The following is a 144,179-nucleotide window of genomic DNA, read 5'->3' as shown; positions in this document are numbered from 1 at the left end:
TCATGTTGCTGTTTATAATATTTGAGAAGAAAGTCTGTCTAGCTTTGCCTAGTTCCTTATTGAAAGCATGGATGCTGTCTTTGTAGATGTTATAATGGACAAGTTTTGTCTTCCCCCACATGCGCTCTGCTTTTCTGCATTGTCTTTTCATATTTTGCACTGCTGTTGAGTTTCTCCAAGGTACTTTTTGCCTGCCATTCTTCTTCCTGACTTTCACAGGAGCAATATCATCAATTACACTCTTAACTTTTGAGTTAAAAGAATCAAGGAGAAAATCAACAGAGTCAGCAGATATGCTTGGTGTTAAAGATATAGCATTCATAATAGTACACTAGTGTTCTCATTTAAGCATCTCTTCTTGACAGACACAGATACAGCTTCAATGGCAGGAGAGATCAATATATCAAAGAAAATACAAAAGTGATCAGACAGTGCTACGTCCTTAATAACAATCGATGAAATGTTTAGACCCTTACTGATAAGTAAATCTAGAGTGTGTCCACGATTATGTGTGGGTCCATGTACATGCTGAGTCAGATCAAAAGTTTTTGAAACAGTTTTGATTTCTTTTGCCATATTGGTGTCTGCATTATCTATGTGAATGTTAAAATCTCCAGCAATGGCAAAGCAGTCAAACTCTGAGGAAATTGTTGATAACAGTTCTGTAACGTCATCAGCAAAGGCTGGAGAGTATTTTGGAGGCCTGTAAAGAATGATAAGTAAAATGCGTGGAGCACCTTTTAACACAATACCCAGATATTCGAAAGACGGGTAATTCCCAAATGATATTTGCTTACATTGATAGACATCTTTAAAAAGAGCAGATAAACCCCCACCTCTTCTAACAGCTCTGCAGACACTCATAAAAGTAAAGTTAGGAGGGGCTGTTTCATTTAGGACTGTTGCACTGCAGCTTTCTTCTAGCCAAGTTTCATTTAGCAACATAAAATCCAGGTTGTATGTGGTTATTAAGTCGTTGACTAGAAGTGATTTATTTTTAAGTGAGCGGATGTTTAAAAGTGCTAACTTAACAGTCTTACTTTTTGCCCCCACAGCAATCTAAGTTTGGCGTGTAATAGGCACCAGATTAGATGGGTTTGCTGTACGGCTTTTGAAGGCCTTAGACTTTCTATCATGTAATCGAACAGTAATAGAGAAAGATACAGGCACACTGGGTTCCCGCTTGTTCTGTAAACATTTGAGAAAGTTATTGTTATCATAGCGGGGACCCGACACATATCACTGAGAGCTGATATCAGTTGTTTTCGGTTCACCTCGAGCCGCTGGAGGAGGGTGGGGCCCTGGCGCTGTGGCAGAGGCCGAAGAGCTCTCACAGGGGGAGGGGGAGCTCTCACTGTGGTGAGATCTGTGGGCAGGGCTCAGCTGAGATTGTGTCCGTGAGCAGAGGTTGTTGTGGCTGAGTGGTGTTATCATTGTCCTTGTGTGATGTGTCAAACGTATGTCCATTCAGGTGCTGAAGTGAAATCCTGTGGTCATTCATACTGTGTCCAGGTGTGTGTGTGCCATTCAGGTTAAGTGGATTGGCACACGTTGCAGAAGGATGACGGAGGGAGAAGTAGATATTGTCCTTTAGCACTCTTGAACCAAGTTTGTTTGGTTGGTGGCCATCCTGTTGAAACAGTTGCCTCTGACTCCAGAAAAGATTGAAGTTGTCATTGAAGTTCATTCCTTTTTTTATTGCAGGTTTTTTGCAGCCATGTATTAAGCCCAAGTAACCGTGAAAACCTGTTTGTTCCTCTTGCTGGGAGTGGTCCACTGATGAATGTTTGAACTTTCAGTCTTTTAAGTGTTTCAAAAAGTTAATTGAAGTCCTTCTTAAGGAGTTCCGACTGCTCTTTATGAATATCATTCTTCCCCACATGAATGATGAGTCGATTTGCAGTCTTATGTTTCATCAGAATGTTCTGAAGTTCTCGGTTTACATCAGATGTTGTTGCTTGTGGAAGGCAGCACGTTGTTGTATCCCTGCTACTAATGTTTCTGATTATGGATTAGCCCACTATCAGAGTCCTGGGCTCGGCTGCGCTCTGAGCGGAGTGCCGCTGTCTGCTCAACCTTGAGCCCCAGTTAGCATCAGTGTTAGCTACAGGCTGATTCAGTCTGTGTTCAATTACATTCATCAAATTTGGGGAGTCCTCATTCATTTAAGCAATGTAAGCTTTCAGCGGGAGGCTGGTCGAATAAAAGAATTCTGCTTTTTTGTAGTAATCCAAGCGTTTGAGCACTGTGCTGATTTGCTGAAGTTAAAATTAGGTTAAAATTTTAGATTAATTAGATTAAAATCACAAAAGACTAGTTCAGGTTCAGCAGTTAGCAAAGCCATTGAACTCCAAGCTTGTGTCTGTGGCTGGAGCAAGGCGACAACGGTCAGGGGTTTGAAGATTCATCAAGGGAAAATGAAATGCTTGAGGGAGAAGGGACAAGGGCCTCGCATTGATCAGTACTTCTTACGGAGTCAGTCAAGTCAGTCGAATGAAATCCAGCGACAGGAAGCAAACCACAGTTCGCAGGATATCAGCACCCCTGTCATAGAGGAGATGAGGGTTTGCACAGTTAGTGATGAACACATTGATCCTTGTGAACCCGGTCAGACTAACCAGCATAAGAGAGAAAAGAACCTCAACGGGCAAAGGCCTGGAGTTAGATGGCCAAGAGCTAGTGAGAAAACTGCATGGGACACGGTAAACACAGATCTATGCTTTGCATTGGAAAGATTAACTGGTACAGTTGAAAAGATGCTGGATAAATTTGGGGACATCATTTACGCATATGGAAGTGAGAGGTTTGGTGTGGAAAAAAGGAAGGAAAAAGTACAAACTACTCCTGGATTGTCTAGACGGCAGCAGAAAATTGAAGGGTTAGTTAGAGAAAGGAGACAGCTGAGGAAGCAATGGAAAAGAGCGGAACAAAGTCAGAAAGCTTGCAACATTACGCAGAGCTGAGCGCCTACGGAAACGCTACAAAAAGAAGGAACGTGCGAGGGCTAATTTCTATAAAGATCCATTCAAATTCATAAAGAAGTTATTCACCAGTGAGAAGAATGGCACTTTAAAAGCATCTAGGGTTGAGCTAGAGAGATATTTGGAGGAAACGCATACAGATGCAAAAAGGCATGAGCCTATGTCAATTCCGTCAGACATCCCACCTGTCAATCCACCAGAATACCAAATGGAGGTCTGTGCACCTAAGTGGAAAGAGACAGAGCAGGTTATGAGAAAGGCAAGGGCTTCATCATCTCCAGGGCCTAATGGAGTTCCGTACAGAGTGTACAAGAGTGCTTCAGGAGTTCTAAGGATTCTGTGGAAATTGATAAAAGTGGCTTGGGAAAAGCAGGTTGTACCTAGATCATGGCGCCGAGCAGGGGGAGTCTTTATACCCAAAGAAAAAGATGCTACAAGCATCAGTCAGTTTCGCCCTATTTCACTATTAAACGTCGAAGGCAAAATTTTCTTCAGCATTATTGCTCAGAGATTGTCAACCTACCTATAGAATGGCTTCATTGACACTTCACTTCAAAAAGCGGGCATTCCAGGATTCTCAGGATGCTTAGAACATATCAGTGTTATCTGGCAACGAATACAATCAGCTAAAAAGGAGAGGAAGGAGCTCCACGTGACATTCCTGGATTTGGCTAATGCATATGGTTCAGTGCCACATGAGCTTCTTTGGGCATCATTTGATTTTTTCAGGGTACCGATGTCGATAACAAATTTAGTGAAAGCCTATTTTGGAGATTTGCAATTTAGTTTCTCAACTCCAGAATCCAGCACTACATGGCAATGCTTAGAGGTTGGAATAATGGCAGGATGCACCATTTCTCCACTGGCTTTTACCATGGCAATGGAAGTAATCATTAGGGCATCAAAATGGGTAGTAGGAGGAGAGCGCTTGGCTTCTGGGATACGACTACCACCAATCAGAGCATACATGGATGACATGACAACCATGACTACAACGGTAGCCTGCACTAATCGGTTATTGGGGAAGTTAACAGATAATATTGAATGGGCACGAATGCAATCTAAGCCCTCTAAATCAAGGAGCATCTCAATAGTTAAAGGCAAGGTAGTAGATAAAATATTCTTCATTAATGGTGAGGCAATACCAACAGTTTCTAAGAAGCCAGTGAAGAGTCTAGGGAGATGGTACGATGGGGATCTAAAGGACACAGTTCGAGTGGGAGAAGTTAGACGACAAGCAGTGGAAGGGTTGAAGAGCATAAACAGCTGTGCTCTACCAGGCAAACTAAAACTCTGGTGCTTTCAGTTTGGTCTACTGCCAAGGTTGCTGTGGCCACTGACTGTGTACGAGGTTTCTTTGACAACAGTGGATAAGCTGGAAGCGTTAATAAGTTCATACATCAGGAAATGGTTGGGAGTTCCACGCTGCCTCAGCAGAGTGGGACTTTATAGTAAAGGAGTATTGCAGCTGCCAGTCTCTGCTTTAACCGAGGAGTTTAAGTGTGCCAAGGTCAGACTGGAAATGACTTTAGCAGAGTCACGCGACAAATGTGTAAGGGAGGCAGCCCCTGTGGTAAAAACTGGTAGAAAGTGGTCAGCAAAGAAATCTGTAGTAGAGGCAAAGGCTGACCTTCAAATTGGGGATATCGTGGGACAGGTACAGCATGGAAGAGGGGGTTTTGGGCTCAGTTTAGCTCCTCCTAAATGGCACAAGGCAGGCCCAGCTCAAAGGAGGAAGCTGGTAGTCAACGAGGTGCGAAAGCAGGAGGAGAGGATGAGATGTATAAAGGCCATTTCCCAGGCCAAGCAGGGAGAGTGGATGAGATGGGAGAGTGTGGAACAACGAAAAATGGGCTGGCAAGACCTTTGGTCAATGGAAGAGAGTAGGATCAGTGTCCTTATTAGGTCAACATATGATGTTCTCCCATCACCGCAGAACCTAAACCTCTGGGTAGGAGAGGATCCCTCTTGTCCTTTGTGTTCATCACCTGCCACATTAAGGCACATTTTGACAGGATGTAAGGTGGCTCTTAGCCAAGGTCGGTTTACTTGGCGCCATGACCAAGTATTGCGATGTTTGGCTTTAGCATTGGAAGGCAAGCGTAGTATGACCAATAAGTTGCCACCTGTTCTAGCAAAACATTACACGCAGAAGACAATATTCCTCCGCCCAGGCGAGCAACCACCAAGAAAAGGTGCTAACACCAATTCTCGCCCAGGACAACTGGAAGCTGCTAGGGACTGGAAGATGCTGGCTGATCTTGATCAACGGCTTATTTTTCCACCTGAGATTGCCACCACTAACCTACGACCAGATATTGTTTTGTGGTCTGGATCAGCACGCATTGTTCAACTGATAGAGTTAACAGTGCCATGGGAGGATGCGGTAGATGAGGCATATGAGAGGAAGAAATTGCGGTATGCTCATCTGGCCACTGAAGCAGAACAGCGAGGATGGAGAGTCCAGGTTTATCCAGTGGAAGTGGGTTGTCGAGGTTTTGTGGCACACTCTACAACCCGGTTCCTCAGAGACGTTGGATTCAGTGGTCAAGAGTTGCGTCGCACAGTAAAGAACTTATCTGAAGCAGCAGAAAGGAGCAGCAACTGGCTGTGGTTGAGACGGAAAGATTCTAGCTGGCTGAGGACAGGCCACCATGCTACGGTTTCGTAGAATTCTTGAAAACTTGAAGGGTGTTGGTTTATTTGTATAGGTTGTATAGTATTTACAGTCATTACGTTCCTGTGTATATTGCGTGAATGACGGGATGTTGGGCAGATATTGTGTTTTGCGGTAGGTGGTATGCCATACGGAACCGTTGCCACTGAAACTGCATATTAACGCACCAGTGGGGCTCGACAGCCTTAGTCAAACGGGTTGGCGCGTATGGTTGGGTTGCGGAGAGATTGTGAGATTGTGGTTGGGTCTCAGCAGCACTGTTGGTTTATTTGTAGAGGTTGTATAGTATTTACAGTCATTACGTTCCTGGGTATATTGCGTGAATGACGGGTGGTTGGGCAGATATTGTGTTTTGCGGTAGGTGGTATGCCATACGGAACCGTTGCCACTGAAACTGCATATTAACGCACCAGTGGGGCTCAACAGCCTTAGTCAAACGGGTTGGCGTGTATGGTTGGGTTGCGGAGAGATTGTGAGATTGTGGTTAGGTCTCAGCAGCAAGAGGGAAGTAGAGGTCAGTAAGCTGGGCTGAGTTGAGGGGGGGACGGAGGGGGGTGACTCTGGGACGCCAGAGCCACTGTCGAGCCCTCTTGAGGTGTCGTGGGCTAGTCGACGAAACACTGAGGACGGAAGGTGCCCACTTGAAGACCCTAGAGATGTTCCCTACTCCGCTCAATCCAGAGGGTTGTTATGGGGGGACCGCACTGTGGTTGCAGCCGTTGTGTGTGCTGACGCGCAAATACACTATTAACACCAGACAGAAGGAGATTCACGTCACCAGATGGAAAGAAGCGTAAATGGATGGAGAAGCATAGGTTACTGTAAAGCTAGGTCTTAGTTGGTGCTTATCTTGGCGAAAGCCGAGTACAAATCAGCATGAAGTTTTAACATCTACTCTCGTGTAATGGAAATCAGGTGATAAAAGGAGATAAAATATAAAAATATAAAAGCGATAGAGCAAAGCGCAGAGCAGTAAGCAAGAGCGTCCGAACAGTAGCTGAGCAGGAAGTAAAATCCTGCTCATAAGCACACACATCAGTCACACTCATTGTCTGGTCTACAACGTGGATACAAGACTCAACTCTCAGTGTATGACTAACCTGAACTACTTCCCTCCAGCATCTTCTTCTCCTTCGTGATCATCTCCAGTCTCTACTCCTGCTCTCCACTCCAGCGCTTCATGTCTTTATTTCCTCACCTGGATCATTCACTGGTGTGTGTACTCCATCTCCCCAGGCAATCTCCTGGAATCCACTTGAAAGAAACAAAGACTCAGTTACCGGTTATATCTTATTCCACTGTGTTTGTATCTGCATCTGATACTCGCCTGTTGTCCCCTGCATATCGCTCAATAAACGGTTAGCTTACCGTCTGCTCCTCTCTCTCTCTCGAGTCTGGTTACGTTAAACCTAGTAATATAATCCTATGATCTTTAGAGACAAAGTAGGTATTTTTGAATATTTGTTTTTGTCTTATACATTTTTTTAAAAGATTTTATAAGTGGAGTTTACTATAGATAGATAGATGGGTATATATATATATATATATATATATATATATATATATATACACACTCACCTAAAGGATTATTAGGAACACCTGTTCAATTTCTCATTAATGCAATTATCTAATTAACCAATCACATGGCAGTTGCAATGCATTTAGGGGTGTGGTCCTGGTCAAGACAATCTCCTGAACTCCAAACTGAATGTCAGAATGGGAAAGAAAGGTGATTCAAGCAATTTTGAGCGTGGCATGGTTGTTGGTGTCAGACGACGGGCCGGTCTGAGTATTTCACAATCTGCTCAGTTACTGGGATTTTCATGCACAACAATTTCTAGGGTTTACAAAGAATGGTGTGAAAAGGGAAAAACATCAAGTATGCGGCAGTCCTGTGGGTGAAAATGCCTTGTTGATGCTAGAGGTCAGAGGAGAATGGGCCGACTGATTCAAGCTGATAGAAGAGCAACTTTGACTGAAATAACCACTTGTTACAACCGAGGTATGGAGCAAAGCATTTGTGAAGCAACAACACGCACAACCTTGAGGCGGATGGGCTACAACAACAGAAGACCCCACCGGGTACCACTCATCTCCACTACAAATAGGAAAAAGAGGCTACAATTTGCAAGAGCTCACCAAAATTGGACAGTTGAAGACTGGAAAAATGTTGCCTGGTCTGATGAGTCTCGATTTCTGTTGAGACATTCAGATGGTAGAGTCAGAATTTGGCGTAAACAGAATGAGAACATGGATCCATCATGCCTTGTTACATCTCTGCAGGCTGGTGGTGATGGTGTAATGGTGTGGGGGATGTTTTCTTGGCACACTTTAGGCCCCTTGGTGCCAATTGGGCATCGTTTAAATGCCACGGCCTACCTGAGCATTGTTTCTGACCATGTCCATCCCTTTATGGCCACCATGTACCCATCCTCTGATGGCTACTTCCAGCAGGATAATGCACCATGTCACAAAGCTCGAATCATTTAAAATTGGTTTCTTGAACATGACAATGAGTTCACTGTACTAAAATGGCCGCCAGTGTCACCTGATCTCAACCCAATAGAGTAGGGGTTCCCAAAGTAGGGGCCGCGACCCCCCGGGGGGTCGTGAGACAGCGAGAGGGGGTCGCGAGATGATTTCCAGAAGTGTAATTGACACAATTACTAAAAAATATTTTGCTACCTAAAAGTTAAAGATTTTTAATAAAACTCAAGAGATGCTGGATGTGTGGAATTTCATGATTTATGAGTGACGTTAGTCTAGTAGAATTTTCTAAAAAATATTTTGCTACCTAAAGGTTAAAGATTTTTTGTGTCACGCATGCATGCATGTCTATTTCCCTCATATTAAATATAAAACGCATGTGGACTGATATTTTTCCAATGTCCGGACTTTGCTGTCATTATAAAAGGTTTCCAGTGTCAATGTATTGCTTGTTTTTCTGTTTACATTTCATGTTGTGACACTTCTCTTCTCTCGAACATAATGCTGGTACGTTAGAGCGACCAAAGCGTCAACAAGCTTTAACAAGAGTCAACAAGCTTCAATAAGCTTCCCCGTACTTTTTGACAAGCGTCCTCGACAGGGCGGCCAGAGCTTCTTTGCCGCTCAAGTCGGCGGCGGTGTGAACGTACAGTTATGCTTCTTGCGCGGACTTTTGGGACTCAGTTTTGAACTGGTGTCAAGGCGCAATGAATGAAATGAACAAATGGTAATTAAATAGAACCCCTAGGTGAAATGAACGAGGGAGAGGATCACAACATGTGAATTCATCCACTCCCGAAATACTAAAAAGTAGTGGCTGGTGAACTGGAAGAATAGAGTAAACATTAAAGTTACTTACACAATGTGTATCTGATATGAATAAAACGTGTCGAATTATAATGGAAAGGATTATTATTACCTCTTCCATAAACATCAGTGTGTATTTTACAAACTCTAAATGTATTGTTTTTTTAGTACTTATGTGAATTTAGGGGGCGGCCGCGCCCCCCCTGTTCCAACGTCTATGCACCCATCTCATTAGGTGATGTTAATATTTAATATAAAATAATATAATGGTGGTTTTGACTGTTGTGTTATTTTGTGTTGTAAGTATGCCTATTAGTGCGTGTGCACAGTTTCACGCAATGTTTGTATACTTTAACCACCTCCGAGGATATAGATTGCTAATGTGACGTCATCGTGACGTATTACCAGTGGTGAACGCAAAGCATTTTTGGAAACCGCGGCACAAACAGAAGGCGCCAGACTTGATTGCATGGAGGGAAGAACGCAGTGTTCAAGATGCCGTCTACCTGCTGTGTTATAAACTGCAATAGTCCTTCTTATACAGTTTTGAAAACGAACGTAAATGTGATATAACAGATGTATTTTATTTATTCTCATTGGTACAATTATTTAAATGGCAGAATTTGTTGAAAGGGATAAAATTGTACTTTGAAAATGTTGTTGTTGTTACACGGGCGCCGCCATGTTGGATTTCAACATTCGACTACAGCTGTATCCCAATGTGAAGGCTGCATCCTCCGAAGGACGCGTCCTTCGAAGGACCCAGCCTACCCAGCCTTCGAAGGCATGTAGCCTTCGTATGATTCCCGAATTGCGCATTCAGGTGTTCCCGATTACCGCTCCTGGCACCAAGCAACGGTGCGAGAGGAGCCTACGGCTGCCATCCTGATAAATCATTTTATATAATTGAATAAACAGTATTTTGTTTATATTTTACTGGAGGACATGGTGAGGATGTTTCAGTCAAGTATTTTCGGATTTAATAGCCGGATCATGGCCAAAGGTTTTCTGCGTCCCAATTCAGAAGCTGATTCCTGAATTGCCAGATTACACTTTAAACTGTTCAAGTATTGGGTGTTAACTTACGTAAATAGTGTAATGAAAAGAAAAGAAAACATACATGGCTTCAAATGTTCACTTATATCTTACCTTGGTGCGATTTTGTAGGCTAGTGTATTCCTTTTATTATGTAGCATAAATGGACAATATAAATGATGAATATGGTAAATATATATTTAAACCCCGTATTATGGAGGGAAAAAAACCTCCATCTGTGGGAAAAAACAAAACAATGCGTGGCGACGGTTCTGCAATCCGTCCCTTCAGTTTATAAACTGTACTCACAATATTTTTTATGTGTAAATAAAAATACACAATTGTATTGGTGTAAACTCACAATAACAAGAAAACTTTGTGCTTTTGTAAAATAAAATAAAAAATCACGCGTGCTTTCATGATCTCCGTGAACTGGAGCGCGTCTCAAAAACGAACTGAAACAAAATATGGCCTATACAAAGCTTGAAATGTTCCCTTTAAACGAACAAATTCGAATCTAATTTCCAGGTTCTAATTTGGCCTTAGAAAACCAGTAATATCGACATTTTTTTCCCTATCAATTTGTGAATATTTCAAATATTTAATAAAGGGGGAAAAGTCATAAACAAAAATCTGAAAATACGTCAATATTTTTTATTTTTTTTGCGCAGGATTTGGTGTGTACAGTTCAAATTCAAATTTTGGTGCTCAACTTTGCGTTTTAAAAATAGCCTAATAACCGTTCATTTTTTCGTTTTTCAATTACGGGTTAAAAAAAGAAAAACGAATGAACGCGAAATTACACGGACCTTATAGCCTATTATTAATATAATTATAAATATTTCAAATAATGTAGGCTATTTGTGGCAAAAGTTAGTCTTGGGTCCGTGTACTTTTGCGTCCATTCGTTTTTGCACAAATAAAAGTAGTTGCGAATGATGTATTATTATTTTCTGTATGACCAGAAATGATAGAGTAGCCTATTTTAAGTTGTTTCCACTGTTGATAGAAAAATGCAAGTGTCCGCGCCCGTGCGCCCCCACACTCCACACAAACACTTGGAGATGCGTCAAAATCTTGTTTATTCATGATAATCTTAGTCCTGTATTATGATTGTCTAACCTGTGTTATGACTGACATTTGACGAATTGCTTTGTTCCTTTTTTTTATAAAAGCAGCTTCTAAATATGTAGCATCAATGTAGGGTTAGGGTTAGGGTTAGGGTTAGCCTACTAATAATAATAATGATAATTAGTATTATTAGTATTATTTGTGTTTATAATTATAGCTATAAATGAGTTCACTGAAGACAGTAGGCTAATATGTTAATCATAAAATAATTTATGAATGTTTTATTTTTATATAATAAACCTAACCTTGTGTTAGTGTTTTATTTCTTTTTTATATGTGAAGTCTTTTTTTGCTTATTCTATTAAACTAAGCTTTTTCTTTCCAAAAATGGAGTTTTAGAAAATTGAAGAAATTATCAATGTAAAAAAATGAAGTTTAAACACATCCCTCATAAACAGGTGGACTGGTTGAATCATCGTGGGAACGATTAGTTAAACCGGGGGAACAGTTTAAGAATTCATGAGTACAGTTTATAAACTGAGGGGACGGACTGCACAACCGTCGCCACGGATTGTTTTTTTTTTTCTCCCACAGGAGACTTTCTGGGCTCCGTACTACGGGAATATAAAACCCAGTTGAATATAAAAAAGTGCAGTTCAAATGTTACTCCCGCTCGTCATCGGTAGCTGTCACAGTTGCTAGGCGACAAGAACAATCATCCGTCATTCTTTTAAATAAAAGGGCTGTCGTCACCGGCGCGCAATGACTTATGGGGTAGGATCAGGGAGGATAGACCGAGAAGGATTCATTTATGTATCCTTCCTTTCACGGGGAAACGAAGGGTGCATTTGGCGTCGCTTTTGAATCAGCGTAGCCTTCGTCGTGCAGCGATGACGCAACCGGCCTTAGAATACGGCCTTCGAAGGATGCGGAATTGAATTGGGACAGCCTTCATCGCGCCGCGGTGACGCAATCGGCCTTCAAATGCGGCCTTCGAAGATGCAGCCTTTGAATTGGGACATCCTTCGTCGCGCCGCTGTGACGCAATCGGCCTTCAAATGCGGCCTTCGGAGGACGCAGCCTTCACATTGGGACACAGCTTATGTCACTGGAATGGTAGGCTACTCCGTTGCCAACCAACACTAGGAGAGCTAGCTTCTCTCTACCCCATGCCTTGTCAACAAAATTATTCTAGTCGTGATTTCTAGTGTTTAATCCTAGGTACGAGAGACAGATGTGCTGAAAACATCAATGAGTACATGAAGCGTCTGACATCAAATGTTTTATTTAGTAGGGCTGGACGATTTTGGCTAAAATCATAATCGCGATTAATCGAACAAGTTACCTCGATTACGATTATTGAACGATTATTTAAAATAAATTATTTCTCATGTGTCACTGGCAAGGCTTATACTGTAAATATTCACGGTTATTTTTTTTAATGAAAGAATGCATAATCCTATCTTTGTGATTCTAAAATAAGGAAACACACAGATAGCTTTTAATGCTTACTTATTAAATATTTCAAACAATTGAATCAAACAAAGCATACAATGCTTGAGATAAAAAAGTAATTAAGTTTTAATGTAAAAAGAAAGTTTCCTAAAAATTTAGAAAATAGTTCTTTTTGTAAACAAAATAAATTATTGTAAATATTGCCATCTTAAAAGTAAAATATAACTTGTATAAAACTAAAAAAACTAATCTTTTCATATTGTGTAGCATTTGTAAATGCTTGTGTTATCGAAACCTGCTTTGTGGAGTGGAGGCACGTGTTGCTGGGCGTTTGTCAGTCTCTCTCTTTTTTCGCATGTTTCTTTGGTACAAGCGGCTCCTGTTGCTGAGTTGACTCAGTGTTTGAGTTCCCTTTCACACAGAGATTCCGGAAAATACAGTGGTCCGGGATTTGACCCGGGTTCGTTTGACTTTGGTTCATTCACACTGCCAGTGATTTTCCGGAATCAAGAGAGTGCGTTCACACAGACACACACAACCCGCAAAGACACGTGACATGTCCCAGCGGCGTCTATAGTTTGCTTATGAGCTGCGATTTCTCTCGAGAAACCAGCTTGTGCATTTTTTTTTCTCTGATTATAAACTAGCGCATTACGAACCGTTTCACGCTGGCGAACGATCCCGGCCTTACTCCATCATTACGACACGGCATTGATTATGGCTTTTGTTCACACAGTGCGCGTTCCGGGACTGAACACGGCAATGTTACTATGTCCCCAACCTGGCATCAATCCCGGGTCGTGTTTGCGTTCACAGAAGGTGTTTGTTCTGGCAATTTCCCGGGATCAACGCGCTGTGTGAAAGGGGCTCATGTTGCTTCAATGTCGCAGACTGGACGGGGCGGAGTTACGTGAATACACACACGGTAATATGTTTTAAGGGGAAAGTACATTAACCATACCTGTCAAGTTTTGGATTTGAAAATAAGGGAAATTTTCCGGCGCCCACCGCGAGCAGTCCCACCACCGCAACCAAACTCCAGTCACGTTATCCCTTACATTTTAAGACAAGTGTTATAGCTTAAATGAAAACACAAAAGGGTATATATGAAGAGCATTTATTTTAAAGGCTTATTTGCATATTTTCTGTTCATTTAACATTGCTTGTCTCTACATTTACATTTTATTTTCATTCCACACATTCTTTTAATTTCATATTGCTTTTCTTTTACAGTTTTTCTTTACATGTCACGTAACTTTTCTTTACTCTTTTAGTGAGTTATTGTTCAAATTTGTTGCAGACTTTGTATTCTTTAACCTGTTAGGCTGCAACCCCACTTTTGAAAAATCCTCAGAAATGGCATACCCAAACTGAAACAGATAGCCTACAGTTCATAAACACTTTGCACTAAAATCACAAGTATGATCTCATTTGAAAGCTGACACCTGGCAGTTTATTGTAAATTTAGAATTAATTATTGTCATAATAAAAAAATAGTTATTAGTAGCTACAAAGTTTTGTAAAGTTATTAGAAATTTATTTTGTATGAAACATCTTCAAAGTTTCTGAGAGTGGTCAAATACTGAAACTTGAGTGTTATATCTTTTTAATGATGTATAGTTTGTCAAGGTAATAAAATTAAATCTTATAGTAACTTTGAACTATTTAAACAAACAAAAAACGCTTCAGTGCGCCGACGCACTGGCAACGGTTAACAGGTTTTAAGATGCTAAAGTCGCAGTTACAAAACGCGTGACTGTCCCCTACCCTGCTACTCTTCAGAAAAGTCCGCTGTCCGATTGATCGCGGTATTTACATGAGGGTTTTGGCTTTGTGGCCGGAGTGCCTTCCGTCTCTGTCGTAGCGTCCATCATCCGTCTCCGAATTATTTTATTTTTTTTCTCGCGTTGTCACTCATCATCTGACCTCTCACACACTAACCTCGTGACAACTGTACCTGTAGTAGGCTACTGGAGGTGGCAGTTATCGCGTGCTCAGATTGCGAATGTTTTTTTTTTTTAATCCGCCCGGGCCATTATTATTTTTTAATAGCGTAGGAACCGTCGTGGCGTAGAACGAACGTGCCTGCGCAGCCCTCTGCTCTCTGGCTGCGCAGGCGCGTTCCTACGCTACGTCCTACCATGTACGCCGAATTCCATCACCCGTGAACGCGCGTCGATCGTTGCCGGAAGTCAGATATTTTCATTTATAAAGTTTTAAATATGTATATTTTTACGACAAAACCGCACGGATTACCCTCAGAAGGCCTTCGTTTATCCCCCTGGAGCCGTATGGATTACTTTTGTGAAGGATGTATGCACATTGCATCCGTTGCTTCACATTATATCCACTGAAGGGTCTAAGACATTTTCTAAAATAACTGAAAATGTGTTCGTCTGAAACAAGATTGACATATGCATCTCGAACGGCTTGAGGGTGAGTAATGCATCGGTTAAATATCATTTTTGGCCGAACTATCCCTTTAAGGCAGTTCTAAAGGCGAAAGGGGGTTAAACAGTATTAGTATGCAGGGCCGGACTGGGACACAATTTCAGGCCGGGAAATCCTACACCCATCCTGGCCATCCTATGCACCCAAATAAAATTTTGAAACACGGACAACCCTGTTTTTTTCTCCCCTAAATTACATTTATTTCACTGTATGACCATAACATAAAAACATAAACAACCGACCTAGAAGTAAAGCAGTCCTAATATCAAATGGGTCTGTGCACATAACGTTATACAAGCATTTACTCTTGAAGTCCAAAGCTGTTTCTACTTCTCTACTTCACACTCATAAATGTATATAAACTGCAGAATAGAGGTTAAACAAAAATGTTAGCTTAGAAGGTCAGCAGGTTGCATAAGACTTTTTAATAAAATAGATATAAAATACATTTTATAAAATGTATTAATACATGTATTTTTATAACCTTAGTAATTGTATGCATCATCTTTCATGTCAAATTCTTACATTTGATCAATACATTCAGTCATAATAATAAGACACTATAGTTACCCAGCAAATTAAATAATTTGCACTACAAAATTACAACTGCAATAAATAATTTTATGAGATGTTTTAAATAAATGTTTGAATATACAAATAAAAAAAATGCAATTCTTAAACATTAAACTAAACCGCCAATAGGTGGCGACAAGTGACCGTCTTAGTTATTGAGTTACTGAGTCATTCATACAAAAGATTCGTTCAAAACTCTGAATCATCCAGTAACAAAACACCGCGCTGCTGTTGCTTTCTTTGAACTATTTTCGTCGGTGCAATAGAACAAAAACAATTAATATTGTAAATTCAATGTAACATTTCCAATCGTGATAATATTCAGCGAAACTGCTCCCTTAGTTTTGTTATGTTAAACTAAATTATATGTTATAAAAAAAAGACAACAATTAGAATTTTTACCTCAGATTTCTTCTGTGAGTGTTCTGTGTGCTGTTTCACTCATTTGTTTTGATTTCTCCACGAATGTAGACGATAGAAATAGGGGCGCTATCGCTAACATTTGCTAGCAGTTCAATTCTAAGTTAACGAAGAAAAAAGTAACGTTACAGTAGGCTATTTACAGATGAAACTGACCTGCACTTGAAGCCCTGAACAGGTCAGTAATTTTGCAACATTTTGCTGCTTCTTCTTGGAGTGCTTTCTTTTTCTTTTTCCTTTCCCTCTCTGCTCCACCTGGCCGTTTTCTCTCCATCATCGGAGATTTAAAAAATATGAGACATATAAAAAAAAACGCTGGCTGGCAGCAGGCCAAATTAGTCGCCACGCCACCGGGAAATCTCCCGGTTCTCCCGATTGCCAGTCCAGACCTGTTAGTATGGTGTTCCTAATAATCCTTTAGGTGAGTGTATTGCTTATTAATCTGCAAGTCTTAACTTGATTTTTCAAAATTATTTTTGACATTGTTTTATCAAGTGTTCTTAAATTCTACAGTGCTTTATACAATGAAGATTGTTTTAAAGCAGCTTCACTTTAATAAATGGGTAAATAACAGAATCAATCAATAATGAAAAAACGGGACTACAAATCTGGCACAGGAAACCAGAAACAAAAAATGTAAAAACAGAATTTAAAACGTAATGCATTTGAAGTTTTATTTTAAAGGGGTCCTTGATTATTATTTCACTTTTTTAACTTTAGTTAGTGTGTAGTGTTGCTGTTTGAGCATAAACAACATCTGCAAAGTTACGACGCTTAAAGTTCAATGCAAAGGGAGATATTTTCTTTTACAGAAATCGCTTTTTAAGGACTACAACAAACAGCTGGTAGGGACTACAATGAGCTTCTTCCCGGGTTAGGGAAGTTCAGTAGCCCCGCCCACTGATTCGAGCACGATAAGTAATAGTAGGAAAATAACCGATGTGACGCTAACACTGGATCGAGCAACTAAGCGATAAACATGCCTTGGAAAAGTGCAAATTGTTATGCAGTGTCAGGTTGTGGGAAAACACAGGAGCTGCACTGGATTTGCAGAGAGCCTGAAATTAAAAAACGATATTGTGCCTTCTATACTGTATCCATCAGGAATAGCGCAACACACTTATGTAGGAATTAAAAGACCTGGCTCAACTCCAATTTTCTCAGTTTGAATCTGACTAAAACAGAAATATTAAAGCTCCAGTAGGTCACTTTTGTAAACAAATATTTGTTAAAACTGTCATTATGTCCTGACAGTAGAATATGAGACAGATAATCTGTGGAAAAAATCAAGCTCCTCTGGCTCCTCACTGTGGTCCTATTGCCATTTGCAGAAATACACCGCTCCCGGTCAGAAACAACCAATCAGAGCCAGGAGGAATGTCTTAGCAGTGTCAATCACGCTCGTGTGCGCGCTGATCACCCCTCTCTTGCACAGTGCGAGCGCGTACCGTCGTTCGTGACTCTCCTGTTCGAACTCGTTCATCCAAATGAACTAATCTTTTTTCGAGTCATTTCGTTCATTCAACGAACGAAATGACTCGAAAAAAGATTCGTTCATTTTGAACGAGTCTTTTTCGGAGTCATTTCGTTCATTCAACGAACGAAATGACTAGAAAAAAGATTTGTTAATTTTGATGAACGAGTTCGAACAGGATCAGGAACGTGCATCACAGAACAGAGCAAGGCGAGCATTTGTGCTTATAAAACTTAAAGTTTTTTATTTATTTTTGAAATGACCGATCGTTTCGAAAGATAAGACCCTTATTCATCGTCTGGTATCGTTTAAAGCCCTTTGAAGCTGCACTGAAACTGTCATTTGGTCCTTGAAACGTTTGTGTCCTATTGAAGTCCATTATATGGAGAAAAAGCCTGGAATGTTTTCATCAAAAACCTTCATTTCTTTTCGACTGAAGAAAGATAGACATGGACATCTTGGATGACATGGGGGTGAGTAAATTATCAGCAAAAGTTTTTTTAAAAGTGAACTAATCCTTTAACGTTATCTTACTAGCTATTTATAACTTATAGAAAGAGTGCAACGTTATAAAGTTACATGTATTGCAAAATACATAATGATTTGAGGACCAAGTTTGTAGTCAAAGTATGGGCAGGCCATAGTCAATGTAAAGCATATTGTTTATGTTTCGTCCCTATTAGTGAATGTTCCATAACTGTTTATAATCCGCCGTCATCGGTGGTCCTGCTTACTAGCCTGCGCGTTCACGGCAGGCTCCGCTGTGGGGGAGGAGCTGTGGGGGAGGAGCTGTGGAGGGAGGAGCTGTGGAGGGAGGAGCTGTGGGGGAGGAGCTGTGGAGGTAGGAGCTGTGGAGGGAGGAGCTGTGGAGGGAGGAGCTGTGGAGGTAGGAGCTGTGGAGGGAGGAGCTGTGGAGGGAGGAGCTGTGGGGGAGGAGCTGTGGAGGAGGAGCTGTGGAGGAGGAGCTGTGGAGGGAGGAGCTGTGGAGGGAGGAGCTGTGGAGGGAGGAGCTGTGGAGGGAGGAGCTGTGGGGGAGGAGCTGTGGAGGGAGGAGCTGTGGAGGGAGGAGCTGTGGGGGAGGAGCTGTGGGAGGAGGAGCTGTGGAGGGAGGAGCTGTGGAGGGAGGAGCTGTGGGGGAGGAGCTGTGGAGGGAGGGCTGTAGTGCAGCAGAGAGCAAGGGGGTTGGACCTGTAAGTTGTGCTTGTTCAAATTTTCAGGCTATGTCAACATTTTCTCAAAACTCCCTACTGCAACTTTAATCACTGGCCCTCCATCTCTAACAAAAAACTTAAGTAATATTCCCAGACTTGACCTTGAAGCTACATCAATAATTCCATCTGCCACTGTCAAAAACTTGGGTATCATTCTTGACCCTGCACTTACATTCGACACTTACATTAGTCAACTTTGTAAAACGTCCTTTTTTCATCTGCGCCGTATTGCCAAACTCCGTCCCTATGTCAGCCCAAAAGATGCTGAAGCAATAGTACACGCATTCATCACATCTCGCCTCGACTACTGTAATGTTCTTTTTTCTGGACTACCCGCACACTCTATCTCACGTTTACAATATATTCAAAACTCTGCCGCAAGACTACTAACTTACACTAAAACAACTGCTCATATCACTCCAATTCTGTTTAAACTGCACTGGCTCTCTTCCGTTGGCTCTCAGGACAACAACCACGTTGCATGAATTTAAGTATAAACTCAAAACACATTTGTTTAACCAGTTCTTCAGTCATGAAAATGTTAATTTGACATAACACAGTCACAATCAGTGCTTGAAGTTGGAAAAGAAAGGTGCCGGTACTCTCTTGCATTGGCAAATCATGACATTTGAGATTTCTAGAGTGAAAAACAAAACTTATAACAAAACTTGTTGTTATTTATTAACAATATAAATGTAGCCTATTAAAACAAGTCGTGCGTGTGTGCACGTGCGTGCGAAAACGGAACTCCTCCAAGTCTGCAAGTCCAAAAATACATTTAGATTACTAAATTTTATTTAATTAAATGCATTTATAGTGAGATTATTATATTTTCATGTCAATCTGTGTTTTGACCACGAACCATGAGCTGTCACTTTAATTCACCGCGTGCAGCACAGCAAAAATAGACTCGGAACGATCTCTGCACTGCTGTATACGCACAGCACCAGGAGCGCATTAACGGACCGCATGCGCGTGCAGTGTGAAAGCTCGAACCTGTTAACATGGGTGCGGAAAAAATACGCACTGCATACGCACTGCAAACGAAGTATATCAACGGGCGTGACACTGGCGCTTTTTCTGTCAGTGGTCGAGTACCGGCTACATGTGAGAAGTAGCGGTACGCAAGAAAAAGTGCAGCTACGCTTAAAAGTAAAATGTAGAAGTGCCGGTACTGCGTACCGGTGAGTACCGCCCCACTTCGAGCACTGGTCACAATGTTAACTTAGGCTCCAATAATTTTGTATCTTTACTCCAACTGCCCACTAGGCTGTCTGTAATTAATGTTTGTTGTCTCTGTTTTTATGTTTGTATTGCAAATTTAATGCGACTTGCAACTGCAATCGCTCATTACTTGGAATGGGCAAATGTCCATTGTCCGTTTATGTGTAAACTGCTTGTTATTTACTGTCATTGTGAAGCGTCCTTGAGCTTGGGAAAGGCGCTATATAAATTTAACGTATTATTATTATGTAAGTAAAAAAGTTTTTACTGTGTCACTATGTACTGTACATGTCTAACCAACATCGCCAGTGCGGTGACCACAGTGATTTCTGATATGTGATGAATTATGTAGGCCCACAGTCAGATGGTTTTGTCTCGAAATCGTTTATTGTCAGCAAATCAAACCAGTGACTAAACGGTCAATCTAGGGAGTGAGAACAGGTTAAAAATATGACCTCTTTTCTCCTAACCAGTGTTCCCAGTTTACAAAAACTGCTCCCCATTTTGTAGGCAAAACATGACGACACACGGCACTTTTAGCATTTGTTCTACTGATATTCTGTCTCTTTTAATGATTATAGAGTGATCAACCTGCTGAGAGGGGTAAAAAAGCACTCAACAGGTTTTTGACAGGGTTGCAGTGCTCAAGATTAGCCATACGGTGGCAGCAGAGGCAATCTTCACTGAGTTCATCTCATGCCATGAGCTTTTTGGCTTATTAACTCACATGCTAATCAAAAGTGCCATGGATTGATTCCAGCAGTTCCTGTTTTGCAAAGCTCCAGAATCCCCTGCGGTGGATGAACTCTGGAGATGCAGTAAAATTATTAACATATGGAAAACAAATGACTCCTGACTGATTATGTGATGAATGGCATGACCTGTAAGCGATTGTAGTGAGATTAGTTAATTTAATAGTGTGATAAATTAATGTGTATTTGTCATGCCTCCACCAGGCTCTGCTCACTGTCCACGGACGTTTAATCACAGCCGAGAGCTGCATACATACCCACTACTGCCACACAGTCAGTCTACCTACGGACTCGAGTTACAGACTGCACTTCTTCCCGCAGGAGCATTCCTGACCTGTGCAGACTCCTTCTGTTATCATGCGTTTTTCTCTTACCTGTTGACTCACCTGTATCTCACACTTTGATGACTGTTGACTCACCTGTATCTCACACTTTGATGACTGTTGACTCACCAGTATCTCACACTTTGATGACTGTTGACTCACCTGTATCTCACACTTTGATGACTGTTGACTCACCTGTATCTCACACTTTGATGACTGTTGACTCACCTGTATCTCACACTTTGATGACTGTTGACTCACCTGTATCTCACACTTTGATGACTGTTGACCTGTTGACTTTGATACAACATTACAGACTGTTCAATATACAGTACTTGCTTAGAATCAAACATGATGCAAGTTTTCAGTCACTTTTACATACATAAGGTGCCTTTTTGTTTGTTTGTTTTTTGCGCTGTGTCTGAAATCGAACACTTCTCTACTATAAGGGACTATAAGGAACAGTTTCAGGATGACCTACAACTTCCAGCAAGATTCTGAAGTGTGCATTCAACAGAATGAGGATTTATGAATGGCAGTGAAGCAACCTAAACTGACTTTAATATGAATGTGTTTTTGCCTTACTGTGGCAATAATGTATTATTAGTAGGGAAGCACGATTTATCGGCCACAATATCGGTATCGGCCGATATATGTTCTTTTTTATGTAATCGTTATCGGCCCAATAAGAAAATTTGGCCGATATATATTAAAGCCGATAAATAATGGATTATTTCCTTCAGCTGAGACACTTCAGATGTGCACTGTTCAACATGATTGTTTTGAATTGCTTGAAATATGATTGGAATAACATGTGCAGCACAAGTCTGTTAAATCGGCTACATAAAATTATAATGATAACATCATTATAATTGTGTTTGGGACATGGCTTTTAAAGATGAGACTTTTGTTTTTGAAATCAGGCTCTCAAAAATTAGATAAAAATTTGGATTTAGATTTATCGGCCAATATATCGGTTATCAGTTTTCAAATGTAAAGAATTATCGGTTATCGTATCGGTCAAAATTTTCATATCGGTGCATCCCTAATTATTATTATTATTAAGGTAGCTAGATAAAGAAGTTAGAAACCGTTGTACTATCTTTAATCTGCTCAGTCTTTATTCCGCCGTGACAGGAGTTGACCTGAAGCTGAAAAACAAGCGTAGAAGACTAGCACCTTTGTGGTAATGCTGAGAATGTAACACATCCCTGTGTTGCGTAATGAATCGCATATTTCTGAATGCAATAACGTGTGAAATCATGCTTGCACAGCTAGAGGTGTTTGTGTTCCCATACTAGTATGAATTATTATTGAGGCCTGAGCGTTGCATGGACTGCATGAACTTTGCAGACACTGCACATGAAACAATGTTCAACCCAGATTGTAAAAGTGGGAAATATAACCTTGCTGTTCTGGTGAGTCACTCGGGACAGGCCAAATGACTCGCAGGCCCATGCCAGCATGTTTTGGGAGCCTTCGGTGGACCCGTGTGCCCAGCTGTGAGCTGCTGTCGTCCGTGCCAGGCTCTCGATTGAAGCCAGTCTCTGTGTGCCAAGAATCACAACTGCAGGAATGCCTGCGCTGGAACGGCCCGCTCTCTCCATTCCTCTCTGAGTGACCATAAAAGGCAGAGAGGATCGTTCAAAAGAAAGAAGGAAAAGGTTCAAAGCCATTTCTTGTAATCTAAGGTAACATGAACAAAGGTTTGACGGAGGCTCACTTCCGAAAACGTCATGTGAGAGATTTAACACGGTTGGTGGTGAAAGGTCATGTGGGAATGCAGCTTTTATGTGGTGTTTTGGTCATGAGAAAGTTGGCTGAGAAGTATAATAAAGATACATTCAAAATGCCTTTAAAGCAATTTATACATTTATTTGAGCAGACTTTTAATTTGCCTCATATCCAATGAATTTTGTGTCATTGATCGTTAGTTTATTACTGGGAAGCGGATTTAAAACGATCTATATTGTAAGCAATATGTAAGTAAAGCTGACTTGACTGACTTGTTTTCTTTTAAGCTTTTTGTGAACCTATAAAAATGATCAATTAAATAAATACAGTGGATTCACTTGCATTGATGTAGTCAGATATTTTATTTCTTCTGCCTTCTCAATCTTTTGTGGCAGCAGGTGTGTTTTAATGTGTTTAAATTCATGATGTGTTTCATATTGATCACTTAATTTTCAGCAGAATTAATCAATCTGACGCTCTCCATGTTTCGTGTGATTGGCTGTGCACAGGCTCCATAGTTAAACTCAAACTCTGAGTTGTTAGAGAATGTTTAGCTAGCGATGTGAACCCATTGAACCGGATCTAAACCGGGTTACATTTATTTGGTTTACACTGAAACTCAGACTTTGTTCTACTAGCTTCCTGCAACTGGCCAGTCTGGTTCTTCTAGAGGAGAACTGACTTCATACATCCACCTAAAATCACCAAAAAACCAGTTGATTCAAACACATTTGACTTAATTTAATTATTCAGTTCTAAGACTTCTGACAAGAAAAATTACATTAGTGAAGAAAAAAGATTAATTTCAGAATGTACCGACGCTTGCTTTAAAAAAATGTTAATCTAATGCAATTACAATGCATTTCAGGCATTGTTGAGTGTGACTGAAATGTGTGTGACTCTTCATACAGTATGTAAATAATCTGTTTCACACCTTTTTCATATTTCTCCAGAGTTGTTTTTTTATATTTTATTTTTGCAGTCTTTGCACAATTTTGATATTGATGCGGCCAATGAATGAAGCAAATAAATGTAACCCGGTTTTTAGATCAGGTTCAGCGGGTTCACATCGCATGAAACACGGAGAGCGACCGTTTGATTCATTCTGCTGAAGACTAAGAGACCGTTATGAAAAACATCATGAATTCATGATGATCATGATCCGGCTGTGATGCAGATGTCTGTGTGATGAAACGGGTCTCTTCAGTTTATTCTGAAGAGACGGACAAAAGCGCCATCTGGAGGACAACATTATACAATACAATCAACCTGGAAAGTTGCATTCAGTGAATTGATGGCTATTCATCATGTGGTATTTGTCTTAAGCAACTGACACTGAATTCAAGGTTCACACTTGGTTTACATCTCACATATTAATAAGACACTAAAGGCAAACACCCAATCACATGACTGCCAATGGCCTAACTTACATGATGCTTGTTGATGGGGAGAGGAGTGCTATCAATGATTACACTTACACATTTTCCCATGAGAAGATCCACAGACACTGAAGGAGGAAAACAAGCCATACTAGGAACCAGAATATCATAGAGACTTGGTTTGACCACCTAACAATCAGCACAAAGCACCTACATCAAGAGGACCACTGGCATCAGACCGGTTTGTCTTTCTCACTGATATTAATTCAAAGCAACGTCTGATAGTCAAGAAATAACATGCTGAATGGACATGCCAAAGTTTACAGAATCAGAATTGAGAAATGGCTGAAAATTAATGTAATCATTTATTCATGTATTATATTAACGCATCGGTTCGAAAAATTGTAATACTCTGTTCTGGCACTAAACCGCTTACAATGACCGGCATGTTTTGAAATCTGAGAGAAACTACCGATAGATGTGATTCCAACTCAAATCAGAATGAACTCAGATCATTAGAAATGTTTTCACAATCTACACATGATCCAAATTGTTGAAACGTTATGATTAATGTGAAGCATTTGAATGGTGTCAACTGAGTTGTTTCTCAGGTCTTTGGTGTAAGTAACAGATCCTGAATGGAACGAACAGATCTCCGTCTTCTGAATTCAAGATCTGTTACTGACACCTATGATCTGAAGAACTACAAAATACGAGAGACCAACATGTTATGTTTCCACACTGTTTTTATTCTTACTGTTTCAATCTTTGATTGAGTTTGCCATTTCATTTGAGAGTGTTGCCATATATAAATAAATAACTCCATAATATATTTAGGGGTTGTTAGTTTTCTTATTATTATTCAACCGTTTGAGGGAAAGTTTTTCACACAGATAGAGGACAGTCTCACCATTAACCACAGCGATTTTGGAGTCTCTAACTCAATCCCTGTAGCGCCACCGACTGTCCAAAGGTGCACTTACATTTAATACATTTTGAACTGAAAGGGCTAGAAACAAAGTCCTTTTGTCAAAGAAGATTTTGACTAAAATAATCTAAAAATGTTGTTAATTACTCATTGTTGCAGTTGCTCTCAAGCTCCCAGCCATGCTCACATAACTAATTTTTGTGCTTGGCCCCTTAATTGTTGCGTGCAGCCATATTTATAGCTAAAATTGCAATGCACAATCACACTGCACTACATATGATAGTGAATACAGTGCTTCAGTGCAGAAGCCTCTCGAGTTCTTGGATGAACCCTTCTGGCCAGTGGCCTGCAGTTCTGAGATAATAGATTTTTTAAATGTTGTCTTTTGTTTGACAAGAGGTTCATAAATGCTTCTCATGTTTGGAAAGCTGTTTGACTCGTGTTGCTTTTTCAAATGCATGTTATAAGCGACTCAAACTCGCAGTGCTTTCAGATGGACCAGCATTTACTTCTGCCATCCGTCACTGACAAGCTCTGCATAACAAATAATCGCAGCCTTTGCGGTTTCATAATCGCTATAAACCCATTCGGATTAAGCGCGATTTCATGATAATTGGGATAAATCGTGCAGGCCAAATATCTATTTTGTGTTTTACACGGGAACCCATCCCATTCACTACCTATCTCAATTATTTAGCGATCAAGATGGCGCCGCGGATGGCTGCCTCGGTGTAGAGCTCTCCAGCTATTGTGTTGTTTTTGTTTGTTTGTTCTGCGTTTAGTCATTCTTTTCCTATCAGTTTCACCAAAGACGAACTACTGGACAATAGGAAACACACACCAGATAACTTTTACAGTTTTGGATTATTTGGACGTCTTGCAGGAAATTCTCGTCGGAGGGGTAGCGTTGTTGTTCAAACGCGCGGTCAGACGCAAACGCGGGAAGCGAGCCAGCGCGCTGGTTAAACTCCGCACTGCACTTCCCAGTATTCATCTTGCGAATCTCCGATCCCTTCCTAACAAAACGGACGAACTTCTTCTCCTCACCCGCACTAACAAGGATTTTTTAAACTCTGCTGCTTTGTGCTTCACTGAAACCTGGCTGAGTGAAGCCATACCGGACAACGCAATACATCTGCCGGGCTTCCAGTTGTTCCGAGCGGATCGCATCGCGGAGCTAATGGGGAAAACGAGAGGTGGTGGATTGTGTTTCTACATTAACGAAAGTTGGTGTTCAGATGTAACAACACTGAAGAAGATGTGCTCTCCTAATTTAGAGGCACATTTCATAAACTGTAAACCCTTCTACTCACCTCGGGAATTTCCCTCTTTCATTCTCGTGAATGTTTACATCCCTCCAGACGCGTGTGTGAGCGTGGCGCTACAACAGCTGGCTGAACAAATAGCTGAAACAGAACAAAGGTATCCAGACTCTCTTTTAATCATTCTTGGGGATTTTAACAAAGCAAATCTTTCCCGTGAATTATCAAAATACAGACAGCACGTTATATGTCCCACCAGAGATAGTAATATACTGGACCACTGTTACACCACAATAAGAAATGCGTATCACTCGGTCCCAAGGGCAGCTTTGGTGCTCTCTGATCACTGTTTGGTTCATCCCATACCGACCTACAGGCAGAAACTGAAATCAGCTAAACCTGTGTTAAGGACTGTTAAAAGATGGACTAATGAAGCAGAGCAGAATCTACAGGCCTGCTTTGATTGCACTGATTGGACTGTTTTTGAACCTGCTACCAACAATCTGGATGAGCTCACAGATACTGTAACATCATATATAAGTTTCTGTGAGGATACATGCATTCCTACCAGGACATTCTTATCATTCACTAATGATAAACCATGTTTACTGGGAAACTCAAACACCTTCGTCATGCCAAAGAGGATGCCTACAGAAGTGGGGATAAAATCTTGTATAACCAGGCCAGAAACAGATTGACAAAGGAGATCAGAGTTGCTAAAAGAAGCTACTCTGATAAACTGAAAAAACAGTTCTCATCCAACGACCCATCATCAGTCTGGAATGGCCTGAGGAACATCACCAACTACAAGTCACCATCCCCCCGATCTGTAGACAATCAACACCTGGCTGATGATTTAAACTCATTTTATTGCAGGTTTGAAAAGCCCTCATTCACACCCGGTCTGATCTGCACTTCACACATTCACCATCACCTCCTGCACCCCCATTACTCCCCCCTCCTGCCATCCAACCTGAGCTTAAGGTCTGTGTGGAGGACGTGAGCCAAGTCTTCAAAAAACAGAAGACTAGGAAAGCCTCAGGCCCAGACGGCATCTCATCTGCTTGTTTAAAAGCCTACGCTGACCAACTGGCCCCGGTCTTCACGCAGATCTTCAATAGATCATTGGAGCAGTGTGAAGTTTCCTGCTGCTTCAAACGCTCCACTATCATTCCTGTCTCCAAAAAACCCCAAATCACTGGATTTAATGACTACAGACCTGTCGCTCTCACGTCTGTGGTCATGAAGTCGTTTGAAAGACTGGTGCTGGCCCACCTGAAGGACATCACCGGACCTCTGCTGGATCCCTTTCAGTTTGCTTACAGAGCAAACAGGTCTGTGGATGATGCAGTGAACATGGGACTGCATTATATCCTGCAACATCTCGACAGACCAGGGACTTATGCAAGGATCCTCTTTGTGGGCTTCAGTTCGGCCTTCAACACCATCATACCTGGTCTTCTCACAGCCAAACTGACCGAGCTCTCCATACCATCCTCGATCTGTCAGTGGATCTCCAGCTTCCTGACGGACCGGCAGCAGCAAGTGAGACTGGGGAAACACACATCCAGGACTCTCACCACCAGCACTGGCGCCCCTCAAGGGTGCGTTCTCTCCCCACTGCTCTTCTCCCTGTACACTAATGACTGCACTTCTAAAGACCCCACTGTCAAGCTCCTGAAATTTGCAGACGACACCACTGTCATCGGTCTCATCCAAAACGGTGACGAGTCTGCTTACAGACTGGAGGTTGAACAGCTGGCTGTCTGGTGCAGTTATAAAAACCTTGAGCTGAACCCGCTCAAAACAGTGGAGATGATCGTGGACTTCAGGAGGAACAGCCCAGCACTCCCCCCACTCACCATCATGAACAGCACTGTGGAAGCAGTGGAGTCATTCAGGTTCCTGGGCACTATCATCTCTCAGGACCTGAAGTGGGACAATCACATTGACTCCACTGTGAAAAAGGCCCAGCAGAGACTGTACTTCGTTCACCAGCTGAGGAAGTTCAACTTGCCACAGGAGCTGCTGATTCAATTCTACTCAGCCGTCATTGAGTCTGTTTTATGCACTTCCATCACTGTCTGATTTGGTTCAGCTACCAAATCAGACATCAGGAGACTACAACGGACAGTCCGGACTGCGGAGAGGAACATTGGTGCCCCCCTGCCATCCCTCCAGGACCTGTACTCTTCCAGATTGAGGAAGAGAGCAGGTAAAATCATCACAGACTCCACTCACCCTGGACACCACCTGTTTGAACTGTTACCGTCAAGACGGCGACTCAGATCACTGACCACAAGAACATCTCGGCACAGGAACAGTTTCTTCCCACAGGCCATCTCCCTTCTGAACAGTTAACATATCTCCCAAGGCATATGCCTGTAAGTGCAATACTCCCACTGTTTAGTGCAATATCTTAAAAATTCAGGTGATATTTATATTTATTTATATTTATTCATACTATTCAAAATACTGTAAATATGTTCATAATCTGCAAATGTTTATTCTGACAAAACCCAACTGTGACCATATATGTTTATAGTTTTTTCATCTTTTTTTTTTTTGAATTTTATTTGTAGAATTTGTATTACTATGTTTCTTGTTGTATCTGTATTTGTATATGTGCACTGGAAGCTTCAGTACCAAGGAAAATTCCTTGTGTGTGCAAGCACTCTTGGCAATAAAGCTCTTTCTGATTCTGATTCTGATTTTTAGTTTCACCCTCATGGACTTTTAGTTTGTATCTGTAGCAATGTTTACGATTCAGGGAAGAAGGAGGCGGGAACCGGCGAACATTCAAACATTTTAATCATAAGAAAGCAATGAGCCTTTCCCCTAACTGTTCCGGGAAAAGATTCAAAGCTTCGAGAGTGTCGAGAACAGCGCCATCTGGTGCTTATTTAAAATAAAGCACCCAGAAGCCTTTCTCTGTCAGATGAAACAACCACAACACACTCCATAGTTTCAATGTTATGTGTACAAATAAAAAGCCTTACACGTTTGTGTTTGATTTGTTCATTATTAAATAAATTATTTTACCCATTAAAGTGTGACTATAATATATTAAATGAGCATATTATTTATTAAGTTCTAATGTAGGCCTACTCTCTCTCTCTACACACACACACACACACACACACAGACACACACACTCAAACACACACACACACACACACACACACACACACACACACACACACACACACACACACACACACACACACACATATAGTGAATAAGAACATTGTGAGATAGGATCATCTGTTCATCTGACACTTGGCAGTGATAGTGCTTATGTAACTGTAGGAATGACAGAAAGGTGATAAAAATTAATTATTCTGTAATGCCAATGTATATAGATGGGGGTAGACATGTTTCTGCATTCTCCAGTATTCAAGTGGATCTTCAGCTCTTTGTATGTTTGTCTCTGTAAGGTATTTATCCACTTCTAGGATCGCATCAGAAGTGTCATTTGAGCTTGTTTGCGCTGGTCTACTGCACTGTCCAACAGAAGACAAAGGTTTCCACCTCAGAAGTGTGAGGATAATTTTTTTTTGTTGGGAGTGACTACATGTACATTGACTGAATATAAGACAACAATTATACAATACAATGATAAAAAATAAAATAATAAATAAATATTTATTTTTTCTTCTTCTTTTTTAGAAATGCATTCATTGGAAGCTATAAGCTCAAAATATTCCCAGTTAGGGGAAGTCTTCCTTTTTTTGGCTGTTGCCATTACTGTAAATGCAAACCCTTCACCAAACACCCAAATACCAACACCAAATTACCTAAAAAAACACCAAAAGTGCAACGATCTTACAAAAACAAAATTACACAACAATAACAAAAAAATAATAAGTAGTTTTGGTTATTTAAATGTAATGTATTGATAAACTTTCAAAGTACAGCACTCTAGTCTCCTCACAAACCCATTAACCAGACTGAGCCAACAAGGACCTTCGAGCCTTCTGACACCCAAAGCGAAACGCGCACGTGATTGGACAGAAAGTGAGGCTTCGTTTTTCATCGATCACGTGACCTCTGGGAAACCAATACACACCCTGACACGGGGCTTCAATAGAAATTGCTTCGCTTTCGCAAAACGCACATCGAAGCTTCAGTGTCATACGTAACATCACTAGTGACCGGACCCTGAGGAAGATTGTGGAGAAGGACTGATTCCAGACCTTGGGGGACCTGCGGAAGCAGTGGACTGAGTCTGGAGTAGAAACATCCAGAGCCACCGTGCACAGGCGTGTGCAGGAAATGGGCTACAAGTGCCGCATTCCCCAGGTCAAGCCACTTTTGAACCAGAAACAGCGGCAGAAGCGCCTGACCTGGGCTACAGAGAAGCAGCACACACTTTTTGCCACACTTTTTCCTTCCCACAGACTTCCCACTGAGGTGCCTTGATACAGCACTCTGGGAACAGCCTATTTGTTCAGAAATTTCTTTCTGTGTCTTACCCTCTTGCTTGAGGGTGTCAATGATGTCCTTCTGGACAGCAGTCAGGTCGACAGTCTTACCCATGATTGCGGTTTTGAATAATGAAACAGGCTGGGAGTTTTTAAAAGCCTCAGGAATCTTTTGCAGGTGTTTAGAGTTAATTAGTTGATTCAGATGATTAGGTTAATAGCTCGTTTAGAGACCCTTTTCATGATATGCTAATTTTTTGAGATAGGAATTTTGGGTTTTCATGAGCTGTATGCCAAAATCATCAGTATTAAAACAATAAAAGACCTGAAATATTTCAGTTGGTGTGCAATGAATCTAAAATATATGAAAGTTTAATTTTTATCATTTATCATTACATTATGGAAAATAATGAACTTATTCACAATATGATAATTTTTTGAGAAGGACCTGTATATGCCTGTGTTTTAGTTCTCATTGGTCGGTTCTCGTTAATGCTTATGTTCAGTTTGGTGTAGTTTTTTGGCCCAGCCAACCATCACCCCACGCCACGGAGACGACAAGCCCAGAGCCCAGCCAACCATCACCCTACGCCACGGAGATGACAAGCCCAGAGCCCAGCCAACCATCACCCCACGCCACGGAGACGACAAGCCCAGAGCCCAGCCAACCATCACCCCACGCCACGGAGATGACAAGCCCAGAGCCCAGCCAACCATCACCCCAAGCCACGGAGACGACAAGCCCAGAGCCCAGCCAACCATCACCCCACGCCACGGAGACGACAAGCCTAGAGCCCAGCCAACCATCACCCCAAGCCACGGAGATGACAAGCCCAGAGCCCAGCCAACCATCACCCCACGCCACGGAGACGACAAGCCCAGAGCCCAGCCAACCATCACCCCATGCCACGGAGACGACAAGCCCAGAGCCCAGCCAAACATCACCCCACGCCACGGAGACGACAAGCCCAGAGCCCAGCCAACCATCACCCCACGCCACGGAGATGACAAGCCCAGAGCCCAGCCAACCATCACCCCACGCCACGGAGACGACAAGCCCAGAGCCCAGCCAACCATCACCCCATGCCACGGAGACGACAAGCCCAGAGCCCAGCCAACCATCACCCCACGCCACGGAGATGACAAGCCCAGAGCCCAGCCAACCATCACCCCACGCCACGGAGACGACAAGCCCAGAGCCCAGCCAACCATCACCCCACGCCACGGAGACGACAAGCCCAGAGCCCAGCCAACCATCACCCCATGCCACGGAGACGACAAGCCCAGAGCCCAGCCAAACATCACCCCACGCCACGGAGACGACAAGCCCAGAGCCCAGCCAACCATCACCCCACGCCACGGAGATGACAAGCCCAGAGCCCAGCCAACCATCACCCCACGCCACGGAGACGACAAGCCCAGAGCCCAGCCAAACATCACCCCACGCCACGGAGACGACAAGCCCAGAGCCCAGCCAAACATCACCCCACGCCACGGAGACGACAAGCCCAGAGCCCAGCCAACCATCACCCCAGGCCACAGAGACGACAAGCCCAGAGCCCAGCCAAACATCACCCCACGCCACCGAGACGACAAGCCCAGAGCCCAGCCAACCATCACCCCATGCCACGGAGACGACAAGCCCAGAGCCCAGCCAACCATCACCCCACGCCACAGAGACGACAAGCCCAAGCCGGCAGACAGAGAGCTTTCGCCCACCGCGACGAAAGAGCCTGTGTTGACTACAGCGCCAAACATGGCCCCGGAGCTGAAGCCCGACTGTGAGTCTGACCAGGGGTGTGAGCCGGCAACAGCAGGGATTGATTGAGTATTGGTGGATTTGGAAACTGAGGACTGGCTGATTGATTGGGAAACGGAGGTACTGCTAACTTACCCTGAATCATTTGTTTGTTCTTCATCATCGCTGTTTCAAGAGAGCATTAAGACCGTTTCATTAACCTGTTGGGAATTGGAATTACCGTTATTGATCATGTCAAGTTTACCCCTGTCACCTTCACCTTTAAGCTCAGTTAGACCCTTCAGCACAGCCTCTCCTGGATGCCTTCCCTTCATCTTCCCCGGGAACACCTTGCTGCGACATGAAGCCGCAGGTCGTGCAATCGCCAGCCTCGCCTGAGCAAAAGCATCCTGTGGCTACGCCTCTGGCCACTTATCTTTTCGCTCCACCTCGGCCCGCTCGAACTGTCGGGTACGTCTTGATTCCTCCCACCCTCGGCTACACCTGAGACCATCGACCTTGTGGCTCCACCAGCTCCCCCTTGGTCAGTCGCCACAACACTTTCGCCACGGACTTGCGAGCTGTCCGCTGCACTCAGTCCCTCCACCCCTGCGGCTACAGCGGGATCCCCCTTCCTCCCGCTGTAACTTGACTTACTGGTGTCGCTGTTGGAAAGTGATACTTTAGAAAAAACAGTGATTTATACACTTCTTATTGTCACATTTGGTAATGTTGTGTTGATTATTTTCTCATCTATTTGATTGAGAAGACACTGCCTCCTTCGGAGGAAACTCCTAGCTCAGATCTCATGGTCATCTTTAGCCTCAACACTACCACCACCTGACACAGACTGTTCATTTATCAGACTAAATGATCAGTCTTTCCTCACAGAAACACACAGACCGTCAGGAGAATGGATGAACTGTGTCCAAAGCTTGATGACACTCTGCTGTTTGACACAGCATCCAGGACATCAGTGTTAGACAACATAAAGGTTCATGCTTAATCCTTGACTAAAACCATGCCAGGGAAAGTTTCAGGATAGTGCAAACAAACTTCACCAGTGTGTTTACACAGATGTTCGCCTCAGCTTAAAGTCTGAGGATATCTGAGGTAACAGAAGAAAAGGACACAGTAAAGCTGTGTATCTGTTGAACTTAACCTGATACTGGTCAAACACACCGTCGGCTGTTGAAGAGAGTAGTTAGGTCCGTTTCCCGACCTGAAGATAAATCCTCGATCTGTGAATCCTAGATCCATGAAGACAGGCCTGTGGGACATCTGGAAACATATTCAGCATGATTGATTTACAGCTCTCTTAATTGCGGGCCTATTAGTTGTGGTTATCGTTGTGTTCTTGAGCTGGTAGATTTGTTTTCCCGGTGGGTATAACCATGAATGACTGCTATGGCCGAAAAGGTTGCTGAAACACTGGTGCAGGAAGTCTGAAATATCTTAACCAGACTGATAGTGATCAAGGGACACATTTAACTGGCAAAGCTTGTTAAACCGCAATACAACAGCTGGGTATGAAGCAAAAATTCACATTTATTCAAGTACTAAGGCAGCTGTGTCTCAAAATAGACCACAGCAGGATTGATCATGTTTTGCCAGTATTTTGAAATGTAATTCAATAAATCCTTGTAAAATCCCCAGTCGGCTGACAACTGTGGCTTTCACATGACGCCCATCTGACATCAGGAGACCTTGGCTGTATTACCATGAAATCAAAATGGACAACCATCCAATCAATTCCCCAGGGAAAAATCAAGCTCCGCCCTTCATTTGATCTTGTTCCAGAAGCCGTTTCACGCTCATAGACGTCACAATAGGGCAGAAAAGACCAGCGCGACTGCTTTTTCATGACGACTTAAAGATCCACTGTGGAAATCTAGAGAGCATTCATGGAAATCAGAAATATGTGGTCACAGGATTAAAGTGACAAATGCCTAAAATTAACCCTGAAGCAATTTAACTGTTTCAGTGTGTCTTCAGCATATTTTAATGTAAATAATTATAATAAGCATTTCCATTTCTAAACTTCATGTTTTGTAGAATGTTATGGTGTTGATGATCAGTGAAAAAGGGCTATAATTGTCCTTTATTTAGTAACCATGGGCCCAGTTGTTCAAAAAGTTTAATCTTGATCATTCTGATCCACAGAATCAGCTGGGCCCATGGTTTCCCATGTGAACTATAATCCCATGTTTTGATATCCAGGATCAGGTAATCCATTTTAGAAAAGCAAAAAGGATTGGATCACTCTGATCCAGATTCACACCTGTTCAGATTACCGAATCTGGATTAGCAGTGCTCTGAATGGGTTCACATTTCACAAGGCTAATAGCTATATTAAGAAAAACAAGTAGAAGAGTGGTTGCAGGGTCACTTTAAGTGTTTTTAGTTGAAGAGAAAGAAAACAACAAAAACAGACAAATAAACAATCGCTTCCATTTTCAATCTCCTTTAAACAATCAGACCCCAATGGAGGCACTAAAGGGACATGGTGATAGAAGAAAATATGAAATGGGAGAAAAATTATGTTTTGAATTCAAAAACTGTGTGTTCATTCGTAAAGAGCTCAAGTTTTGAGAGTGAATGCAAAGTCTCGTAGGGGAACCCAAAACATTTGCTAGAGAGCGCAAAATAATTCATTAATTTCCCTCCATCTCATATCTGTCCTCCCATCACCATGTCCCTTCACAGCCTCCGTAGCCCTTCATGTGACCCACAGTAAACTCAAACGAATATACATGCAATAAAGGCTGCAGTTGTTTTAAACTACTTTTGCTTGCTTCATCTCTGATTGTGTAAATGTAGTTTATATACAGTGATTTAAGAACACTTCAAATTAAATATATTATTTTCAGCTGTTTGCAGGATTACTTATGGTGCAAAAATCACTTTTTGTACTTTACTGAAAGGCTAGTAGCCTGATGTCTACTTCTAATTTATTACTTTAGAAGTCAAATTAATTAAGAGCAAAATAAAAAATATATATAAATGTGTGTATACTTTATATTACATGATACAAATGTTGTATTTTTAGACCAGTTTAAAAGTTTTATTAAATTTTTGTTCCTGAAATCCACCTTTCTGCTGGGATCAGTAAATACTGAAATTTGTTTATCACAATCTGACGATTTGATCTAATAAGCAAAACCAAGATTGGATTTTGTGATTTATACTAACTAATGTTTTTATAGGCTATCAGTACATTATGACAACTCAAAGTACACTCTAAAAAATGCTGATTGTTTAAACCCATGCTTGGGTTAAATATTGACAAACCCAATTATAGGGTTAACAATGGTATAACTTAAACCAGTGGTGGGGTTTGTTCATATTTGACCCAAACATGGGTTTAAACAATCAGCATTTTTTTTAGAGTGTAATGGACATTCAAAGCTTATACTGGGGTTCAAATGTTCAGGTCAAATATTGTAATTGTGGGAAGCGCGAGTCATAATCTGTCAGAAAACATACAGAAGCGCAGCTGATCATGGATTTCTGTATCATTTGAATGTTGGTAAATCTTTTTTTTTTTTTTTTTTTGCACATTGGTTTGGATATGCAAGCCTGTTAGAATCAATTCTCTCTATTAATGTCTTTAAAAACCTGTGATGTGCACTGAAATAATGATCTTGCTATTTTTATGTATCTTTATTTTATCTTTTATTTATTTTATTTGTTGTTTAAATTGTGTGTCTGTGTTTTTATGAGAAACTTAATAGAGCCATCTTGACCAGGACTTCCTGGAAGAATATATTTCATCTCAATGGGGCCTTCCTGTTAGACGAAGGAAGCAAAATATAAAATATAATAAACTAAAACCCGTCTCTATAGCGCCCCCTCCCTGCCGCTCGTGAATCTCACGTGCCTCTATCGCGCCCTCTCGCGGCGCCGCGCCGCACTGCAGGAGTTTAACTCTTTCCTCTCCTGCTGTTTGTGTCCTCTCAGTGGAAGATGGCGACCAGAGTCCTTCAGAGCTCCTGCTCGGGCCTGTATCAGGCTAGAAACACGGGCCGGGCGAAGGGACACGTTCCTGCTGTTATCAGGTCAGTCAGTTTATCTCAATTACACGTTATAAATCTGCGTGATTAGTGCTTTAGTGCGCAGATACCGCGGTTTTACGGGAGTTTTGAAACGCAAGGCGCATTAGTAAAGGTGTGATTACTCTAAGAGGCATTCAAACATCGAAATCTTCACTATGTGCTTGACTTTAAAGTGTGTGTTTAAGCAGCTCAACTGTTGTAGTTTGCTATGTAAATGAAGGAGGCGCGTGAACGTGCGCTCAATCCACTTCTCTCAAGGTCATAGTAATATATCTGACTATCACGTGTGTTTTTTATGATAAACACAACATGTACATTTGGCGTTTCAGTTTTCATGCACTGGTTAATGAAGGTTGTAATAGTTTTAACTGATGAATGGTACATGCACAATATTAGAAACACATCATTATGACGTCCTGTAATACAACCACATTTACTGACTACTTAGATTATGTTGCAATGACATGGGAAAATAAAAATGTGTATATGGTTTCATAATGCAAAGTAACATATATGTCTATTGCATCAGTTTAAAGGGTTAGTTCACCCAAAAATGAAAATGATCCCATAACTTACTCGCCGTCAAGTCATCGCACGTGAATGACTTTCTGCTTTCAGATGAACACAATAGAAGTTATGCCTATATTATAAAATGTCTTGGCTCTTCCAAGCTTTATAATGGGAGTGAATAGTAACTTTAGATTTTAAAGGCCAAAAAAGCAAATCCATCCGTCATAAAAGTGATCCACACGACTCCCAGAGGGTTAATAAAGGCCTTCTTGAGGATGAGTAAATAATGGGGTAGTTTTACTGTGGGGTGAACTGAGCTTTAGCGAATGTTTCAGGGGTCTGTCAGCGTCGACTAACCGGCATCGAGAGGACAGCTGGTTCAAATCACTGTTTGTGCGGAAGGTGGATCCGAGGAAAGACGCTCACTCCCATCTGTTAGCCAAGAAAGAGGACAACAACCTGTACAAAATACAGTGTAAGCTCTGCTGAATGTTTGTCCTCCGCTGTGAAACATCTCAATGCCAATGTGATGTTTTCATTGACTCACATGTATATGTTGTTGTGTTGCAGTTCACAACGTGAAGCCCGAGTGTCTCGAGGCGTACAACAAACTCTGGTGAGTCAGGATTCCTCACATCAACAAACCAGGTCAGATGAAGCTGTCTGGTGTTAATTACACAAATCAAGCTGTTTTTAATGTCTTCAGAGTCTTGAGACCAAACTGGTTTGACTACTGAAGTTCAAACTAAATGTCCTGCTTTCTATTCCTGTCGTGATTGGCAGCAACACTGGCAGGAGTCCGCTAAAGCCCATTCCTCCTGTGTTTTGCTCTACGCATCGACACACGCAGACCTCGACAAGACTTCAGCAATCGCACGCTGAAGTCAAACACAGACCTGTCTGAATGTCTCAAAGCGTTTGAACCAGACAGTGTTCTGGTGAAAAAAGTTCTCTAGTTTACAATGCAGGTGCTTAAACAAAAAGGCAATAAAAAGTCTTAAACCAAACGCTGAATTGGTTTAAGAAAAGGTCTTGGCTATCATTTCATTAGGTTTTAAATTTGGGGACAATGTGATTATCACATTTGAAAAGGTTATGATTTAATGAAATGCTTGCACACTGCATGTTTAAAGTAAAAACGCGTCGCTGTTGCTCAATCTACAGGTTGAAGGTTTCATTAAGCTAAAGTGTTTGTCTTTGCCACAAACGAGTCACTTTTGAACTTCGTTAAAGTGATGTCAACAAACACCGGAAAAATGAGCGAACGATCATCTGAATCTCACTGTGTTTGTTGATCGTGGAACATCAGACCACATTTACAGTATCAAACTGGTGCATGTCTGCAGGTTATAAAGCGTTTTAGGGTTCTTCTCATCATTTTAACACATGTTATTATTTATCTTAGATATTATCTAAAAGATCTACATATAGGGTACAACAGGGCTAGAGGCACACCTTAAGAAAACAATTGCTTTTCACTATTCCTATAGTCTATGATTGCAGAAAAAATATGTGTTTGCATTGAACATTGATGGAGAAACCATCAATAAGTCATATAAATTAATCATAAAAGTGTTTTTTTTGTTTGTTTATAAATCATATAAATGTATGAGGTGACGAGGACACGTGGGTTAAAGCATTATTTGTAATAATGTCTAAGTTAATACTTGTTCAAGACAATCACCTTAGCAGAGTTTGCTCTATTTTTCTCAATTCATTTTTGTTCAATAAATATACTGTCATTAAAATGTTCATTTTAAGAATACAGAAACAAAATTATTTTAAAAAGTAAAGGTTCGGAAAGCATTGATTGAGATCCAGTAATAATTTAACATAGATTTACAGTAGTAACAATAAATGCTATTGTACTATATTATATTATTAATATATTTTTGTATATTAATATATATAGGTGTACAGCAAACTTAATATATGATATTTACCATCTGAGTCTAACCATGTCATGTCAACAAATGTAAAAGTCATTCAGCTGTATATTTTCATGTTTATTATTATGCCTTTTACCTCAAATACCATACTTGTACATATTCTTTCGTTATTGAAAAAAAATGTTGCTTTAACAGAACTGAAAATCATTAAGAAGACCTTTGTTTCAAAATATATTAAATATTTTTATTGATTCTCACTTGCTACTTAAATCTACAACTTTAAAAAAAAAACACCAAATATTCGATCAAAGTAGCGCAGAATCAACTTTGCAACTATGCCACGTTCACAGTCACTCAAATCACCTTTCTTCTCTATTCGGACGATCACTTGAACGTCACCAGATCATCTTGATCATGTCTAGATGCATTGAGTTGCTGGCTTATTAGATATTTACGTTGTTGAGTAGCTGAACTAATAAAGTGGCCGGTGAGTGTGTATATGAGATTATTAATTTATTCAATATAACTCGTCCATCTTCTTAAAAAATAGTTTAAAGACTGAAATGTGATATTTGTCAATTTGTAAAACTTTTTTTGTCCATAACTGTAATATATGAACTGCAAAGTTGTTTTAGTCACTTTATGGTTTGTATGCTACCATAGACATTGCCCTATGGCACTTGTATAGTATTTTATTAGTGCAGGTCTTGCAGGGACAGTTGTTGACACACGCTTCACACTGTCTGACTGCAGGAAATGTGACCTTTTTCCACAGTAACGAGGTGCTGCCGTCCATCCATGATGACAAGCATTACCCGTGTGAGCTGGTGGGCACGTGGAACACCTGGTACGGGGAGCAAGACCAAGCTGGTAAATACTTCAACTCCATCAATAGAGTGTGTTTGGAACGAGAGTTTCTGCTCCGTCGGGGTCGGATGGTCACGAAAGGGTTAAATATATAAATATATATGAGAGAGATGTGTTTCTCGTGAGCGCTGACACACTGTGACATTTGCATCTGGTTCACTATGTAGTGCACTTGTGGCGGTACAGAGGAGGATATCCAGCTCTTACTGAAGTCATGAATAAACTGAAGAATAACAAGGTAATCTAGTACCAGAAATGTTATGCTTTTGTGTCGTGAATATACACCAAGAATTGCTGCTTCATTGCAAATTGAGTTTTGTAGTATTAATATGCATGGCAAAAATGGCATGTGTTTTGTCAAATACTTGTGTTGATTGAATAAGTAAGAGATGATGTACATCCAGCCGGTTGTTATCGCAGAATAACCCCGATGTGGTGATCAGGATCAGGTCTTGCATCAGCCTGAAGGGGTTTATTCTGCGATAACTGCCGGCTGGATGTATATTATCCCGCTTATTACACGGATACTTGAGTGGGGGATGGAGTTAGTCCAGCCCAGGCAAGCAGCATCCGGTCCTGCAGCCATTGTGGCGCTGGTCACAGACCCGCCTGTCAGACTGGGGGTACGAAGCGGCGAAGGCGTGGGATGGGGTGTGGGGGGCAGGTGCATATCTGTGTATGTGTAAGTTCATGTGTGTGTAGGCCTGGAGAGAGTCGCTAAGCCAGCACCATAATCTAGGAGCCTCAGTCCGCAGGATTGTCGTAGCGATACACAGCAAGTTGCCATGGAGACAACCTTGATCATGATCATGTCAGAGTCAACAATCAGCAGGTGTCTGAGGAGTCGGGGAAGGAATGCAAGAGCGGCTCACTGCAGTGCTCTTCCGGGAGAGCTGTTGTTCCAGCAGCGGCCTTGGCCAAGGGCAGTGCTGGTAGGGGGGAGCAGAAACAGATAAGATTGGGATTGTTTGGTCTTGGGGCGAGTAGCCGCATTCAATTTATACAGGCTATTCTCCTGGTCCATTTTGGTCTCTGAAACGATCCATTTGCCTTTGCAAAGCTGTGAGCTTCTCCATGATGTTATCCATATTGTGGTTCATAGACCCAGTCTGAGTGCTGACAGCTCTGCCCACCGCTTCAATCATCACGGGAAGCCTTGTGGTGTCACCGTCTGCATAGTTCCTCGATAAACCAGGGCAATGCCTAATCCAATCAGCAGAAGACCTGTTATCATGGTGCCGAATAGGTAGATATCTTCAATGTCCTCCACGGAAAGAGCCGCCAGACACACGACCCGCCACCTCTCCCACGCGTCCATCGTGTAGCCAGCTGTGAACGTCCCGGCAGGGCAGTCAGGTTCCCCCGAACCCAAGCTTCTCGTCGAGAAGATGGTGTCAATTGCGTTGAGAGACCAGTTGATCAAATCCAAATTAGAATTATTCATTTCTATCTACACACACACCGCGGGTCCCCATACATCGACATGTTTCTACAGTGGCCCTGAACGCACAAAACGCGTTTCGACACTGTTGTACTTCGTGCAAAGAAGCTATAGCTAAAGTCAGCGAATAAAACAGTGAAACAATGATGAACAAGTAACAATAATATTCGCTATATCATATCGTTTTACTGAATAATTAAGTGAACATAATTTCTTACTTTATCTTTGTAAAGAACCCTCATTGTTTAACAGGCTATTCTCTGCTGTCGCAGACGAAGACATCATTTCCTGTCGGCCACCGTAACTTCTGTTGGGTGCAATTCACAAGCTCACCACTAGATGTCGCTAAAAATCACACACTGCACCTTTAAGGGATAAAGTACATTAAAATAACTTATTAGCAGCTTATAATAATTATGGGGATAAGAGATATTGATTTGAGATGAAACGGCTGTAAAAATGTTCCTGTTTATTATTGTGCAAAACTTGAAAAAGCAGAAGATGAACACAGCAACAATATCACAGTACTGTTAGTTGATTTCATTTTCAATACAGTCGATAAATGTAACAGACACAAGATGGCAGCCGCTGTATTCGTATGAGACAAGCGAGAGCAAGTCTGTGGTGTTACGAGAAACATGAGCGACGACAGCTTCAGTTCAGTGCTGCCAGATCGGGTCACAGTACCATTTACTCCCTTAAAACTAAATAACGATGGCAACATAAAATTATAGCAATGATGAAATTCTCCTGCCAGGGGAACAATACAACAGGAAAACCGATCGAGCCATGGCAAATACAGTTAAAGAAAATGAGCAAATGACAAAAAATGTTTCTACTATTAAAATGAAATATATTTGCAAACGGCAGTCAAGAAATTCATCAACTTTAAAACTCGCGCACACCTTAAAAGCTGAAAATGTGTCATTTGTGTTAAAAATTGATGACAATAATAATGCGCTTAAACTTCAAACAGAACTAGTACGTGAAGTACATATTGTAGAGCATAACATTCTTAGCACAGTCTAAACAGATTAATGGTTGATCCAGAGCTCTTTCAGCAGCTGTCGGGGCGAGTAGAGGACAGTCTAGACAGTTTAAAGTTGCTCTGAGTTTGTTATATTTATAAAGAGCCTTCGAGTCACTGGTGTAACCCATGTCTCCCACTCTTTACTGTAGATATAACTTACTGTATAGTGCGTTCACTCCATGTTGAACTGACTGTAGTGGTTGAGCTGGTGAGTGTAGGACAGGAGTTGTGTGTGAGCTCCTGCTTCTCCCACGTGAGCGCTGCAGATTCAGTTAGGCGTTGACAGTGATGTCATGAAACGCATGATTCCCAGGGCCAAGAAGTGAACCAACCGCTCCGAATATATAACGTCGTATATAACGTGTCGTCATCTTGAGACTACCGTTACATGAACGCAGCATAAACGCCAACAACGCCAGCCGACTCTGCGTGGGCCTGTGTGTTAGTAACGTCATGATGACTGATTTTATGTGCATGCACACTTGAGCTGTGTTTATTAACCAATTAGCCCATAAAATAGGGAATTTACCCCAAACCAGCCTAAATTTTGTCCACCCGCCCAAACCTATTTTTACCTGCACAATCAAATTCAAACCCGCCCAATCTGGCAACACTGCTTCTGATACCCGGATGGGTGATGTCTTTCAGCGTTGCTATTGACGACGGTTGTTATTGGGGAATAACACCACTGGCCAATCAGGATCAAGCATTCCAGAGAGTGCATTAGTTCCTGCCCACTTTTTCAGCGGTATCAGTTCCAGAAGTGATTTTACCATTCATTTTTCCCATAGGGATTTCAAAAAAGTGTTTAAAGCATTATAAGCCATGAGACGAACCAATCAGCTACGAGGAGAATCATAACGGCTTTAGTGAACGAATATATATTAAAATATTATTATAGTTTATACATATATTAAGTTTATTGCAAAATATATACAGTACATTAAAATATTGTGAAGGGAGACCGACGCAATTGTCATTGGCTGTTTCATGGGAATGGCCGGAGCTAACGACATCTTCAGGCGGGTTTTGACTCTGATTGGAGTTCTCTGCACAGCATCATGGGTAACATAGTTTTTGACCTCTGTTAAACCATGTGAAATAATGTGGGCTGACGGCTTCAGCTGAAACAAATACAATCGATGAACAGCTGTCTTTAAAGGTTCAGAAGTTACGGTGACTTGCACTGCATCATCCCTCCGTCAGTCTGATGCACGTGGTGTGTTGAGCGCAGGAGTTCCTGGAGTACCGGAAGGAGAGGGGTCAGATGCTCCTGTCCCGCAGGAATCAGCTGCTGCTGGAGTTCAGCTTCTGGAACGAGCCCGTGCCCAGAGACGGACCCAACATCTACGAGCTGCGCTCCTACCAGCTGAGGGTGAGTGTGTGTGTGTGTGTTTGCTCTAGCCTCTCCACTGCATGTGCTCTACTTACCGTCTGGGGTACAGTTGTAAACAGCAATAGATGCATATACGGTTTTTTGAGTGATGATGGAAACATAAGCCGCTTTCACACATGCTGTCTTTACTGGTAATCTACCGGTAGGAGATCATGTGTGAACAGGACCTTTTCAAAAATACCAGCAAATTGGTTCCGGCGATTTACTAGTACATTTTACATTTATATTTTATTCATTTAGCTGACGCTTTTATCCAAAGCGACTTACAATTGCTATATGTCAGAGGTCGCACGCCTCTGGAGCAACTAGGTAAGGGAAGTTGGGGAAGCCTCTCACGGAGACTTTAGATGCCCCAACGCCTGTGAAGAGACGACTCGACGCCTGTGAAGAGACGACTCAAAGCCGGCGATATGTTATGCCATAAATTAATACATGATTAACTAACTGTATTTTTCTATGTACATTTCCGAAATGCACTTTCTGTAAAGCTGCTTTGAGACAATGTGTATTGTGAAAAGCGCTATACAAATAAATTTGAATTGAATTGAATTGAAGTTGTAACATTACCAGTAAATTACCGGTAAAGTGCTCTGTGTGAACGCAGAATCAAGATTATCAGTATTTGCACGTACAAAGTCAGAACGCGCTGACATAAGAAGTCTGCTTTGGGCCAATCATAAAGCCTTATGGAGATGATGCGATTACTCTACGCTTTTTAATGTTTTTTTTATTTAAAGATGCGATAATCGATCATCTTTGACCGTTGAGCCGCGTCTCGCAGCTTTTTCAAAGGAAACCCTCTTTTCCGTTCACTAGCGCTGCCGCTCTTGGTTTTTTAAGAGCAAAACACGTTCTGTGTGATCATCCGTTATGCCTTTCACTCGGATATCTTTGAACAGATAGTGAAACTTAAGCGCTTCTCATGCGATTAAATAAAGACTACGGCGCAGCGTTTAAAGAATTTCCGATGACTGACATCACAGTATTTTGTATTTTGAAAGGGGCCGTGGTTGAATCAGTTCGGAAATGATTAAATGAAACAGAACCGAACTTGCCTATTTGTTTAAGACACGCTCTTCAGCTTGTTGGGTTCGTAATGTTGCTTTATTTTATAATACAAGTCATTGTGGATGTTGTACATCATCACCGGTCCTAGTTTAAGATCTCAGCGTGTCCAGATTTACAGTTGTCTCTTTCTGTTGTTGTCTTGCAGCCCGGGACCATGATTGAATGGGGCAACTATTGGTAAGAATACAAGCAATCTGTTCCTCTAACACTACAGACCTGTATCGCCTGTTATCTGCCCTTTCCCATCACATATTCCTGTCATCATCATTAATTAGGTATCGCTAAACACTCAGAATTCATCCTGTAAAAACGTTTTGAAATTGGACATTGAGTTAATATGGAAAAAGTACTTTAGGATTTAAAGTCAAATTTTTTTGTGATATCAAATTCAAATTTGGGGAGCAACGTTTGATTTACACCTTTTTTTTTTAAGTGCTTTCACTTAATCTGTACGAATTACAACCATTGAAGTTCAGATCTGTGTTGGAAAAGGGGGATGCCACAAGCCTGAATTATATGTAAAGCGCACACAATTCAAGTCATAGAGATTTAAGTGTTTTATATGCACACACTGGTGTAATATACAGCATTTGATAGATTATTGAATGCTGCAGAACATGTGATGTGCTAAACTGAAACGTAGGAGTGCTTATGATTTCAGAAGTCATAATTACTATGTAAGGTGCATGATATGATGATTTGTCATGCTGCTGCATAGGATTATGGGAAATGTAATGTAGTTTTGTCACTTGGTGAATCAGCTGAAAGAGTCGCATTTTCTGGCAAGCTTTTGTCTGTATTCTTTATCACTTTATCATAATAACTTGTGCTGTAACAATAACAACATATTATGATCAATACTAATAATCCAGGAATAGTCTGTCCACAAGAGGACTGTTTACATCAAGAGCCAATAATCGGCTTGATTGACAGTGCGTTTCTGTGATTCTGCGAAAACACCTTTCGTCAACAATTAATATCCTTCCTATGGGTCATTTTGACCCGAAAATGTTACCAAAAAATGATTTTATAATGTCTACACGTGTATCTGAATGCATCCTCTAGTGAAACTGACTTTAGGACCCAGAGGAACAGCTTGTCTGCTCCATATAGAGCTATAACGCCATCTAGTGGATAGAGTCATGAAATACCTTGTTATATTATTATTTTTCCACAAGAGGTCGACAATGACACCCAATGAAGAATATTTTGAGCTGAATTAAAAGGTTTATGCATGAAATTGTGAGTTATTTTGAATTTAAGTTGAAAGAATGTGAGGAATGTGCTTATATAATATTTATTTATTGATCGAATCTAGTAATTTAAAGTTAAATAAAATAAAAAGTAACAAAAAAAAATTGAATAAAAATATCAAAATAAAACAAAAAGCTTTCTGGAGAAAAAAAAATGTAAGTATAATTTTAGGGCGTTGGGTCATTTTGACCCGCGAGTGTTACAAAGTGCGAGGGGAGCTCAAATGGTAAAATGTGGCACCAGGAATAACAAGAACATGAGTTCGATTCCCAGTCATTTCATTCTGGGTTTGAATAGACCTTTCGTCAGTGATTGGTTTGGCTCTTGGTGTGAACAGGCCTTCATGAAGAGACGTATAGTTGTGTAACTTCAGAGGTGGTCTGATGGTTGACGTGTTCCTCAGGGCGCGAGCTATCGGCTACCGGCAGCACAACCGCGAGGCCGTCGGCGGCTTCTTCTCTCAGATCGGAAGCCTCTATATGGTCCACCATCTTTGGGGTATGAATGTGCACATACGGCTCCCAGAAGCACGGACGCTGATAGACTGTTGGGTTGTGATCTTGACTCCACCCACAGCCAGTGTCAGTGTCGGGAACACATGGTCATTTCTGTGGTGTGTTTGTTCCAGCGTACAAGGACCTGCAGTCCCGAGAGGACACGAGGAACGCCGCCTGGCAACACGAGGGCTGGGATGAAGTCGTCTATTACACCGGTAAACACTTTATTTTATTTGTTGGCCATTTAAATGACTTTTCCTCTGGTCTGCTGTGGAGTACACTAGTCCTTTAAAGTGCCCCTATTATGCTATTTTAAAGGTTCCTAATTATTTGTTTACATGCATCCAAGGTCAAAAAACACTTTCATTTTCTCGAAGAGTCTAAAAACGGTTCGTTCAAAGATTCAGTCTCTCTAAATCCCTCCTTTCCGGAATCTCAGATGGCCCAGTCTGTTGTGAAATGTCTACTCTGCTCTGATTGGTCAGATGGCCCAGTCTGTTATGATTGGTCTACTCTGCTCTGCTCTGATTGGTCAGATGGCCCAGTCTGTTGTGATTGGTCTGCTCTGCTCTGCTCGGTCAGATGGCTCAGTCTGCTCTGCTCTGATTGGCCAGATGGCCCCAGACTGTTGTGATTGGTCTAGAAGTGTGTCAAAGTGGTCTCGCAGCACAGAAAACAGTAGGCTTGTTCGACTTGAACCGGCGCTGCACAGACCGATCGGTTGATGACATCAAAGTACCGCGAGAGCGATTCAAAAGCATAAGGAGCCATCTGCTCTCTAATCGCTCTCGCGGTACTTTGATGTCATCAACCGATCGGTCTGTGCAGCGCCGGTTCAAGTCGAACAAGCCTAGTGTCTTCTCTACAACTACAGTGTTTGAGCGCAGCATTATGTTAATTTCTTACATTGTTTCATAGGTTTTTAACAAGAAGTGAGACTGAGATTTCTGACGACTCGTTTTTCAGCAGTTCAGAATTGATTCTTTCTTTTAGGAGACAATAATTTTATCTGGACTTTGAAATTTTGCAGACTTTTTACATTCACCGACAGCTCTATTGAATAGAAAAGAGCAGCTTTTACATCTAGATATCTCCTTTCTGTCTGGAGGCAACTTTTGCTATTCTAAGACACCATGAAAGGAAAACTTAGTGTCTATTTTATTTGTATTGAATTGTTGCATCAAGCTTACAGCTGACTGGTCCATTGTAATGTGACACTAAATGATTGTGTACAACACGTCACCAGTCGCATCTTGTGTTGTGTGGTAAACCCTCCTATGAATCTGTTTTCAGTGCCGCTCATTCAGCACATGGAGTCCAGGATAATGATCCCACTGAAAGGGTCTCCGATGCAGTGATGAATCCATCAGATCTCACCGTTACGTCCCCGTGAGCTGAAGGCCAGACCAAGACACCGGATATTCTCTGTCGTCATGATGCCAACCAACAACACGCAACACACTCCTTCTGATCTGAAAAACTGTCCAAAAGTTGCACCAGCAAACCAAATTGAATCAGTGGAAATGAAGGCTGTTACTGTACTAAGTTTTGAGAATACTTCATATGATGTAATGCGTTAGCCATATCTAAAAGCTGGTTGTTACATGGCTTGGAAAAACACAACCATAGATCTGTTAAATAAAGTTTGTTGCTATATTATATGAAAGAAGGCCTGTGAAGTGCATTGAATCACCATAAACATTAGCAGTTTAGAGCGTTAACCCTTTCCAGTGTGGTGCCCGATAAATCTTTGATTTGCAATATTTCAAAACAAACAGCATGTATGAATGCATTAGTTCAATACAGACTTGGATGAATTAAAATAATGGCAGAAAACATTTACTGAGAAAACACTTTAAACTCGCTCGAGTGCTGCAATCTATTAATGTATTTATTGGATATGTATTTGCTGTTAGTATAAACCCCCACATGGAGAGGATTTCAGGTTTTAATAGTGCATTATGACAAGCACAGCAGAATCTGTCCAACATTTTCAGATAAAACCCCTGGTCAAGAGTCAACATAAATCCTCCATTAAAACAGTCCAAAATGGATTGAACTGGGACGGGAAAAGCCTCACTGGGGACAGGTTGTGTGCAAAATTAAAAATTTAGTTTTCTCATTTTACTTAGTTGCTGTATTTTATTTGTTCGCTGTATTTTATTTGTTCTGTTTCTACATAGATGTGCTTTTTACATGCCTTTTTTGTGTTGTGAAAAGTCTCCAGATCTGCAGCTCACCGACAGACCGGTTTTTAGATTGATTTTGTTTTCTGTGTGACCGCGGCATGCGCAATCTACTGTACGCTGATTATTCTGGGATTTAACAGCACAAAATATTTCAAATCAACTAAATATTGTACTCAATAAATCATAAATGATCATTCTACTCCATGTTGTGTCATGTTCACACAGATGAAAGACGCCCAACGGCTGTTACTTTTGTTTTATTAGCTGTTGACCAATATTATGTGTTCTTTTTTTTTTGTTGCAAGGTAAACCGCACAGTACATCACAGAAAACTGATTGTGCAAACTGACCTCTTGCACTATGCTCTATTGAAACAACCATTTCAGTAAATACTAAAACATATTGACATTAAAAATTTGTTAAAAGCTATGAAAGGCACAAAGATGGTGCTAAGCTCAGGTCTGTGCTCATCAACTCTAGATCTTCTCCAGCTCTTTCAGCAGCTCTCCGAAACTCGTGACGTACCACGAGGACTTCTCCTTCACCTGCTGCCGCACCACGTTCCCCCCGAACCCGATGAACGCGCTCTGGAAAGACATGACCGCAGTGCAACTTAACCTACGACTCCAAGACCAGCCTTGCTGCACACTTTTTAAAGACAAATTTTAAGGATTAGTTCACCTCAAAATGAAAATTTCCTAATAATTTACTCACCCCAATGCCATCCAAGATATCCATGTCTTTCTTTCCTCAGTGGAAGAGAAATTAAGTTTGAGGAAACTCAAATTTGGATTTTTCTTCTAATAATGGACTTCAAAGACCTTTGAAACTGCATTGATTTGGACTTCAAAACGCTGGTTGCCATTTAAGTCCATTATTCGAAGAAAAATCCAGAAATGTTTTCCTCAAAAAAACTTATTTTCTCTTCCACTGAGGAAAGAAAGACATGGATATTTTGGATGGCATTGGGGTGAGTAAATTATTAGGAAATTTTCATTTTGAGGTGAACTAATCCTTTAAGGCTTTTTAAGACCTGAAGAAATCAAGATTAATACTGTATATCAGGGGTGTGCAATATTGACAACAACAAAAAAAATATCTCGATATTTTCACAGTTTTGTTGATAATGTGATTGTGTTTTTGTGCTGGTACAGTGAGTCAGCTGTCAACAACAGGCCTAAACCAGCCAAAGACATTCATATTATTCATAACCTATTAGCTGATCAGTTCACAGTAGTGAACTGAATATTTGCCACATTACATTAGTTTCCAGGGGCATTTTCACCTATACGAGGGCATTTTTTCTAAACTTATTAGATGTGTGCATCACATTTTATGTCAAATTCTAACATTCAAATTAAATTCTATTAGAATAATGATTTCATTTGACTGGTAACAGCCCTATATTATTATCAACATAATCCATCTTTGCAGTGCAGATGAGACACAGAAGCAGCATTAATATATTTACACTATGTCTACAATAACATTATTAATGCTATGAGATTGTTTTTGTTTTTTAATTCAATATTTTAAGTATGAAATGATTTCTAATTTTAACGTTTTAATTAAAGGGTACTTTAAATATGAAACTAAAACAGCCAGTAGGTGGCAGCAAGTCACTGCCTTAAGTGAGATGAGGGAGTCATTCGTTCAACCGGCTCATTCATCCGGGACAGAAGCAAGTGATGGGCCATCGAATCATTAAACGAATTCACTATTGGTTTCGACTTTCGATTCCCAAGGCCTCGGAAACGATTATTTCTGAAATCAATTCCCAGCTCTACTTACAATTGAACTGACATTTACCCATTTTTTTCTCCTTCTCTCCCCTTTCACCCGCAGGAGTAATGCTGTCGTAAATGACGTGAATTGTCATGTGAACAAGCAAATCCACAAAGATAGAATGAATTAGCGTAGATATTCTCTTTTAATAATTTAATTTGGTGAAGAATTTAGATACATCTAAGTCAAAGGGTGCTTCTCAATATCCCTCCTCGTTCCTCCGTCCTGTGACCCGGAAACCGATCAAGCTCAGCCATCTTGAAGGACATCTCAGTTCTCTCATTGCACCGCGAGGAGGAGTGAGGATGGAGGAGTGGGGATGGAGGAGTGGGGATGGAGGAGTGGGGATGGAGGAGTGAGGATCGAGGAGTGAGGATCGAGGAGTGAGGATCGAGGAGTGAGGATCGAGGAGTGGGGATCGAGGAGTGAGGATCGAGGAGTGAGGATCGAGGATGGAGTGAGGATGGAGGATGGAGTGAGGATGGAGGATGGAGTGAGGATGGAGGAGTGAGGATGGAGGAGTGAGGATGGAGGAGACAGGAGTGAGGATGGAGGAGACAGGAGTGAGGATGGAGGAGTGAGGATGGAGGAGTGAGGATCGAAGAGTGGGGATCGAAGAGTGGGGATCGAGGATGGAGGAGTGAGGATGGAGGAGTGAGGATGGAAGATGGAAGAGAGGATGGAGGATGGAGGAGGATGCAGGAGTGAGGATCGAGGAGTGGGGATTGAGGAGTGAGCATGGAGGAGTGAGCATGGAGGAGTGAGCATGGAGGAGTGAGCATGGAGGAGTGAGGATCGAGGAGTGAGGATCGAGGAGTGAGGATGCAGGAGTGAGGATCCAGGAGTGAGGATCCAGGAGTGAGGATCCAGGAGTGAGGATCAAGGAGTGAGGATCCAGGAGTGAGGATGCAGGAGTGAGGATGCAGGAGTGAGGATGCAGGAGTGAGGATGGAGGAGTGAGGATGCAGGAGTGAGGATGCAGGAGTGAGGATGCAGGAGTGAGGATGCAGGAGTGAGGATGCAGGAGTGAGGATCCAGGAGTGAGGATGCAGGAGTGAGGATGCAGGAGTGAGGATCCAGGAGTGAGGATCCAGGAGTGAGGATGCAGGAGTGAGGATGCAGGAGTGAGGATCCAGGAGTGAGGATCGAAGAGTGGGGATCGAGGATGGAGGAGTGAGGATGGAGGAGTGAGGATGGAAGATGGAAGAGAGGATGGAGGATGGAGGAGGATGCAGGAGTGAGGATTGAGGAGTGAGCATGGAGGAGTGAGCATGGAGGAGTGAGCATGGAGGAGTGAGCATGGAGGAGTGAGGATGCAGGAGTGAGGATGCAGGAGTGAGGATGCAGGAGTGAGGATGCAGGAGTGAGGAGTGAGGAGTGAGGATCCAGGAGTGAGGATGCAGGAGTGAGGATGCAGGAGTGAGGATGCAGGAGTGAGGATGCAGGAGTGAGGATGCAGGAGTGAGGATCCAGGAGTGAGGATGCAGGAGTGAGGATGCAGGAGTGAGGATGCAGGAGTGAGGATGCAGGAGTGAGGATCCAGGAGTGAGGATCCAGGAGTGAGGATGCAGGAGTGAGGATGCAGGAGTGAGGATCCAGGAGTGAGGATCCAGGAGTGAGGATGCAGGAGTGAGGATGCAGGAGTGAGGATCCAGGAGTGAGGATCGAAGAGTGGGGATCGAGGATGGAGGAGTGAGGATGGAGGAGTGAGGATGGAAGATGGAAGAGAGGATGGAGGATGGAGGAGGATGCAGGAGTGAGGATTGAGGAGTGAGCATGGAGGAGTGAGCATGGAGGAGTGAGCATGGAGGAGTGAGCATGGAGGAGTGAGGATCGAGGAGTGAGGATGCAGGAGTGAGGATGCAGGAGTGAGGATGCAGGAGTGAGGATCCAGGAGTGAGGATGCAGGAGTGAGGAGTGAGGATCCAGGAGTGAGGATGCAGGAGTGAGGATGCAGGAGTGAGGATGCAGGAGTGAGGATGCAGGAGTGAGGATGCAGGAGTGAGGATCCAGGAGTGAGGATGCAGGAGTGAGGATGCAGGAGTGAGGATGCAGGAGTGAGGATGCAGGAGTGAGGATGCAGGAGTGAGGATCCAGGAGTGAGGATCCAGGAGTGAGGATCCAGGAGTGAGGATGCAGGAGTGAGGATGCAGGAGTGAGGATGCAGGAGTGAGGATGCAGGAGTGAGGATGCAGGAGTGAGGATGCAGGAGTGAGGATGGAGGAGTGAGGATGCAGGAGTGAGGATGCAGGAGTGAGGATGCAGGAGTGAGGATGCAGGAGTGAGGATGCAGGAGTGGGGATCGAGGAGTGGGGACCGAGGAGTGAGGACGGAGGATGCAGGAGTGAGGATGCAGGAGTGAGGATGCAGGAGTGAGGAGACAGGAGTGAGGAGACAGGAGTGAGGAGTGAGGAGACAGGAGTGAGGATCGAGGAGATGGAGGAGTGAGGATGCAGGAGTGAGGATGCAGGAGTGAGGAGACAGGAGTGAGGAGACAGGAGTGAGGAGACAGGAGTGAGGATCGAGGAGATGGAGGAGTGAGGATGCAGGAGTGAGGAGACAGGAGTGAGGATCGAGGATGGAGGAGATGGAGGAGTGAGGATGGAAGAGTGAGGATGGAAGAGTGAGGATGGAAGAGTGAGGATGGAGGAGTGAGGATGGAAGAGAGGATGGAGGAGTATGCAGGAGTGAGGATGGAGGAGTGAGGATGGAGGAGTGAGGATGCAGGAGTGAGGACGCAGGAGTGAGGACGCAGGAGTGAGGAGTGAGGATGCACGAGTGAGGATGGAGGAGTTTGGATCGAGGAGTGAGGATCGAGGAGTGAGGATGCTGGAGTGAGGACGCAGGAGTGAGGAGTGAGGATGCACGAGTGAGGATGGAGGAGTTGGGATCGAGGAGTGAGGATCGAGGAGTGAGGATCGAGGAGTGAGGATCGAGGATTGAGGAGTCATGAGACACAGGGGTTTCCTATGCGGAAGTGTTTCAATTTTTAAATTATCCGCCACCTTCACATTGGTCACAATAATTTTAATTTATAATTTACCTTTGCAGTTTATATAAACCAAACATCTCACATATTTCAACAGGGTATCTTGCTTCATCATTATTTATTTTGAATTTCTTAAATAACCAAAGTAATACAACATAAGGGTAGATCCTTTGACGCGGTGAAGTGACGCTCGAGTGAGTCAAGTATTACATAAAAAAGCTTTCATGCGATTCCTCCGTCCTAATTTCCTTCCCTCGTGTCCTACAGGTGGAGCTGAGATGCGAAGAAAGGAAGTGAGGATATATTCAAATTTGTTTATTATTATAAACCCCTTGAGATGTATCATCTCGTTTTCGAGGGGGTCCCAAATAGGATGCAAAAATGAGGATTGAGAAGCACCCAAAGTGTCATCTAAAATGTAAGACCTCTCAGAAGTAAAAATAAGACTTGAACCGCGGGAACCGTCCTAGCGGATCAGGGCCAGACGGAGAGTAGTGGAAGTTGGAGTAGTAATGCACAGAAGAAGTCACCCTCACTAACACAGGTGACCGGCTGTAGTGTAGCTTGTCTATTGATCAGGCCCACAGAGCATGCAGGTCCGGGTGGATTGGGGTGTGTCTGGTGAAGTACTCACCGCAGGAGGACAGGCCTCCAGATCAGTGGCTCCGTCTCCGATCATCACCACGTTCTCGAAGCCGTACTGCTCCTTCAGCATGCGGATCACCGTGCCCTTCCCCCCCGACTGCGCCGTGGGCTGAGCCTCGTCGAACCCTGCGTACTCGCCTGACAGAGCACAACACACACCTCATCAGTTACTCGCCTGACACAGCACAACACACACCTCATCAGTTACTTGCCTGACACAGCACAACACACACGCCTCATCAGTTAAGACTTGTTTATACTCGACGTGTCCGCACGAGCGCGAGTCTCCACTGACTGTGCGCGCACCTCCCAAAACGGACGAGGCGTTTATACTTGACGCGCTCGCCGTTGTGCTATTCTTTGAAACGACAGGGGGCGAATCGGAGTAATTCTTCTGTAATCCAGTGGCTCCAAACCCAGTCCTGGCGCCCCCCAACACTGTGCGTTTTCTTTGTCTCCACAATCAAACACACCTGATTCAAATCATCAGCTCATAATCACATGGGTTAATGAGCTGATGAGTTGAATCAGGTGTGTTTGATCAGGGAGACAAAGAAAACACGCAGTGTTGGGGGGGGGCGCGCCAGGAAAGGTTTTGGAACCATTGCTCTAAACCACCAGGCATTAGCAGTGAAGAAGTAGTTTGCCGTTTATTAGTAGTTTATTAATTGCTGAAATTCATATATATATATATATTTTTAAAGTAATAAATGCAGTAGGTTTATTGTACTTTCACTGCATGTAAACTAGTAAAACAACAGAAGCCTTATTGAAGAGTGTTTAAACCTTAATTTCATCAGCAGGGCTTACTTCTGCTATTGTAGGCTTATTTTGTAAATGTCAGCAGTTACTTTAGACAAGTGCAAACTGGGTGCTTAATGCAAATGTGTTCCTATTCACAAAATGATAGGATTTTATGGTCGCCCATCAATGCAAATGTGTTCCTATTCACAAAATGAGAGGATTTTATGGTCGCCCATCAATGCAAATGTATCTGTGTATAGAAGGATCATAAACATGCAGACAAAGTCGCTTCGAAGTCGTTCATCTTCGGATGCGCCACCACGCGCGATGTTAACAAAAAGTGCCGTACACACCGCCAGGCGAAATGGGGTCTTGTGGACCCAACGCACACGACCGCCCCCACACTGCAATGACGTCATTTTTGCCGTACGCACCTTCGCGCTCGTGCGGACACGTCGAGTATAAAAAAGGCTTTACTCGCCTGATGCAGCACAACACACACGCCTCATCACTCACGGGCTACGTTTACATGCAGCCAACTGCACAACATATTGCAGGCATTACTGAGACCGTCGGTCGTAAAGATGGCGGCGCAAAGCTACAGTGACGTCATGTGACCCGAACGAATTAAAAAAGGAATAAACCACCCCTTTCAATCCGATCGAAATCTCATTGGGATCGATTAAGGCATGAAGGCTTTTCAGTCCGATTGCGCCGTCAACCCGATTACTAGCGGATTATTTGGTTGCATGTAAACGTAGTGCCAGCGGCCGCATGAGCCAGCGGCAGGACGACGCCTCTTACCGTTGAAGTAAAACTTGAGGCGGTTAGCGTAGACGTGGTGCAGGGGAATGTGGAGCTGCGACGCCACGTGTTCAACGATGCAGCGGAAGCCACCGGAGATGAGGAAGACCTTCACACTGCGCTGATGAAGACTGTCCACCAGCTCCCTGAGGACACACACACACACCGCGTCAGCACAGCTGCACACACACACACGCGCGCTCAGCGCACACTGGTCACGTGTACTTTACAGTGTACTTCATTTTACTGTCAATAGCATATAATGTGTAGTGTATAGTGTATCTACTATCTAGTGTACTGTATAGGGTGTAAAGTGTAGTGCAAATGTATAAAAAGTGTGTGTAGTGTGTAGTTTATATACTGTGTATAGTGGTGTAAAGTAGTGTAAATGTATAAAAAGTGTGTGTAGTTTATATACTGTGTATAGTGCATCTAATGTGGTGTAAATGTATACAAAGTGTGTGTAGTTTTTAGTGTATATACTGTGCATCTAGTGTAGTGTGCATACAGGGTGTAAAGTGTAGTGTAAATGTATAAAAAGTGTGTGTGTGTAGTGTATATACTGTGTATAGTGCATCTACTGTAGTGTGCATACAGGGTGTAAAGTGTAGTGTAAATGTATAAAAAGTGTGTGTGTGTAGTGTATATACTGTGTATAGTGCATCTACTGTAGTGTGCATACAGGGTGTAAAGTGTAGTGTAAATGTATAAAAAGTGTGTGTGTGGTGTATATACTGTGTATAGTGTAGTTTGTATAAATATTGTGTGTAGCGTGTTTGTAGTGTATATAGCAAATAAAGTGTAAAACTTTATTAATAGTGTGTGCACAGTGTATATTGTATAGTTTTTTTATAGTGTATATAAAGTGTATAGTTAGTGTACATCTTAATAGTTCTGTTGGAAACCTTAGTTACTGGTGCCATAAACTATTTAATAAAAAAAAGTATCAATAATATTGTTACCTTTATGACAGTTATAACAAAGTTAAGTTATAGCAAGACTATAACTTATTGTTACCTTTGTTGTATGTGTATCGTTTTGTGTTGTTACATTCACAAGTCCTTCAAGTCAATGAAGCTGAAAGACTTTGCAAAAGCGGGGCTAGAGTACCTGATCCCTGGCGTGAGCTGCGGCGGGTGGTCCGTGAGCAGTTTGTTGACCTGCTCCCTTGAGCACTTGATGATGGACAGACGCTCACTCAGAGCTGTGTGGAATGAGACAGAGCCGCCCATGGCATTCCGGGTCCTGCGGACACACAACCACAGGGGTGCGCTCTCAAACCCAGTGCTATGTGTGTTTGAGCAATGGCTAGGGTGCATGTGTGTGTGTTGCCTTGTCCAAATACCCACACTTGCGGTCTTACTCCCTGTCGCGTGCACGCGCTCTCAAGTGAGCAAGACTGTCCCATGTCTTTAAGTGCAGTGCCTTTAATGCACACTAAACCCACACTATCTCTAGGCTAAGCGTATCCCATAATGCATTATGTTCGGCAACTCATGCGCCACGAACTCGCGAGATGTCGAGGAAAACATTCCACTGTCATTTAAATTAATTAGATGCATATAATTTGGTAGTAAAAACATAGTGTTGCACATTGTATTGGTGCAAAGATGAGTTTTTACAACATTTGCATTTTGCAACGGTTTTTATTACTTAATTAGAAGCACCAGAATTGTAAATTAACAGAAATGAACAGAAAATGTAGGAGTTTATTTTAAAATGCAGAGTATTTAAAATATAATAAATAAAAGCTCTTCAAACACTTGCATTTGTTTAGCAAGTTAAGCGTGTCCCATCAAGTAATCAAAAGTTCTACACACATTTGCAGTCTTTACGCCTTTAACACTAGGGCCAAATAGAGAGACAAGTGATCAAGTGCAAAGACCATTTTGGACAAGGCGTGTGTGTGTGTGTGTGTGTGTGTGTGTGCTGACATCTCTGTGACCGCGTCCCCGACGCCGCAGAACTTCGCGAGCTCGTCGATGCCCTCCTCGCGGATCACGGTGCTGTCCACGTCAAAGCACACGGCCTGCGCGCGCCTGAAGAGCTCCTGCGCGTGAGCCGCGGTTGTCATGGTGAAGCCTGAGCGACAGGAAACAGGAAACAGGCAGTCGTGGTGACGCCACTACAGCAAGAGCTAGTAAACATCAGCAGGAGCCGCTGAATTACGACACAACACGAGCCTGCGTGCCAACTGCGTGTTTAGTATGCAGCAGCACTCGCGCTCGTGTACACAACAGAGGCAGTGAAGCATTAAATGCACGCATTCATTCATCTGGACGAACACAGAGTTGTTGCATCAGCTGGTTTGATGCGCGAGCCGCCACCGGGAAACACGATAACACAAGAATTTGAAGAACTCATTCAGAATTAAGATAATATTCGAACACTTTCCACACACACAAAAAAACAAGACACTTGACACGTTACGAGGATTGCGACTTCGCTGTCTTCACTCTATTGTAGTAGCGGCTTACCTTAATGCGCGCGGATGAGATTCCTCTAGACTGTCACGAGCTAGTTCAAATCTCCGGCAAACTGTTTCTGTGCGTGCGCTCAGTCATCTGCCATTCATTACTACTGAGATCACGGACGGAGTCAGCCAATCAGATCACACTCATGTCATTCACATACTACTCTGATTGGTCAGTAGTTTTCCTAGCTATGACGAAACAGGTCAAGCGAATACTCATTCAGAATAAAACCACAAAATGATAATATAGTACGGTAGTAATGATGTCATAAAAACAACATTTATACCAATATCATTCCTAAATGTCTTTTTTAAAACGTTTGATCTATTAACTCAGTAAAACTAAATGAATGTAAAATAATTATAAACAATAAATTAAAGAACTATTTTTACATTTGAACTGTACAAAACAAATAAATAAAAACTACTACTCGACCTTGTCTATGTTTTTTATTACGTAATTTCTAATTTGGAGGAAGGCACAGACATCACACGCAACGCACACATTCTCTCTCTCTCTCTCACACACACACACACACACACACACACACACACACACACACACACACACACACACACACACAGTATGAGAGTATGTCCAGACCTGCACTGAGCCCCGTCTCATGCGTGGGACGGCCCGTTACCCTATGATGACAGGCTGGAATGAGGATCATACTGTCATTTGTTTGCACTGTCACAATATACAATTCCTCTCTCAGAAAGAGCTTTGGTGAACTACAGACCTCACCCGACCTGATCTGTGCTAAAAAGATCTTGTTTTTACAACTCTCCCTCCTCATTTCCTAATGATTCTCCGTGTTCCCTGTCTCCGTCCATTCAAGGGTAATTTAATCAATGTTCAACTAATTAAATCAGATACGGGTTAATTCTAGATCCCTTTCAACAAAACCATTCTTTGTAATTGATATGATTACAGACTATAACCTAGACGTGCTGTGTGTGGGCAGCAATAACCGAAACAAGCAAGTACAAAAAGAAAACCACAGAGACTAATGAAAAAATATTCATCCTGCATCCACATAAATCAGAAAGCTTTTTAAACTACTCATGACCACACTCTTACTAAAATTCGTTGTATTTGTTGTGGTAAATTTTACTAACTTGTAGAATTTATAATAGATTATCTGTTCAGGAAATAGATTTTTCACTAAAGATTTATATTACAACTGTGGTTGTAAGGTTGCAATTTATCATTGCAAATGCTATAGATAAAAAAATAAAGAAAATAGTTAACATTAGCTTTATGGTAATGAGGAGCCATCAATGATCTTACCCTTAATATAACCCTGCTAGTTGAACCCTTAAAGTCCCCCTGTGGGGAAAATCCAGATTTTAATGTTGTTTATGTCTATGTGGTGTTTTTAATATGCTTTAAGACAAAACATGTGTAAATTCATAATTCGACAGCATTGCTGAGTATTTTCTCCTTAAAACTGCAGTGAACCAAAGACAGTCTCAAAAACACGGTGTGAAATCGCTGGTGTTTCTGACGTCACAAACCTGAACAGGATGAATCATGTAGAACGCGACTCTCACAATATAAACCCTTCGATCAGAAGTGACAAATATTGAGATGTACTCCGCTGTAACCCGTCCTGAAGACACCGGCTGTGCAGTGAAGATTGGGGAGCAAGAGGCTTTCTAGCCATCAGAGCGAGTTAGGGAAACTGGAAACCACGTCACACATGCCAGACTAGCGTGCTGAATGTTATTAGAGAGTGCGTGTCTTTTGCCAGTTCTGTTTATTTTAATTTTTTATCAGTTTTGCCTGTTAATGGCAACTGCATACATTTTGGCACAGGTGTGCATTTCTATTGGAATTTTACCATTTCACCACCATTTCCTTTAATAAATCCTTTAATAAATCTATTTTTCACTAGCAACACAAAATACTTCCTCTCAGTGCCATTTGGACAAAAATTTTCCCATCGAAATACATTAAAAACAGCAAATTTTAATCGCAGGGCCATTTAACTATGTAAATGATGCAATCTTTGTTAAAAGGCTTTTATTTGGTTGGAAAAGCTTCAATATAATTATTTTTTTAACAGATGCCATTTTCTCATTTCTGGTCTATAAAGCAAATATTCACTTTATTCCCGTTTTCTGCTTCTGCATATTATAGAGCCATTGGAGAAATTATGCAGCGATAATTGTGTGGGTGTGTTGATATGGATGTCATGGTTTGTATGCGTGTAATATTTGAGAGAACTATGGGATCAGTATCCTGCCAAATGTATTGCGGCCATGGATAAAAAAAAAAGAAGCTTAAAACAAAAATGTAAAAACACATGTAAAAATATATTGCACAAACTGAAAAAAATTATGCAAAATTATCAGAATAGCAAACAACGTGGTCATGGATCAAATTATACGCGTGAATCAAAAACAAGCATGGATAAAAACTTTAAAAAATATTTTAAACAAAAACTTGTTCATTTTTTCTTTAAAAAATATGGACAGGAAATGCAAGAGTACATTTACATTTAGTCATTTAGCATACGCTTTTATCCAAAGCGACTTACATTTGAGGATTAAACCAAGCGAGTCATGGAGAGGCAAAAACAACGCAAGAAGTGCTCAGAATACAAAGTTCAAACATTGCTAAGAGTAGCATAAACCAGACAAGCGAAGATTTCAAGAAAAAGTTTTTTTTTTTTTTTTTATATGTTAAGTGCTCACGGAAGAGATGAGTTTTCAGTTGTCTTTTGAATGCTGTCAGTGATTCTGCATTCCGGACGAGGGTGGGTAGGTCATTCCACCAGCATGGAACCGTGAATGAGAATGTTCTGGACAGTGATTTTGTGCCTCGCTGTGAAGGCACCACGAGCCGTCGCTCCTTGGCCGATCGTAGGCTTCTGGTAGGGATGTAGACCCGTAGGAGCGAGTGAAAGTAGGAGGGAGCTGAGCCGGTGGACAATCTGTAAGCAAGTGTCAGCGCCTTGAACTTGATTCGAGCAGCGAGTGGTAGCCAATGCAGGGAGATGAACAGCGGAGTGACGTGGGCTCTTTTGGGCTCGTTGAAGACAAGAAGAGCAGCTGCATTCTGGATCATTTGTAAGGGTTTAGTTGCACATGATGGAAGACCAGCTAGAAGAGCATTGCAGTAATCAAGCCTAGAAATAACCAGGGCCTGGACAAGTTGTGTTGCATGCTCAGTTAGGAAAGGCCTGATCTTCCTGATGTTGTGCATTGCAAACCTGCATGATCGAGCTGTCTTTGAAATGTGGTCTGTGAAGGTTAGCTGGTCATCAAAGATTACTCCAAGATTTCTGACTGACCTTGATGAGGTGATTGAGGATGAGTCTAGCTGGATAGTGAAGTCGTGCCGTAGAGACGGATTGGCAAGGAGGACGAGAAGCTCAGTCTTTGCCAGATTGAGCTGCAGGGGATGTTCCTTCATCCATGCCGAGAAGTCCGCCAGATTGATTGGCTAGAGGACAGAGTAATAAAACCAAGGAAAATAAAATAATTTTTTTTGTATACTTGTGCCGTTTTCCTCTTCGCTCTTCTTTCCCTGTTCTGTATCACGTACACATCTTCCACAGGGATGAGATCTCAGAGCACATGCCTCTTAAGTTCCAGTCCAAGTTTACCAACAAATTCGCTCTTCTTTCCCTGTTCTGCGCTTGCTCTTCTACAGGTTACAGTTCGAGTTTCATGTAAATTGGGGCGTCACCATTGGTCCACCAGTTCTAGACTGACAGCTCCTCTAGCCAATCAATCGAAGCGTTTGCACTTTGTTCACTTCATGGATCACATACACATCTTCCACAGGGATGAGATCTCAGAGCACATGCCTCTTAAGTTCCAGTCCAAGTTTACCAACAAATTTGCACTGTTGGGTTTCACAGCGCTGGAAATAGAGCGACCAAATGCTTTCCAAAGCAAAATCCGGACCATGACGCACTGAAACCCCTGCTAGCGGAGCAGTGCTCTACGCTCACTGGTGATTACTTTAAAGTAACACTATGTAGTTTCTCAACCTACATAATATATTTATAAGACCCTTGTGATGGTACATCGACTTACAATAGGTTAAATGACACGTCTGCCATAGCCTGACGTGGTCTGTATCGCTTTTACTGGCACTATGTAACTTCAGGTTTCGGGTAGTAACCGGAGCACAAAAAGAACTACAAATTTCGACTGCTTTACGGCATACATAGTTTTCTTCGTTTGTGATGTCTTTCATAAAATCATGCATCATACTCTACCTTGTCTGTGGCCATTGTTGATTCCAAAGCCGGTGCTGGATAAACAGAGCATGCGCGTGCGATAGTAGCCTGCGGTAGGCTAAATTATTTACGACAGCGGTAATGGACAATTCCGCTTCCAACCTGTAGGGCGTCTGCAGAGGAAAAGTTCCTTGTAGAGATGCGCGGTTGGCGGTTACAGCCGCGGACTCCTCGGATAAACAGCGTGACAAAGTTTTTTTTTAAATTAAATTCGGGCGGGTGGCGGGCGGTTGAACCAATCAAATGAAAAATATATGTATACATTGTTAAATATTGTTATCTGAGTATATCTACATCCAAAAAATAAAATAAAAATAAAAATAAAAAAGCACACTTTGTAATGGTCAAATCTTCATCAGGAGGTATGTGACACTCAAAAAAGGAGAATTAAAAACAAAGGAAATAGAAGGTCAGAAAAGTGTTGAAATTATGTGCTAAAATGCGTTTTCCATTAGGCTACAATGAAAATATTGTACAGTAGCCTATCAGATAAGGTCAGGTTTGCCAAAGCGCGTTTAATTTAGGCTATTTATTTATTTTTGTCCCTGCGTGCCGATCGGAGACGGAGTTCACTGCTGATATTCTGAGAGCTTTCTAGTCTCGCGGCTGTCATCAGCAGCGCCTTGTATCGCCCAGTCAGCGGATGGCGGGCGGACGATGAGTTTTGTGATGCGGTTGCGGATGAAATAATAGCCCATCCACGCATCTCTAGTTCCTTGGTGTTGCTTTAAGAGCTCCCCATTCATTTCACAATGATCTGTGAATAAAAGACTCTTATTTGGGATTGGGACAGTGTGTGTGCTCGTGACATCAGCATCTACAGATGTCCCGTTACAGCAGGATATCGTTTTTCCAATTACACCACCAATCGCTTTCAGGGATATTCACAGACAACTATTAATTCAAAGAACATTTTACTTAAAATACACAACATACAGACGTATAAATAAAAGTGCTTGAGACTAACACAAACAGCAGAAACGGTCCTCCACAGACGTCACGGCTGGAGTTTGGCCCTCAGTTTCTCCAGAGTCTTCTGTAAAAGAGAGAGAGGTGCGTCACAGATCTCATCGTGTCCGTATCTGTATAACACATGACTATCCTGTCTGCTTTTGGAGTGAATTATGACCTGAAGATTCACTTGAATATTCAAGAAATAAAATGTGAGGCGTGTGAGAAACCTAAATCAGACATCTCAGACTTGAGCAGCAGCTCTTGCTTGGTTTATTGCCCGTTCATGTGTAAATCTGAGGAAAGAGTCCCAAAGTTCCCATCAAGCTGATCCTTTGAGGAATGTTCCTGTGCACGGGTCATTTTTGATTTCCATGTGCACCGTGTTTCCAGTATCGGTGAGACTCATCCAGTCAAGTGACCGAGATAATCATGTGTGATGAATGTGTGTGCTGGTCGTGCGTCTCACCCTATGGAAGTCTCTGGCTTTCTCCCGGTTCTTGGCGTACGACTCCTGGCGGCTCCGGGACTCCTTCTGCTGTTTCACTTCCTCTAACTGACTGTACAATCTGAAACCCAACAGGAAGTTCAGGCACAAACCACACTTATGTTGACCGATTTCATAGCAAAGCATATTCAGGGATCCAAATCTAAAGCACTGGCACTGTTCATTTTACTTCAGCGTTTAATATTACGCATGCTCGTCTATCACCACATGTGAATGTAGATTCTGGCTTTATATATTGATCAAGGACTTTTTCAGATGGACTGCAGAAGGGCATATTTTCAAGAGAACTGGTTTTAAATACGAGCTCCACAGGATTGTGTTTAGTTCCCACTTTTATTTTCAATATATACCAATGAGCTACAAATTAAGAGTAATACAGCTGGTCTTTTTAAATATGCAGATGACATGGTCTGGGTGCAACTTTGTTCAGTGTGACAATTATTGAGTGAGCAAACATGATTTACAAACATTTTACACCAATCTTCAAAGGCCCTCATGAGTTTTGCAATAAGGATCAGGTTTTTGGGGCCGATCACAGATTACTGGAAGCTTTATTGTCCGATACCAATCACAGATACAGTCACTGAGATAAATAATACTTTTCTTAATGTATCTTAAGTAGGGCTGGGTAAAAAAAACAACGATTTCTTGATTTTAATCGATATCGATTCTTAAAATCCCAAGAATTGATTAGGCAATAGTCATAGTTGATGAATGGAACATTGTAGCGCGCATCCCATCAAATAAACGCAATAATCTTTGTGCTTTGTTACAATTGATATGAAACGGTCTCAGATTTAAAATTACGTCCATTTTCTTACGAAATTCAAAAAGAAACACCGCTTTGACGCTGTGGCGTGAGATCGCTCTGGCGCAGCTCAAGAGAAGCAGCAGCACGGGCGCATCTTATCTTCCACCTTTATATTATCAGTTACAGCGTGAAATAAACATTCATGAGCATCTGAAAGTGTGTTAAAAGATAGAGTACAACTTTTCATGTTACATGGAATCGCTCAATCAGTGTTTCAACCGCGGAAAGACGTCAGTGAAAAACATTAATGTAAACAATGTCATGTAACGTCACATTTACCTCAGATAAATGTCCATATCCATAGCAAGTGACCATAAACTCATTAGTCAGCTAGAAAAATTAACTCTAGAGAGGAGCATTTTGCTAATATATGCACCATATTACGCATTCATTATAATTTTTTGTTCTTCAATATTTAATGAACGTTTGAATAAATCTGGCAAGTTTTTATGACATCCACCATTTAAATGTTTATATTTCAAATAAATGTATTATTAGAAAAATAAATGTGTAATTTAAGTGTTTGTATACAAATCAGTTATTTTTTACCTTCAATATTATAGTAGGCTAATGAAGCCTGCTACAACTGACCCCCATAGTTTACAATAATAGTTAAGAGATTTGTTTTCCTTGAGAAAATGTGCCATGTATTGTACCTGATATCCAGAATAATCAATATTGAATCGAAAGCTTGTGAATCGAAATCTAATCGAATTGTGAAATTTGTCTCAATACCCAGCCATAATTTTAAGTATAAAAAATTAAGCAGTATAATATCCATCAGCAGGGATATTAGGCTGCTGTCACTTTAAACAGAAAGCCGCTTGAGGAACAGCATCACTTCCGCACCTTTAATGCAGTTTTAATACCCATATTTATCATCAAGCACGTCCTGCAGTTCAGCAACAGACTGTTTAACGACAATCCCTGATCTAGCGGATATTTAAGTTAAGTTCTGAACGTTAAGTTCTGGCTTTTAGGGAGGAATGAAAGTACACCGCTGTGAATGAGCGCGAAAATATCAGAGCTCTAGTTTCTTGCTGTCGTTGCGATGTCTCCTCTCCTCGAAAAAAAAGACATTGCAGATATATTGTCCTTATCAGACACCTGGTAGAGCTGCGAGACTGAGTAATGTAGCGATTCAATTTGAGCTGTGCATAGAAAAACTGTCTTGAGTTTTGCATCATCTGATCAGCTCTTATAGAGAATGATCAAACTATATAAGTCTATAACGATCAGAGAACCCTTACTTTACATATCAATGCAATGCAAGAAATTAACATTAACTAATATTAACAAAGCCGTAGTAACTAATATTAGCATGCCGTACCTCTCAGTGCGCCGGTGCATCTCTGGCTCCTCCACGCGTCTCTGAGCGGCGCTGCAGACCCTGACCTCAGCAACACTCTTCAGTGCGTTTTCAGGCGTGCTCGCCTCATCAGCGTGCGCTGCGGTGGGAAGCCTGTGTGACACCGAGCGTCTGGCTCGGATCTGTGCGACCCTGAGCGCTGACCTGTGAGCCAGACCGTCCCGCCGCTGACGCTGAGCAGGAGAGCTCTGAAACTCCAGCAGCATCACTGCAACACAGACACACATGCTGCAGACACGCTACGGCTAGGCACAATTAATCAAATTTCTAATCGCGATTACGGATGTCACGATTACGGAATCGTTCAAAGCTGTGATTACCAAAAAAAAGTACATTATTCTTCGTGCTTAAAGGGATAGTTCACCCAAAAATGTAAATTCTGTCAGTAATTACTCACCCTCATGTTGTTCATCCCCGTAAGACCTTTGTTCCTCTTCAGAACACAAATTAAGATATTTTTGATTAAATCTGAGAGCTGGATCACTCCTCCATAGGCTTCTAAGGGATTGAAACTTGCCAGCCCCGAAAAGTCATTAAAGACATCGTTAAAATAGTCCAAGTGACTACAGTGGCTCAATCTTTATCAAGCAACGAGAATACTTTTTGAGCGCAAAAACAAATATTTCAACTATTCATTTCCTTCTCTGCCTCGAGTGAGTTCACTAGTGTAACAGCGTAAGCTTCTGTTGTTGAAATAAAGTCGTTATTTTTGTTTTTTTTTGCACACAAAAAGTATTCTCATCGTTTGATAAACTTAAGATTGAGCCAGTGTAGTCACTTGGACTATTTTAACGACGTCTTTAATAACTTTTCGGGGCTGGCAAGTGTCAATCCCTTAGAAGCCTATGGAGGAGTGATCCAGCTCACAGATTTCATCAAAAATATCTTAATTTGTGTTCCGAAGATGAACGAATGTCTTACGAGGTTGAACAACATGAGGGAGAGTAAATACTGACAGAATTTTCATTTTTGGGTGAACTATCCCTTTAAGAGGTGTTTAGAGCATGTTACGTTGTGAGAGGCGAATCACGACTACTTCAGAGAACCAAATGTATTATAATAGGCCCATTTAATTCCAAAAAAAAAAAAAAAAAAAGAGTCTCGCGGGACTAGCGGCTTGATGACCATGCTGAAATGTGTCCCATGGCCAACCGAGTTGAGAACCACTGGTATAAAGCTATTCAAAACATCATTCATTGTAAATTGTGATAATCGTAATTAATATTCACAATTAAAATTTCAAGGGAATAATTGACAATTATGATTTTTGTCACAATGTTGCAGCCCTAAGTCACGCCTTCATGAATAGTTCACGGCCTGAAAGTTCACCAACCAGCATGAGGGAACGATGGCTGTGGCTCCTCTGATTGGCTGTCGTCCTCCACCGGGCGGCTCGGCGCTTTGCCCTACGAGAGACAGGATTTGTTAGGTTTGAATCTTAAAGGAGTAGTTCATTTTAAAATGAAAATTACCCCATGATTTACTCACCCTCAAGCCATCCTGTGTATATGACTTTCTTCTTTGAGACGAACACAATCGGAATATCAATAAACACCCTGAAGCTTTGAGCTTTATAATGGCAGTGGATTGCTACCATCAGTTTAAAGCTCATAAAAACAAATCAATCCATGATTAAAGTGCTCCACACTGCTCTGGGGGTTAATAAAGGCCTCTGAAGCGATGCGTTCGTGTAAGAAAAATATTCATATTTAAGACCTCCAACGAACAACTTAAAGCAGCCAAACGAACATACAGATTCGACTTAAGTGTAAAACACAACTGCGCACTGCTGATATTTACGCTAGCCAGAAGTAGCGTAGTGCATCATGGCAGTCACAAGTTGTGCTTTAGGCGCAAGTAGACTGTGTATAGGATACTGCGTATCCATCTGGCAACTAGAATTTTACTTTGTGTAAGAAAAATATACATATTTAAGAGTTTATACGCTTATTTCGGGGTGGTGATGGCGCAATGGATAAGACACATGCCTTTGGTGTGAGAGACCCGGGTTCGAATCCACTGTGAGACACCAATGTGTCCCTGAGCAATACACTTAACCCCTAGTTGCTCCAGAGGTGTGCGACCTCTGACATATCTAGCAATTGTAAGTCGCTTTGGATAAAAGCGTCAGCTAAATGAATAAATGTAAATGTAGTTCACGCAGCCGTTATTTTGAAATCGAAAGCGAGGCTCCGGTGTGAAGAACCCCGGAAGTAAAGATAAACAATGCCTTGGACTACCAACCTGAAGTTGCTGCCACAATTTACACTATTGGATGTTAATATCCAATATAGGATATGTAGATATAGTTCGTCCCAGCTTATTTTTTTACTTTCTGGAAAAAAAAATTATAAATGATTTTTACTGTATATAGTCTAAAGTATGAAAGAAATGTATGTACATTTTTAGAATAAAACTACACACAACAATACGCCATCGCATTCGCGACTCTCCTATGATTAAAGGCAACACTTCCGGTTTTCTTCCCACCGGAGCCTCGCTCTCGTTTTAAAAATAACGGCTGCGTGAAATAGGCGTATAAACTCATCTTTCAGCTTCAGAAGGCCTTTATTAACCCCAGAGCAGTGTGGAGAACTTTAATGATGGATGGATGCACTTTTATGAGCTTTAAACTATAATGGCAGTGCAAATCAACCACCGAAGATCGGAATAGCCAGAAAATTTTTTGATTTAACTCTGTGTTCGTCTGAAAGAAGAAATATACACCTAGGATGGCTTGAGGGGGGAGTAAATCATGGGGTAATTTTCATTTTAAAGTGAACTACTTCTTTAAGAAGTGATGCACTCGTCTGTGCCCTCACCTCACTGCGGTCAGATGTGCCCCCCTGTGGCTCACTCCCCAGGTCTTCACTGAGGTCCTGTAGGGTGGACTCTGGCAGGCTGATGAACGAGATGGTGGACTCCTCCAGAATGCCCTTCACGTCCCCCGCCGCCTGGCAGGAGCAAGACGAGTTTACAGACACGGTTATCTGAATGTCCTACATGATGGTTGAGCGTGTGATGCTCAAACCCTTGCGGTTTTTTAAACTACCTTAAAAACTTATTTTTATAGTTTGGCATTTGATGCTATGTGAGAGTTGCCTTTTTTTATTATGTGCTGTTGCTTGTTTGTACCATTGATATGGGATATGTGTACAGCACTTTGATAAACACTTGCTGTTTTTTAAAGTACTTTAGAGTTTGTCCGTGTGTCAAAGTTTATTTATAGTGAACGTGCTCCAGTAAACCAGCATGAGCCGACTCATGTTTACTATTGTTGTGCCGCAGTTGGACACTCTTAAAGGGACAGTTCACCCAAAAATGCCAACAGTCATTCCAAACCTGTATGCAATTACATCTTTATTCAAGATGATATTTTGGACAGACAACATTGGTCTCCACTGTACGGAGTGACAAAAATATGTGTAATATCTAAACCGTCCCTTTTAGAAAACTTTTTTTCAGGAAATAGCACACCTGAAATGGTTTCTTACACCACCATTTAAGGGATTAGAAAAAGCGGTTTAACACACCTCAGTTGCATAAACTTAGCCATTATGTTAAGACAATATCTTAAGATCTAGTATGACCCACTAGCAGTTAGTCAAGAGGCAGTCATTCTTACTTTTCGATATCAAATTAGGCCAATCTACATTATGTATCAAAGAAAAAAAGTTGTCTAACCTGCAAGACTAGTCTTTCTTGTTTTCCGGCTCATGTAAACCCATTCTGACATGTTTTTATAGTGTGTGCAAGTGAGAACTAATGTTGTCTAATTTATGTGGCTGATCCAGCAATTTCTCTGAGGGCAAATCTTAAAGGGGGGAACAATCCCTCGTCATTCCAAAAACTTTTGTTCATATTCACAAATGAAGGTTTTTTTTTAAACGAAACCAGAGAGATTTTTCCCTCCATTGAAAATCTAATCAAACAAAAATCTCTGATGCTTCAAAACTTTATGAAGAGTTTGTAAAACTTTTTAACAGTCATATGTCGCCACCTACTGGTGTAACGATGTCATTGATGAAATCATTTGAAGCGGCAAGTTACTTGATCTGCTCTATTTTGACATCAGTGTTTGTATCCAAACAAATTTTTATCCCAGTACTTCTGTGATATGAATATTTGTAACAGAATAACAATACCGTGTGGTTGAAAAGACAGTTTGTGAAACTGTTTCATACCTCTACTGTACGATAAGTGCCCTCTCTGGATCAGCGGCAGTGCAAAGATTTGAATGTTCTGGTGTGAAGGTTTACAGACACCGAATCATTGTCATTTAGGAATGAGATCGCATGGGTGTTTGAATCAAGATCGCCATCTTTTAAGGATTAATCGTGCAGCACTAATGCATGTGTTGTCAAACTTCACTACTTTCGCCCAGTTTATGACGTCAAAGTCTTGGTAAAAAAGACTTCTGTGGTGACTTATTATAGTGCAGCATTAAAAGTTTTGTTCACACAAAAAGACATTGCTGATATTTGTGCTTTCATGTCAGATCAATAGACTGCAACAAAGTTTAATTTAACTGGCATATTAAAAGTCATAAAAAAAAAGTTTAAAATCAACATCCATCTATTTAAGTCCCCCTGTGGTGAAAATCCAGATTTTAATCATTTGGGCTCATTTGCATATTCATAGAAACGCGTATACTAAATAAGGCAAGGGTGTCGAGTTACATTCAAGCTATTTTAAGGCATAAAGACATTTTTCAAGGAAAAACTTTAAATATGTAATTTTTGTGATTAAAGATGAGTTTTAATGGATAAAATGATTGACCACAGGGGGGCTTTAAACGTTTATGTACTGCAGGTGTGTGTTTTTCTTTCGCTGAGCTCAAAGAATCAAGCACCAAGCTGTATGGTGAAGTGGTTTCGTACTCTACCTGTGCTCTTTCCAGAAGCTCGCTCAGCGGGTTTTCCTCTACAGCTGACATCACTTCCTGCGAGGGTAAGAGGGCTGCGGGTGCAAGGCTTTCTTCCTGTAGATGGGTCTGGAGAGGGGAGCGATTCATGAGGCTGGCGTCCATGTCATCGGTCTCACAGAGGGTCTCGTGGGTAAGAGAGAGCTGGTCCACAGACACCTGTAGGGCCGCTCGAGACTGAGTCAGTGCGTCTGCGCGCAGGAGCTGCAGGGATTGGTCTGTCGAGTTCAGCCAATCAGAGGCCTCGTCCATGCTTACATCTGTGCCACACTTCTCTGCTTCCAGCGGGACACAGAGAGCCGTCGAACAGTCCACGCTCTCGTTGTTTGTGACGTCAGATGGCAGCGGAAGAAACAGATCTGAGGCGTCGTCTACGGCACAGAAAATAATGAACATCAGCAACTCCACTGAGCACTAGAGCAATGACTGACTGTGAAAGGAAACGAACCGCTCCAGCAAGGCAGCAGTACAATAGAGTTCATGTTTCAGTCTTTGCTTTTTGCAGTGATTTGCAAAAAAAAAAAAAAGTTTTTGCAGATTAAAAGACCGTTATTATGGAGTTATTACAATACTGTCATCACTAGTGATGCACCCAAATGAAATTAAAGATCTCGTTCAGCAAAAACTAAAAACTGTAACGTTTATTTAATATATAAATTAATAAAATCAACAATCAAATAAAAACTGAGTTTCATAAAAACACAATTGCACAGAAGGCAGTTTTTAAATCAACTTAATAAATTGAGTAGAAAAATTATACCATTGCTGAAATATAAACATTTAAATGGTGAAATGTGTATGTTTGAATAAATCCTGAAAACAATACATTTTGAATAACAGGTTAAGTAAAACTAATGAATATGTAATACGGTGCATACATATATATACACACATACTGCATAGGGCTGGGTATTGTTAGGAATTTCACAATTCGATTTCGATTCGATATTGATTTATTAGCTTCGATATCGATTCAATAATTAGTAAATACACAAGTAATTAAGTACCTGAGTATATTTTTAAATAATGTGTGCAGTATTACCAATGTTTAAGAACAAATTAACCCCAGCATGTTTCCTGTCATGGTTTATTTAGCAGAACAAACTGTACAATATTGTACATGTGTTGAATACAAACCACAACTGTAACAAACAGGTGCTTTATTAACACACCTTTAAAGTGCATGTAACTGTAATAGAACGTATATTTCTTTCTTCCTATACATTCAAGTTATAAAAGAAATGTAAACAGAAACACAAAATGTGCATACTCATAAAAAAAATGCGCTTTGTGAACTCGTGAGGCACACGCGCGCACATTCGGACACACACGCAGGGACTCTCGCTCTCTCTGTCGTGCGTGCGCTACGCGGTTTGGAGCTCGTGAGCTCTAGATTTCGGGAGATTTGAACTAATTTGCGGACATCAGGGAGCCGCTATCAATATGCGGGAGACTCCCGGACCCTTATTGTTGTTCCTATTATTATCATTTAGGGGGGCTTAGGAACATTTTGGGGTAGCTTCAGCCCCCCTAAAATAGGCATAACGACGTCCCTGGTTGGTGGTGCAGGCTTGAACGGAGTGCAGCTGCTGTCCGTCATCTTGCCGTTTTGGTAAAGCGCGTCTTGTACAACACTGAACGCTCTAACGCAATATATTGTTCTCAAGCTGTTTTACTGACGTCTTTCTGCGGTTGAAACGTGATCGATTACATGAGACATGATTTATTTCAGTAAGTTGTACTGATTCTTTCCACTCGTTCATTCATGTTTATCTGGTGCTGTAAGTAGAAGAGGAAGAGGCGATCGGTTCACATTACAGCATCTGTCACCTCACATTAGAGACGCAAAACCACATTTATTGACTGAATTACGTGATAAAATTGACAGAATTAGAAAGCTGAGACCATTTCATATCAAAAGTATCAATTTTTATTCAAAACAAAGCTTACTGTGATTATTGGACGGGAGGTGCGCTACACAAATAATGTTTTTTGATGTTTTATTCAGAAAACCGCTTAGGCTAAAAGATTGTGGTTTATCAAAATGATGATCGATTAAAATCTAGAAGCTTTTTGCTAACATCCACACAGCTGACCGGTTTACTTGTACTTTATCCACATTGTGTGAACGAATAGACACTGACATGGAAAAAAACCCGCTAATTAAACATCACTATTTCTATCAATAAATTTGACCTTCAAAACCTATGCTAGCATGGTCCTATGCTATGTGCTCTGATTTACAGACCCCCTAAATGCAATAAGGATTTTATTCAACAATTTTCTGATTTTCTCTTTGATCTGGTGACTCGGGCTGATAGACTATTGATTCTTGGGGATTTTAACATTGACCAATGTTTTAGAAGGGCAGCAGAGATGAAAGGATTTGTAACTATTCTAGAGTCTTTGAACTTTGTACAATATGTATGTGGTCCAACTCACAATCTGGGTCAGACACTAGATTTGGTACGGTCTCGTAGTTTTTGGACTTCAAATCTGAAGGTTATTGATGCATGCGTGTCTGACTGTTATCCTATTTTGTTTGAATCGGAGGTCTGTTTCCAGTCTTCTATTTGCCCTCAGCCTTCATGTCTCTCTTGATCTATTCACTCAAACACTGCAAATTTGTTTTCTGAACATTTCTCTTCACATTTTAATAATTTTCTGAATGAAACAGATACTGAATGCCTGACAGAGATTTTATAAAGCATCCTCTAGATATATGGACGCTGGTGCTCCGCTTAAGTGTAAAAAGATGAAGGTTGCTGGTCAGACGTGGTTAAATGATGTCACCTGCGCTTTCAGACAAGTGTCGAAAAGCGGAGCGAAAGTGGAAAGAAGATAGGCTACAGGTTTCTTTTGACATTTTAAAGTCTTTTCAATTATCAAATGGCAGTAAAGGCAAAGTATAATTTCTTCTCAAATAATTTGACAACGCAAAGCGTCCAAAAGTCCTGTTTGATACGATTGACTCTTCTAAACCCGACTATGAGTATTTTATCTGAGGCCACGTTTAAGCTTTGTGATGTTTTAAAAAATTTCACTCAGAAAATGTATGATATTAGAAGCTCCATTGTTCCCTCTGAACCATGTCACTTGCAACTGCCCTGTCCTATGAGTTGCCTGTCAAACTTTAAACCTGTCTCCCCAACTCAGCTAGCTGATATAAATCTCTACTATGAAGTGTTCTGGTTCTAATATTATCCTGGCTCATCTTTTTAAGGATGTTTTTTCTACCGTTAGTCATATGGTAACCGCTATCATACAGCTCTTTAGCCAAAGGTGTCGTTCCAGATAGTTTTAAACATGCAATTGTGCAACCCATGTTGAAAAAAACTCAACTTGATCCAGAATTGTGCAGTAATTATCAACCAATCTCTAAACGGCCTTTTATCTCTAAGCTTTTAGAGAAAGTCGTTTTCTCACAGCTCCAATTTTATTTGAACTCTTTTTAATATTTTGGACATGTTCCAATCTGGCTTTAGATCGTTATATAGCACTGAGTCAGCACTGTTGAGGGCTACAAATGATATCTTGATTGCTTTAGATTCATGCTCGTGTTGTGCTGGTTTTGTTAGACCCGAGCACTGTATTTGATACCATTGACCACAACATTATTCTTGAACGGCTAGAATATATGGTGTGTGTCAAGGGCACTGTATTACAATTGTTTGCTTCCTACCTCGAAAAGAGGACTTTCCGTAAATTTAGGAAGTTGTTCCTCGTCATCTGTGCCTGTTTTGTTTGGTGTGCCCCAGGGATCTATTTTGGGACCTTTATTGTTTCCCCTTTGCCCTCCCCTTGGCCCTCATTTTTCATAAGTATAACATTTCATATCACTGTTATGCAGATGATTCTCAGCTTTACCTTCCAGTAAGGCTTGACAACACTGCTTCATTTGATGTGTTATTAGAATGTGTAAATGATATTAAGAGGTGGATGACAAATAATTGTCTGCAGCTAAATGAGGATAAAACAGAGGTTTTAATTCTGGGTTGTCCGGCAGATTCCACTCCTGCTCTGAAAGCCAGGTTAGGTCCTCTCTCAACAAATGTATGCAAACAAATCAAAAACCTTGGAGTGATCTTTGAGACTTCACTATTTTTTGTTAAACAAATTAGTGCTGTTAATAGAGGAAGCATTTTTTTCCATTTAAGGTCTATTGCAAAGTTGAAGAATATTCTTTCAAGCAAAGATTGAGAAGTTGCAATTCATGCATTTGTAGCATCATGATTAGACTATTGCAACTCTCTTTATTGTGGTCTTCCTCAATCTACACTATCTCAATTACAAATTGTTCAAAATGCAGCTGCAAGACTTTTGACTGGGTCTAGAAAGAGGGATCATATTTCTCCTGTTTTGGCCTCCCTTCACTGGCTTCCCATTAAGCTTAGAGTTAATTTTAAGATCCTTATGTTTGTTTATAAGGCGTTGTCTGGCTGTGCACCAAGGTATATTTGTGATCTAATTGTGCCATACAGTCCTGCTAGGGCACTTAGATCTTCAAATCACTTGCTTTTAAATGTGTCACGATGTTGCTACAAATTAAAGGGTGATCGGGCCTTTTCTGTGGCTGGGCCAAATCTTTGGATGCTCTCCCTTATCATGCTCCTTCATTAGACATTTTTAAATCTACTCAGAAAACACATTTTTATTCTTTAGCTTTTGGAAACTTGTAATTGTTGTTTTTATAGTGTAGTCCTACTATACACCATGTACAGTACTTTGGATCAATTTGTATTGTGTTAAATGTGCTTTATAAATAAAGGTTGTTGTTGTTGAAAACTGTTCCAACCAAAACCAAAAAATAATTTTTGGTGCATTACTAGTCATCCCTGTTGTTTAGATGAAGAACAGCAAGCAGCAGAAGAATTGCATGAGGAACTACCGATTTTAGTACCGCTACAGTAAACTAAGAGAAATAATTAAAACGTGTTTCACAGTACTATTTAAAAGCAGATTGGACGGATCCTTGGTGGTCTGGGTAAGTGTATCATCTACTACTTGTCATGAACCTTATTGTAAAGTGTTACTGTTTTGTTAATTAGTTAACATTAATAAATGCTGAAAGTATTGTTCATTCTTAGTTAATTTGAATTTCAACATTTAATAATACGTTATTAAAATCAAAGGTTGTATTTGTTAACATTAGTTAATGCACTGTGAACTAACATGAACAGCTGGATTTTTAATAACTAACATAAATACTACAACAAATGTATTGCTCATTGTTAGTTCATGTTAGTTAATACATTAATGTTAACAAATGAACCTTATTGTAAAGCGTTACCAACAAAACTCTAAACGTTAGCTAACATTAACATTCGCTCAGCAACAGTAATCAATACCGTAACCAGCGGATAACAGCAGCTGTCAACAAATATCAGTCCCTTTCACCAGAACTTGGCAGGCATAGGCTAGAGGAATTAAACGCTGTCAGCTTTTATTTGACTAAATAAGCACCGTTGGCGTCCTTTTTGACAAGTGTTAACGCCCTTATAAGTGTTTTTGTTCCTTCAGTTACCGTGTGGGGCGTCAGTAGAAGAGCTCCTGTCCTCGTCTGAGTGCTGTAAGGCAGGTGACATCAGTGACACGACCTCAGTGGCCCGGGCCGGACCAGAGCTGCTCATGACTGCAACACAACCACAGTCAGTCAGAGTAATGAAACACAACCACAGTCAGTCAGAGTAATGAAACAACCACAGTCAGTCAGTGTAATGAAACACAACCACAGTCATCAGTAATGAAACACAACCACAGTCAGAGTAATGAAACACAACCACAGTCAGTCAGAGTAATGAAACACAACCACAGTCAGTCAGTGTAATGAAACACAACCACAGTCAGTCAGTGTAATGAAACACAACCACAGTCAGTCAGTGTAATGAAACAACCACAGTCATCAGTAATGAAACACAACCACAGTCAGTCAGTCAGAGTAATGAAACAACCACAGTCAGTCAGAGTAATGAAACACAACCACACTCAGTCAGTGTAATGAAACACAACCACACTCAGTCAGTGTAATGAAACACAACCACAGTCAGTCAGTGTAATGAAACACAACCACAGTCAGTCAGAGTAATGAAACACAACCAGTCAGAGTAATGAAACACAACCACAGTCAGTCAGTGTAATAAAACACAACTACAGTCAGTCAGTGTAATGAAACACAACCACAGTCAGTCAGAGTAATGAAACAACCACAGTCATCAGTAATGAAACACAACCACAGTCAGTCAGAGTAATGAAACACAACCACAGTCAGTCAGTGTAATGAAACACAACCACAGTCAGTCAGAGTAATGAAACACAACCACAACCAGTCAGTGTAATGAAACACAACCACAGTCAGTCAGTGTAATGAAACCCAACCACAGTCAGTCAGAGTAATGAAACAACCACAGTCATCAGTAATGAAACACAACCACAGTCAGTCAGAGTAATGAAACACAATCACAGTCAGTCAGTGTAATGAAACACAACCAGTCAGAGTAATGAAACACAACCACAGTCAGTCAGAGTATTAAACACAACTACAGTCAGTCAGTGTAATGAAACACAACCACAGTCAGTCAGAGTAATGAAACACAACCACAGTCAGTCAGAGTAATGAAACACAACCACAGTCAGTCAGTGTAATGAAACACAACCACAGTCAGTCAGAGTATTAAACACAACTACAGTCAGTCAGTGTAATGAAACACAACCACAGTCAGTCAGAGTAATGAAACACAACCACAGTCAGTCAGAGTAATGAAACACAACCACAGTCAGTCAGAGTATTAAACACAACTACAGTCAGTCAGTGTAATGAAACACAACCACAGTCAGTCAGAGTAATGAAACACAACCACAGTTAGTCAGAGTAATGTAACACAACCACAGTAAGTCAGAGTAATGAAACACAACCACAGTCAGTCAGAGTATTAAACACAACTACAGTCAGTCAGTGTAATGAAACACAACCACAGTCAGTCAGAGTAATGAAACACAACCACAGTCAGTCAGAGTAATGTAACACAACCACAGTCAGTCAGAGTAATGAAACACAACCACGGTCAGTCAGAGTAATGAAACACAACCACAGTCAGTCAGAGTATTAAATACAACTACAGTCAGTCAGTGTAATGAAACACAACCACAGTCAGTCAGAGTAATGAAACACAACTACAGTCAGTCAGTGTAATGAAACACAACCACAACCAGTCAGAGTAATGAAACAACCACAGTCAGTCAGAGTATTAAACACAACTACAGTCAGTCAGTGTAATGAAACACAACCACAGTCAGTCAGAGTAATGAAACACAACCACAGTCAGTCAGAGTAATGAAACACAACCACAGTCAGTCAGAGTAATGAAACACAACCACAGTCAGTCATCAGTAATGAAACACAACCACAGTCAGTCATCAGTAATGAAACACAACCACAGTCAGTCAGAGTAATGAAACACAACCACAGTCAGTCAGAGTAATAAAACACAACTACAGTCAGTCAGTGTAATGAAACACAACCACAGTCAGTCAGAGTAATGAAACAACCACAGTCATCAGTAATGAAACACAACCACAGTCAGTCAGAGTAATGAAACACAACCACAGTCAGTCAGTGTAATGAAACACAACCACAGTCAGTCAGAGTAATGAAACACAACCACAACCAGTCAGTGTAATGAAACACAACCACAGTCAGTCAGTGTAATGAAACACAACCACAGTCAGTCAGTGTAATGAAACACAACCACAGTCAGTCAGAGTAATGAAACAACCACAGTCATCAGTAATGAAACACAACCACAGTCAGTCAGAGTAATGAAACACAATCACAGTCAGTCAGTGTAATGAAACACAACCAGTCAGAGTAATGAAACACAACCACAGTCAGTCAGAGTATTAAACACAACTACAGTCAGTCAGTGTAATGAAACACAACCACAGTCAGTCAGAGTAATGAAACACAACCACAGTCAGTCAGAGTAATGAAACACAACCACAGTCAGTCAGAGTATTAAACACAACTACAGTCAGTCAGTGTAATGAAACACAACCACAGTCAGTCAGAGTAATGAAACACAACCACAGTCAGTCAGAGTAATGTAACACAACCACAGTAAGTCAGAGTAATGAAACACAACCACAGTCAGTCAGAGTATTAAACACAACTACAGTCAGTCAGTGTAATGAAACACAACCACAGTCAGTCAGAGTAATGAAACACAACCACAGTCAGTCAGAGTAATGTAACACAACCACAGTCAGTCAGAGTAATGAAACACAACCACGGTCAGTCAGAGTAATGAAACACAACCACAGTCAGTCATCAGTAATGAAACACAACCACAGTAAGTCAGAGTAATGAAACACAACCACAGTCAGTCAGAGTAATGAAACACAACCACAGTCAGTCAGAGTAATGAAACACAACCACAGTCAGTCAGTGTAATGAAACACAACCACAGTCAGTCAGAGTAATGAAACACAACCACAGTCAGTCAGAGTAATGAAACACAACCACAGTCAGAGTAATGTAACACAACCATAGTCAGTCAGAGTAATGAAACACAACCACAGTCAGTCAGAGTAATGAAACAACCACAGTCAGTCAGTGTAATGAAACACAACCACAGTCAGTCAGTGTAATGAAACACAACCACAGTCAGTGTAATGAAACAACCACAGTCATCAGTAATGAAACACAACCACAGTCAGTCAGAGTAATGAAACACAACCACAGTCATCAGTAATGAAACACAACCACAGTCAGTCAGAGTAATGAAACAACCACAGTCAGTCAGTGTAATGAAACACAACCACAGTCAGTCAGAGTAATGAAACAACCACAGTCAGTCAGAGTAATGAAACACAACCACACTCAGTCAGTGTAATGAAACACAACCACACTCAGTCAGTGTAATGAAACACAACCAGTCAGAGTAATGAAACACAACCACAGTCAGTCAGAGTAATAAAACACAACTACAGTCAGTCAGTGTAATGAAACACAACCACAGTCAGTCAGAGTAATGAAACAACCACAGTCATCAGTAATGAAACACAACCACAGTCAGTCAGTGTAATGAAACACAACCACAGTCAGTCAGAGTAATGAAACACAACCACAGTCAGTCAGAGTAATAAAACACAACTACAGTCAGTCAGTGTAATGAAACACAACCACAGTCAGTCAGAGTAATGAAACAACCACAGTCATCAGTAATGAAACACAACCACAGTCAGTCAGAGTAATGAAACACAACCACAGTCAGTCAGTGTAATGAAACACAACCACAGTCAGTCAGAGTAATGAAACACAACCAGTCAGAGTAATGAAACACAACCACAGTCAGTCAGTGTAATGAAACACAACCACAGTCAGTCAGAGTAATGAAACAACCACAGTCATCAGTAATGAAACACAACCACAGTCAGTCAGAGTAATGAAACACAACCACAGTCAGTCAGTGTAATGAAACACAACCACAACCAGTCAGTGTAATGAAACACAACCACAGTCAGTCAGTGTAATGAAACACAACCACAGTCAGTCAGTGTAATGAAACACAACCACAGTCAGTCAGAGTAATGAAACAACCACAGTCATCAGTAATGAAACACAACCACAGTCAGTCAGAGTAATGAAACACAACCACAGTCAGTCAGTGTAATGAAACACAACCACAGTCAGTCAGAGTAATGAAACACAACCAGTCAGAGTAATGAAACACAACCACAGTCAGTAAGAGTAATAAAACACAACTACAGTCAGTCAGTGTAATGAAACACAACCACAGTCAGTCAGAGTAATGAAACAACCACAGTCATCAGTAATGAAACACAACCACAGTCAGTCAGTGTAATGAAACACAACCACAGTCAGTCAGTGTAATGAAACACAACCACAGTCAGTCAGAGTAATGAAACAACCACAGTCAGTCAGAGTAATGAAACACAACCACACTCAGTCAGTGTAATGAAACACAACCACACTCAGTCAGTGTAATGAAACACAACCACAGTCAGTCAGTGTAATGAAACACAACCACAGTCAGTCAGAGTAATGAAACAACCACAGTCATCAGTAATGAAACACAACCACAGTCAGTCAGAGTAATGAAACACAACCACAGTCAGTCAGAGTAATGAAACACAACCAGTCAGAGTAATGAAACACAACCACAGTCAGTCAGAGTAATAAAACACAACTACAGTCAGTCAGTGTAATGAAACACAACCACAGTCAGTCAGAGTAATGAAACAACCACAGTCATCAGTAATGAAACACAACCACAGTCAGTCAGAGTAATGAAACACAACCACAGTCAGTCAGTGTAATGAAACACAACCACAACCAGTCAGTGTAATGAAACACAACCACAGTCAGTCAGTGTAATGAAACACAACCACAGTCAGTCAGTGTAATGAAACACAACCACAGTCAGTCAGAGTAATGAAACAACCACAGTCATCAGTAATGAAACACAACCACAGTCAGTCAGAGTAATGAAACACAACCACAGTCAGTCAGTGTAATGAAACACAACCACAGTCAGTCAGAGTAATGAAACACAACCAGTCAGAGTAATGAAACACAACCACAGTCAGTAAGAGTAATAAAACACAACTACAGTCAGTCAGTGTAATGAAACACAACCACAGTCAGTCAGAGTAATGAAACAACCACAGTCATCAGTAATGAAACACAACCACAGTCAGTCAGTGTAATGAAACACAACCACAGTCAGTCAGTGTAATGAAACACAACCACAGTCAGTCAGAGTAATGAAACAACCACAGTCAGTCAGAGTAATGAAACACAACCACACTCAGTCAGTGTAATGAAACACAACCACACTCAGTCAGTGTAATGAAACACAACCACAGTCAGTCAGTGTAATGAAACACAACCACAGTCAGTCAGAGTAATGAAACAACCACAGTCATCAGTAATGAAACACAACCACAGTCAGTCAGAGTAATGAAACACAACCACAGTCAGTCAGAGTAATGAAACACAACCAGTCAGAGTAATGAAACACAACCACAGTCAGTCAGAGTAATAAAACACAACTACAGTCAGTCAGTGTAATGAAACACAACCACAGTCAGTCAGAGTAATGAAACAACCACAGTCATCAGTAATGAAACACAACCACAGTCAGTCAGAGTAATGAAACACAACCACAGTCAGTCAGTGTAATGAAACACAACCACAGTCAGTCAGAGTAATGAAACACAACCAGTCAGTGTAATGAAACACAACCACAGTCAGTCAGTGTAATGAAACACAACCACAGTCAGTCAGTGTAATGAAACACAACCACAGTCAGTCAGAGTAATGAAACACAACCAGTCAGTGTAATGAAACACAACCACAGTCAGTCAGTGTAATGAAACACAACCACAGTCAGTCAGTGTAATGAAACACAACCACAGTCAGTCAGAGTAATGAAACACAACCACAGTCAGTCAGTGTAATGAAACACAACCACAGTCAGTCAGAGTAATGAAACACAACCAGTCAGTGTAATGAAACACAACCACAGTCAGTCAGTGTAATGAAACACAACCACAGTCAGTCAGAGTAATGAAACACAACCACAGTCAGTCAGTGTAATGAAACACAACCAGTCAGAGTAATGAAACACAACCACAGTCAGTCAGAGTATTAAACACAACTACAGTCAGTCAGTGTAATGAAACACAACCACAGTCAGTCAGAGTATTAAACACAACCACAGTCAGTCAGAGTATTAAACACAACCACAGTCAGTCAGTGTAATGAAACACAACCACAGTCAGTCAGAGTAATGAAACACAACCACAGTCAGTCAGAGTAATGTAACAACCACAGTCAGTCAGAGTAATGAAACACAACCACAGTCAGTCAGAGTATTAAACACAACTACAGTCAGTCAGTGTAATGAAACACAACCACAGTCAGTCAGAGTAATGAAACACAACCACAGTCAGTCAGAGTAATGTAACACAACCACAGTCAGTCAGAGTATTAAACACAACTACAGTCAGTCAGTGTAATGAAACACAACCACAGTCAGTCAGAGTAATGAAACACAACTACAGTCAGTCAGAGTAATGAAACACAACCACAGTCAGTCAGAGTAATGAAACACAACCACAGTCAGTCAGTGTAATGAAACACAACCACAGTCAGTCATCAGTAATGAAACAACCACAGTAAGTCAGAGTAATGAAACACAACCACAGTCAATCAGAGTAATGAAACACAACCACAGTCAGTCAGAGTAATGAAACACAACCACAGTCAGTCATCAGTAATGAAACAACCACAGTAAGTCAGAGTAATGAAACACAACCACAGTCAATCAGAGTAATGAAACACAACCACAGTCAGTCAGAGTAATGAAACAACCACAGTCAGTCAGAGTAATGAAACAACCACAGTCAGTCAGAGTATTAAACACAACTACAGTCAGTCAGTGTAATGAAACACAACCACAGTCAGTCAGAGTAATGAAACACAACCACAGTCAGTCAGAGTAATGAAACACAACCACAGTCAGTCAGAGTAATGAAACACAACCACAGTCAGTCAGAGTAATGAAACACAACCACAGTAAGTCAGAGTAATGAAACACAACCACAGTCAGTCAGAGTAATGAAACACAACCACAGTCAGTCAGAGTAATGAAACAACCACAGTCAGTCAGTGTAATGAAACACAACCACAGTCAGTCAGTGTAATGAAACACAACCACAGTCAGTGTAATGAAACACAACCACAGTCATCAGTAATGAAACACAACCACAGTCAGTCAGAGTAATGAAACACAACCACAGTCATCAGTAATGAAACACAACCACAGTCAGTCAGAGTAATGAAACACAACCACAGTCAGTCAGAGTAATGAAACAACCACAGTCAGTCAGTGTAATGAAACACAACCACAGTCAGTCAGTGTAATGAAACACAACCACAGTCAGTCAGAGTAATGAAACACAACCACAGTCAGAGTAATGTAACACAACCATAGTCAGTCAGAGTAATGAAACACAACCACAGTCAGTCAGAGTAATGAAACACAACCACAGTCAGTCAGAGTAATGAAACAACCACAGTCAGTCAGTGTAATGAAACACAACCACAGTCAGTCAGTGTAATGAAACACAACCAGTCAGTGTAATGAAACAACCACAGTCATCAGTAATGAAACACAACCACAGTCAGTCAGAGTAATGAAACACAACCACAGTCAGTCAGTGTAATGAAACACAACCACAGTCAGTCAGTGTAATGAAACACAACCACAGTCAGTCAGTGTAATGAAACACAACCAGTCAGTGTAATGAAACAACCACAGTCATCAGTAATGAAACACAACCACAGTCAGTCAGAGTAATGAAACACAACCACAGTCAGTCAGAGTAATGAAACAACCACAGTCATCAGTAATGAAACACAACCACAGTCAGTCAGAGTAATGAAACACAACCACAGTCAGTCAGAGTAATGAAACACAACCACAGTCAGTCAGAGTAATGAAACACAACCACAGTCAGTCAGAGTAATGAAACAACCACAGTCAGTCAGAGTAATGAAACACACGGGCAGAAACGCCACCAAAGCCTCACATGATTACCTGTGCGGGCGCTGCTCTGATCAAACACCTGAGATGAACCCATATCTGATGCTCTGGCAATCAACTGGCTCAGGACAGACTGATGGAGCTCAGCGCCCGAGTGCGAGTCTGAGCCGGCTGAGGAGTGCCAGGAGTCAGAAGCCTTGACCCGGTCAGAGGATGACGGATGGGACGCTTCAGACGGGGGTTCACCGGGCCTGATGGATAACTGATCAGACAGGCGCTCAAGGATCCGGGTCACGGCCTCGCTCCAGCCCTGAAATGATCACGCCAAGACATTAGCATGGCAACAGAGTCAGGAGAATGTAAATGAGAAACATGCATATGCGTGGCACCTGACGGCTCTGATCGGCCCTCACTACATTTCTAGATGAAGAAGAGGAAGATGATGAGGAGTCAATGTCTGGATGGGGCTGAAGCGCCAGGAAAGCACCTGAAAATAAACAAAACAAACAACTGTAACAATTTTTTTTTCTGCATTTTTTTATTTCAATGCAATTCAGAATATGGCTGCATGAATAGGATGATTATTTCCCTTCATATTGTAAGCCTTATGCAGCAGTTCGTGAACCATTATAATGGCTTTTCAAGGGAGGGTTCAGTCTATGTCTGTCGAACAAATAGGTAAATCAGAGAGCGAGCCGAGTCATAATTTATACCAAATATATAGTTTATCAAGTCCTCAGCATAACACACACAATTGTCAAAATGCCCGTTTTTTTGAGTATCCTCATAAGAACAGTCTTGAATGAACGTAAGAGTTGAGAAAGTGATCGCCGTCACGTGCAGCAGCCAGTAATTCTGTCTATCATTAATGTTAATCAAAGAACAAAGATCTTTTAGCTTTAATAAGGATTAATCTACAGTCTTAACTGCATAAATTATATATAGTGTTGGCTAACTATTCAATTTCTGTATATTTCAAAGGGCAAAGGTAAATGACATTTATTATTATGGGTTTATGTGACGATTGTTTTAAGTTCACTTAAATTTTAAGTTATATTTTTTGAAGCCTAATAAACGTTAACAAATTTATAGGTTTCAAATTACACTGTAATGTTGAATGGCTATAATTAATGTTTAAAATGGGGGGGGGGGGTCATTTTCATCGAGACATCAGTAGCTGTATTAGTATCAGTGACACTGGCCTTCAACATTTAAAATATACTATCTTCAAGTGGTTTCTACATTTATTTGGAAATTAACTTTTAAATTATTACATTAAAGTTTTAAAAATAAGTTTAGGCGATTTTAATATATTTTATAATGTTTTTAATCACAGAAAAAATTTGTGATTAATCTAGTTAATTTTTTTAATCGATTGACAGTACTAAACGACATATAACTAAATATAACTTTGTGGTGTGTGTGTGTCCTCTTAACAGCATGAAATACAACAGGATTCCATACAGAAAGCGAGCAGAGCACTCTTTGTATTCAGTGGAGCGGTCAAGCACTTCATTTCAGCATGAGCTCACAAAGACCCGCACAATGAGCCTCTTGTTCACATCGGCTCGCTCAGCTGGTTAATGAGGATTGGTGAATGTCCAGTGGATTTATTCTGTGCAGTGACAGTGTTCATGTGATCTTTGATGTAGTGCCCCTTTTCCCCCAGTAGGTAATTGCTGCAGCTGTAATTCTGATGTTTAATTGTGTGTGAAATGATGTGATTGTGTCTGTAAGCACCTGGAGCTGGGATGTGAGCGTCTCCATCGCGAAGTGCACTGGACCAGGACTGACCCGCTGGACTAGTGTCCGCCGCTCCTGCACAGAGAACACGTGAGCGTGTGTGTTCTGCACGCTCACACACACACACACACACACCTCACGCTACAGGACCCAGTGTTTACCTGCGCGTGACAGTGAAGCGTGGAGCTCTTGGCTGTATCTGTCGATGATCCGCTGCACAGAACCGCTCGTAGACGGGCCGCACACGTCAGGCTCCACACTGAGACCAGAATCCTCTGAGAAACACACAAGCTTCAGGGACAGATCTCTTCTGACGGATAGGAACCCGCGTACAGGACGCACATTCACTAGGGATGGGCACGAGTGCTGGAATGTACCAGCGACGACCGACCATAAAAACAATGATATATAAGGGCTGGGAGAAGAAAAAAAGAAGAAAAAAACGATTCACCTAGCTATCACGTTTTTTTTTTTTTTTTTTCACGATTCTAAAATATTTTTTTTAATTCCAGAATTGATATTAACTCAAATTCAATTGCTTTATTTGTGTCCTTGATTGTTGGAACGAAAGTGGCTAACTTCTGTCATCTACTGAGGATGAAATTAGGGATGCTCCGATCGATCGGCCGATAATCACATTTTATAACTCGATCGGTCCTCACTGAACTTGGCCGATCTCACAAACCGATCACAATTTGATGACGTCAAAACGTGAGAAGGTACATGATGCATGGGGACTTAAATGATTTGGCAGTCATGTCATTGCGGTGTGGAATTACTATGTGTCGAGAAACAATGAAAAAATGAGCTATTTGCCGTGTATGTTTCAAAGGAATCTCACGTGGAGAATTGTCCTCCAGAGAGATCGCCTTCTGAAGAGTCGCTCAGTCCACACAGCGCCGCTCGCTCAGAACGCCCGCCGTGACGCGCTGGTTAGGAAATATGAGAAATAAGTAGGGCTGCCCGTGCACGACTAAAGTTTTTTTCTAGTCGAGTAGTAGTAGTTCATTTCATTTACTATAAATACTATTATTAAACCAGAATGTAGCATTGGCCCTGATCCATCACCAAATACTTGTGACATGTTCTTAAAGTTTTTAATAAAAAAAATTAAGGACATAAGACTGTCGATTACACCACCTCAAGTTGATATAACTTCTATATTAATCTCTATGTCTCAAAAGTTCTGAATTTGAGCCAATCTCACTCTCATCTATTAGAGATGTTGTTGCACATTTAAACCCTACTTCCTCGTTTAATGATGTGCTTCCCCCCCCCCCCCCAAGTTGTTTGTCAAGCTCATAGATACGATTGGACCAAGTATTCTTTCAATTATAAATTGCAGTCTCACCAGTGGGTGTGTTCCTTCAAGTCTTAAGCATGCAGTAGTGCACCTCTACTTAAAAAGCCTGGCCTAGATCCTACAGATCCAAATAATTTTCGGCCAATATCTAAGCTACCATTATTATCCAAAATATTAGAAAAAATAGTTTTTAATCAGCTTACATCATTTTTAGCAAAAAATAATGTTTTTGATAAATTTCAATCTGGTTTTAGATCAGGTCATAGCACAGAATCAGCTTTACTTAGGGTAGTTAATGACCTTTTAGTCAAGATTGACTCTAGTAGCAATGTTGCTTTGGTTTTGCTAGATCTTAGCTCAGCATTTGATACAGTTGATCATTTAATCTTGGTTGAACGTTTAAGACAGTGTGTTTCTGGGTTTTATCTTTGACACAGAATTAAAATTTGATAGACAGATAAATTTGGTGGTGAAGAATAGTTTTTCAATTGCGAAATATCGCTAAACTTAAATCTATCCTATCATTCAGTGACCTGGAGAAAGTAATTCATGCTTTTATTTCTTCGCGTCTTGATTACTGTAATGTTCTCTATCTGGGTATAAGTCAGTCTTCCGACACGTCTTCAGCGGGTACAAAAAGCAGCAGCAAGGTTGCTGACAAACAAAAAAGAGTGATCATATATCCCCTATTTTGGCCTCGTTACACTGGCTACCAGTTCATTTTAGAATAGAGTACAAGGTACTTTTATATACTTTTAAAGCTTTGCATGGACTGGCACCAAAATATGTTTCTGAACTTATACATTTGAGTTGCTCACAGAGATCCCTGAGATCACAAAATCAGCTGCTCCTTGAAATTCCTCGGTCACGTCTAAAAACTAAAGGAGATTGTGCTTTCTCAGTCGCTGCTCCTAAGTTGTGGAATGGGTTACCAATGTTCATCAGATCCTCTACTACTGTAACCATGTTTAAATCTCAGCTTAAGACATATTTGTTTGATGAAGCCTTTGCTGACCGCTAGACTTTGATTTTATATCTATAGTATTTTCTTACTTCTTCATTTTTACATTGTATTCTTTCTGGTATTTTATTGTGTTTTATCTAATTCGTTTGAAATTGTACAGCACTTTGGTACACAGTGTGTTTTTTAAATTGCTTTATAAATAAACTTTGATTTGATTTAAGCCATTAGTCTAATCGCATATTTAGATTAATTTAATTACTTAAATATATATGGGAGAAAATACTAAACCATAATGAGCTTTATTGTAATATTGCCTATATTCTGCATATCAAGCGCATGCATAAAGCTTGCCACAAAGAACTGGCAAAAGTAATGTTTAAGCAGCATGGTACATTTTAATTGTTTATTAATAAACTCGTGTTTTCTGTCTGCAAAGATACAGTTGGCGATGTTGACGCCATCTTCGCAGTAGTGAACGCGCCTATAGAGAGAAATGCACACTTCATACTGATTAGCCTACATGAGCAGAGAGTAGCCCATTTCTTATCGATTTGAATAGTTTTTTTTAAAGCATTTCAAGCTTTCTATACGTTCTCAGGTCTGTGAGGCAAGTATCTTATACGCTGAGTTTCGGTTCATTTATGAGACGCGTTCCAGTTCACGCGCCGGCGGCTCCGTATCCTATTATATTGTCTGCTATATTTCGCTTCTTATTTATTAAATCCAGCCAATTGTTTGATGAAACATTGATTGAAATTAAGATACAATTTTTACAAAACGAAATTCACTTTAAAGAATGGCTTTCTACAAAACTTAATTAAGTGGTCAAAATCATGTCTGACCCACTCGTCTCCTGATATATTGGGCATCTTATGATCCTATCTTACCTTATCTCATGCGGTTCCTTTTTCATATAATCAACAGATGAAATAAAAAAAAAGAACATTATATTATATAAAACAAATATGAAATGTATATTTACGTTTTTAAGTTATATTTAAACGTCAGACCACTCCGCTTTTCTCGTGTGTGGCCTATGCTATGGGGGGGGGGGGATTTTCGAATAATAATCGAATCATACCCAGCGATCTTCGAATATTATTTTTGCTTGAAATGCACATCCCTTCTAATGAGTAGCATCAATGTACTCCAATTTGTTCTTGGAGTTTCAATTATTTATTAATAAAATTTTTGTCCTGCTCAGATTTGTATTGGACAAGGTTTAAGTTACATCAGACTTCTCTATTTTAGGTGATTAAATGTTTATGTTGTCCTCCAAAGTTTACAATTGGACAATGTTTAATTTAACCTTGTGGGCTGCATCAGACTGCTCCATTTTGTTTGTTTTATATTAAGTATATTAAGCATCGGTATGGGGATCGGTACCGGTATGCAAATGAGCGGCCGGATCGCATTAAAGGTTTTCTGTTAGAACGGTGTCGTGTTAGCGGCCCCTAAGTTAACTAATGATCTTTGCGACGGAAGTGAATCAAAACTAACTTTATCTGGACAATAACTTTATTCTAGAGCTGCTGTAAAGCCAAAACAATGTTACTGTAACCTCCTATTATCACTGTAAAGCTGCTTTGAAACAGTCCATATTGTTAAAAGCACTACATAGAAGGTGACGACTTTTTGTTATTGAATCATTTATTAAAGAGACTGTAGTACTGTAAGATGCTTCTGAAATAAAAGTCAGAAAGATGTGTATGATTCAACTTTCCCGATGGTCTAGTGTTAAAAAAATTGCAATAAAGAAATCGCAATACTTGTAGAATTGCAGTACATATCGTATTGACACCCAAGTATCGTGATAGTATTAAATCGGGAGATTATGTGTATCGTCACAGCCCATATATATATATATATATATATATACACATGACCTTGCTTTTATCGATTAAATTATTATTGACAATTAATCGATTGCATATATTTCAAAAGACAAATACATTTTTTTGTCAGTTTTTTTTTTTTTACAATTTAAAATATTGTTTAGATTTAAATCAATATTCATTCATTAATAACTGAACACATGATGGTTATTGATGAATGAAGTCAGTATTACAGTGACTAAAATGGCATTCATTCAGTTGATTTTAACATTTTAGCTCATGAGAAAGTACAAAATTAATCCAAAATATTTCTACAACACTTTTGTAATAGAAGCCAGATCTATGGTGAAAACTCAATGTAACTATTCGGGTCTTGAAATAAACACGATGGTATTCCCTCACCCTGATCATCCTCCTCCTCTTAGGGATTGACTCGGGCATGTTCAATTTCTCTTGTTCGTTGATAGACGCTGGCTGCTTCTTCAACTCTGACTTCGCGTGCAGCCGTGCACGAGCACAAAACATCACAACACCACCCCCTGTTGGTTATTGGTTGGAACACTATTTATTTTGGTTTTGAGTGGTTGGTGAACCCAATTGTTTTTGTGTGCAGATCTCAGAGCCTAGGCTGGCTACAGAGACGCGTTTTTTTTGACGGCCTGCTTATGGGGCGGGCAGCTAGCGGACCGTTAGGAAAGATTAGATGAATGTGATCATTTATGTTTGGGCCTTTTTTGGGCCTAAAATCACTGATACAACCTTTAAGGCTGTCAAGCGTTGAACATTTTTCTAACCTAATTACATGTGGTGATTAATTAAACTAATTAAATCGCGTGGCAAATTTGTCTGAGAAGTTACACCCAAAAGATAGAGTCATTATTGTGTTAAATGAGAAAAGCATCAAATAGATATTACAAAAAGTAGCTTTAGAAAGAAATATTTTGTTTGATTCAACAATTTATTTATACAAACTTTTAGGCTACAACGACCATGATTTTTTTTTCAGAAGCTGCATACAAATTGGCATTAAGATATCTATTATCAGACTGTTTATTGCAGCTCAGAGGTGGCAATTACAATTGCAAAAATAAAGCCATGAGATTAAAGGTACAGTTTTAATTTTATTTAATTTAATTTTTATTATAGGCATGACGCACACACCGCGCCCTCGAGTAGTAATTTTTCAGACCTACCGAGAAGTCGAAATGAAAAACTGGCAAAAATTGCCCATCCCTAATGTTCACACTGTATGTGAATGTAACACACCTGGCTCCTGGTCACTCGTGAAGTAGCTTCCCGTTGAGATCGTAGTGGATGAGAGATAGTCTGGATCAGCAGATGATGGACAGCCAGCACTAAACCGCTAGCAAACAGAGAATCGTTTTACACAGTGTGATTCTACACACACACACTGATCATCAGCTCATCGTCTGAGCTCAGTTCAAGTGTAGAGACCTTCATAAGCATACATGCATAATTCACATGTACTTCAGGTACAAAACAATTTCATCATTGCTCAAACACACTCACACACACACACACACTCTCACACACTCTCTCACACACTCTCTCACACACTCTCTCACACACTCTCTCACACACTCTCTCACACACTCTCTCACACACTCTCTCACACACTCTCTCACACACTCTCTCACACACTCTCTCACACACTCTCTCACACACTCTCTCACACACTCTCTCATACACGCGCACACACACACACACATCAGCTTCTCTTAGCATAATCACTGGTGTGACGGCACGCTCAGATTTGGCTAGTTTTCATCACTGATCCATAAACTGTGGATCTCAGAATGAGTTAGCGTCATCAGTGACGTCAGGCGTGTTACAGGAGCGGTTTTCTGCAGAGAGAGAGATAGTCTTACCTCCTGCTGGAGCTTCATGAGGCACGGACCTGAGGAGGAGAAGTCAACGGGAAGTGTTAAAGCACAAACAACCACTTATGGATGCATGATATTGAAAAAAAAAAAAAAAGTTTCTGCAATATAAAAACTATTTCACCAGATGATTTATTTAGCTCTATTTGAAAAGAATGAATCATTCTAGAATAATCGTGGTGATTTTGTAGTGAATCTGCATAGATAATTATAACCAAATTATAAGCCTAGATAAATACAATAGAAACAATTCAAATAAGCAGTGATTTATGTTTTTCAGGTAATTCTAACAGTATTCAATTGAACAATCAAATGCAAAATAAGTCACTGTAAATAACTAATATAATTACAATTTATATGTGTTAAAGCTACACAAGTAAATCCTCTTTTGTTGTTTGATCACCATTGGTGACACACACACATCTGCGAGTACATTAGGCTGCTGTCCCTTTAAGACAAATGCCAGACATAATATAAATGACACGCATACGGTTTCTTAATTGTTTACAACACATAACCGACTTGTTAACGAGGATACTCGCAGAGACGGCCATTTTGACTTCATTCTGCGTGCACGTGTGCGTTTAATATGTGTTGAAGAAATATGATTTCAGTTTAGATCTTGATTTGTGTTTAAAACTAAAATCAATTTAAGATTATATTTTATTACGATACAATATAGTATTGTATAATTATAAGTCATCAAGTTACACTTTGTAAACTTAAACATTACAAGTTTAAAAGCATTTGTTTTAATTGAGTGTCAACCCTGTCCATCATGTACTTCTTTGCCTGTATTGGATGCATCCTGGAGCTTAAACTACCTATAAAGACACAGCAGATTAATTAAAGTTTTCATGGGTAAAATTGAGCAAAAACAGACAACATTGTCTAGAATATAACAATTAACTTATTGATTTTGTGCAACAGTTCAGTAAATAAGATTACATTTGCACTCGTGCTAATCGGGACAAACACAGCACTTGTACGATACTGCACTCGTCACTCATGTGATATTTCTTAACTATATCATGATAAAAATACAAGATAAAAACTCATGCATGTCATTTTTGTCCCAATATCTTGAATTTTAGGGGCAAATGACAGCATTCTACAGGCTCCATATAATATAATACCTATACCTATCTATATAATACCTGGCGAGGCAGTGGAGTCCTGCAGGAGCATGTCTCTCCAGGACATGCGGCTGGTCCTGCCCGTGACCTGTGACCTCTCGCTCGTGCTGTGGCTGCCGGCAGAGGCGAGCGCGGGCAGAGACGCACTGCTGGACTCGCTCACATCAGCAGAAGACGACTGCAGCTCTGCAGGAGCCAATCACAACACACACACACTCGAGGTCAGACAGGATATGATGCGTGAGACCTGCTGGAGCGTCAGCTGCTGGCGTACCTGTGTCCAGGCTGATGTTGAGGGGCGAGTCCACTTCCTGTATGGCGCTGAGCTCGTGCTGCTGCATCTGCCGGAGGAACACCAGACGAGCGGGAGCACGAGACACCGGGGGCTTCACTCTCACACGGGCCACTGGGGCCAGCTCACACACACCGTCTACAAGACACACACGGCACCATTAATGTGTGTGAGAGAGAGTGTGTGTGGGAGTTAGAGAGAGAGTGCGAGTGCGTGAGAGAATGAGAGAGCGTGTGTGTGTGTGTGTGTGTGCGTGTACACAATATTGATTTCTCGATTTTTAATCGATCTTCATCTTATATTAAACCATATTGATTGTCTCTCAAGAATCAATCTTTTAGTCTGTGCTGTTTTCTGTTGACAAGAATAAAACTTCACAACACATTATTTGCAGCGCGCCGCCCATCCAACAATCACAATAAGCTTTGACAGAATTTGAAAGCACTTTATTACATATTCATGATATTTTTACTTAACCTCTAAGTGATATATGTTCATTATTTAAGGTATTTTTAATAAATCCATCATGAAAAAGTTTAAATGACTAAAATAAATAATCCAAACATTTAATTTCAACTGCTATGTTGTTAATTTGACCTTTAAAACTATAGAAATGTACTAACAGACAGGGTTCCCTGTGTAATTTACATCATTAGTCGAGAGAGATTTTCTTCCGCAAGTAAAACTGACATTAACTTTGCCTGATATATAACCAAACGAATGATCCAATCAAGATCGGAATCCAAACCAGAGCTTGTGAATCTGAATCAAATGGCAATAAAGCTCTTTCTGATTCTGAAATGGTGAAATCTGTGAATCAGTGCCCGGTGAGGCCCGTTTACCGTTAGCGAGGGCCGGTGCGTCTCCGTCCCGCTGGATGGGTGCTGTCGGGGGCCCGTTAGCCTCTTCAATGGCCTTCAGTAACGTGTTCGAAGTCATGTGATCCTCCTGAGCGCCACTAGAGATGCACACTGAAGCCTAGCAGAGGAGCAGAGGTTCACTGTAAAGTGCAGAGTAACAGTCGATAGATCATAAATTGAAATTAACTTTCACTCGCCGGCCAATTTGGCTACTAGATTTAAGTTACCGGCCATTCAGAACTACTACTAGCCAAAAGGAAGATTTCATACATTCATTTCTTATTCGAACACAATCCTGTCTTCCTCTTTCATCCTCATCACCAGAAATGTGTTTTAGGTGGACAGATCAATACAGTACAAAGAACATAAAAAAAAGTAGGATGTTGGTAAATAATGTATTTTCTGTTAACCAAATGCTCTTTAATCTTCGCTAATGCTTCAACGCAAATGAACAAGCGCGCCGTTATTTGTTGTGTAGTGACGAGTGTGTTCAGGTGAGCCAGATATGAGCAGATCCGGTGCAATACACTGTATTTAATACATCATGATGACTCACGAGTTGAGTATTTGCGCTAAGTCTGAGCAGATTCGGTTTACACAAACTTCCCCAGCAAAGGGAGTAAACATAAGTAACAACAGTGATTTGACAGCGTTACCCGCCACTGTTGATTTTTACCCACATGTGGGGTTAGAGGTTTTTATTAACTTATGATTAGGGTTTGAAATTATGAAGTTTTACAACATGGTGTGTCATTCACCAAGCTCTTTTTAAAAGCAGTTTTCTTTTATCATTTCAAACTTATTTACTTGTTTGTTTTACCTAGCACAAAGAGAGTTCACAAGTAAATACACAAATGTGGTAATCCATCTCAGATAACATCTGAAAGCATCCATTACTACACGACACGATCTCATCCTGTGGTCAGGCGAGGGTCACCTGTGTGTCTGCGGTGATCAGCGCCTGCAGGGCGTCTCGCTGTCGCCTCATGTGGCGTCTCGTCTCCTCCGCCTCGCTCTGGGCACCAGTGATGTCAGCGGGGTGCGGCCGGCTGCGCAGGAGCTCCAGGACCACAGCGGGAGTGGGAAGAGGAGCTTCCAGCGAGGGATTGGGCCCGGCGGGTTTGGGTGCGCTGAGGAGAGCCTGCTGTGGAAACAGGTGCAGTGAAGCGGCTGCTCGATTACAGGGCCAGAGACATTAAGGTCGTGTGTCCACCAAAGCGTTTTTTCACGCAGCTGGCATAAAATTCCAATTGTTTTCAATGGGAGCACCGCGTTTTTTAAACGCCATGAGCGTAACGAGGCGCTGAGCGTGTATTTAATGCTCAAGCGCCCGCCGTTTTTTACTGGTCGCTGAGAGTTGAAAAATGTTCAACTTTGGGTAAAACGCAGCGCTCATCACTGTCACTTTTTACACAGCCGTCCAATCACAGTGGAGGAGGGGCGGGACAAATACCACACCGACCAACTGTCACAACATTCTTTCTGTACAACGACGTCAACCAGCAGAGGTAACCGAACAAAATAAATGAAAAATAATTTTGTAGTATGAAACAAATTATCTACGAAATCAATTACAAGTAAACTGTGCTGCGGATATTCTGTATCATAGCAATGAATCGTCTCAACTGAAAAAACACAGCGCTGCCAAAACGCTCTCAAGCGCCCAGTGCTAGGCGTTTTCAGCCGGCTAAAAACGCTTTGGTGGACACACGGTCTAAGCCTTTTCATGCCTAAAGTAAATCTGTCGTGCACTTGTCCCGAGTAAAAAAAGTAGTATAGCTTTGATATATTTCTATCTGCAGCTGTAAAGGGCATTTTCCTCCTAATCTTATTAAATGTATGCTTTTACCTTTCATTTAAAATTTCCTCAAATTCAATTAGATTAATAAGGCAATATAGGGCTGTTACCATAGGTAGGGCTGATCAAATTAAATTATTTACAAAGAAAAATTACAACTGCATTAAATAAATGTTATGAGATTTTTTTAAATACTTTTGAATATACAAATAGGAAACGTTGGAAAGAATGATACTTTTAAACATAACACTATATCGCCCGTAAATGGTGGCAGGCGACCGTCTTAATGAGCGAGTCATTGAGACATTCATTCAAACGCCTGATTCATTCAAGAATGGGTCAGTTATTTATGAATGGGTCATTGAATCTTTGACTCAACCGATTAGTTCAAAATGCTGAATCATTCAGTAATGAAACATTGTGCGTTGAGTGTTGCGCTATGGTTCTGCTCTGATCTTTGATTGGAACTATTTTCGCTGTTGAAACGGAACAAAAACGAGCAATATTGCGTCTAAAAATGTACGTGGCTTCATTTTAACTGTTTGTTGAACTGTTGTATGCAATCAATGTCACATTTTCAATGGTGGTGGTATTCACCAGGAGTGACTGTAGTCGAGCACTGACCTGTGGCCTAGCAGACTCTCCTCCTGGAAGAGCCGAGCGTGTGCCGTCACTGACGGTCTCTGAGCTCACTGACGGCTGCTGGAGTGACGCTCGTAGTTTCAGAGTGTGTTGATACTCCTGCAGTCGTCGCCGCGCTTCCTCGACGCTCTTCTTATGAAGCCTGTGGGAAGAGCGCAGGCACAGCGTCACACACCTGCTGCATCACGAGCATCACTGCGGATGTTGAGCCGGCCTGACCTGTTCTGCTGCAGGAGTCTCTGCTGGTACTGATGGAGTCTCTGCGTGTGCGGCTCCGCCTCGACCTGCACACACACACACTGTTTTACAGGCTGGAGAGAAATATTACATTTTATCCAGTGTTTTTTGGTGCTTGGATAATCGTTGCCGCTAGGGCTGTCATAATTCCTTGATGCAAACGAGGATTTTTTTTAAATCTAGTATTCAAACTTAAATTTACTCGTGTCGAGTAACCAGCAAAATACCGGAAGTGGCTCATTCCATTGACAAGTAGCCATGAACCGCATTATTACACCGTTTTCTTAGGCTGCGCGATATATTAAAACCATTTTAAAAACATACTACAGCATAGATAATGCTATACATATCATCAGATATGTAACGTACATCATTTATAAACCTATATGAACATTTTAATTAAATATTGTTTGGCCAATATTAAACCAGGATTTGATCTGCTGTAAAGTGTAACATCAGGCTGTTGGTGCCTCTGCAGGGATTGGCTATAATACATAGCCTAATGTACATAGGTTGATTGTTAAAATTCATAATATAATATAAGAAACGCTTAATTTTACAGTACAGTACTTACCTTATATTACCCAGTACTTTCTAGGTACATGGGTTAAGGGTAGGTTTAGGGGTGGGTTCAGGGTTAGTACCTAGTTATTACCCAGTTAATGTAATTACTATAATAAGTACATGTATGTACATGGGAAACAGGACTGTAAAATGAAGCGTTACCATAATATATTATAGAAAAATACTGTCCTTATTATGTATGAGGCATTAACCCTGTTTGTATTTTAATGCATTGTATTTTTAATGCATTGCATTTTTCAAAAAATTTCAAACACATTTTCATTAGTAAAATTTCAATAATCCATATTCACCTTTCATATTTCACTTCCAAAATATTTGTTGTTGACGAAGAAAGAGACGAAGCTCTAACTGTTGCTTGGTCTTCGTCAAAACATGCGCGTGCACCCCCTGCTGGTGAGGTCGACTAACAGCAGATGGAGATTATGCTCGGTAATCTACTGCTTTTCCTGCAGTTCCTGGACGTCAACGTTGGATTTACTGTCGAATTTGAACCACTGAATTTGTGGAAGCGAATTTGCAAAGCGAAATAAAATGGACCGAAAACCGCCTGTTGAATATTATAGGTTGTATTTTTAATCAGTTTGAATATTTTGTAAGTGAAATATGAAAGGTGAATATGGATTATTGAAATTTTCAGCCCATAAAAACGCAAGCCCTAAAAATACAATGCATTAAAATACAAGCATAGTTAATGCAATGCATATTTTTTTCAAGTAGTGCAATTCAACAGGCTTTTTGTTTCAGAAACATTTGGCATTATTTTACTTCCATAGGATATTTTTTGTGGTAATAAAAACGGATCTGATTATTCGATTAATCGTCAAAATAATCGACAGATTACAAAAGTAATCGTTAGTGTCATCCCTAGTTCCCGCTCGATCCAAATGATTCAGTGCGTGCAAAAACTGTATGAATGATTCAGACTAAATCACAAATAGAAAATATGCCCAATGGAAACACGTCAATTTCACAAAAACTACACAATTTTTTTTTTTTAATTTAAAAAAAAGTTTACGCTTGCATAAGGTGGTTTTTGAGGCAATTTGAAAGGAACATTTTGCAAAACTGCACTGGAAACCGTTTTTTCGCATCTACAGGTCACCTGACGTACGTAACAGTCGATCATTCTTTAAAGACGCGGGATGTTTGGACAGAAGACGAGACCGTTTTCAAGAGACTTCATTAATGCTGGATACACGCCTACGGCTCCTTCATTAAAAATAATGTCTAGAGCGGTGTAGTTATAAAAGTTGTGTGCAAATCTGTAATGGAAACGCAGCTAATGTACACATTTTTATGGAAAATTACTGCTGAATTTTCCCATTTTTGTTTTTTTTGTGCAAGTGCAAATGTTTTTATAAGTGCAGAGTTATGGTGTCAACAGCTTACGGCCCACAGTCGTTCAGGAGGGGTTTCAGTGGACAGACACACCTCTGGAAGCCCAGGACGGCTCTGAGCTTCATCCTCCTGCAGCGTTCGGCTCCTCTGAGTCTCTGTCAGCCGCTGCTCCAGCTCACGCCGCTTCTGCTCCAGCTCCTCCAGCACAGCCAGCTCCTCCTGCTGCCGGCTCAACAGCGCCGCCTCCTGGACATGCAACATCTTACAGCTCTACTGACAGACCACTACCTATTCTAGTATACTTTTTTTTTTTTTAAATACAGGCCTCTGAGGACCTCAGTGTTATGTTTATACTAAAGATAAAACTTTTAATAGTTGGCTAGATGCTTTGGAGTCTTCATTTAATGCTAGAAAATATCCTATAGTGCTCATATTATGCTATTTTAAAGCTTCTTAATGTTGTTTTTGACTCATCCAAGTTAGAACTAGACAACTGCGCCAACAGCTGTGGTACGGCAAAACTTTTTTTTGTATGGTAATTAGGGCTCTCACTTTACGTTCGAAAATCGATTGCACAATCGATCGGACCAACCAACACAAGTTTCGAAAACGAAAATAGGGAATCGATTTTAACTGCCTTTTTTTTTTTTAACCAAAAATGTGTTTTAGGTAGACAGATCAATACAGTACACAGAACATGTAGGATGTTGGAAAAGAATTTACAGTCTTTTCTGTAAACCAAATGCTTTTTAATATTCGCTATTACTTCAGTGCAAGTGAACAAGCGCGCCGTTATTTGTTGCTTAGTGACGTGTGTGTTCAAGCAAGCCAGAAATGCGCAGATTCTGCGCAATACGCTGTATTTAATATATCATGAGGACTCACGAGTTGCGTATTTGCGCTAAATCCACGCAGATTTGGCTTACACGAACTTCCCCAGCAAAGTGAGTAAACATAGAAACACGCCAAATTGGCTCGTGATATTATTGCGTTAGCCGCCAAAGTTCATTTTTATCCGAATTTGGCGGGTGTTAATTTCAATCCTTGAATGTTGCACTCCTGTTTGTCATTGTGCAAAAAACTTCACGCCAATAACATCAGAAATATTGCTGACTTGTGGGCGTCTGGGTTAGTCCTAATGCCTGTAAGTTGTCTGTGGATTTGCCAATATTTGGTGTTCAAAATGGAAACATCTTTAGACATGAAAAAATAGATTTTACAATCGATTCAATGAACACATATTTCTCAAAAATCAAACAGGATTTTTTCACAAAAGTAACAGCCCTAATTGGAATGAATGTGGCTTTTCATGTGAATATGACATGAGTGAAGCAAAAAGCTTTGTATACAAAATAAATAATAGGTTAGCAATTCAATTTTACATCACAACCATATAAACATTTGGATTCGGGCCCAAAATGAGCCCATCAGTTTTGGCCATTTGTCGACTTATTTCACTGGACAAGAAATCTCACGGAATCTCTTTTCCCAAATCTTTACTCGCATCTCACCCATTTTTGAAAGGGGATTATAAACCTTTCTTCCTTTCGTTGACTTTTAATTGCAATACTCATATTTACTGTTGCAAAATGAAAATGCAAAAAAATGCTGTAGGACCTATACATATTTACTTGCACATCAAATTCTATGTAACTGTGTGTGTGTATATATATATATATATATATATGACATTTATATTTGTGGGGAAATATAATTCAATATTTAACTTTAAAATGATTTACTGATATTTATTTTTGTGTTTAACAGGCTGTAGTTTGTAGGGTGGGACAAAGCTGATGTCGTTCGCAGGCAGCCAATAAAGGCCATAGGCTGGAATTGTGCAAATTTGTTACATTTCGTAGGTATATAACAGGAAGTAAGGCTGGAATTACTGATGATTTGTTTTGGCTTCGGTTCGGAATCGGTTCTTTCTTTTAGGAGACAATAACTTTATTTGTCGTCCATTTTGATAAGTGAAACTTTGCAGAAGTTTACATTCAGAAACAGATCTATTACACACTACAAGAAAGGGAATATTTGAAAAACCATAACAGTGGCACTTTAACAGAATGACGACTGAGCTCAGTTCAAGTGTAGAGACCCTCATGAAGCGTGTGTTTCACAGGCATTCAGGTAACAGTAGTGTGACATCACAGCTCAGCCTTCGAACGACGCCTGAAGGATCTACATCATGTGAACACAGAGACTGATGAACTCACGTGGGCGGCTCTCCTCTGGCTCTCGACACACGCTGGCGTTGGCTGGTCTCGCTCCTCCGGGGGCAGCAGCGTTCCTGCCACTACAGCTTCATCGCTGACGTCAGGGCCTGAGCAGTGTAGGATTACAAATTTTATTTAAATGTTTAATTTAGATTTCCAATACAATAGTATTTTATATTGAGAAAGTTGAGAGATAAATGATGAGACCAGGAAATCTCTGCAAACGGTAGAGGTTCCCAGCATCATATTCCTGACTGTCCCATCTCAGTACGTGAAGGCTAGGCCCTTCCTGTTCTCGTGTCTCACCGGGTGAAACTCATGCTGAGCTAGTTTGAACCCCTGCTATTTTATTACTGAGACCGTTTGTCTTGGAGTTCTTATCTCAGTACGAGAAGTCTATGCCTTTCCTGTTCTCGTGTCTCATGCTGAGCAGGTTCCAAATCTGTATACCTTATTTACATTTGCTTTGTTTCAGAGAAGTCTCCACCTATATGTAATCCCTCCCCCTTGAAATGTATATAAACTACAATGTAAAATTCCCTTAGTTAGACGATGTTGGAATGACTGCAGCTACCGACAAGCAATAAAGAACTTCTGCTTGGAAAACTTCCACCGTCTCCTGGTCTGAGCTTCTAACTTTTCTACAAAGAAAAAGATCACTACAGCAGCGACGGCACAGAACTAATCAGCAGCAGACAAGCCAGTGCGACACTGAATACTATTAACTAGGGCTGGGACAAACACATTTTTTTTTTAAACGATTAATCTAACGATTCGTTTTTTCAGTCCGATTCGATTATCTCCCCATTAATTGACTAATAGCAATCTTAACATGTTAATTTACATATCTGAATGAAAAAAAGCATGAATTCCTTAACATTGCAATATTTGTTTATTGCTCTTAAAATTCCGAAATAAAAGACTATACAAGTGCAAAGTAATGCATTCTTAGTCAGAGCTGGCATTCAATAAAACCTTGAAGCCTTGAAAACACATAGGCCTAGCTTAAACCTTACTGAAAAAAAAAGTGCAATCTGTCACGACACATTAAAGAGCCACAAAATATCACCGCGATGTCAGTGTCCTCTGTGTATTTTCCACGATATTAATAGCTATAAGCGCATACTTGCAGCAGTCTCGGACGCGCTTAGAGCTCGTGTGAATTGCACGTATAAAATGAAGTTAAGAAACAACCTCGATCCATCAGGAAAGGCCACATAGATCGCTACATTTCACTGCGCTTCATGACATTTTTTCCTTTTACGCGAAGAAGCCGTTCGCCGGAGATGTATTAAAAGATAGCGGAGTGCATTCATTAGGCTCCTGGTATAATAATCATCCTGGCGCCGGGTCTGAGTGAGTAATTTACTCTTTAAAATAAAATACTTTATTTTACTAATTTAAGACTGCCCTTATGAGGACACTCGACAATACGGACAGTTTGGCATAATTTGTGCGTGTTATGGTTCATTCAAGCCCGAAAATAAGTAATCGACGCGTTGTCCCAGCCCTTCATTGAACCGTTCGGTACGAGGCTTTCGGTTCGGTACGCTTTACAAAACGAACAATTCATACAATTTTTCCTGCCGGTGCGATCACAATGTACCCCAACATCAACTGACAAACGTGATGAAAGACCAGGAGAAACATTGTGCCATGAATGAACTAGTTATAGGCTTGAAGTCCACAGATCAGCAACATTCACCATGGATTTAATGTAGTTACACTATTCCTGCCAAACGTACATGGTTACAGTTAGTCAAATGCTTTTAAGTACGTCACATCTTTTCCAGCACTTCAAAACTCAAATATTATATTTAAATTATATTTTTTATGTGATGACCAAAACATTATTAGTTCATCCTTCAAAGATTACCCCCATTTATAAAACTAAAAGTTTCAAGATGTAGGAAAACTCAAATATTACTTAAAAATAACTTAACACTTTTTTAAATAAAATTTAAAAAAAGACATAGGCTACAATTTTTGTAAAAAAAATCAAGGAAATTTCACTGGGATTTCTTTCTTTTTGTTGTTTTAAAAACGTACCGAACTGTGACACCACTGTCGTGTCGAACCGTGAATTTTGTGAACCGTTACACCCCCATACTATTAATATACTGAAAAATAAATGAAATGCTTAAATTTACACACATAAATGATCAGTTCAACCACAAGAAACCAGCATTGAAATATAGCATTCAAAACTAATACTCTCTCACTTCCACTAAAATGGATCACAGATTTGTTTTCGCGCAGTTTTTTTCCGTTTTCCAACTGTACGTTGGTTAAGAATGAAATGGCTGAAATATATTCACACCTCTACTATTGAATCCAGTGTATCATCAGCGCTCGGATTCGCTTCCATGGTGCTGTCAAGTACGACTTGTAGTCTTGTGAGGGAAACTAAACGCTATTGGCTATTTGAAAAGAGGGAGGAGTCATTCAATATGTCCCGCCTTAGCTTCCTGTAAAACAGACGTGTGCAAGAGACGAACAATGCTGAAGCTTTACCGCCGTCAGTGTGCGCTGGGCTGGGCGTCTGTTCCTCTAAACTGCCCTCCTTGCTGCTCAGAGATCCCGTTTCAACACTCGAGACTTCCACATCAGCGTCTCCCTCGTGTGACGTCAGTGTTGTAGCAGCGGCCCGCTGGCGGTCTCTTTGGCTCCTGATGCGGTCCAGCAGTCGTCTCAAAGCCGGTCTACCAGGATCTGCCAAACACAAGAGAATATCATCATCGCGGTCCCGTCACTGCATATCTGACATGCTGCTCTCTGATTGGCTGCCCACCGGGTGTTTCGGTCTCCGGGGTATCAGGCTCCTCCCCTTCAGGTGCACATTCAGGGTCAAGGGTCACATCCAGCTCCTCGTCATGACTAGCAGCAGACAGAGGATGAAGAGGTTCGGGTACCAGCTGCAGGACCACATCACCTTTGACCTCTGGAGAAGTTCAAATGATGGAAAGCAGTCAATATGCAGAAGAGATCTTAATATGCATTAGGGCTTTCAAACTCAAATGTAGCATATTCGTCAAATAAAAACAGCACATTTGAATGCAAAAACCATGCACGAATTTGTGGTGTCAAGATGCGCATGGGACACGATGATGTAACTAACGTGGTGTGTTTTTTTTAGCTTATTCAGTGCGGCAGCGCTGTTAATATGTAATTAATATGTAAAAGTCCGTTTAGACTTTGAGCCGCTCGGATAAATGGTCCGTGTGGCGCGCTGTTCAAATGAGTTTCATTCCGCTTTTGGCGCATAAACATTAATCGAACTCTTGATATCGTTTTATCGAGAATAATTATATCGCAATAATTATCGTTATCTTTTTATCGCCCAGCCCTACATCAAATAAACAAGAAGGAATGTTATTTTAACCGCAGAAAGACGTCAGAACACTTAGTTTTTCAAGTTAAAATCCTCCAACGTTAATCTACTAACTCGCCTGACTTCCTTGTCGGACAAAAATGGCGGATTATGATTGGTCAGATTGCCTGTCAATCAAACTCCTTGCGAAGGGTCAATTGTTGGCAAAAAACGTGCAACGCCATGCTTGTCTGGTCAGAGCTTTCATCAGCTGAAAACATTGTCAACTAAAATCGCTCAGCATTCGCTGCAGATCAAGTTGAGCGTTGGGTGTTTTTGACGAACAATACGTAGATGTGTAGTGAGAAGTGGATTGTTTCTGAATGACAGTTTGCTGTTTTGTCAGTTGAAGGGTGTTTTCTCAGGTTACTGATGCACGAACAGAATTTTTCCTTGCAAGCACAGTCAGGAAATTACATTTTATTTAAGAACATTTGTTTCAAAAGTTAATGCACTTTAAAAAGTGAATGTCATTTCATTTCAATAAAAGATGTGATGCTTGATTTGGTTTATATTTGCTTATTGCGCTCACTTGCGCCCTTTTGTGGGCATTGGAGACAATACAGTACTTTTTCCCCTCTGACATTTAGTATTGCCTTAAGAATTCAAATCAAATTTTGCTAATATTAAAGAAAGAAATTTGAATTTAGCTTTTCAGCCATTTTGACAGCCCTAGTATGCATCACATCAAGAGCAACACCACACAGGGTTTGAGTGATCGTTTATGTCTGGAACACAAACACCACTGAAGTGGGTCAGGTTCTGCACATCAGTACAATCCTTTAACTAGAGCTCCTCTGACGATGAAACATCTGTAATTTCACAGTGAAAGCACATACTGCGCTCCTGCGTGTACACGTCCTGAAAGGCGATCTCCAACTCCCGCTGCTGCTCGTCCCGGAGCTCCTCGTGTCTGTAGAGAGGCTGGAAGATCTGCGCCGGCACACTGTGGACCTCCTGTCTGCGGCGCAGCAGATCAGCTGTCTGCAGTCGCTCCAGCTCAGAGAGCAGCCGCGCACGATCCTGCACACACACACACACACACACACACACACACACACACACACACACACACAACATCAGCCGTCTGCAGTCGCTCCAGCTCAGAGAGCAGCCGCGCACGATCCTGCACACACACACACACACAACATCAGCCGTCTGCAGTCGCTCCATCTCAGAGAGCAGCCGTGCACGTCCTGCACACACACACACACGCACACACACACTCAGCCGTCTGCAGTCGCTCCAGCTCAGAGAGCAGCCGTGCACGTCCTGCACACACTCAGCTGTGTGGCGTAGCAGCTCTACCTGTGTGTGCTGCTCTCTGCGGAGCGCATGTGTCCCTCTGAGACGAGCCTTCTCCAGCTGCTGCTGCCGCTCACGAGCCGCCTCTCTCCGCAGATCCTCCAGCCGCTGGAGCTCCAGAGCCGCGGCCTGTCGAGCGCTCGGCTGAGCAGAAACACCACAGCACCCAGTCAAGCAGCTTTCACCACACAAGAGCCATACTAGTGTTTTTTTTTGGCTTGAAGGAATAGAGCATTATTGACCCTCCACTATTTCAGCAGTGTTGGTTCCGCAAGTTTTGTTTTTTTTCCAATCATTTCCCCCATAGGGATTTCAAAAAAGGTCTTTGTTAAAGGGGAACTATTATGCCCCTTTTCACAAGATGTAAAATAAGTCTCTGATGTCCCCAGAGTGTGCATGTGAAGTTTTAGCTCAAAATATCCAACAGATCATTTTTTACAGCATGTTTAAATTGTTACTTTTTGGGGCTCAGAAAATCACGCCGTTTTAGTGTGTATCCCTTTAAATGCAAATGAGCAGCTGCCACCGGCAGAGGGGGCGGAGCCTCACGAGCTTAAGCCCAGTGTCAGGACAATCTCATCTCACGGGGCTCAGCAATGATACCAGAACCGAAACTCTCAGTCACGGTGTTCATTTCGACAATAATGCCTACAGAGTCAGAGAATATACGCTGTATGGAAATAGAGCAGTTTAATTACGGTTATAACTTATGCTTTTATCCAATATTAATACAAGCCTGCTGTAGCGGACTCTGTCCGAGTGATGGCCAAAAATATACTGATGAGTTCAATGAAGTTTATTGTACACCACACAAAAGATTAAGCGTTAGTTTTACTCCACAGAATCACTGTAAGAGCTGAATAAACCATAATTACTGTAAGAGCTGAATAAACCATAATTAATCTCACACACACAGTGAATTACACAAAACACTCGTTACAACTAACAGTAAACAAATATATACACACACCTTTTCAGTGGGTGCTTAATAAACTGGTAAACTTTAAAAAAAATACTGCCACGTTCGTAAAAGAACGCCAGATGTGATGCGACAGGCGTTGCATTTATTCTAATAACTTTGTCGGTTTTTGTCATAAAACAAAACAGAAAAATGTGTGAATCTGCTGACTCTGCTCTTCAGGCTGCACATTTTAGGGAATAGAGGAGGAGCCAACTGAGCAAAGAAGCGAAATTGAAAGGCAGAGGAGTTGACAAAGAGAGACATATATACGTTATATATGTCAACTAATACGGTATACTACGGTATATATATATACCGTAATTCCTCAAATATAAACCGGGGCCTTTATTTACCTGAACTGCAGAAGGTAACCGGCTTTTATTTGAAGCAGGCTTTTATTTCTAATTCCATCTTTTTCATAAATAATAGGATTGGGCCAATAGACGATGCAATCATCTATCGCGATGGCTGACAGACATCACTATGTTGAGACTGCATCGGGATCCCCCCGCCCTGTTTCCATGGTGAAGCGTCATGCTTGGCACACACGTTATTCACCACAGCCAATATAGCGCTGTATGACAGATGTAGCACTTTTTTTTCTATATATTAACAAACTTGCTTAAACTTCCAAACTCTGATTCTCAAATACATGTAAGAGAGTTTGTTGTGTCGTTTAAAAACCTTTAACGTTATAAATGATCTTGATCTGTAACGTGAGATGTTTGTTTGGGCCGCAGTTCAGAGATTGTAACGTGAGATGTTTGTTTGGGCCGCAGTTCAGAGATTCCTGTCTGTTGGATTTATTACAGCACGTGAATTCATCAGTTTCTCACGAAATACATTAAAGTAAGTGGCCGGTGAACTGGGAGAACAACAGAGTAAACGTAATAGTTACTTGCACTGTGATATGAATAAAACCCCTTGGCAAATATATTTGAATGAATTGTTATTGACGCTTCCATAGACACTATTGTGTATTTCACAAACTATAAATGTATTGTTCTTCTACACATTATATGCATTTAAATGTCTGAAACCTAAAATAAACATGATGTGGTTAAAAACACTGAATAGTTGTGATATACGGTATGACAAGCGCTGAAAGTCCGTCTTTAGCTCAGCGTGAAAGCACAGTTTGAATCTGGCAGTTATGTCACGTCAGAGCAGGCCGACATCGATGATGAGATGAAGAGGAAAATATCTAGTGGAAAATGAGTATATTACGTTATGTCATTATATGAAAGGCACAGGAGATTACCTATCAACACAATTTTCCCCAGCCTTAATTTGAGACCGGCCTTTATTTGTCTGTGTTGACCCCGCCCCCGGCCACTATCAGAGGACCGGCGTTTAATTTACTACTGCTTTTTATTTGAGGAATTACGGTATATATAGAGAGATATTATTGCTAGTTTTTGGAAGAGTTTGAGTAGCGCGAGTAGATTTTGAGAGTAGATTAGGAGTAGTGTAGATAGTTTAGGAGTAGATTTAGATAAACTTTTGAGGAGTGGCACAGATTAAAAAAAACAAAAACACCTGATATTTGTTGTAAATAGTTGTATGTATAGTTCGATTTTGTGTTAATTTTACCATTTGTATGGTATATTTGCACTATTGAGGAACCCCTCTTACTCAAGGAATGAAAGCCCTGTAATGTAGCTATCTGTGTAATTGTACATGAAGTGTTTTGTAGAGTTTCTAAGCAAAAAAGAAAAGAAAAAACGCCTATTGCCACACCTGCTTTTTGCTGTATATGGTTTAATTTGATCTCAATTTTAATTTTAATTTTTTGCAAGGCTTTAAATATAGCTCTCTGAATAATTGTGTGCACAAAATTTTTTTAAAAGTGGCTGAGCTAAAAAGAAAGAAAAAAAGCCTATGGCTACGCCCGCTTTTTTTTGGTAAATCATATTTTTTTGTATATAGCTTGATTATATCTGAATTGTACCTGTATATGTTGACATTTACAACGTGTTTACATTTTAAACCTTTTAAAATGCTTCATTGGGCATGTTTGTGTTTTTTGTAGCAGAAAAAATATAATTTATCTATCCGGATTTTGTGTTTGTGTGATTTTGTGCCCAGTATATCAAAGTGGTATGGTAAACATTTGTTTATGTCGCAAAATAAAATAAAAAAAGTACTCAAAAACGGGCAAAATAGCCCAAGACTCCGAAGGGTTAAAGCCCGTTCACACCAAGGATGATAAAGATAACGATAAAGATAGTTCAAAAAATCGTTCTCAATATTAAAGAATAGCAGAGTTCACATCACACTATGACGATAACGATATAGAGTACCGGTCGCCGAGAGTTGAAGAATGATCAACTCTGTGTAAAACGCAGCGCTCATCACGGTCCCTTTTTAACTTTATAATATAGAAACAAACTGTGAAATGAGATGCTAGTGACACGTCCGTGGATATTTCGTATCCGTATCAAAGCAAGCAAAGCGTCTCAACTGAAGAAAGGCGTTTTCTTTGATGGGCACACGGCCTAAGGCTGCTTTTAAAGGTTTATACGTTTTTTTTTGTGTTTTACTTCCGGAACCCAACTGCTGCACTCTATTCAATACAAGTTCAGCTCAACGGACAGTGACAATGTTCAAAGGCATGTGAATATTGCCGTTTATGATATCCCTTGAGACCATTTGGCACCAAACACTGTGGAAAGCATGGCTAAATTATATTTCCCTAGATTCTACAGTACGTAGTTTAATTCTTGCATTAAAGCATTTTTAATCTATTTGGCTTAAAAAAAAAGAACTGTAGTAGTTTGACTAAAAAGATTTCTCTGATAGAGAGGGAAAAGTTTAATTTCAAAGCAAATACATAACCAAATTATATTCTAATCAAAGATGATATATTTTTGCTTGCATGCATGTACCTGCTGCTCGGTGTGGGTCTCTCTGTCCACAGCGGTGTGAGGCATGTGACAGTGTGTGGCCGAGAAGAGCTCTGCTGCTGCTGCTGACCTGAGTGGACGTGGCGTGGCCTTCCCGATGCTCTGAGACAGGAAACACATCACAGTGATGACATCATGTGTGCTAACAGCTGTCTAACAGCCGAGAGTGACTGGCTCTGTACCTCCACTGGGTTTGGCGGAGGCGGCGGCAGACTGGCCACTCTCACCGCTCGCTGCTTCTCCTCCACCAGAGCTTTCCTCCGAGCCTCAATGAGCCTGTGGTCACAGTCACATCACATGATCGTGGCAGAGTGTATGCAAGGTAACAACAGTTTTTCATTTCAGCCACTAGTGTCACAGATCATGTTGGCTGCGTTTACTCGGCACAAAAAATCCGATCTTTTACTCGCATCTGAGACAGATCAGAATTTTCTGAACTTTCTGAGCCACTTCCAAATGTGGTGTTAAATCAGATACATATCCGATATCTGAGCCACGTATAAACGCCTATCTGATTCTCCTTTGAATTCCAAGCCACTACAAGGCGAGGACCACACGTTTATTCACAAAGATAGCTTTATAATGTTGTACTATGAGGCAGACATGCCCGTGTGCGCTCGCAGCTTTTTATTGAGGTGAGAACTTTATATTTACCCGTGTAAAGAAATTGCGTGAACACAGAAACATTCAGGAGCAGGTTTTAACCTCTGCCCGTGACTTTTAGAAATAAAACAGCTATACTTTACAGAAAATAAAATGTACTGAAAGCTACATTTTATTTCTCAGCAATGAGGTGAAAACCCTCGCTGTAATTAAACCAACAAGCTTCACTATTAGGTTACTCACTCTCTGGTTAATTCATTTGAATTTATATAAATAAAAATGTTACAGGGCTACTCTATTTCACTTCAGAATTCAGATTTTTTTCCGCTGCAAACATTCATGAGTCATGACAGTCATCTTGTCCATGCTGGAAAATAATCATGACCACCCGACATGAATTACATAATCATTTTAATAGCACGGCCATTCAAAACCAGGGTCTACCATATGCATAGTAAAACAATCACCGAAAATCATTTTGGGAAGGAATTTATGTAAACACAAATATCGGATACCAGGCCTGTCTAAAGCGAATGTAAATAGTCAGGCCAAAAAAAATAAAAAATACCGGATCTGTGCATTAAGACTAAGGATGTGACGGTGAGGATATTTTCCCACTGGTTAATCGACGTGTGACACCACCGGTAATACCGGTGTCACCGGCGGGGTCTTCTAAATGCTAATTTTAAAGGCAAACATAAAATGCACGCGTTTGCACGGGCATGCATAATGGTGCGGTTATTGTGCCCTGAATTGGTGCTAATTTGAAAAAATAAATAAATATATTTTTACATCGCTTATAAAAAGCTTGTGCGGCAGTGCGCACTTCACTTTCACTTCTAATTTAGCGTCAATTCATCCTTCGCAGGGAGTTTGATTGACATGCGATCTGACCAATCAAAATTCACCATTTTTGTCGGACAAAGCAGTCAGGAGAGTTAGTAGATTAACATCGGTGGATTTGAACTTGGCTTTAATTGAGGCAATCTGTCACGACACATTAAAAGCACAAGACGGTAGGCCTATTTATTGTTTAATTTTCTTTGACTGACCAAATTTGAAAGTTGAGACTTTGTTTCATATTAAATATTACGTGCTCGGTCCTGTCTGTCAGCGCGTTGTCAGTGTCCTCTGTTTATCCCTGCTTGAGAACATGGGTTGAATCCGAAATCGCCCCCTAATCCCTCATTCACTAAGTTAGGCCTATTCCCTACGTTAGGGCACTAATACCGTTCACTTCAAGGAGTGAATGAAAGCGAGTGAGAGAATTTGGACAGCCGTTGAGCGTACATAAGCTGTACACTCGTGGTATTAGTCCCGCCCCTCCTCCACCGTGATTGGACGGCTGGGTAAAAAGTGACAGTGATGAGCGCTGCATTTTACCCAAAGTTGAACATTTTTCAACTCTCGGCGACCAGTAAAAAACACTCCCATTGAAAACGATTGGAAAAATACACCAGCTGCGTGAAAAAACGCTTTGGTGGACACACGGCCTAACTAAAGGGGACGGGTCTTTGCGAATGGCTTGAATGTTGGGTTTGTTATTCTTAATGAAAAATACGAAAGAGAACTCGATACTGACGCGTGGGTGTGTAATAGGCAGGACTTAACAGATATTGCGTAATTGTGTTAAATATATTTAACGCTTGAAACTTTTTTTTTGCGGTGTCGCAATGGGCAAGTGATGACACTTGTCTGTAACAACGACTACCGTAGCAACCCTAATTAAGAGTAAATGCAGGTTTTTTAGGGTGTTTTGCGCACGGACCTGCAGCGCTGCTGCTCCTCCTCGTGTCTGCGGGCACTGAGCTCTCGGAGAGCATCCCGATGTCTCTCCTCCGCTCGCTCCTGCCTCTCCACACTCTTCTCAGCCAACGCCTCCAGATCAGGCTCCTGCAGACAACACATTAAGGAGATCCTTCACCCGCACCTGAAGACTCACGTTCATGCTGCTCCAAACCTCTGAGAGGAGATTGAGATGTCTCGCTCTTTAATTTACTCATACAATGAAAACAATCCATACAGATTAGTTACAGGTTAGTCACACAGGTTTGGAGCGATACGAGGATGATGAAATGCTGACAAATTTCATTTTTGGTTTGCAATGAACAAAACTATCGACAGATATTTTCTTCCGTACGTATACCCGAGTGCACAGCTTATAACAGCTTATGCAAAGAGAAAATGTCCTGTTCGGTTCTGTGCAGCGGTTGTTGATTGGATGTTGAGATGTAGGCCTAGGCGTGGCACTCATGTGACATCGCAGTTCTTCATAACTGTGAAAGTGAACTATCTGCATGGATTTTAAAGCCTAGGCATAAAAAAAAAAAAGTTTGGTTCCGGTTGGTTGTCAGTTGAGGTCATAGGTCGGTAGGGATTTTTTTTTTTTCAGTGGCAGCAAGGGATAGGTAGGAAATTATTCAGGATGCGACCTTAAGCCTTTTCATGTGCTTGCCCTCCGAACAAGTAAATCTGTCATTCACTTGTCCTAGTAAAAAAGTTGCTTGTCCGGATTTTTTTATTTTTTATTTATTTATTCTGAAGCAATATTCTCATCAGTGTTCAATCAGCTTTGTTATTTAAATCGGCATTTTGTAATATCTGCACCTTTGAAGGGCATCCCCTCCCCCAATCTTATTAAATGCCCTATAGTGTCTTATTATTCTAAATAATTGAATTTATTGATCAAATTTAGGAATTTAAAATGAAAGCTGAAGCATACTGTTACCCTAAGAGGGGCTGATCAAATTAAATCATTTACACTGAAAAATTACAATTGCATAAAATAATGTTATGAAATTGATTTAAACGTACAAATAAGAAACATTGGAAAGAAGTATACTAATGGCGCTTTTCCACTACACAGTACCAGCTCGCCTCGGCTCGGCTCGACTCGACTCGCCTTTGTTTGGTTTTCCACTGTGTAAAAGTTGTACCTGTATCTGCTTTCGGGTACTTTTTTTCGTACCACCTCCGGCGAGGTTCTAAGCGAGCTAAGGCGATACTAAAATGTGACGTGAAAACAATGCCGACTGCTGATTGGTCAGAGAGAATCGTCACTATTCACTGCGTCATCATTGCACGCGCCAGATTGAGTATCCAGAATAACCCTGCCTTTTTAAAATAGTTTAGCCAGAGATAGTTACTTAACTTACTACTATTATAATGGCAACTCGGAAGAATACGCCGTGGTCAAACGAGGAGGTGCAGACATTCCTTTGTTTGGTTGCCGAAGAGAGGATCCAGCGAGAGCTTTATGGGGCAACGGAACGAAAGGCGTCGCTATGAAGACCGGGTACTATTTGTGGCGATACTTTCTGCAATGGAAAACGGAACGAAAAGCGAGCCGAGTCGAGGCGAGCTAAGGCGAGTCGAGTCGAGTCGAGCTGGTACTGGTAATGGAAAAGCGCCATAAGGCTACTTATAAACATAACACTAAACTGCCAATAGGTGGCGGCAGGCGGCCGTATTAATGAGGGAGTCATTGATTCAATAATTCAAACGATTCGTTTAAATGGTTGATTCATTCAAGAATGAGACAGATGTTAATGAATGGGTCATTGAATCTTTGACTCAACCGATTCGGTCAAAATGCTGAATCATTCAGTAATGAAAACAGTGAGTGTTCATGTGAGATGCACCGTGGTTCTGCTGTGATTTTGGTTTGGAACTATTTTCGCTGCTGAAACAGAACAAAAACAGCCAGTATTGCATCTAAAATGTAAGTGACTTAATTTTAATTGTTTATTGAACTGTTGTAGGAAATCAATGTCACATTTTCAATCGTGATGGTATTCAGGAAAAATAATTGAGGCTGCTTAACACATATGTTAAAATATAGAAACTCCACATTTAGATGTTTTATAGGGAGTATGTTGTTAACTGTGTGTGTGTGTGTGTGTGTGTGTGTGTGTGTGTGTGTGTGTGTGTGTGTGTGTGTGTGTGGATTTCTCCTCGAGAGGCTGCGCGAGCGTCAACAGCGCAACCTCACCGTCAGTAGGCTAATACATTTATTATCCACAATCGATCGCAACTTACAATCCATTTATTAAAATCAGAATCATTCTCTCGGTTTAGTGATTCCCTAGTTATTTTTGTTTGTTTGTTATTGATGTTCTAATCAGGCTACTTGTCCATTCGGGCAAGTAAAATTCTCTTTAACTTGTCCCTTCAAAAATCCATTTGTCCCGGACAAGCGGACAAGTTAGACGTGCTCTGGAGATACGAAGCGCGGCAGGTTAGTGTGTTTTGGATTGCATGAAATAATAAAAGAAACGAACAAATACATGGCGAAAGAAGTGGTAGACAGCAGAAGAGGGCACTGGGATTTGGAATGATTTTTAATGAAACTTGGGAGGCGGATGGAGGTTACACTTTAACGTATCATGTGGCGTGTGCGTGCCTAATGCATGCATTTGTATGTGTGGGTATATGAATAAAAGTGTCCTAAATGACAAAAAAACAAAAAAGACTTGTATATGTATTATAGTTCAGTTTGACGAACGATGTGTGAATGACCATGTAGCTTCCTCGTTTGTTTTGCTGGAGGACAACAGGGATCTTGCATCGCGTGCTATAAAAATACGGTGCTGTACAGAAACGTAAATATAGTTCGCTTCAAAGTTTTTTATTTGTGTATTTATATAATTTTTATTATTTCTTCCCCAAGCTCATAAAATAAATTTGGGTCGCACATAAATGGACAGAGTCGGTCGGAAACCGGAACCAAACTAATTTTTTTTTTATGCCCTATCAGTCTAAAATTCTGATATATGGTTTTCTGAGCACACACATTGAAGCACTCGAACAAAGCTGGATGTCAGGCGGAGCGTCCCGTGAGAATTAAACTAAGTTCATTTTCACGTCTTAATGCGCTTAAGCTGTGTTTTTGACATTTCTTACTTGAATGCTGGTGTTAATGCCCTGGCGAGGAGATAAACATGGCGGTGTGTAGAGCTCACTCAGGGCGGAGCTAAGCTAATTGGGCGGAGTCTGTCAGCAGTCATGGGCTAGTATGTGTGACATCACATTGGACTACATTCCTGAATGGCTCATTTTGAGACACAGTTTCAGATTTATGGGGGAAATAACAAACGGAGTGGATGAATGTTTACTACCATAGGGTGGTTGTGTTCACACACCGCAAACAAATAAATATTGCCGTGTCCAAATACCCACACTTGCGGACTTCGCACTTGTCTCTCTATTTGGTCCAAGTAGGCGTAAAGACTAAAGAACTTTTGATTACTTGATGTGATACACTTACGTTATTGTCTTGCACAAAAATGCAAGTGTTTACAGAGCTTTTATTTATTATATTTTTAATACTTTGCATTTTAAAATAAACTCCTACATTTCTTTTCAGTGGTCACTATGTAGATAACAGAAGACACAAATTTAAAATTCTGGTGCTTCTGATTAAGTGATAAAAACAGTTGCAAATGTTGAACAAAATCGGCCTACACACACCAGACTCATCTTTGCACCAATAAAATGTGCAACACTTAATATTTTTACTACCAAATTAAATGCATCTAATTAATTTAAATGACAGTGGAATGTTTTCCTCGACATCTCGCGATTCCGGCGACTACATGAGTTCCCGAGCACAATGCATTATGGGATACTACCAAAGCGGTAGATAGTGTGGGTTTAGTGTGCATTAAGGGAACTGCACTTTGGCATCTTTAAGACCTGGGAGAGCGTGGGTATTTGGATATGGGTATATAGGCATATGTTCAAAAACAATATAAAAATGCATTTTGCAGCCTGCCTGAAAAAGACACTTTCCAGTCGTGGCTGAAGTACTCGTGTTTCACCCGCTCACTCACATGGTCCTGCGCGCTGCGGTGTGCGTGTCCGACGGTCTTCAGGCTGTGCTGGTAGAGAGTGGATAAGGCCTGTAGTTTGAGCGTGTGCTGCTGCTGCCACTCGAGCTGCAGTGAGTCTGAGAGCATCTGGAGCTGCTGCTGTCTGCGCTCCTGCACCTGCCGGCGCACCTGCCGCGCGATGTAGCGCTCCTGCTCGCGCACCTGCCCAACACAACACAAACTCTAGTAGTGCTAGAGGCCAACACGCACACACATACTTCCCATAATCTGCAACTCTACACACTGTTTCAAAGCAGCTTTACAGGAATCTTGATGTGTGCGTTTAGTATATCTTCATGCCCTATAGTCGCGTTTAGAGCTAGGTGATAATATCGTTTACATTATGCAACGATAGGGCTGGGTGATAAAATGATAACTATCGTGATTCATTTTCCTTGCTAAAACGATAAAAAGAGTTTGATAAATGTTCAATATAATGCTCATGCGCCAAAAGCAGAATGAAACCGCGCTACTAGGGTTGGGCCGATGGTCCATCGTGATGGCTGACAGACACTACACAATATTCACACACACTAGTGCTGGCCAGTGTGGCCACTGGAAATCCAACAGTAAGATGCTTTCTATATGCGATAATCATATTAATGTTTGATATTCCATTAAATGAAACCCTGTGCAATTTATTTAAGGCGAGACTCTACAGGCTAAACCAGTGTTTGCATGCACTGCTCAGTTTTCCGTCTATAACATGTGACTAGTGGAAGAAAAACATTTATTTGATCTCAAACCTCTTTAAAGACGGAGAGTTTGAGTCAGAAATCTGCACTTCAGCAGCGTCACACACACCGAACTTTACAGATTTATTCATATCTATATTCTGAAGGGTTGTTCATATACTATTTTTCTCTAAAACGTGGTAAAAATCAGCTTTTTTAAAATTGAGTGATAAATCTATTTCCCTCTGGAAAAACCTTTAACTCTTAAATGTCAACAAAATCAAATGAGTTTTTAACCTGACTTTATCCAATGTTAATATTTCTGTTCCGGAACTGTATGCAAATTAGTGCATATTTAATTAGTTAATGCATCATTTGCATATTTAAATATAACACTTATCACACTTGCAATATAAAACAGTTGCCTTAATGTACTGTGATTAATCAACAAGGGAATACCTTTTAGTTTTTACTGTTCACCTGTGGTGTCTTGTCTTAATTTAACTATTTGATTATTTTTATTTAATTTTTAACTTGATGGACTCAAATCAAAAGAATGAAACGCATTAATTTTGTGCATCTTCATTGTTCATAAACTATATAAACACGTCCTGCTGCAGTAAAGTCATTAGTTGCTGCTGATCCCGAAGATGAAGCGCTTTTATTTATAAATAATAACAAACTTGCTTACCATGTCATCAATCTTCTATTCCGATTCTCAAATATGTGTAAGTGAGTTTGTTTAGTTGTTTAAAAAATCTTTTATAAATGATCTTGATCTGTAACGTGAGATGGGCGCCGTCATGTTTGTTTGGGCCGCAGTTCAGAAATTCCTGTCTGTTGGATTTATTACATGAAAGTGGCCGGTGAACTGGGAGAAAAATAGAGTTGACTTTATAGTTATTTACACAGTGTGTCTGATATGAATAAAAACCGTCGGCAAATATATTTGAATGGTTTGTTATTGATGCTTCCATTGACACCATTGTGTATTTTACAAACTATAAATGTATTGTTTTGCTATAAATTTTATGTATTTAAATGTCTGAAACCTTAAATAAACATGATGTGGTTAAAAACACTGAACAGTTGTGATATACGCTATGACAAGCACTGAGCGCGTCCGTCTTTAGCTCAACGCCAGCCACAGCGCGAAAGCACAGTTTGAATCTGGCAGTGATATCACGTAACTGTACATTCGCTCCTTAGTGCTCAGCTGATGCAGAGCTGCCGACATCGAAATTGCTGATGAGATATAGAGGAAAATATCTAGTGGAAAATGAGAATATTTATTTAGACTTTTACTATATTATTAATGCAGACCTGTATTAAAGGAGTAATGGAATATAATTACAGTATTTTTGTGATTAAGTTATGGAGTTTGTGCATTTATACTAAGTGCATTTAGGCTACTGTTTTTCATACAAATATCATAGAAACCATAGTTAAATTTTACCATGGTATTGACGTGCCATGTGTGGTGATGATCTAAATGTATAATACTATGGAAGACCAAAGGTTAATTTTAATAAAACTCAAATTAGAATTTACATTTTACCATAAAAGGTTGTTACAATTTTTTCAGATGTTACTATTTTTGTTAATGAACAAATTTGCATCTGCATCCAAACTCAAGCTACAATCAAATGTGCATTTATAAGAGACAAAACATGTAATATTAATATTGAAGCCTGCACTGCAAACGGTGCTGAAGATACACTCATAGAAGTCACAAACCGGTTTCACGTCATGACTAGAAACAATATCACCATGCAGAAACGCGTTTCTTTTGTCAAGGAAAAATGCCCGGAAAAGTTTAAAGAACTGAAAAGTGAAGTGTGTGTCATGTTCTGACAATACAGAGTCGTTTAAAGCCACAATTAGGCTAACAGTGTGGTTTCTACAAACTTCTCTTAGGAGCAAAAATGTGCCTTTAAACTTTAAAGAAATAAAGATTTGACATTTTTGGATATCGACAATATGAACATTTTTATTGTGATCATTTCTGGCCACATCTCTTCGATATAAAACGAAACAATCATGCAGCCAAGATTTGCCATTTTGCTTGACACGAGTGTGTTTTATGCATGTGGATACACAATTGGACATACTTTTAGTAGTTGTAGGTTGCATTATTTATTCATTATCTGGTGATAGTGAGTATTATAAAACCTGTAAAGGGTTTAATTTATGACGATCATTTCTGACTGATAGTTGAAGACTTCCTAAACTAACACTGAAACAAGAATTTTATGTAAACCTGCTTTGAAACTATATGTATTGTGAAAAGCACTAAAAAAAACTTAAATTGTACGGAACGATTCTAATATTGCTATTGATGTTTATCACCATATAAGAAACAGGGTTAAAGTTTCGATAGTATCGCTCACCCATAAACAGACTGCCTGAGGAGCTCAATGAAAGCAGGATGGTTTACTGTGCACAGTACATCATTGTTTATTACATTTACTAGGATGTTCAAATTGGGGTCTGGGGAAACGATTAGAGAAAAAAATTCATAAAAATAAATGAGGGGGAATGAATAAACTATTACTCTCATGGAATAGTTCACTTCCAAATGGAAATTAGGTCATTTACTCACCCTCAAGTTGTTTCAAACACGTATGAATTTCTTTCTTCTGCTGAACACAAAAGAAGAGAGTGAAGAGTGTCAGTAACAAAACAGTTGAGAACTTTCCTCCTGTGGAAGTCAATGTCCATCTACTGTCTGGTTACTACTGACAATCTTCAAAATATCTTCCTTTGTGTGCAGCAGAAGAGAGAAAATCATACAGGCTTGAAACAATTTGAGGGTGAGTAAATTATGACAGAATAACCATTTTTAAGTGAACGATTCCTTTAAAATAAGCAAATAAGTGATACACATTAGGCCTACCATAGTGAGTGTGAGTGGTGGGGGGCCTAAAAGTGTATTAATGGCCAAAAATACATTTCCAAATTATATTTTACACACATTTCTAGCATTTCTTTCACAGTATACTTTGGGTCTTTATAGATATAAATATATAACGTTAGCTGTCTTTTTTACTTTAGGATGGGGTTCCTCGCAGGAGTAACTTATGATTATATATGGGGATCTGATGCATCTAAACGTTTGAAAAGCCCTGCTCTAGTGTTCAAGCCAAAGCCAACACTCGATATAAAGCGATAACTAAACCGATAGGACTGGTTGTGTGTGTCAGAGTTGTGTTTATAGTTTATATGTATATTTAAATGCCTCTGACCTGCTGCAGGCGCAGTTTCCTCCGGCTCTCCAGCTCCTCGCGCACCAGCTGCGCCTCCTCATTCGGACTGAGCCTCAAAACACTCGCTTTCCTCCTCATTTCTCCCAGATCATCAGCAACTTCTGACAAATATTATCATAGTTCACTAAAGGAAGGTTTTCACTCACCGCGGACAACAGGAGCACAGGCTGACGAGAGACTTTTGTTTGACCGCCTCCATATGTCAACACAACCAACGGCTGCTTCTAACCTGCTGCGTCACTTCCGCTATTTAAACCTCCGGCGGGACGGCTTCGAGATGCACGTAGATATGGGAGATGCGGTTCTAATAATAGTATATAAATTAAAATAACAGAACGATTTTTTTTTTGTTGCTAAAGCTCTGATACATATTCAAACAGATACAAAAAGAAAACAAAGACTTGGCAACATAAACGTGAACATAAATCATTAAACCAAAAACTCAAAAAACAGCAGTTACAACAAACAAAGCTACACAAGAGACAATGGAAACATTATGGCTACTTATACACAGAGAGAGGAACAATGACTGTTAGAAATGACGAAATAAACGACATGAAACCAGAGAATGTCTAATAAGGGGAGAATTTAACTCTCAGTAAACTTCCGGCTTCTGAACTGGTTGCAGTTCCACTCTGGTTCCATATGAGGGCGCTCACAGGACGAGTGCCGAATGAATGGAGATCTATCGGAGCTATACCCCTCAAAATCCACCTTTCTCAGGATATAATTTTTTGTCTAGTAATTTGAATGTTGTATTTGAAAGGAGATGCAAAGAAATTACTCATTGCATGGTGTTAGATTTTTTAGAGTCAATTATTTGCTTTAAAAAGTTTTAAAATGTCAATGATGTCATACACATCGTACGACCAGATACTGCTTTACGGCAATCCTTCAGTCGCTTTTGAGCTTTCGCGCTCTGCACTTTCTTTTCTCTCGAGGCATCGACAACACAGCTGACACAGGTAAATACACGTACTAGAAGAGTTTTTGTTTTGTTGTTTTAAAAGACCACGCCGAAAATACACACACACACACACACACACACACACACACACACACACACACACACACACACAGACAGAGACTGGCATATGTGGTTTATGAGGCCACTGTGTTTTTTCAGTGGTTTATGGGGACCCACCTTTCCCATTATCCAATAAAGATAAAAGTTATATCAATAATTTTCATTTGGTCTACAGAAGACAAATCTCACTTCAAAAACTTAATTTCATTTTTATAACATACATATATTAAATATGTGACATTTTACAGGGTTATGGGGACAAAACCACATTGTGGTTTATGAGGACAGTAGTGTTTATGAGGTCTCTATACATACAACACACAGATCGAGTTAATTGATGGTTTATGAGGACAATCGTGTTTATGAGGTCTCTATACATACAACACACATATCAAGTTAATTGTATATGGGAACACAAACTACAAAGTCATTATCGTATATACATATATGTACCAAAATGGGAGAAGGAGCAATTATACATCTGCAATCAATTCACTTCTGGACAATATGTCATTGCTCTACTTTGCCACTACCTGTTTGTGATTGCAAGTATGTACTGACATGTGCACATATACTGCAGATAAAGTACAAACCAAGAGAGAAAATGTCTGGTTTTGCATTAGGAGATACAGACAGTAGCATAAATATTTGTGTTTCATTAACAAGTTATTTTTTAATTGTTTCCTGGCCAGGAATTGGATTAATCAAGGACTAGGCCTCACATAAATTAGGACATTTAATATATTTTAAATAAATATTTTGTACACTTCATATCATGGAAATGGTACTATTTGTGATCACAGGCTCCTGGCTCCTTTTGAGTTCATGTTGTTATTAAGTAAATGAACCTATCACTGGATAGTGCAAAATGATTCTCACAGATCTGAAATATACCAGCACAAAAATGGTCTATTACACAAATAATCTGTAATCTTTAAACTATTTTCTCTTATATCACAATTCATACCCTAGTAAAAAAAAAAAGTATTATATTTAATATATTTAAAATACATTTATTTCATACTAAGTATAGTTAAAATACATTAACATATTTACTGACAGATTTTTGAGACTTACTGATATAAAAAGTAATATTACACTTTATTTGGTGTACTACTGCATAATGCATATTTCTTAAAATTAATTGTTTTAATTTCTCTTTTGGTGAGGACTGTACGATCTCTGAAAAATAAATAAGAAATATTTAAAGTGTACCTGAAGTATACTTGCAATAATTCCACTTTAGCACAATAAAATATACTAAGTATATCTTTAATTGGACTACTTCCACAAAATTATAGTGCTTTAAGAACAAATTTAGTTGTTACAATTTAGCAGACTATAAGTATTCCAGTTTAGGATACTAAACTTTAATTTAATTCAATTACATGAAAGTATATTTATTTTTTATTAGGGTGTACTTCACTGTTGCAAAGACCTAAAGGTAAATTAGTGGAAAAACAACCTTGGTATAACCCTGACTTAACTGCGGATCCAGTTTTCCTTTAGCTACTCTAACAATGTTTGTTGCTAGTTTTATAGAGAATGTGTAATGTTTTTAGCTATTAACCTAGCTCCAAAATTGTTTACTAATGTAGGCCTAAGTCTGTCTTATGTAATTGCTAGAGATCCAAGATGGCGCCGCGGATGGCTGCCTCGGTGTGGAGCTCTCCAGCTATTGTGTTGTTTTTGTTCGTTTGTTCTGCGTTTAGTCATTCTTTTCCTATCAGTTTCACCAAAGACGAACTACTGGACAATAGGAAACACACACCAGAAACCTTTTCTACAGTTTTTGATTATTCGGACGTTTTGCTGGACATTCTCGTCGGAGGGGCAGCGTTGTTGTTCAAACGCGCGTTCAGACGCAAACGCGGGAAGCGAGCCGGCGCGCTGGTTAAACTCCGCGAGCGCGGCCTGCGCACTGCACTCCCCAGCATTCATCTCGCGAATCTCCGATCCCTTCCTAACAAAACGGATGAGCTTCTTCTCCTCACCCACACTAACAAGGATTTTTTAAACTCTGCTGCTTTGTGCTTCACTGAAACCTGGCTGAGTGAAGCCATACCGGACAACGCAATACATCTGCCGGGCTTCCAGCTGTTCCGAGCGGATCGCATCGCGGAGCTAACGGGGAAAACGAGAGGTGGTGGATTGTGTTTCTACATTAACGAAAGTTGGTGTTCAGATGTAACAACACTGAAGAAGATGTGCTCTCCTAATTTAGAGGCACATTTCATAAACTGTAAACCCTTCTACTCGCCTCGGGAATTTTCCTCTTTCATTCTCGTGAATGTTTACATCCCTCCAGACGCGTGCGCGAGCGCGGCGCTACAACAGCTGGCTGAACAAATATCTGAAACGGAACAAAGGTACCCAGACTCTCTTTTAATCATTCTTGGGGATTTTAACAAAGCAAATCTTTCCCGTGAACTACCAAAATACAGACAGCACGTTACATGTCCCACCAGAGACAGTAATATACTGGACCACTGTTACACCACAATAAGAAATGCATATCACTCCGTCCCACGGGCAGCTTTGGGGCTCTCTGATCACTGTTTGGTTCATCTCATACCGACCTACAGGCAGAAACTGAAATCAGCTAAACCTGTAATAAAGACTGTGAAAAGATGGACTAATGAAGCAGAGCAGAATCTACAGGCCTGCTTTGATTGCACTGATTGGACTGTTTTTGAAGCTGCTACCAATGATCTGGATGAGCTCACAGATACTGTAACATCATATATAAGTTTCTGTGAGGATACATGCATTCCTACCAGGACATTCTTATCATTCACTAATGATAAACCATGGTTTACTGGGAAACTCAAACACCTTCGTCATGCCAAAGAGGATGCTTACAGAAGTGGGGATAAAATCTTGTATAACCAGGCCAGAAACAGATTGACAAAGGAGATCAGAGTTGCTAAAAGGAACTACTCTGATAAACTGAAAAACCAGTTTTCATCCAACGACCCATCATCAGTCTGGAATGGCCTGAGGAACATTACCAACTACAAGTCACCATCCCCTCGATCTGTGGACAATCAACACCTGGCTGACGATTTAAATTCATTTTACTGCCGGTTTGAAAAGCCCTCATTCACACCCGGTCTGATCTGCACTTCACACATTCACCATCACCTCCTGCACCCCCATTACTCCCCCCTCCTGCCATCCAACCTGAGCTTAAGGTCTGTGTGGAGGACGTGAGCCGAGTCTTCAAAAAACAGAAGACTAGGAAAGCCTCAGGCCCAGACGGCATCTCATCTGCTTGTTTAAAAGCCTGCGCTGACCAACTGGCCCCGGTCTTCACGCAGATCTTCAACAGATCATTGGAGCAGTGTGAAGTTCCCTGCTGCTTCAAACGCTCCACTATCATTCCTGTCCCCAAAAAACCCAAAATCACTGGACTTAATGACTACAGACCTGTCGCTCTCACGTCTGTGGTCATGAAGTCGTTTGAAAGACTGGTGCTGGCCCACCTGAAGGACATCACTGGACCCCTGCTGGATCCCTTTCAGTTTGCTTACAGAGCAAACAGGTCTGTGGATGATGCAGTCAACATGGGACTGCATTATATCCTGCAACATCTCGACAGACCAGGGACTTATGCAAGGATCCTCTTTGTGGACTTCAGTTCGGCCTTCAATACCATCATGCCTGGTCTTCTCACAGCCAAACTGACCCAGCTCTCCATACCATCCTCGATCTGTCAGTGGATCACTAGCTTCCTGACGGACCGGCAGCAGCGAGTGAGACTGGGGAAACACACATCCAAGACACTCACAATCAGCACTGGTGCCCCCCAAGGGTGCGTTCTCTCCCCACTGCTCTTCTCCCTGTACACTAATGACTGCACTTCTAAAGACCCCACTGTCAAGCTCCTGAAATTTGCAGACGACACCACTGTCATCGGCCTCATCCGAAACGGTGACGAGTCTGCTTACAGACTGGAGGTTGAACAGCTGGCTGCCTGGTGCAGTTATAACAACCTTGAGCTGAACACGCTCAAAACAGTGGAGATGATCGTGGACTTCAGGAGGAACAGCTCAGCACTCCTCCCACTCACCATCATGAACAGCACTGTGGAAGCAGTGGAGTCATTCAGGTTCCTGGGCACTATCATCTCTCAGGACCTGAAGTGGGACAATCACATTGACTCCACTGTGAAAAAGGCCCAGCAGAGACTGTACTTCCTTCGCCAGCTGAGGAAGTTCAACCTGCCACAGGATCTGCTGATTCAGTTCTACTCAGCCGTCATTGAGTCTGTCTTGTGCGCTTCCATCACTGTCTGGTTTGGTTCAGCTACCAAATCAGACATCAGGAGACTACAACGGACAGTCCGGACTGCGGAGAGGATTATTGGTGCCCCCCTGCCAAACCTCCAGGACCTGTACTCTTCCAGAATGAGGAAGAGAGCAGGTAAAATCATCACAGACTCCACTCACCCTGGACACCACCTGTTTGAACTGTTACCGTCAAGACGGAGACTCAGATCACTGGCCACAAGAACATCTCGGCACAGGAACAGTTTCTTCCCACAGGCCATTTCCCTCCTGAACAGTTAACACTCCTCCCAAGGCATATGCCTGTAAGTGCAATACTCCCACTGTTTAGTGCAATATCCCACAACTCAGTTGATACTTATATGTAGATTTATTTATTTATAATATTCAAAACACTGTAAATAGGTTCATAATCTGTAAATCTGAAAATGTCTATTCTGACTAAACCCAACTGTGATAGTTTTATTCTCATATATTTATATTTTTTATTCTTATAATTTGTAGTATTATGTTTCATGTTGTATTTGTATATGTCCACTGGAAGCCTCAGTACCAAAACAAATTCCTTGTGTGTGCAAGCACACTTGGCAATAAAGCTCTTTCTGATTCTGATTCTGATTCTGATTCAATGGGATCTCTGTCCGTCATTTTCTGGTATCCTCAAGAACCAAAAGATGAGACGTGGAATTAAACAGGGTACTTTTACTGCAGAAGCTGTTTGTCTGTTGTATAGGGTTATATTGTTACACTGTCCTTCCAAAACCTTGTATGTCCAAATAAGCAGGTTTTTAGGATATGGAAAAAACACTTAACTTTTTAAACAATTATTAATACTCTGTGTTGTCAAAGTTAACAAGCACTTTTTAATACTTTTTATTGGTTAAATATTTTCAAAACCCAGTGATAATCATGAAGAATGACAAATATTAATGATTTATGGCTAAAAATATGGAGAGGACGTTTCAGAAGGACAGCAGTGTTATGACAGTAAAGCAGAATAATGGAGCCAAATCAAAAACATCAGAGAAATCAGGCAAATGCTTAGTTAAAGAGATAAACCTTACAGTGTGTCTGAATCCCAAAAAATAACAAAAAGAATGTTTGGAAATAGAAATGTTGGACAGCGCAAATGTACAAACACCTTAAACTGTTTGAAGCAGCCATCTCACTAGTCAGCTGAAACTGAGGAAGGTGCTGGTATTATTTGAACACTTTAGGGTGGTTTCCCATAGAGGGCTTAAGACTAGTTCTAGACTAAAATAAACTTTACAGCTGTCTGAACTGAAAACAGGTTGTGCTGACATTTTAAAATGGATCAATGCTATTGTTTTGTCTCAAAATGAACACACATTCATTTTTGTAAGCCATGTTTGTAAAACCACTTAGGCATTAATATATTTGTTAATCTATAAAATATTTCCTTCAAACACAACATTCAGCCAAAATTATCCATAGTAATTTTCTAAGATGTCTTCCTCTCCTCAGCTGACCATAGCTCAGCTATTTTATTTGTCCAGTGATGTTATGTTTACACTGAAATGTTGATACTGTCCCAAACATTTCATTTTGCTTCATAAGATATGTAATAACCCCCTGATCTCATGTGGTTTACTTTTAAAGGGTTCATCCCAAAATGAAAATTTTATCATTAATTACTCACCCTCACGTCGTTCCAAACCCGTAAGACCTTCTTTCATCTTCAGAACACAAATATTTTTGATGATATCAGAGAGGTATCTGCCCCTCCATAGACAGCAACACAACTGAAATTATTTAGGTCCAGAAACATAGTAAATACAGTCCATGTGACATCAGTGGATCAACTTCAGTTTTGAGAAGTATTTATTTATATTTTATGTATGTTCTTTTTTGTTTAATTATTTATTTTTAAATATATGCATTTTTTGGGAAAACAGATGACCATACACTGGCGAGGAACCATATATGGTAATTTCATTGACCTAGATTTGCTAAAAAAAAAAAAAAAAATTTAAGTCACAAAAGCTCAGAAGTCTTGTAATACCCTTCAATAACACTCCAGGGTTGAAGTTATAAATTTCCATTTCAATGAGTGAAAAATGAATTTAATTTCTGGGTAAAACACAAAAAAGTAATGCAATTGTTATAATGATAATTCATGAAAGATTTGTGAATATTCATAAAAAAAACTTTAAAAACAACTTTTAGGAAGTACAATCAGTGAACACGTAAGGATTAGAAGAGTAAACAGTAACACTTTACAATAAGATGTCATTTGTTAACATTAAATAAATAAGTTAACATGAACTAAGAATGAACAGCTGTATTTTTATTAACTAACATTAACAAAGATTAATAAAGAGTGTAATTTTATTATAAAGAACATTATAATAAAGTGTTACCGTTCATTCTTAGTTCATGTTAACTTATGTATTTAATGTTAACAAATGACATCTTATTATAAAGTGTTACAGAGTAAACGAGTGGAATCAGTTAAAAGTTAATCATTTTGCGCTTCAGGGTTACCCCTCTGTTACGGACAAAATCTCTGATGTTTTGTAATGTTCTATTTTGTAGAACTGGCTCGCACTTCTTGCACAGCTCACACTCTCTTAAAGACGCCAGATGACCTTTGGCAATGTGTGGTTTGAAATGCTTTAATACTGCATTGACCTCTGCATTCGACCACGGTCGCCTTGCTCCTCGTCTGGCTTCTGTTTACCACCAACTAAGAACAAACAAGACAATACAACTGTTTGTTAAAATCACTAACTAGTTTTTGGTATTGTGCCTTGCAGGACACCTTTGAATAGAGAGTATCCCAAATTGAATAACGAAGTGTCATGTTTCTTATCAAAAAGCCAATCTGCAGCTTTCGTTCTTTCTGCTTTGTCTTTTAATTATTTAATGAAAAGTCATTAAATCTGATCCATATTAGCACTAGAAATTGAGATTCAATTTTGTAAAATATAGGGGTGTAACGATTCAGGTATCGTGTGTCATACGATTCATGGTAATTTTACAAATCATAGTGATCATCCCCATCCCCTTGTTAGTGGAGACTTGAGTGAGCAGAGCATGCGTGTCATTATTTAGTCGTGTGGAATGGACTTGTCAAAGGGAGCGATGTCATTTCCTCATCTTCAGCTGGGATGTTCCCGTGACGAACATGTGTGCCTCAGCAGATGTCGCTGTTTAAACCTCATAAATGTCTTTTTATTTATGTGACCATCAAACGTACGATACGCAGATCATTACACCCCTAGTAAAATATATTTTATATTAAATACAAATTAAATTCTAACTTGACCATACCAATGCGTCCAGGAATTGGTCTGTCAGCTGAACTGCATGTAGGTTGTTCGGTGTGCATGTCCAAGTTACTGCCTGAAAAATAAGTAAAAACAGAACAGATGCAATTTATAGACATATTATTTGAGGTATGCCTGTTTCACAGTGTACAGAGAAATAGAAACCTGGTTTAACTTTTTTGTAATTTCTTTTTTTTAATATTCTATTAGCAAATAAAAATCAATCTACATACCATTTTGTCCACATATATTTGTGTCAGTCTCCCCTCTGTCAGATGTGTCCATGTGTTCATCTGACAATCATGTAACAGAAAAGTGTAGGTGATGCATTTAATTAAATTCAGTGCACCCCCCTGATGATCAGTGCTGCTACAATTTCATTTTCTGCAGAGTTGTAGTGAAATTCTCTAGGTTATGTACGGTAACCCTCGTTCTCTGATGGAGTGAATGGATACGCTGTGTCGAGTGTACGACACTAGGGTTGCTATTGGGACCCCAAACACCTTTGAGATCTTTGAGAAAAAGCCAATGAAATTGGGGTTTGCAGAATTTGCATAGCTAGCCACACCCCAATATCCGGGTATAAATAGCCTAGCTTAGCATCTGCTCACTCATTCCATTCTGAGGGCAGCGTGTCACAACCAAATGACCCTCCTTCTTCGCGACCTTCCAACGTCCAAAATTTTAGGCTGCACTCTCCGCCATCGGGAGAGCCTCCATGTAGGCGGAAGCCCATTAGCTGTTGCCTTTTCTCTATACTTACCAATAATTAACTTGTATGTAATGTTGGGAAAGTGCCTTGATTCCACCAGGGAGAGAAGACACTACGGACATCACATCCTGCCGCCTAGGGGAGGTGACGTGACAATTCCACCTATGGACTCACTGAGGAAGTACTATGGGGAAGGTCTCCACGTGAGGGGAGATCTGCCAAGCACAAGACCTGTTGACAGTGTGACTGTCTAAGGGGAACACTGCGCCCTACATGTGGAGCACAGAGCTTGGGCAAGGGTTCGCTTTCTGGGAACTTGACTTGAGTTCTCAATAGCAAGTTCCTCTGCCAAACTTGCAAAGGGTCCAGGGTTCATAGAAGGAACTCATTCTGGAGCAAATGAGCGAGTCGCCACCAGATGGGGTGTCCCTGGAATAGGCTTTACACCTTGCAGTCATCAAGGGCTGACGTTCAGCATTCGAGAGGATTCCTGATCCATTTGCAGATGGTACAATCTGGTGAATGTATTACGTGTACCCCAACCTGCAGCTCTACAAATATCTGCTAGAGAGGCCCCATTTGCCAGGGCTGCCGAGCTCTCACTCCCAGCGGGCATGGCAGGCCTCTGGCCCGATATGCCATGTGAATCGTGTCCACTATCCAGTGGGAGATTTTACTTGGAGACGGCATTCCCCTTTTGCCGTCCTCCATAGCAGACAAAGAGCTGTTCAAAGCATCTGAAACTCTGAGTGATGTCCAAGTAGATGTGAAGAGCTTGTATTGGACACAGCAAAAGCAGGTAGGGGTTTCTCCTCCTGAGAAGGGATAGCCTGTAATGCCACCACCTAGTCCCTGAAGGAAGTGGTGGGAACCTCAGGCACGTATCCAGGCCGGTGTCTCAGGATAACGTGAGAGTCTGCCGGTCCGAATTCGAGGCATGTTTCGTCAGTGGAGAGAGCTCGAAGGTCCCCAACCGTCTTGATGGAAGTGAGCGCAGTCAGGAGGGCCATCTTCATAGAGAGGGCACTAAGCTGAATGAAAAGGCTCAAATGGATCAGCTTGTAAGGCCTGTAAGACCACAGCAAGATCCCAAGAGAGAATGAGGTGCAGAGATTCAATCTCCTGGCGCCTCTGAGGAACCTATCACCAGATCGTGCATTACCACCAATCTGCCTTCCACGGTGTCGTGGTTAGCTATAATCGCGGCCACGTACACCTTAAGTGTGAATGCAGACAGGCGCCTTTCCAGGCCACCTTGTAGGAAAGAGAGCACAGATCCGAAGCTACATCTCCGTGGGTCCTTCCCATGGGAAGAGCACCAGTTGACGATAATGCACCACTTCAGGTCGTACAGTTGTCTCATCGAGGGGGCTCTGGCCTGAGTGATGATATTCACCACTGCTGGTAAAAGCTCTCTTAAATCCCCTTGGTTCAGGTACCAACATGGAGGTTCCAGAGATCCGGGCACAGATGCCAGATCGTGCCCTTCCCTTGAGAAAAAAGATCATTCCTCAAGGGAATCCACCAGGGAGGAGCTAACACCCGGAGCGTGAATTCTGAGAACCAGGTCCTGTTGGGCCAATAAGGGACCACATGCAGAAGCTGTTCTTTGTCCTCCCTGACTTTGCACAGTGTCTGTGCGATGAGTCTCACTGGGGGAAACGCATATTTGCTACGGCATCTGTGCCGAGGGGAGCCTCAGTCAGGGAGTACCAAAGCTGACAGTGGGTCGTTTCCAGCGAGGCAAACAGGTTCACCTGTGCCTGGTGGAAGTGACTCCAAATCAGCTGGACCATCAGGGGATGAAGCCTCCACTCTTCTCTGAGCAAAACCTGTCATGAGAGGAGGTCCACTGCACAATTGAGGTCATCTGGGATATGAGTGGCATGCAGAGACTTGAGTCTGTGCTGGCTCCATAATAGGAGATGGCGGGCGAGTTGTGACATGCGAGTGGAGCGGACACCACCTTGGTGGTTGATGTACGCAACCGCCGTTGTGTTGTCCGTCCGGACCAACACATGCTTGCCTTGGATCAAGAGCCGAAACCTCCTCAAGGCTAGAAGCACTGTCAAGGGCTGGAAGTGCAGTGACACATTGGTGTGATGTTCACAAGATGTGAGCCTTGGTGCCATGCCCATCTCGGGACCTGGGTACGAAGCCAGTGCTGAAATCTCATTTGCATAAGTCTAAAATATTTGAAATATAGTCATTGTAACTGAGGCCAGATCTACACCAAGAAAAGAGATGCTCTGCTCCGGAGAGAGCTTGCTCTTTTCCCAGTTGATCCGAAAACTCAATCGGTCTAGGTGGCCTAGGACCACATCTCGAGGGGACAGGGAGAGCCCGAAGGGGAGGACCTTGTACTGATATATGCCTGACCCTCAAAGGTGAACCGTAGTAACGGTCTGTGCTTTGGCAGGATTAAGACGTGGAAATACGCGTCCTTCAGGTCTGAAGCAACAAACCAATCTTGTGCTCTGACACATGTCAGTACGTGTTTCAGGGTTAGCATTTTGAACGAAAGCTTGTGAAGGGGCCGGTTTAGAATCCTCAAGTCCAAGATTGGTTAAGATTAGTCTGCCACCTTCTTGGGTACAATGAAGTATGGGGTGAAGAAGCCCTTCTTCATTTTGGCTTGGGGGACAGACTCAACTGCTCCCTTCCTCAGAAGGGTTGCAACCTTCGCCCGCAGAACAGCAGCATTCTCGCCTCCCACCGAGGTAAAGAGAATGCACCTGAACTTGGGCGGTTGCCTGGAGAACTGAATCACATAGCTGAGCTGAATGGTTCTGAGGAGCCATCGGGAGGAACTGGAGAGGGCTTGACCAAGCATCCAGATACCCAGCCAATGGTGCCAGAGGAACTATAATCAACGTTCCTTTGGGTGGGGTTGTGGCTGGGCAGACTGGCAGGCATTGTGGTAGGAAGTGAAATGTCCTGCAACCCAATCCATGCCTTGTCTACGAGGGCTGCTCTCTGCATCAGTGGTGGATGTGGGAGACTGTCCTCGCCAACCATACTGGGCAGAGAGTGCACCCTCTCTCACCTGAACATGAGGAGCCAAACATGCCTTAAATCCAACAACAAGGTTCAAAGAGGTGAGTGAAACACTGCTTCTCATGAAGAGACGCTGCATTCGGCTCAGAAGAATAGAACGAGTGAGCAGATGCTAAGCTAGGCTATTTATACCCGAATATCCGGGTGTGGCTAGCTATGCAAATTCTGCACACCCCAGTTTGATTGTCCTTTTATCAAAGATCTCAGAGGTGTTTGGGCTGCCAAGAGTGACCCCTAGTGTCGTACACTCTACAAAACCTTGAAGTAAATGACTGAAAGGGAACATCTTATTTAGCCTTGTCATTTCTACACTATTAATGTTAAAATCAGCATTTACTGTTGTGATAATACATGCATCATCTGCAAATCTTTAATACTGTACTTCTTCATAGCAGAGAGGCAGGACACACAGACTGGAAGATCCTTAATTGAAGAGAATTTGGTGGTACATAAAATATTATAGGATGTAGCAACGAAAGATAATCATTACCATGACTCTAAGCATGTGAGATTTATACAGCCTCGTTACATTGATGCACTGCTTATTTTAAATTGTGGAAATAAGCAAAAGATTTTAAAAGTTGATTGTGCCACGTGGTCCCAATGAAACGGATGTGGGCTTACAATGCTTATAATGAGTGAAAGTATTGCAGGACACTGACTTTTTAACCACAAATAAAATTAAAATAAAAAACTCATCTAAACATGGGTGTGTGCACTGGTTGTTGATATAGGGGAAGAGAGGTGCTCCCATACCCCACTAAAAATAGTTTAAAAAAAATAATGAAACAAACCCTCGCCTATTGCAGACCATGTTAGTACGGAAAATAAATAAGGAAATCTTTACTCTAGTACAGGTCCTTCTAAAAAAATTTGCATATTGTGATGAAGTTCATTATTTTCCATAATGTAATGAAACAAATTAAACTTTCATATATTTTAGATTCATTGCACACCAACTGAAATATTTCAGGTCTTTTATTGTTTTAATACTGATGATTTTGGCATACAGCTCATGAAAACCCAAAATTCCTATCTCAAAAAATTAGCATATTTCATCCGAACAATAAAAGAATTGTTTTTAATACAAAAAAAGTCAACCTTCAACAGTGTTGGGTATAGTTACTTTGGAAAGTAGTTAATTAGGTTACAACGTTACCATCAATTAAAAGTAATCAGTTACGTTACAGCGTTATCTATTCATAAAAGTAACGCGTTAGAGTACTCATGCGTTACCAAATATTTAAAGCAGTTTGCAGCGCCTCACACATGCTGCAGCTTAATTGACAGACACGGCCCCCTTTAAATGCACCTAGAAGTCGTGACTCCTGGCAATGAATAACGTCACTCATCCGACTAAATTAACACTGCGGGATAACAATAAGAGGAAAGACAGTGATCAATAGGCTATTCCACATAGCGTTTTGTTTATTTATTATCACAGAACATATTAATCAAAATTCACACCTTCCTAGCCCGGGTAGCCTAGGCTATATGAGCACCATAAAACAAGATAGCTCCTGATTTTTTCTTTAACTCTAATGCAGTTAGAGTTTTTCTTTAACTCTAATGCAGTTAGAGTTTTTCTTTAACTCTAATGCAGTTAGAGTTTTTCTTTAACTCTAATGCAGTTAGAGTTTTTCTTTAACTCTAATGCAGTTAGAAATGAACAACCAGTCAACGATCTAACAGAAATTAACAGCTGTCTGTCAAACAAAAATGATTACAAACCGAATAAAATCATTCATTGTCAGACAGGCAAATGAGAAATCGCTTAATAGCCGAACTAAATATTAATAAAGTGTAACAACGTTTGTGACTCACCTAAATTTGCTTTAACATAGTCCTCTCCTCTTACATTTACTCTTCAAAGTAGTGATTAAAACGTAGAAGAAGCAGATTTTCGAAACGTTTGTCCGACAGTCGATTTCTCCTGGGAGTAAGAACGAGACTCCCGAGGCTAAAAAGTCTCTCCACAGGTGCGCTGGAGGGTGGTGGGGTATTGAAGCGCAGAAACACTGTCTTGATCCTGGGGAACTTGTTCAACATATCGATCTCGACACCTGACTTAAAATACTCAGCAATTTCAGTGTCCAACGTCTCTGAGACCTGTCTGTCCTCTGTAAATGAAAAAAAGTCGGTCACGGTGTCTCCTCTGCTGATGGGTGCAGGTGGCAGTTCCTCAAGCAGCGGATGCTCCAGCGCACGGCACTCGGCAGCAAGCAGCACCTTGGCGGCGTCTTTTTTAGTCTCATCTTTTATCCAGCGCAGTTTGAATTTAGGAATGGTCACTGCAGCCAGCAGGGCCTCCTTGCTGTCCAGCGTGGATGCAAAGCGTTTCTTTATGGCCTGCAAGATAAAGGCAGGCTTATCTAAATTAGTTTAAAACATGCAGTGTAAATCTTAGCAACAATGTTTTAGTAAAGCTTGTAAGATATGAGCAAATACAAAAAACAGACGAACAAAAATTTTACCTCAACTATAACATCAGGCAGGCCAGATGTCATCCGGGAGAGATTGTCTTTTAAATCCACCGTTTTTGCCATCAGGGCCTCCAGTGTCGGCAGGATAGTTCTATAAAAACAGTTTACCTCCCCTTGAAGAATATCTAGGGCCATGGCCAGCGGTTTGAGAATCACGCAGTACTCTTTAATAAACTGGTACTCCCTGTCAGTAATGCACCTGATGCCCAGCTGGGTGCATAAGTTGTGCAGGTCAGTAATGGGGATGTCCATGCACAAAGCCTCATAAAAAGAGTTCCATCTGGTCGTCGTGGGAACCAGCAGCTTTCTCCTGCTGAATTTTTCCACAGTTTCTGATGCATATGCTGATCTGCTCGCTTTGGTCCAGAGTGCCGAACATTTAGCAATAACACTCCTGTATACTGCTCTTGTGTCACTGTTGGAAGACAGCCATTTTTCTATGTCAGTGGTGGATATCAGATTTAGTGTATGAGACGCGCATCTGTGGTGAGGAGGGAGACTGATCATGCCATCACCATCAGAGCTTGACAGCACATCGTTTATATCCTCGAAAGTGACACTTTCACTCCGATCTTCCTCCTCCTCTGAGTCCGAGGCCGTTTTGTGAAACACCTTGAACGCCTTAACAAAATTAGATCCATTGTCAGTGACAGTGGCTGTCACTTTCCCACCAAGGCCATATGACGTATGAATTTGCTCGATCTCCCCTGCAACTACACATGCGTGTGCCGTCCTCTCACCCGCCTACATGCGATTGCAGCTTTCCCCCGCTTCAGAGTGGATGGATGTATCCAGTGTGCCGTCATTCCCATGAAGCTCTTATTATTAGCTGTCCACAAATCTGCCGTGGTAGAAACAAATTCCAGTTCTTCAAACGTTTTTTTCAGTTCTTTCTCCATGTCTGTGTAGGATTTGTCCAGATAGCTTGCAAATGTTTTGTGGTCAGGCACTGTTCCCTCTGTGTTACGTGTAGTTGGGATTTTACTGATTAATCTACGGAAAGATGGAGACTCCACAGTTGTAATTGGAAGCATCTCCTCAACTACATAACCGGCCACAAGTTTGTGAACTTCACTGATGTGGACTGTTTTAGCGGAGTTAAAACTCAAACGCTGTTGCTTTGGAGCTGGTGCACCACCGTCGTCCTCCTCAGCAGGCTTTGCTACAAGAGTGCTAGATTGGTGTTTGGATGTGAGATGTTTTTTTAAATTTGAGGTAGAGTTTTTGGCGGTCGACAGAAACTTTTCACCAACGCAGAGTGTGCATTTTACCGTTATGTTCTTTTCCTTTTCGTTGACAAATTGAAAATAATGTGCGTACTTCCATACTGCAAACGCTGTCCTCTCTGCCATCTTGCCGGGAGTTCGAAAAAAAACACACACACACACACACACAGGGGGGAGCAGGGCACAGACGTATCACAGCCATTGACTTTATGATTACAGCGCTTCGGCTCCGTTGATACATCCGCAGGTGGCACAGTAGACCTAGTCATACTACTGTCGGACAAAAAACAGGCTGCAGTCGGGATTTTCCTTTCCTTAAAATAACGGATTACTTTTTTTTTTAAATAACGAAGTTACTGATTACTTAACGCACAAAACTAACGCGTTAAGTTACACATATCACGAAAAAGATAATTAGAGTACTCTAACACGTTACTTTATAACGCGTTACCCACAACACTGACCTTCAAATAATTATGTTCAGTTATGCACTCAATACCTGGTCGGGAATCCTTTTGCAGAAATGACTGCTTCAATGCGGCGTGGCATGGAGGCAATCAGCCTGTGGCACTGCGGAGGTGTTATGGAGGCCCAGAATGCTTCGATAGCGGCTTTAAGCTCATCCAGAGTGTTGGGTCTTGCGTCTCTCAACTTTCTCTTCACAATATCCCACAGATTCTCTATGGGGCTCAGGTCAGGAGAGTTGGCAGGCCAATTGAGCACAGTAATATCATGGTCAGTAAACCATTTGCCAGTGGTTTTGGCACTGTGAGCAGGTGCCAGGTCGTGCTGAAAAATGAAATCTTCATCTCCATAAAGCTTTTCAGCAGATGGAAGCATGAAGTGCTCCAAAATCTCTTGATAGCTAGCTGCATTGACCCTGCCCTTGATAAAACACAGTGGACCAACACCAGCAGCTGACATGGCACCCAAGACCATCACTGACTGTGGGTATGCAAATCAAAGTGATGCAAATGATATGCAAAATTTGCTTTCATCCGAAAAAAGTACTTTGGACCACTGAGCAACAGTCCAGTGCTGCTTCTCTGTAGCCCAGGTCAGGCGCTTCTGCCGCTGTTTCTGGTTCAAAAGTGGCTTGACCTGGGGAATGCGGCACCTGTAGCCCATTTCCTGCACACGCCTGTGCACGGTGGCTCTGGATGTTTCTACTCCAGACTCAGTCCACTGCTTCTGCAGGTCCCCCAAGGTCTGGAATCGGTCCTTCTCCACAATCTTCCTGAGGGTCCGGTCACCTCTTCTCGTTGTGCAGCGTTTTTTGCCACACTTTTTCCTTCCCACAGACCTCCCACTGAGGTGCCTTGATACAGCACTCTGGGAACAGCCTATTTGTTCAGAAATTTCTTTCTGTGTCTTACCCTCTTGCTTGAGGGTGTCAATAATGGCCTTCTGGACAGCAGTCAGGTCGGCAGTCTTACCCATGATTGCGGTTTTGAGTAATGAAACAGGCTGGGAGTTTTTAAAAGCCTCATGAATCTTTTGCAGGTGTTTAGAGTTAATTAGTTGATTCAGATGATTAGGTTAATAGCTTGTTTAGAGAACCTTTTCATGATATGCTAATTTTTTGAGATAGGAATTTTGGGTTTTCATCAGCTGTCTGCCAAAATCATCAGTATTAAAACAATAAAAGACCTGAAATATTTCAGTTGGTGTGCAATGAATCTAAAATATATGAAAGTTTTATTTTTATCATTACATTATGGAAAATATTGAACTTTATCACAATATGCTAATTTTTTGAGAAGGACCGGTATGCCAAAACGTTTTTGTTAGCAATTAAAATACATACCATTAATTTCATCTGCAGTTTCTGTGTCCAGGGTTGTATCTTCATCACTCTCATCCTCATCGTCGTCATCATCATCTGTGAAATCTGGACAGTCAATGGGAAAGTACCAATTCAATCTTCAGTCAAAACAAAATTCCAACTTTCGTATACTTCATTGTGGCTGGGTTCTTATGCTTACAAGGTGATATTGGGTAAAACTAGGCTTTACCATACAGTGGGGTAGTTGCAAATAATGTACTTGGAATTTCCTTTCCTTTTGTGTTTCCTCCCCCTCACTGTTTTTGATGTGCAAAATAGAGGTTCAAAATATAAAAAAAATATAAATAAACAAGGCAGACAGCGCACCCTGTTTGTTTTCTTCATTTTCTAAATGCACAAAATTGTGTTGGTATTATGTGTATACAAATAAAAGTAGACCCTTCACAGATTCGATTGCTGTATTGCTCTTGTCTATAGGATCAAAACTGAATGTGTAATTTAAGTTCTTATTGGGGTCATCAGGAGAAGACGCTTCAAAATGCGTATTTGTGTTTGCCAACCCCATGGGGTTAAGTTGTATTCATTAGGGATGTATGGATGAGGAAATTAAGCATAAACAAAATGTTCCATTGAGCTTTTGCCTCCCTCTTTGTCCAGTCAATGATTGTGCTGTTTTATTATTGTAACAATACACAGCAACATCAGACGAGGGTAAAAGTCTAACTAAATGGTTTAACAACATGGGCAGATAAAACACAATGCTAAACAGTAAAGCAGTGGGAGGTAAGTATAATCCAAAGGGAAACGGTCTATACACAGGTAAGTATATCAGGGCCTGAAACAAATTGACAAATCAGGGGTAAACTGGTCATCTTCATTTATCTATGTCTACAGATTTTAATGTGTGGTGGTTTTTAAAACAGATTAACAAAAGAGAAACTGTTAAGTACATGCAAAGGTAAGTATATTCCAAAGGGAAATTGGCAACAGTTAAGTACATGCACAGGTATATTCTAATGGGAAAACGGGTACCAGGTAAGTATGTTCCAAAGAGAAAAGGGTACCAGGTAAGTATATTCCAAAGGAAATGGGTAAGTATATTCCAAAAAGAAAAGAGTACCAGGTAAGTATATTCCAAAGAGAAAAGGGTTCCAGGTAAGTATATTCCAAAGGAAATGGGTAACAGGTAAGTACATGCACATGTAAGCATGTTCCAAAGGGAAATGGATAACAGGTAAATATATTTCTAAGGGAAACAGGTAACAGGTAAATATATTCCAAAGGTAAAGGGGTACCAGTTAAGTTTTTTCCAAAGGGAAACATGTACCAGGTAAGTACACTAACCAAAATTATAAAAGCAACATTTTGTTTTTGCCCCCATTTTTCATGAGCTGAACTCAAAAATTTGGAGAGTGGAGTGGCCTTTTATTGTGGCCAGCCTAAGGCACACCTGTGCAATAATCATGCTGACTAATCAGCATCTTGATAATCCATCCACCTCACAAGTGTGGCATATCTCGGCAAAGGAGAAGTGCTCACTAACACAGATTTAGACAGATTTGTGAGAAATATTTGAGACAAATAGGCCATATGTGTACATAGAAAAAGGCTTAGATCTTTGAATTCAGCTCATGAAAAATGGGGGCAAAAACAAAAGTGTTGCGTTTATAATTTTGGTCAGAGTATATTACAAAGGGAAGCGGGTAACAGGCAAGCATATTCCAAAGGGAAATGGGTAACAGGTAAGTACATGAACAGGTAAGTATATTCCAAAGGGAAAGGGGTACCAGGTAAGTATATTCCAAAGGGAAAGGGGCAATAGGTAAGTATATTCCAAGTATATTCAATTGTGTATTAACTTATGTTAAGAGATGGATCCTTACTGTAAAATCTTTTCAAACTTATATGAACTTACCTCCAATTTCATCAAGCGTTTTTCCTCGTAGCTCATGCAGCTTTCCTTTCTCAAGGGCAAGAAGCAGCTTGGAAATTTTAGCACTCTGTATGGTGGCCTCAGAAAGACGGTAAAACTGTCTGTGCACTGTTATGTCGTGACCCAAAAAGTCCGCCAGCTGATCCATTTCGTTGTTCTTTAAATTTAACATCTGAGAAACTCCCTCGTACCTCTACTAGAGTGTTTAAAAGATATTAAAGACTGGATGTCTTCAAACTTTTTAAATTTAAATGAAGATAAAACTGAGGTCATTGTGTTTGGCCCCAGTCGGGTCAGTGATAACATTTCTGTTGACCTGGGCTACCTGCAACAATTTGCGAAACCCGTAGTGACAAATTTGGGTGTGAAAATGGATAGTGGTTTTAAACTTGATAAACAGATAAATAATGTTGTTAAATCCAGTTTTTATTATCTGAGGCTTTTAGCTAAAATTAAACCGGTTTTATCTCGTAAGCACTTTGAACATGTGATTCATGCATTTATTTCAACACGGCTAGACTACTGTAATGCGCTTTACATTGGCGTTGACCAATCCTCTCTCTCACGCTTACAGTTAGTACAAAACTCGGCCGCTCGTCTTTTAACCGGAACTCGCAAGCATGAAAACATTACACCAGTGCTGGCCTCGCTCCACTGGCTTCCGGTCCATTTTAGAATACATTTTAAAATCTTATTGTTTGTTTTTAAGTCACTAAATGGGTTGGCACCTCATTATATTTCAGACCTCTTACAAGTCTATACCCCCCCACGATCCCTTAGGTCTACTGACCAACTTCGGCTGGTCACTCAAAAAACCAGGTTAAAAACCAGGGGTGACCGTGCTTTTGCAGCAGCAGCACCCAAACTGTGGAATGAGTTACCATCACAGGTCAAATTATCTCCGACCATTGAATGTTTTAAATCTCGTCTTAAGACACACTTGTATGCCCTGGCTTTTAACCCAGCTTGAGAGCTGTGTAGTCTTGTTGTTTGATGTGTTTCCATGTGTTTTATATTAGTGTTTTTTCTTGTTCAGCACTTTGTAAACTTTTGTTTTTTAAATGTGCTATATAAATAAAAATGGTATGGTATGGTATGGTAGTTGCCATTTCTTTCCTCAGCTGAGTAGATCGTAAAAAATCAGGTTTTTGGGCACCACATTCATCTGCAAACTTCCTGAGACATTGATGTCCCCTGTAGCATGTGAGGCAGTGAGGAACGGCGAATAAATACTCATTCTTGTTGGGCACACCACACTGCTCTCTCTTCATAATCATCAGATTTAAGGGCTTTGTCATTTCAGGAGTCAGCAACACTGCCACTTTTCTTCCCCTTTTTCCCTTGAGCTCAACCCGCTCAAAGTACATGCACAATTTCTGTTCATACTCCGATAAATTCATTTCTTTTTGTGTAATTGAACGATCTCGTTCCAGGAAATTTTTAAGCTTCATTTTTGAAACTTCTCCTACTCGTCTCCTATTAAAAAACACAATCTTGGTCAGCGTTGTTCTTGCAACATTGGAATAATTCTGTGGTGTTGCTGCCTTCTCCAGTGCTGCAGTCGCTGACTTTGCCTTTACATCAAGATGCTTGTTAAGCTAAATGATGTCTTCGGTGAGTGGAAGTTTTGTTGTATTTTAAATCACTAATCGTGTTTAAAGCACTGTGTGAAATGTATTCAGACCACTTAGCCCGATAAAGCTTTTTGAAAGCATCTGAGGACTTCACTAGGTTTTCATCTTCAGCCATGAGGGCATGGCAGTGAATTATGTCATTTACTTTCAACAGGGAGTGGCCGATTTTTAATGCAAGACTTGGAGTCTTATAGGTGTTATTGTTCTTATCAAACCCTGCAGTTTTCTTCACAGCCTCAATCACATTCAGGAAATTTGATGGTTTAACCGCATCCTCTAAAGTTAGGACTGGAGAGCTCTTGCGCATTGTCTGTAGAAATCGGCCAAGCTGGCGGATTTTTTGCCGAATATAGTCATGTTTTGAGGGATCATGTCCATGTTTACTGTAAAGGGACTCTGCAAATCTTAAAAGGCAAAAGTCATTGCGAACAAGTGCAGCAATTTCATCATCATGCAAGCGGCTTAACATCTTAAGCACCCCTTCTTCAACAGCGCTTGAACATGTTGATTTGGCTACTGATGCTAAGCCAAGTATTCTCTTCCTGCCTTGGTGGTCATGGTCCGGTGGTCTTGAAGGGCACCTTCTAATGTGTCTCCATAGCTCTGCTCTCAAAAACATGCCCTTACAAAGGAGACAATATTCATATTTTTTAAAGCCACCCTGGGCTCTTCTTTTGACTTTAAGCGAACCAGCTCCATCTTCCAGCACCTCACAGTTATGTATGAAGTTCCCTTTATTTCTAAGTTTCTCTAGCCACTCCTTTCTACTTTTTGAGCCTGCAGGGAAACTCAAAGCTTTGGCGATCTCTGCATTTTCCTTAACATGAACTTTAAAATGTCTAGCTATTTTAAAATGAGCTTTTTTGCAAACAAAGCAAAAATTCAATCCCTCTTTGCAATAGATGTTGAGTCTGTTGTGTTTGCGGATGTTTCCTTTGCAGTTATTCCACTGATGTGACTTATATCCATCATTGATGATTCTTTCTCTGCCAGAACTGTAGATTTTGCCAATCTGCTTGGTGGTTCATCATCTTCTGAATCGGTTTCTGAAGCTGGAACATATTCTGGATCATTATCTGATATGTCCTTTACTTGTTTCAGTTTCATTCTAATTCAAAGATAACAAAACAAATAGTAAGGCATACATAACACACATAAAACATTACAATGACACCATATTGAAGCATTGCAATGTACAACATTTTCCTTTGGAAACTCCTGAGTTAGCAATTTATCTCACTGATAATCCATAATGGCTTGATAAACAAGCATTTTGGATAGGGTTGGGCGATGTGTACCAAACTGGCATCAGGCAATGTCTACAGAGAATCATTGCAATGGACAATGATATTGGGTAGTGCGCGCAGTTATAAAAATCAGACTCATCACCTTTGTATACATGTGCTGTGCAGATATTAAGTCACATGCATCTTCACACAAATAGTTCATCCAAAAATGAAAATTACACCATAATCTCCACCATAAGACTCCACATAATCCATATGTAAGCTGCATCGATCTGCTTCAGAGGACTTATTCCTTTAAAATATAGGAAATTATTCCTTTAAATATTCAGATAATTTTGGTCATTTGAAAACGTTGCGCAGAGCAAATCCGCGAATTCATTTTCCCAAAGTGGACTGAGGGGAGAAGTCCTCTGTGACGTTTTCTGAAAGGTGGGGCACGCTTGACAGAACTGCTTGAATTCAGCTTCCAGGCCGGGCCAGTGGAAACAATGATGGATGCGTTGGGTGGTGTTGGCTGCTCCAAGATGGGCTCTAACACCTCCTCCATCATCAACAACAACAACAACAACAACAACTTTTGCTCCCCGCCTTCACTGCGTTACAATACAGCAGGCCATTCTGAATAGTGGGGTCCAAGCTGGATCTCTTTGCTTCCAGAATGCTTCAGCCTGTCATCCTCACGCTGTTCTCTCGCAAACAAGCCCCCTCCTGTTACCCGTTGGAACTCATCATAAAATAGATTAGGATTTATCATCATCTCTTCCACTGTCCGAAGCCAGTAAGATGGGGCATCGTCATGGTCCTCTCGTAGCGGCAGCCCGCAGGCACTCAAAGCCGGGCCAGTCTCTACCATGAAGAACGGGGACAAGCAGATTTTCAGCTGACCAATCAGCAGAAAGAGGTGTTTAATTCCCGCCCACGTGAATATTGAAGCTGTTTATAAATTTTTCTACCCTTGAACGAAAAACTAAAAATTAAGCTTAATTCCTGTTTTTGTTTCTTGGAAAAAAATTGGAAAACGAAAAAGGAGCCGTTTTCTCATTTTTCCACTTTCAGTATTAAAACAAAAAATGAGTGAATGCTCGATTCACGATTTTGTTTTTTTCATTTCAAAGGGGAAATCCGTTGGCCGCCACGTACACGGACCAACAAGGATGTTAGATTGAATGAGGCTGACCACACTGCCAGAATCCAGTAGGGCTGGTGATCTTCACTTCCGCTTCTTGGGCCCTGATCGGCAGGTCTCGATGAGCAA

At 40.9% G+C, this 144,179-nt stretch overlaps 3 protein-coding genes across 8 annotated transcripts; 1 reads left to right on the top strand and 2 right to left on the bottom strand.

The window, feature by feature from the left end:
• Positions 1-36,308: 36,308 nt before the first annotated feature.
• Positions 36,309-48,801, top strand: nipsnap2 (nipsnap homolog 2). 2 transcript variants are annotated; one of them, XM_077207548.1, is made up of 10 exons: positions 36,309-36,464; positions 37,307-37,446; positions 37,542-37,587; positions 39,636-39,730; positions 39,895-39,965; positions 43,433-43,573; positions 44,808-44,839; positions 46,320-46,414; positions 46,545-46,628; positions 47,707-48,801. In XM_077207548.1, the coding sequence occupies exons 1-10, from the start codon at positions 36,373-36,375 to the stop codon at positions 47,769-47,771; spliced, it is 861 nt and encodes a 286-aa protein (XP_077063663.1). In that variant the 5' UTR covers positions 36,309-36,372; the 3' UTR covers positions 47,772-48,801. The 2 variants fall into 2 exon arrangements, with proteins under 2 accessions (XP_077063663.1, XP_077063662.1); XM_077207547.1 differs by having other exon boundaries at positions 36,344-36,464; positions 37,295-37,446.
• A 42-nt stretch (positions 48,802-48,843) lies between these two features.
• psph (phosphoserine phosphatase) lies at positions 48,844-58,168 on the bottom strand. Of its 2 annotated transcripts, XM_077207550.1 has the most exons (6): positions 58,047-58,168; positions 57,504-57,651; positions 56,680-56,814; positions 55,570-55,715; positions 54,011-54,159; positions 48,844-49,189 (listed from the first exon to the last, which is right to left on the bottom strand). In XM_077207550.1, the coding sequence occupies exons 2-6, from the start codon at positions 57,641-57,643 to the stop codon at positions 49,079-49,081; spliced, it is 681 nt and encodes a 226-aa protein (XP_077063665.1). In that variant the 5' UTR covers positions 57,644-57,651; positions 58,047-58,168; the 3' UTR covers positions 48,844-49,078. The 2 variants fall into 2 exon arrangements, with proteins under 2 accessions (XP_077063665.1, XP_077063666.1); XM_077207551.1 differs by lacking the exons at positions 57,504-57,651; positions 58,047-58,168 and adding an exon at positions 56,919-57,042.
• Positions 58,169-63,198: 5,030 nt separating this feature from the next.
• cep295 (centrosomal protein 295) lies at positions 63,199-120,492 on the bottom strand. 4 transcript variants are annotated; one of them, XM_077207510.1, is made up of 30 exons: positions 120,220-120,492; positions 116,262-116,462; positions 112,199-112,323; positions 110,010-110,103; positions 109,810-109,929; positions 105,964-106,104; positions 105,495-105,678; positions 104,077-104,226; positions 103,800-103,997; positions 101,286-101,392; positions 99,160-99,312; positions 97,126-97,190; positions 96,889-97,048; positions 95,404-95,607; positions 94,449-94,584; positions 93,589-93,744; positions 93,336-93,500; positions 92,167-92,195; positions 91,544-91,640; positions 86,337-86,450; positions 86,173-86,250; positions 84,822-84,919; positions 84,487-84,742; positions 76,389-76,496; positions 70,826-71,235; positions 68,763-68,894; positions 67,274-67,346; positions 65,902-66,148; positions 63,722-63,821; positions 63,199-63,337 (listed from the first exon to the last, which is right to left on the bottom strand). In XM_077207510.1, the coding sequence occupies exons 1-30, from the start codon at positions 120,316-120,318 to the stop codon at positions 63,299-63,301; spliced, it is 4,239 nt and encodes a 1,412-aa protein (XP_077063625.1). In that variant the 5' UTR covers positions 120,319-120,492; the 3' UTR covers positions 63,199-63,298. The 4 variants fall into 4 exon arrangements, with proteins under 4 accessions (XP_077063625.1, XP_077063624.1, XP_077063627.1 ...); XM_077207509.1 differs by having other exon boundaries at positions 95,404-95,610; positions 120,220-120,488; XM_077207512.1 differs by having other exon boundaries at positions 116,204-116,462; positions 120,220-120,466.
• Positions 120,493-144,179: the final 23,687 nt, after the last annotated feature.

Source organism: Siphateles boraxobius, unplaced genomic scaffold (genome assembly GCF_051911475.1).
Source record: "Siphateles boraxobius isolate OS27281-9 unplaced genomic scaffold, OSU_SipBor_1 6, whole genome shotgun sequence".
Classification (NCBI taxonomy): Eukaryota; Metazoa; Chordata; class Actinopteri; order Cypriniformes; family Leuciscidae; genus Siphateles; species Siphateles boraxobius.
This window is presented reverse-complemented; position numbering and strand designations above follow the sequence as displayed.

Coding starts and splice junctions, on each gene's coding strand:
- nipsnap2 (XM_077207547.1), top strand. CDS start 36,373: ATGGCGACCAGAGTCCTTCAGAGCTCCTGCTCGGGCCTGTATCAGGCT. Junction 46,415..46,544: donor TATGGTCCACCATCTTTGGG/GTATGAATGTGC, acceptor TGTTTGTTCCAG/CGTACAAGGACCTGCAGTCC. Junction 46,629..47,706: donor TGAAGTCGTCTATTACACCG/GTAAACACTTTA, acceptor ATCTGTTTTCAG/TGCCGCTCATTCAGCACATG.
- psph (XM_077207550.1), bottom strand. CDS start 57,643: ATGACAACCGCGGCTCACGCGCAGGAGCTCTTCAGGCGCGCGCAGGCC. Junction 56,815..57,503: donor GGGGACGCGGTCACAGAGAT/GTCAGCACACAC, acceptor GTGTGTCCGCAG/GACCCGGAATGCCATGGGCG. Junction 49,190..54,010: donor TGGAGGCCTGTCCTCCTGCG/GTGAGTACTTCA, acceptor ATGTCTTTCCAG/AGCGCGTTCATCGGGTTCGG.
- cep295 (XM_077207509.1), bottom strand. CDS start 120,318: ATGAGGAGGAAAGCGAGTGTTTTGAGGCTCAGTCCGAATGAGGAGGCG. Junction 93,501..93,588: donor CAACATCAGCCTGGACACAG/GTACGCCAGCAG, acceptor TGGCTCCTGCAG/AGCTGCAGTCGTCTTCTGCT. Junction 84,920..86,172: donor CGCTCACATCCCAGCTCCAG/GTGCTTACAGAC, acceptor GTTTATTTTCAG/GTGCTTTCCTGGCGCTTCAG.